We start from the raw sequence: 120153 nt of genomic DNA on the forward strand, positions 1-120153 counted from the left end.
GCGCCTGAAGGTATGCAATTATTATACAATATTGTACAGAATGTTCGATATTGCATACTTTCAGGCGCGTTTCTTTCTTTCTAAATTGTACTATATTAGAATACCACTATTCTTACTAAAGTACTAAATAAATAATTACTTGAATTTCACAAAAGAATTTTAACAACATAAGACGGTACCTTCCCATAAATAATGCTAAGCGAGACTCTGCTTGTGTTCCTATTGACCTTACATAAAAAACTAAAAATAAATGAGCTTTCTTGCAACAAACAGAGTGTCACTAACAGTTTTTTTTCTACAAACGAAAGCAAAACTAAATAGTAAGATACTCTCCTGCAGGTCATATACGGCAGAAAATAATTGGAAACTCCTACAAAAACAGTGCAATAATACATTCACGTACTTAGCGTCATTAGTCAGAGAACAATAGAAAAGGCAGCCTCATTTTCTCGCCCGTTTCGTGGGCATGATGGATTCAAACCACAGCCCAGGCCAGAACAATGGAACCCACCGAAGCGATACAGACAAATGGTACCGAATAAAATAATAAAATGGAGCAGACGGAGTGCGCACCCGCCATTTAGCGATGTTTCGTACTGCGGTGGCGTTTGTGGTTCTGGGTCTGGGCTTTTGCTGGAATGAGCTAACCCACTTTCTATTCGCTCCTGCACCCCAAATGGACCTAGTTTACAAATGTGTGCACCAAAGACAGGTTTATGTGGTTCACCTCATTCAATAGCACCGCTCAGTGCGGGCTTCGGGGCCAGTGACGCACCATTACAATCGATAAGCATCCCCATGCCCCGTCTGGAAGGAATCTTCTTTGTAACGGCTGCAAGACGGGTGCCAGAGTTTATAAGACGATATCTGCAAGAGTGCTTGTGTGTGTGTGTGTGTTTGAGTGGTTTCATATCGCACCAGATCGTGCACCACCAGCTCGACTCGCAACAATGTACAACGGGGCACGGGGTTGGGTATGGTTTAACTTTACCATTTTCCGCCTCAACCGAACCGGTCGCGCGACAACATTCAACCTGCCAGGGACAGGTATATATGGGCTGTGGTAATTGTTTGTGACAGCGGCACCAAGCTGCAAGATCGGAACCGACGCGAGCAATATCTTTCGCGTGGCAAAATTTTAAGCCGATAACCGGTCCGGACGGTGTGATACGGCCTTAGAGGACGTGTCTTGGGTAGTACGTAAAGGTGGTCGCTACTTATTTAGATCGGTCGGTTACACCTGCCCACGGTAAGGTACGGAAGAGGTTCGTCTTTTGCATTGCACAATCGGTCCTTCCTGGCCGTTTATCCGCTTATCCTTTCCTCCCCCCCTTTAAAAGACCAGACGTTCCTGGTCTGGCAGTGGATCGATGAAGGCGCATTCTTGCAAACAATGGACCGCAACATGAGACGCGTTCTCGAAAGCAAAGTTTTCTTTGTCGTTTCCTTTCTTTTTCCAAAATGTGTTGTCTCGATTTTCATTGCATTTTCTTTTTCCCTTATCAACTAGCACCTACACATTCTAGAGGTGCCTGGGGCAGGGCGCGGGGCGCAAACTTTGATGGAAAGTCTTGCGTTCGCGGTGTTATTGGGGAAGTTTCTTGTGTGAACGTCGCGCGCTAGAAGTAGAGAAGGGGAAACAAAATTTTCGATGGCTTTTGGTAAATTATAGCAGTTGTTGTTTGTTTTCTGTTTTATTTTTTTGGTTTGTCAATCATTTAATCGCTGATATGGTTAGTTTTAAAGCTCGTTTAAAATGTATTAAATCGTGGAAACCCCACGTGGACTTGTGCCGTTTGTAATGGAGGACGACAATTGTATTGTATTGTATTTTTCAACATTTTGTATTGTTGAAAAAAGCTTCATACTAAGCTTTCAAAGAGACGCGAAATAAATACGAAGAAATAATTCCCAAGACAGATTCGAACACCTAACTTACGAAGCGGTACGCCTAAACGCTACCATTATGCTATGCCGGTTGCCTGCTCTGTAGGCGTTAAACGATGACATGTAATTCCTCCTTGTCATTTATCCAGGAAATTAGATTGAAAGTAACCATAGTTTAATATGTACAGAATTTTATGCGAACTTTTAGAAGATACAACTTGTAAAAGAACGCTATTCACATTCTTCGTGCTCATTAAATAAATATAAGGTTTACTTCTAATCCATTCTCGGGAATGTTTTAGCGAACTTTTTCATGCAAGAATAAGTTAACTTTAGTTTGTTGATTTCCACAGCACACTGACGAGGAAATAAACTTCTTGCGAAAGTTTTTTTCGGTGGACACCATAACTCACGGAAGACGCCACAAACTGTCCGGCAAAGTGGTAAGTTCTGGTGCAAGTTCAGTGGTGTCAATAAGTTGCTAGGGAGTGAGGGTTTTTTTTTTTCGTTCTCGCACATTTTCAGCTGCTGACCGACTTCTTACCAACAGTGCTGGCGTGTTGGCGAGAGCATGCAGTATGGTTCAAATTTTCGGATTAGTGCTTCGGAACAACGTTGCACAGTTCACTGGATGCACACTGCTAGCATAGCATCCGCAGCAACACATTCCATTCCACCGAAATTTCAAGGACGTACGCGTGATGCAAACCACGTGCACTTGCTAAACGGTGTCCACGAGTGCTCTACACCCAACAACTTGAAATATGTTAATCATTCACTTCGCTCGTGGTTTCGTGCACGCCAAATTGTTGTGCCAAAACTCGAAGGTCACTTCGAACCAGCACTACCACAGCTAGTGCAGACCCTCGAGGCGTATAATTATGAAACAAGTGCACCGAAAATGGAACCCGGAAAAAGCGTAACAGCGGCTCGCCGTTGTGAATGTTTTCGCTATTGAAATGCAAATATTTATGCGAAGTACTGTGGTGGCCGTAGAAGTAGAAGTGTCCTTGACGACTTAAAAACTACCGGAACACAAGAGCCAAAGAAAACAAACGATTTTGTGAAGTGCACTGTTGATGGTCTTTGTGTACAATTCTTGTTTTACCAGTGCCGGAAGCTTCCCATTCGTTTATTTCCTTGTGAGTTGTGCTGCTTGTGAGTTGTGTCTTCTGCCGGCGTACATTGTGCAAAGTGGTAATTTAATTTCATCATTACACCAAAGAATAATTAACAAATCGGAGGTTTTGGTACGAGGAAAATAAGATGAGCAAACTGTAAAGTTAAATGACCATTTGTTTTTGTTTCGCGTGTGTTTTGTTTTTATTTTCGCGAGTTACGAATTATTCGCGTGGCAGAGAAATTCCCGTATTAGAACATGAACAAGAATTCCCTTTAAAAAATAATTTATATTTAGTATGCAGGGGTCGATTTATTTTGTTAACGTTAGGAGGCACATTAATAATTGATGGTTTACGATAAGCGGTTGACGTTGCTGTCAAGTTGACAGCACTGTCAAATGGAGATAGTGTACGCTTTTCAGTATAAATAAAACCTTTAACCTGTAGTAGTAATTAAAGCGAACAGCAAAACAATAATTATTCTAGCAACATTTGCACTTATACTACAAAAAAATGCTAGTAAGTTTGTTTTATATCTCCCAATTCGGGCAAAACAAAGTTTTTTTTTGCAAAAGCACCACTGTAAACGATTCTTCCGGCGCACACTTCACACTAATGCAGTTCGGTATCAAATTTGCGCGCGCTTGGTGGTTTCAAATTGTACACCCACAATATACATTTCACCGTCACAGCGAGACGGCTCGGACGGAAAAAGGTGTCCTTTTCGCAGCACATTCTTGCCAGCTTCGAGGAAAAGGGTACGGGCTGCTACCCGCAACACGCAACGGGAGTGTGTGGGTGCTTTTCGGTAATTAAAACTACATTTCAACTCGTCGTGAACGTGTCCTGCTTCCTGCCCGTTTGTGGTTCTTTTCAGGCTTTCGTTCCGCACACGTTCGGTATTCGGCATCTTCCGCCACTGGGAACAGGTGGAAATTTGAATAAAATATAACCCCGAAACGGTGGATCTCGGACGCGGGACTGAGCTTGTTGAGGCGAGCTGAATGGGGTGATTTCTGTGTGAGGGAGGGTTTTTTTCTTGTTCATCTGCTACATCGAGTCATTGAGCAGGTTAGGTTCGAATGCTTCACCGGCAGATGGCAGATTCTTATTGCCGGGGTTAAATCTCGTGCATATGCTGCAGCTGCATGGTCCCATCACCTACTCACCAGCTCACACCTACAACTCAAGGATGTCTCAGCACAAAAAAAACACTCCTCAGCAGTCGCAGTCACTGAATACTGCTTACAATTTCGGGAAGCACCGTAACGAATCGATTTCCGCATTAATCTGGTTTTGGGAGGGGGTGCCCGTTTCGGTCGCTAGGTGGCTGATACGCCCACCGACCGTGCACCGGGATTGGATAGTTCCTGGTAAATGGCGGGAGAATATATCGAAGGTACAGCATCACTGGGTTATGTTAACATCCTTTCCTTGCTAAATCCAGTACCGCCTTATCTACCCCCACAGGTACAGTTTGAGCGGGAGGGGGCAACGATATGTTAGTATGTGAATCTGTAATATTCAACACACGGACCTGTCAAATCCCATTGATTTACGCGCGTAGTCCGCAGAGCATGGGTTTATTTTTTTTTTTAAAAGTGACCTGCTAAGCAGATAAATCAAAGCGAAAACTATGCTCAGCACTTTACGCTTCGGTCGCTAACTTTTATCCGATAATCTACTCCGTTTTGTGCGCCTTTCCCGTTATTTTCTGGTTCATTTTGCAAGTCTATTCCATTCCCATCGGTACACTTGAGAGGTTAAAGCCTAGGCAAGAGAAAAAGTGAAAAAATAATTTTCAACTAATTTTTTCCTATTTTTTTACTTTATTCAATTAATTTCTTCGTGTTTGTGTTTATTATTGAAAAATTATGTAATATTTTTACTTTATTACATACATTATGTAAAAAATATTAACTATAATATCATGTATTCCTATGATTAAACTATATATTTGGGGAATTTAAAAAAATAAACTAAGTTCACTACTACTTAACCACCGCACGACACAAACATCATCGAAGGAAACCATGGAAATGAGAACCCCATTTCGCTGGATTCACCCAAAAGAGCGAATAGCTCACACACATACACACCGCTTTGCCACTCATTTTCCTCTTGGTATCATGCAGTCGAAGGTCTTCCCGCGCCTTTCGCAGTGCTGATGATGGTGTGCAATGAATTATGAATGTTTATTACGCACGTAGCGCATATTACTATTGCACGGAGATAATCGAAGAAGCGGAGTTGTTGTTTGCGGTGTGTTTGTCGACTGTCTCAATCTTTATAGTGCAATCGTTCCGAATAAAAGCACACAATCCTACTCACAATCCTAGCATGTCACAATTGAATTGGCAATTTCGATTTTTATTTTATTCACACCCTTTCCTTCCTCTCACTTACCCAAGGGGAGGCAAGGATAGACAGGGGGTGGCGTAACGGTTCTGCTCAATAATTTTAATGAGTTTTTGTCCCGTTTCCGCACCCGTAGTTGGAGGAGCAAAAAAAAGCCCCCCCCAATGTTCCCATGTACACATCATTTGTCATTTTGTTTCCTGACGTTGGCCCCCTTATACCTTATACGTGAGCAACCCCATTTTGCCCAGCCGAGGGGTTAAGTTTTTCTTTTCGTTGTTATTGCTCCCATCTGCTCACATGATTTCGGCCATCTCCCTCGCGTGGCGGCACAAGGAGGAGACTCTCGGGAGACTTTGATTCAGATTTGCTCTCCCGCTTTTGCTCCCGTGTTGTCCCGTGCGGTTTCCTTTCCACTGGGCGCGCAAAGCAAGGACGCACTCATTCGCGCACACAAACACACACACACACACATACAGGGGCACAGGGTGAATACTTTTGCTGGGCAACGCTTGTGCCATTTTCATTGCCATCTTGCTCTCGGGTTTTTGAGGGAGTTTGTGCTAGTTTAGCTATTTCTTCTTATTTCTTGGCAAACGAAGGAAAGATATAACGTTTTAGGTTCATAATTTAGTTTTGAAGTAAAGATTTTAGTACATAAAAATCTGACAATTTATCACTCATAAACTCATCTATGAAAGAAACAGTGCTTATGTTTAATAAAATTATTAATATTTGTTGTAAAAACAAGGCACAAACACAACCAACTCATGAAAATATTTGGCGAATTTGACGAAGTTTTGCAATGAAATAATCATCTTTTATTCTGAATTTCACTCGCAATTACTATTGTTTTCTCCTCACTAGTGCTTCTACCTAACAATGCAGCTCTAGTGGTAGTGAAAATGGTAACGGTCGACGCTGTGTGTGCGATACGTTAAAACAAAAAGAACACGAAACAAACACACACACACACTCGCAGACACTATTTGTACTGGGAACTCACCTGGAAGGGACGAAAACGCTGTTAACATCTCGATGAAAGTTTTCACCATCCATTATTATTCGTTCTTGGCGTAAAGCAAAGCATGCTTTGCCCTGCTGTTGCGTACGTTCCGATGTAAAAATAGGATGCTTTGCTTGGTTGGGTTGGGATTTTGTTTTCCTGTTTGTTTTGTGCCAATTTCTGCCCGCCCGAAACGATGCTGCCATCCTGCCATTCGTGTGCTGGGGATCACACCAACACCAACACACATGGCCAACAATCATACATACACAAAAACGCACAGCGACAAGTAGACATTTCTGGACCGACGAACGGGACGGAAATTCGCTATTGCTTTTGTTTTCAGGCAATGAGAAAAAAATGTTTCGAAGCAAAAGAAAAGGAATTCGTTTGAAGTACACTGGCCACTAATTTAAGCTGCTCCTGTGCCTGTACTCTGTTACCAGAAAGCACCCCACTCACACACACACAAACACAGATGCCACCCACACAGATGCAAGCGCGCACCATCGGTTTTGTTCGCAGGAAGCCACAGAGGACAGCCGTCAGAATTGTGGAGGAAAAATCGATAAAAGTACTACACAAAAGTGTCAAACAGAAGGCAGTGAAACAATTCTACATTCGATTGGTAGGTTGAATAGATACACTTATGGGCAGATAGATCCACATGACACAAGTTAGCGATGAAGGGAAAACACACTTTTCACATAATAACTGACTTTCTCGTGCATTAAACGTTGGTACGACAGCAAGCAGGAGAAATGGGATCCAATAAAGGTCAGGTTTCGTGTTTGGATGAGAGTAGATTGTCACATTGCATACTTGCGAGATGTAGAAGTAGACTTACTACATTGCTATTATGCGAAAGATTTCTCTTGAATATATCGCTTTAAACACAGCCCTGATTCATCACTTGCTGGCTGTTTTCTTACTTGAACACCGCAACGAAATGCTTCAAGGATTTGCCACTATCTCACGGCGCACACAAATGGTCACGCAGGAATGGATGGAATGAGCATATATCAGTACCAACGCTTATCACTTGTTGGGAGAGACGTACCATTACCAGCGACGGACTGTATTTACGATGCCGCCGAACAGTGTCACAGTGCCACCAGCAGCAGTGTAACGTTTGGCCACTTCGTTAAAGCCCTCCCCCACACACACGCACACACGCACGCACGCACACACTCGCCTGGCTGTGCTGGCGATGTGCGAAACGCTATGAAACGACTACACCGAGCGTGTGACCGATACTGAGAACGAGCAGGAAAATTCTGAACCGTTCCGGTTGATGATGGTGGTTCGTACGGTGAGTGCCACTCACGCGCTGAGTGACTCATTCTGGAAGAGTGATGCGCATGTCCTTACGCATCGCATACGACCACTGTTACACACGCACGCAAACACACTTTCACGCTTATGTCTAATGGTGTATGTGTGTGTGTGAAATATAAAATGAGGAAAAGTGTGAGGTATTCCATTTCAGTTACCCACACCGCATGACCTACCGGGCGTCTCCACCGTGGACGCGGGTCACTCAGACCGTTCGTGGGTGGGAGGCGCAGGGATGTTTTCGTCGTCGTGGGTGTGTGAGTTGTGTGAATGAAAATGCAAAATTCAGCGCCGAAGGAGGGGTAGGCCCGTGTGTGAATGATGACGACCGTCACGATGATGATGATGAGTGGATTCGAGTAGGGATTTTCTCGTAAAATCTCTCGACATAAAACGATGGAACTGTGTAAGGGGGGAAGGCGGGGGTAGGGAAGGTTTTTCTCTCCCCGGCGTGGCAACGGTCGGAGTGAATGCGAAAAAGGAAATCACACTAAACAATCAGGCCAATCCAAGCAAACAAAAAAAAAATCATGGAAGGGAAAAACATGCAAACGTTGTTGTTTTTCCTGGTATGTACAGAAAATGATAATAATTTCTTTACGCGAAAGAAAGTTTCTGTTTTTGGGGAAGTATTTGATTGTTCTTGTACTGTATTGCTAGCATCGGGTAGAATGCTCCACTATTTAAAAAAAACATTGTATGACCTACTTATGATAGAAAGTCCATCGAACATGATAACATTTAACAATTGCAAAGAAAAGAGACTTACCATAATTTTTCCAGTAGAAAATTATAATTTCTCCGTTGACATTTTCCCACCAAAGTAAGAAATCAATTTCGGCTTTTGTGGACAGTCTTCTAACAGTTTATGATTGAGGTTACTTATCGTTGAGATTTATTGTGAAGATTTTCAAATTATTTTTATCGGTAAACAATAAATTCTGTTCGCCCCAATTTTAATTATTTTAAAAATGAATGAACCATTACGAAAACTAGCAAAACCAGTCAGGTGTACAAGAAAAAAAAACGTAATAAAAGCGTGTAATTATTTCTTTTTTTTTCTCCCACTCGCCGCGCAACGCTGTGCTCTATATTACGCTACGCTACACAGGCCTCCGTATTGCCTCGAGGTGCATTTCTTCGTGCTGCATGCACTGCTGCAGTCCGCCCAGACGCGGTACGGTTTAATCGTGTTGGTAACCAACCCGGATGGGTGGGGGTGGGTGTCTGGGGGCGGAGGTGAGTGTAGCCGTCGGGAAAGACAGGTGGACAAGGCATAGGAAAGTCCTCGCGTGGAGGCAATTTTTAGTACTCCGGCTCGCGTAGCGTTGCGTGAAAATCGATTTTACGGCGATACAAATTCCGGCCTACGACGACGTCGAATCGTTGTGCTCTTGTCCGCTTTATCCGCACCCCTCTGTGCGTATCATCTTTCCTCATTATAAACACATACACAGGTATGGGCACGTGTATATATGAACGCATAGCACTCTGGTTAACGCATACTTTCGTTTGTCCCGTATCCCAGACACGCGAACGAAGGAACTCTCCGTACACGCACCATGTCCGTCTGGGTGGATTGGGTGTGAGGTGTGTGTGTGTGTGTGTGTATTTTTTTTTGCGGTACCAAACATTCGTGAGCGTGCGCGTATGCAAGTGAGTGCTTAGCGCTCACAAACACGCAGGTGATACAATTTAATTACTCTCGGAAACGCTATGACAACTATTGTCCTTTGACATATCCGTACCACAGAGTTGCGAGAGTTGACAAAATGCTGACAAATTTGTCAAGTGACAAAATCAGCTTGTCGACTGCGAGAAAACCAGTGGAGGATCAATCCCCTTGGAGGCCCAGGGCGGAATTATAGTTGGGGCCTCTAATTTCAAAAACGATGCAGGAGGGAAGGGGAACATTGAGGGGACTTGAAATGAGACAAGGCGAAAAGCGCAGTGAGAAGGGGCCTACTCCGCCTACCGTTTGATCCGCCGCTGGACCGTTCCTAATCATCTTCTTCAAATGGACCGCCAGGGCCATCACCATCTTCGAATACAATATCGGAACCGGCTAAATCACCACCAACACCAGTTACCACTGCACCTGTACTCTTCTAAATGTAGCTACAATCATAGGTGCGCCAACTTCGAGAAGCTGCACGTGGTGGAATTTACAACTACAGCATCCAAGGAACACTTTGCCATCGAATTGGTTCGCTCGCTGTGCTTCCGGGATATTTGCCATGCAACACTCAGTTTTACTTCTTCGATCTTAACTTAACTTAACAAAACACTCAAGCACCAGCATTTGGTGGTGGACTTAATCGATATTGTCTGTCCTGCAGCGAGTATTTATCATACGCAATCCACTAACATGGATGTTCAGTCATACGTATGAACGCATGTCTGTTCGCGATGAGCTGCGCCTTTGCCTCCTTTCACGTATACCAGGTATTGACCAGTGCCGGAACAACACACCGACTGCAGGTGAGATGGGTCATGTGTGTTTGGGATGATATCATCGGTAGCACGGAATATACACGGGAGATTGTGCTGCAACATCGTGTTTGTGATGTGCTACAGCATCCTTAAGGCCAGTGTATGAAACCAACCAGATGATGCGTCCACTACAGTACCCGATCCTGTTTCCACGGGGTGAAGCCGGTTGGACTCATGGTATGTTTAAGATACGTCGCCGAGGAAGACAGCCGAGACCATCGAGCACGGGGACAGACACAAATAGTGGTGCCGTCATCAATGAGGATGATGCCCAGATGGAGCCGAATGCAGAGGAAAATTCATCCAATCAAATTACTCCACGTAAGTATGCCGCGTATATATTGCATATCCTGGCGGGAGATCGCTCATTCTCTGATGCATTGTGAAGGGTAGTCACCCGTCATACGTTTTGCAATACAGAATGAGCGAGTTACTAAGTTGTGAATTTCGATTTTTTTTGTTTATTTATTATTTAGTGGATTGTTTAACATTGTGTATCCCTTTAAACAAACAACGCAAATTTTATATAACAATAATAATTTGTGTTATGCTAAATTTGAAAACTAAAATGCTAGGTCAAGTTTTAGTGTTGAAAGACTACCTCCATGATCATTCGCTAACGTCGATGTTTTAGGCAATGAACAAAAATTAACGGTTGATTTCTGCGGTGAGCTTCTACTTACTAAACTTTTTCAACAATTGATCATGTTTTATAGCATTCTTTAATCCATTAGGTGCAGAGCCACGAGAGTTGACAAAATGCTGACAAATTTGTCCATTGGCCAAATCAGCTGGTCAACTGTGAAAACCACTATAGCGTAGCCGCGCACACAATTGTTTTCAGATTTCCGACACCAGGAAAGCATGTTTTTCACGAGGTGGAATAAATTTGCGCTGCAGGTGAAATAACCTGCAGCGTGGAATAAATTTGCCCATCAATATTGCATTGCATACTATCAAACCCGTGAGAGCGTTCACTAGTTTAAGGAAGATGGATGAAACCGAGAGCATCCTTCATTTCGTTCAAACTTTCCATGGGCTGGTACGAAATTCCATACAAAACCCGCTGTTTTCAGATTCCCGATACCAGGAAAGCTTAAACGGAAGAGGTAGCACCTTGTACAGTAATTTTGCTCGAAAACCGCCTAAAGGTATGCAATGTTTAAACAATAACTTTCCCGTTGGTCGTGAAAAATTTCTTCGAAAACCACCAGTTTTCGAATGTATAGTACCAGGAGAGCATGCACGGAAGAGGTAGCTCCTGGTAATTTTGCCCGCCTAAAGGTATGCAATCAACTTGCAATGCAATGCGCCGTAAGGTATGCAATGTTTATACACTAACTTTCCATACAAACCAGCTGTTTTCAGATTTCCGATACCAGGAGAGCATGTTTTTCAAGAGGTAACACCTGGTACCAGCAGAGCAAGATGGCGCCCAACAATTCATGAAAAGTTTCATGAAATTATTTCATGAAATATTTCATGAAATATTTCATGAAACATTTCATGAAAATTTCATGAAAAGTTTCATGAAATATTTCATGAAATATTTCATGAAACATTTCATGAAATATTTCATGAATGAAATTTTCATGAATGAAAATTTTATGAATGAAATTTTCATAAATGAAATTTTCATGAATGAAATTTTTATGAATGAAATTTTTATGAATGAAATTTTTATTAATGAAATTTTAATGAATGAAATTTTTATGAATGAAATTTTCATGAATGAAAATTTTATGAATGAAATTTTCATGAATGAAAATTTTATGAATGAAATTTTTATGAATGAAAATTTTATGAATGAAATTTTTATGAATGAAATTTTCATGAATGAAATTTTCATGAATGAAATTTTTATGAATGAAATTTGTATGAATGAAATTTTTATGAATGAAATTTTTATGAATGAAATTTTTATGAATGAAATTTTTATGAATGAAATTTTTATGAATGAAATTTTCATGAATGAAATTTTTATGAATGAAATTTTTATGAATGAAATTTTCATGAATGAAATTTTTATGAATGAAATTTTTATGAATGAAATTTTCATGAATGAAATTTTTATGAATGAAATTTTCATGAATGAATGAATGAATGAAATTTTCATGAATGAAATTTTTATGAATGAAATTTTTATGAATGAAATTTTCATGAATGAAATTTTTATGAATGAAATTTTCATGAATGAATGAATGAAATTTTTATGAATGAAATTTTTATGAATGAAATTTTTATGAATGAAATTTTTATGAATGAAATTTTCATGAATGACATTTTTATGAATGAAATTTTCATGAATCAAAATTTTATGAATGAAATTTTCACGAATGAAATTTTCATGAATGAAATTTTCATGAATGAAAATTTTATGAATGAAAATTATATGAATGAAATTTTTATGAATGAAATTTTTATGAATAAAATTTTTAAGAATGAAATTTTCATTCATAAAAATATCATTCATGAAAATTTCATTCATGAAATATTTCATGAAATGTTTCATGAAATATTTCATGAAATATTTCATGAATTTTTCATGAAATTTTCATGAAATTTTCATGAAATATTTCATGAAATATTTCATGAAATAATTTCATGAAACTTTTCATGAATTGTTGGGCGCCATCTTGCTCTGCTGGTACCAGGTGTTACCTCTTGAAAAACATGCTCTCCGGGTATCGGAAATCTGAAAACAGCTGGTTTGTATGGAAAGTTATTGTATAAACATTGCATACCTTACGGCGGAAATTTGGTTGCAAAGTTAGTGTATAAACATTGCATACCTTACGGCGGAAAATTGGTTGCAAAGTTCGTGTATAAACATTGCATACTTTACGGCGCAGTACCAGGAGCTACCTCTTCCGTGCATGCTCTCCTGGTACTATACATTCGAAAACTGGTAGTTTTTGAAGAAATTTTTCACGATCAACGGGAAAGTTAGTGTTTAAATATTGCATACCTTTGGCGGTTTTCGAGCAAAATTGCTGTACAAGGTTCTACCTCTTTAGTGGATGCTTCCCTGGTATCGGAAAACAGCTGGTTTTGTATAGAATTTCGTACCAGCCGACGGAAAGTTTGAGCGAGATGAAGGATCCTTTCCGTTTTATTGATATTACTTATTAGCGATCGTTCTCACGTGTTTGATAGTATGCAATAGCAATTGTGATGGGCAAATTTGTCCCAAGCAGCAGATGTCACCTCTGGAAAAACATGCTCTCCTAGTATCGAAAATCTGCAAAACAATTGTGTGCACGGCTACGGTATAGTGGTTTTCACAGTTGACCAGCTGATTTGGACATTGGACAAATTTGTCAGCATTTTATCAACTCTCGTGGCCCTGCACATATTAATGTGAATTTCGATCGTTCGATTGATTTTCGCGTATTAAGTTTGATGCTCCAAGTTTAGGTCAGTTGTCCGTGCGTCAAGAAATCCTAGAATTATTGGGCCGATCTCTTCGGTCATTGTGAAGATACTTGCGATCATTTCGTTACATTTACACTTGCACATTTACATCAGTATGAAACACACTATGTGTTCTTCAGGCACAATTTGATAGTCAGTAGCAAATTATAGGTTTACAACACCACAAAGCTCTCACAAATTTTTCTCAAACAAACTGAGTTTTCAATGCAAAAAACGAGACCGCTTTCAGCACGCACGACAATGTTTTAGCAAGACTACTGTGATAGGTTCTTTACTGAATACATCGTTTTTATATCAATGCATACTTAATTTCTTCAAGTATCTTTTTTCGTGTTCTTTTTTTAATTTAGATTAACGATTTCGCGGCGATGATCTTCAACCGTATGGATTTCGAATTGGAAATTTTAAATCAATTTCAGTCTAACAACGATGCAAATCTTTCCGAGATTACAACAATGTAGTTTTAACAGTATTCTACACGGGAATATGATCAAGTGTTTGGAAAGTGGGTGAACATAAGCTGAACCTACAATCCAGCTTCGAATAAATAATAATCAAGAAAAACAGAAATGGTATTCCAAGAACCATGAGGTATGAAATATCAAACGGAAAAGAGAGTTCTATTGATTGCAATATGATTTTATTCATAATCTATGACAATACTAGCTATGTCGTAGTACTCTGACAGATTGTGTCGGTTATAACATCATTACCGGCTTGCAAACTTGCACAAATTGTGACGATCGAAATACTAAACACAATACTTCACCACAATACTGTTCCGAAACACGTAGGCTGGACATTTTCACGGTTCAATCGGGGAGAGAAAACAATACCACACCACGAGTATCGCAATGGCAATAGCTTGCGAATATTGCGGAAGTGAAAATAAGCATGGTTTCTATTCTAGCATCTAACGGTAGGATCATTTACGAACAGATGAAAAAATCCCGTTCAAGAAATAGAATACATGAATAGGTTGAAGTAAAAGGGCATATAAGGGTTCACGGGGCTGCCAGAAGGTGTATTGGTAGCGCACCCGGTCTGCACAAGACAGAACTACGGAAAAATTTCATCAGGACCACCAAACCTCCGTACGCAGCACTGACTATCCTACGGGTAAATAAAGTCAAAAAAATAGAAATGGCAGGCTTAAACATCCTGAAGATGTCGTGCCGATAAAGAAGAACGAGTTTGAGTACACTGCATACTTCTCTTGCGTAGCCGTGTAACCGGGCCGATGTAGCTAATCAAATAGAAACAAATGTTTTATATAACCAAGGATATTTTCGATCAATTGTTTACCTTTTTAATTAGATTTTGTGCTATAAATTAACTCTGCTGCTAAATTTCGAAAAATCGCACAATCGGCACAAGTTGTTTGGGGCCCCCAACACGGCGAGGCCCTAGGCGACCGCCTACTCCGCCTACCGTTTAATCCGCCGCTGGAGAAAACCACTATACCGTTGCCGCGCACACAATTGTACTCTTTGACAAAGTAAATTGACAAGAATATCGACATGATCGAAGCAGCTTTCGACAGTTGTTATCAAAAAACTAACTGATTTCATATTTTTATTTTTTGTGTAAATATTAAGAGATTTGAGGAATAATGATAACATATAAGTTATAGTTCATTCAAAAATCAAGCTTATGCACTTTAAATGCAAAATAAATTATAATTTTCCGGTGAAAAATAATATTAACATAATAACTTAAATAGCAAGCGGTGCAAAATTTTGTCAGCATTTCTATAAAATTTTCTATTTCTATAAAATAAGGTTTAACAAAAGGTCACAAATAGTGACAAACGCTCCATTTTGACAAATTTGTCAGCATTTTGTCAGCTCTCGTGGCCCCGCACTCACACACACACACCAACAGACTCCAAGGCACTCAATTCGTCTGCACTCATGGCGATTGTTTTATTCGACAAGCACAATCTATTATTTTTCCTATTTTGGTTTTCCATTGCTCAACACAACTTGCAGCAGTGTTTGTAGACGGTGTGCAAAGGGCACTCATTTTTGCGGTTAAAGAAACGCTGATAAATCAGTGGCGGCCATATTTTACACAGACTCACTCACTTTCACGTGGGTATCGCTACAAATATAGATAGAAAAAGAAATCACAACTTTCATATAGGCCCAGTGTAACTATGAAAAGCGCCACCTGTTGGGGTATAGCTTAATTTTACTGTATTTGTTTTAAAAAGTAAATCATTTTTCAGTAAATTTTTCAGTAAATTTTTCTCGACCAACGGGAAAGTTAGTGTATAAACATTGCACACCGTTCGGCGGTTTTTGAGCAAAATTGCTGTACTAGGTGCTATTTCGTTTATACTTTAAAGTCACAAAGTCGATATTCTTTTCTGCATTTAATTTATCACATAGAAACAAATGTTTTATATATGCAAGGAAGATAATTTTGATCAATTTTTTACCTTTTTATTAATGCTATAAATTTTGCTATAAATTAACTCAGCTGTTTAATTTCCAAAAATCGCACAATCAGCACAAATTTGTTGGGGTCTTTAACACGGCGAGGCCCTAGGCGACCGCCTACTCCGCCAACCGTTTGATTCGCTGCTGATTGTACATTTTATTTAAATTATGTGGGAAAGAATCTTCTACATTACGAGTTTTCTGGTACAACGGTACATGTATTACACTCGCTATAAGAGAGTTGACTGATTTCAATGAGTCTCTCTTCAAGTTTGTTCTCTTCAATCAATGCAGCGGGTGATAAAAACACGAACTCCACTGTAGTGCGTCTTAATATGAATAGTGAGACGTTCATGCGCCGCTTGATTAGCTGCTTCATTCTATAAATAGCCACAGCACCTTATCAGCGTCGATAGTTCACCGGTGCTGAGGGTCTTTCAAGCGCAATACGATGGTGGATGATGCGGAATGAACTGCATTTGATGCACTTGAGTGCAATTCGCGTAATGCAATGTTTAATTTTACATTCATTTTGCAAGATAGAAATTATGTTCTGTACCCAATAAATGTTAAATGTGTCTTCTGTTTCGGTGTCGTAGTTATAAAACGAACCCAAACAAGACAACCGTTCCAGGCGTGAATAATAATTTGCATACAGCGTCACAACCGGCAATGGTTTGCAGTGGTCTCGAAACTACGCACCCTGGAACATTTTGCTGCCCATTTCTGGGGGAGCGCATTCGTTTGGATTAAAGTTTTTTTTCTTCTCCCACCGGTAACTATCGCGGATGAACCGCGGTTTGCGATGCACATTCGAACCTTGGGATGCAACAAACGCAGCGACTTGGGCAGCGATGGGCACTTTTGCAAACGCTGTAGTTGGCGAGACCATTTCAAACACGATAAGACTGCAGTTTAAAATGCCATCTAGAGCAGATCGGCAGTCGTGTGCACCGGTGCACTATCAGCTTGGAGCGTTGCGTGAGAACGTAGGTGGTAAGTTTGCAAAGGGCTGACGACGGGAAGGAGGGTGTGCGCGAAGATTACGGCCAAGTGGTTTCCCATATCACTTTCGCCTCACTTATTAGAGCTAACGTAACGTAAGGGTGTGATGCACCGTTCTGAGCAATGTGCCATTAATGAACGCAAATTGTTTTCTGTTGAGTAAAAATCTGCAATATTCATTTGTGTCTTAATTGTTAGTTAAAAATGAGTTCTTTATGCAAATCAAATTGGACGTCCGATGGCAGCATTTCTTCGTCCATGTTTTCCATGATCCAACTCAAGTAACCGTCAGTGTTGAGGTAAACTAAGGGATAATATAAACTGCAACCTCTCGGTACGATCAAATCGAAACCGCGCAGAAAATGTCTTTCAGCGGACTGTACCTTGTGAACCGTATGCAGTGATGCACCGGTAAATACGCCGATACACGCATCGTCTGGCGTTCGTTTCGTTATCACACAAAAGTTCGAGATCCCTACGGTAAATCTTACTGCCAAAGCGCTCCAGCGCTTATGACACTCGGCAGGGTCTACGTATCTGTTCCCTACAGGTATAACGGCGTAGTTGTATACGGTGTTGCCCGTTGTACCCATCACCATACCCGATATGTCATAGCTGCGGGTTTCGTCCGTTACGGGAAGGCAGATGGGTTTCACGTTCGGTAGAGAGGTGTCCACGGGTGTGGCTAGCTTTACCAACGCTATATCATTGAAGTAGCTGGAACGATTGTACTCCGGATGGATGGTGATGTTTTGTACTAAAATTCGTTGCATTGGAAGCACACAATCCGAGCTCGTTTCCCCTTTAAAACATTCCCTTTTTACAGTAGCACTAACAACTCCGAATACTACGTAATGTCTGCAATGAAACAGAAGACAGCACTGTTGGTAAGGGGGTTTGTTCAGTACACATTATACTTTACATTATACATTATACTTACTGCTGCTCAACATCACCGAAACAGTACGCCGGTCCAACAGCGTACCATTCGCTTATGAGCGTGACGGAACATCGGCTCACGTTGAAAAATGGTGCATTCGAGATGACATTCCCGATCCACGGATTCGATGCACCAATCAGCGGAGTGTTGACTCCACAGTTGCTAAAATTAAACAAACTTCTCCTGGATGTGTCGATTTTCAATGGTGGCAAAGTGACTCTCCCAAGGTCGCCGTTACGCGTAACGCTAGGCAGTGATGTATTGTGCTCCTTAAACTGCACTGTGTCCAGTATCCAATCAAGATCAGCCATCTGCACCGTGGCGAACAGATACGGACCGTACAGAAGGTCGGAGAAAATAGCCTCTTGATTCGTATCCATCCCGTAAAGAAAGTAACGCGTACGTCCACTAACCCGTAACGCCATCTGTAACGTGCTGCCCAACGCAGAAGACAACGGTATCTGCCTGTACTTTTCCGACTCGATCGCACACGGATAGTCACCGTCGAATGTGACGAAATGTTGCTGCAGCAGCAATCGTTGCTGACAGTTCAAATAGTCGATCATCGTGAGTTTCTTGCTTTCGGTGTTGAACGACCTGTTCGACACTATAACGACCTGGGTCGGTTGGCGTTGATGCAACTGCTCCATAAACGGCAGACATATCGGTCTGATGTAGGGAATGGAAAAGTTGGCCGGTTCTAGCAGCTCTACCAGCGCGAACGTTTGCCTTGGATGGTCACTCGGTGGCAGAATAACGTTCTTTATCTCCACCATTTGGTGCGTTACTTCGCAAACGGTTGTGTAGCAGTTGGTTGGATCTTCCTTATTGTACTTCCCCAGCACAAGTGTTCGCCTGAAATGTGAAAATTCCTTATTAACCACACTTACGGTCACACACACACACAAACCGGCGGGGGGCATTACGCACCAAGTTGTAACGTCCTGTACACTACGCTTGGGAACCAGGGCGTACCATTCGCTTATTAGCACCGCCAAACTCCTCGTCCAGGATGACTCGTCTATCACATGTTCGGCACCTTGGAAAAAGCCTACCCAAGGAAACAGCGTAACCTTTCCCAGGTTTTGATTGCGCGTAACAGTCAAACCGCAAGTGTCCATATTGAACAGGCGCAAGTTTTCCTTCCCAGGTTGCTGCTGTAACTTGCGCCATTCTGTGTCGAGCGTCTGTTTCGGCGTGGTCACTATTGAAGGTTTTATCGCTTCCGCTTTTTCCAGAATGTTGTACCGCATGTTGTACAGTATCCAGTCCAGATATTCGTCCATACTGTTGTAAACCGGTGACGTTTCTGTGTCACAAGCCAATCCAAATACTTCGAAGCCACGCATAAAGTAGCGCTGCGCCTCGCCAAACGTGCGCAACTCTTGCAGTGGTGCTCCACTTTTCAAGGAGTTGCATTGTGGGCCATCTTCCAGAGATGTTTGCGCACAGAATCGCTTGTTATGCCAGCTAATATTGAAGCCCAACTCAGCGTACTGTGCCTTACAGTGGTCTATACTCACGAGACTCACCGGAGTGCTGGTGTATGACTTTGCAAGCGTTGAGATCGAAGCGACAGATAGATTCGACATCTGATTCGTGCGGAGCTCAGGAATCGCAGGTAGACATATGGGTCTTATGTTCGGTAGCGTCGTGTTGGCTGCAGTTAGCAACTCGATCAGCACGATGTTGTTAGCCAGACTGTTGCCGTCGTACTTTGGATGTGTGATTATTCGCTCGATTTGCAATGTTTGCGTTGAGTGCGGTGACGATTCGGAAGTGCCTCCCAGTAGAATCCAGCGCCTTAAAAAGGAAGTTTAAAGGAATGTCATAAGAGGGAGAAATAGTACTTTCGACCAGCTGTACTTACTCTATACCATCGCTCGCAAAACAATGCGCTGGACCAACGGCGTACCAATCGCTTATTAGCGTTACCACGCAACGTGTGTTAGGTGCACTGTCCGAATCGCGAGAAAGGATGACAAATCCAAGCCACGGTAATGTCCAACTGTATCCATCGCTGAGCTGCGTGGAAGATGCCACTCCACATGTGCCAAAGTTGAACAATCGTAGCTTTTCTTCGTAATCTATATCGAGCACATCGTTCTCGAACGATAGTACGCGGTGGTCCACGTACTGCACAACCCATTCGAAGTGTTTGGCCACATCGGTGTAGGCGGTGTACTTCAACGGATCGCAAAGCCCTGTATTGCCCCGAAGCGGTGTAAATGACACCAGACCACGCACGAACCATTTGCCTCCGACTTCGAAAAACATACCGCCACCACTATCGCCATTGCAGGCACTCACACCACTCTGTCCTCGGCCACAGAATATATCCGTGGTCAGATGAGTGCCGAACACGGCACGATCACTCGCGATGCAGGTTAACGCATCGACTACACCGATGAGCGCTTGCTTTAGCTGATTCGATACGACATCCTGCTCGTTCAAGCCAAACCCAACGATGGTACCGTTTCTGCCCACGATCATCTCCTGATTGCTGTCCATCGTCCAGAGGCATACCGGCTGTACGTACTTCGTCATGGTGATGTTAGCTGACAGCTTCAAAAGGGCAATGTCGTTGATAATGCTCGCTGAACCGTATCTAGGATGTACTATCATTTCCTGCAAATTGTGCGTTTTTGTGTGTTCATTCGCTTCTGTCAGATCTAACTGTCCGACAGTCACCGAGATCTGGTCCAGAGGGACTTTCCCATTGGCAGTGTAGACACAGTGAGCAGCTGCAAGTGAGTGCAATCACGATCAATTCACATTAGAATTTATGATTTTATAATGCGGTTTTATAATGGTTGTGCTATTAATCATTATGCAAACAGAACCCTACAACAGTGCAACAGTTGTTATATTTTTTATTCAGCAAGCGCGGTTACCAAGGTTACCACGCTCCTCACTGTCATGTGAGTAAAATGCTTATCAACAGAAGAGTTTGAGTGCCTCTTGAACCTACCTGTGAGAACTGTATTCTCGTCAACGATTACGCCTCCACAGGCGTATTCGTTTTGATCCTTTTTTTGATGGAAGATTGCCACATGCCATGGCCAGTGCCCTGCCTTAGCATCAATGCCATTATGGATGAGGTACACCGATTTCACTCTACGTCGGCCACACGTTAAACGACTTTCTTGGCCATCGGCAGAAGGCACCGCACACAGCAAACCAAAGAGCAATAATAGCTTAGCGAGCGTACAAATCATCATGATTACTGCAATCTACGCCCGCACACACTGTGAAAAGGGAACTTATTCCATTCAGGTTCAAGATCACACTGATCGTTCGATTGCGAATGAACGTCGTGAGTGATCCCCTGTTGCAACGATCGTCTGAGATGAAGCGCGATTAACATTGCGCTACGAAGTACGTCGTCTTGATACGCCTTGATATAAGTGTGAGTGATACGCTGTAAAAACCTTCACCGGGTTGAAACGGGTTTTTGGCGAGTGGAAAATTGTATTTGTTGCTTTAAAACCGGAAACACTGGGTTTTTTTTGTTATAGAATCGCAAAGTATTTGAGCAGAGACAATGACATTCGATTTGATGAAGTATATAAGGGCATCGTTATGAAGCAAAAATACAGCGGCGGATCAAACGGTAGGCGGAGTAGGCGGTCGCCTAGGGCCTCGCCGTGTTGGGGGCCCCAAAAAATTTGTGCCGATTGTGCGATTTTTGAAAATTTTCCAACAAAGTTAATTTATAGCAAAACAAATTAATTTACAAGGTAGAAAATTGATCAAAAATATCTTCCTTGGTTATATAAAACATTTGTTTCTATGTGATAAATTAAATTCAGAGAAGAATATCGACTTTGTGACTTTAAAGTATAAACGAAATTGCACCAGGATCAGGACACTAATTTTCCCGTTGGTCGAGAAAAATTTCTTCGAAAACTACCTGTTTCCAAATGTATAATACCAGGAGAGCATCCACGGAAGAGGTAGCACCTAGTACAGCAATTTTGGTCGAAAACCGCCGAAAGGTATGCAATGTTTAAACACTAACTTTCCCGTTGGTCGTGAAAAATTTCTTCGAAAACCACCAGTTTTCGAATGTATAGTACCAGGAGAGCATCCACGGAAGAGGTAGCTCCTGGTACTGCGCCGAAAGGTATGCAATGTTTATACACTAACTTTGCAACCAACTTGCAACGCAATGCGCCGTAAGGTATGCAATGTTTATACAATAATCTTGCAACCAACTTGCAATGCAGTTTGGTGCATGCAAGAAACTTGCAGCAAGATGGCGCCCAACTTCGTACTTGCATGCAACAAACTTGCATGCAAACTTGCATGCAAGTTCTTGCAAGCAAATTCTTGCATGCAAGTTCTTGTATGCAAGTGCTTGTATGCAAGTTCTTGCATGCAAGTTCTTGTATGCAAGTTCTTGCATACAAGTTCTTGCATGCAAACTTGCATACAAACTTGCATACAAACTTGCATGCAAACTTGCATACAAACTTGCATGCAAGTTTGCATGCAAGAATTTGCTTGCAAGAACTTGCATGCAAGTTTGCATGCAAGCTTGCATGCAAGTTTGTTGCATGCAAGTACGAAGTTGGGCGCCATCTTGCGCGCCATCTTGCTGCAAGTTTCTTGCTTGCACCAAACTTGCATTGCAAGTTGGTTGCAAGGTTAGTGTATAAACATTGCATACCTTACGGCGCAGTACCAGGAGCTACCTCTTCCGTGCATGCTCTCCTGGTACTTTAAATTCGGAAACTGGTAGTTTTCGAAGAAATTTTTCACGACCAACGGGAAAGTTAGTGTTTAAACATTGCATACCTTTCGGCGGTTTTCGAGCAAAATTGCTGTACTAGTTGCTACCTCTTTCGTGGATGCTCTCCTGGTATCGGCAATCTGAAAACAGCTGGTTTTGTATGGAATTTCGTACCAGCTAAGTAGTGGCGTTATGGTTCTCCTTAGCGCATACAAACGTTTGTATATAGAGTCTAGCTTACTAGGCCCGTTTACAGGGCTACGCAACAGAATTCTGAGATGTACGCAAGGGAGCTTTCTTTCCGAGACTTTGCTGGTGTTGTTACATCATGTTTGAAGTACATCTCCCTAACACCGATAATGCCGTAGCAAAATTATGGGCCCCCCTTGAAAAATTCCGCCCTGGGCCTCCAAGGGGATTGATCCTCCACTGCAAAAATAATTGAAAAGATAGCAGCAGAATAAAACAAAATAATGATAAAAAGTGATCTAACTCACTTTAAGAACAGTTATTATTATTTCGGTCCTGGTACTATACTTTCGGATGTCTTCAATCATCATCTTAAGTCTAATTGAACTTACGTGTTCCAATAGATATTTATCTCCTAGTGCAATATCTTTATTTATCTCACTGTCTAAGATCACTTAGGTATTTTAAAAGAAAATCTAAGATTCACACATCATACATTTCAATAATGTTTAGCCGTTGCATGTACAGCTTCATTTGGTCTATATTTATTTGAAGTAAATTGTGTAACTTTAACGAAAAGTTACACTGCAAAGCGCATCCTTGATCTCAAGTAAAACTAATCGTACATCATTTCGAGGTAAAAATCAGTGTCTTGCTCAAATCGTACGGCAATCCGAGCGGATAGCTTCTATCTTCCATATTGTCCAATATCCACTCCAGGTGAACATCCGTATCGATGTACACTACCGGGCTGTGTAAGGTACATATTCTAGGTTTGATATCATGAATACCACGCAGAAAATGTCTATCTTCTGAGTTAATCCGTTGAACCGTATGGAGCGATGCGCCCATGATAAAATCGTAACATTCCTTATTAGGCGCTATCTCCAACCGAATACATATTTTGTGGTTTTCTATAGCGAACTGGACGGCCATACTATCCCAGCGTTTTTGACATTCGGTGGAATCTATGTACCGATCAGCTACACGGATTATTAGATAGATGGAACCCACCAGATTTTCCGACACCGCTACCAAACTGGATGTATCGTAGCTGCGGACTTCATCCGGCAAGGGTAGACAGATGGGTTGCACATGGGGTTGCGATGTATCGACAGGCCTTGCAAGCTTTAGCAACGCGATGTCGTTACGATAGTCGGAACTATTGTAGTGTGGATGGATGATGATCTTTTCCACTGGAATTTGTTGTGTGGGATAAATGCATGATGCTTTGCCCTCCGTCTCGATACATTCCATCGGTGCATCGACACTGTTAACTCCAAACAGTACAGAATAACTGAAAACAATTGTCAATGACGATTATTTGTCTGAAATAATTCAATTTTCAAAACCGCAACTTACTTCTGGCTATTACCGCTAAAACAAACCGGTACACCGACAGCATACCATTCGTTGATTAGGGTAACGACACATCTGAAGTCTTTACTATCGGTAAGAAAAACGTCACTCGAAGACAGATATCCCATCCACGGAATGAAGCTACTGCGCGTCGTTTCATTACCAGCTGGAATGATTCCACAGTTGCTGAAGTTAACCAAGTTGCGCTTGGACGAGTTTTGTACCGGCGACACGTTCACTCGTCTCGGCACCGTGGTTCGCTCGGGCACGTAAGGAAACGTTAGATTCAACTCTTTAAACCTCATGTTATCCACTATCCATTCGAGAAACCGATCGACATTGGTGAATAGCTCCGGTAAGTACGGCAACTCATTGGGCAGGTCGTTGCGCAGGTTGATACCTCGCAGGAAATATTTCTGCTGTTCATCGAATTGCAGCAATGCTTGGAGTGGAGCACCTGCATTTAATAGTAACTGTGCCTGTCCACGTTGAACAGCATCCACGGCACACCGTGGTACGGTCTTGGCAGAGGTTAGAAACCCCTCTTGAGCCAACTGCCGCTGACAGACCGTTGAGTTCAGCTCGGTTAATGATTTGTGTCGGAGGTAAAAGTAGTCACCCGCCGTCACTACCAAATCCAACGGCTTGCTCTTGAGTAGATCGCGTATAAATGGCATACATATAGCACCTAGGTTGGGCATCGTAAAGTTGGCCGGTAGCTCAAGCTCTATCAGTGCAATATTATAGTTGCGAGGGTTTTTACCATAATTCGGATGGATGGTAATGGCTTTAATGGCAGCCTCCTGATACTTATATTGCGGACAATCAACGCCGACACATTCTGCCTGCAGTAATAGATTGTACATTCCAAAAATGACTGAACGCCTGAAATGTAAGAAAGCTGTTGTTGTAATGGAACAGTACAGGGGAAAAGTTTTGGAAGACACTTACCAAGCTGCTTTATGTTGCACAGCATGTGCACTTGTCAGGATGTAGTATTCGCTTATCAGAACTCCCACACCGTGAGCTTTCACGTCTAGACCCAGTATGCCATCCAAGCCCAGAATCATCACCACCCAGGGATGGATGCTGATGTCGCCTATCCGCTCATTCCGAACCTTCGATATACCGCAGGAAGTCATGTTAAACAGGCGTAGCTTCTCATTGCCCGGTTCTTGCTGTAGGCTTAACCACTGCGCATCTAAAGAAGCGTTGACGGACCGAACTTCAATGCCCTCGGGGTCCGCCTCGTTATATCGCATGTTGTACAGTATCCAGTCCAGGTACGTCTCTACGCTGTTGTAAACGGGCGGTGCCTTCGAATGGCAGGCGGTGCCAACCAGTTCGAACCCGCGCAAAAAGTATCGTTCCTTACCGCGCAATACTATGCTTTCCTGCAGTGGCGATCCTGCAATCAGTGCGTCACAATCTTGTTCGTCCTGCTTGTTTGTTACTTCGGCACAGAGTCGTTTGTCCTGCAGGTTTAGCGTAATGTTGTGGCTAGCGTACTGTCTCATACATTCGATGGAATCGAGATAGGTAACGGGTATGTTTTTGTAGGCAAAGTTTGACAATGAGAGGATTGCAACATGTAAATTCGTCCTGGAGTTTGCCCGGAGCTCTGACATCACAGGTATGCAGATAGGCTGCACGTTCGGTTGCGTGAAGTCCGCCGGGTATAGGAACTCAATCAATGCGATATTATCTACCGAACTGTTCGCTCCAAACATTGGATGCTTGATCACCCGATGAATGCGCAACGTTTGCGTTGCCAGAGCGCATAGTGTCGTGCCGTTGCGATCGACGCATCCTTTCGCTGTACGCTGCAATCCGTTCCCAACTGACACATAGGCCCTAAAAAGATAACATGTCAGGTACTCTGTCTCTACACTAGGTTCACAGTAACGATCTCCGATCTTCCGCTACTTACTCAACACCATCGTTTTCGAAGCAAAACGCAGGACCTACAGCGTACCATTCGCTGATAAGCGTGATCACACACCGCGACTTGCGTTCATTCGTTGCTCGAACAAACCCAAGCCATGGTAACGTCCAGTTGACATCGTCGCTAACATACGTAGACGACTTCAGGCCGCAGGTGTCGAAGTTGAGCAGTCGCAACTTTTCGTCATAGTCTATCTCCAGCACATCCGACTCGAACGATAGTACCCGTTGGTCCACATGCTGTACAATCCACTCGAGATGCTTCGCCACATCGGTGTAGGCGGTGTACTTGAACGGATCGCAAATCGTCGTATTCGCGCGCAGCGGTGTAAATGACACCAGACCACGCACGAACCATTTGCCTCCGACTTCGAAAAACATACCGCCACCACTATCGCCATTGCAGGCACTCACACCCGGCTGTCCTTTGCCGCAGTACATATCCGAGGTCAGATGAGTGCCGAACACGGCACGATCACTCGCGATGCAGGTTAACGCATCCACTACCCCGATGAGCGCTTGCTTTAGCTGATTCGATACGACATCCTGCTCGTTCAAGCCAAACCCAACGATGGTACCGTTTCTGCCCACGATCATCTCCTGATTGCTGTCCATCGTCCAGAGGCAGACCGGCTGTACGTACTTCGTCATGGTGATGTTAGCTGACAGCTTTAGAATAGCAATGTCGTTCATGATGCTGTTTCTGCTGAACCCGGGATGCAGTATTATCTCCCGCACACTGTGTGTCTGTATGTGTTCGCTCTCTTCATTGAGCTGTATGCGTCCCACGTGCACCAGCACGCGATGTGCTGCCAGTAGTCCTCGTTGTGTATGTACGCAGTGAGCCGCTGCAACGGGGGAGAAAAACAGTTCATCGTTCAATGTGTCTGTTGCAAATGGGCAACTTCACGTTTACACACCTGTGAGAACTGTATTCTCATCCAGTACGGAACCTCCACAGGCATAGTCTTGCTTTCCGACCTTTTCATGGTAAATGGCCGCATGCCATGGCCAGTGACCTGCCTTAGCATCAATGCCATTATGGATGAGGTAAACGGATTTCACTCTACGTCGGCCACACGTTAAACGACTTTCTTCACCACGCGTTGGAGACACGGCACACAGCAAACCAAAGAGCAATAAGAGTTTAGCGGGCGTACGAAACATAGTAGGCTAACTGCGGAACCTTAACTTATTCTAAGCAGAGTCAAGATCAAACTGTACGATTGCGAATCGTACTTCTGTACTGTACCGTGTCGCACCAGTGAGTGATCCCCGCCGGCAGCGATCGGTCGGTGATTATGATAGTAAATCAATGCAATCCGATCGGTGTTGGTACTCTGCTTTAGTCTGCTTTGAAGGGCGCATGCATGTTGTTGCATGACTGCCGGGTTGTGGTAATTCCAAAAACAGGTTTGCTGGAACACATGCTTTCAGCAGTCATTCGCGCTCTTTATCACTTAACTCAAAACAATTGTGCAAGTGATTTGATTGTCGTATGCACATCGTCCGTAGATTTATGGTTAGATGGATTGAAGTAGTGTTGGGCGGATCGGATCGGATTCTGGGATTGGATCCTTCATTGGATCAATCCGGATTCGATCCCAAATCCAGGATCCTCTGGATTGGAATCCCAAACAATCCTTTTCGATCCGGATCTGTCATGACGGGAATCCGGGATTGAAATCCAAAACAAGAGTCCGGATTCGGATCCTTCAGGATCCGGATTCGTCAATACGAGAATCCGGGATCGAAATCCAAAACAAGAGTCCAGATCCCGGATCCGGATCTGTCATGATTGGAATGTGGGATTGTGGTAGGGATTGTTTTCGGATGCGGATATTTTGTGATTTATTGCCTTTTTATTCTGTTCCATGTGAACGTATTTTCTCTAAGGTAGGACAAATTTACACGGACAGAAGGAATAGGTTGCTCCCCAAAAAATGAATGAAATATTATTTCTCAAGCATAATTTAAACGCACATCCATCATGCATTTTCTTTGTTTACAAAGCAAAGAGTTTTTTGTGGTCATAAAAAAAATCTAGTAGGATTCGGATCGGATTCGGAGGATCGATCCCAAGGCGGATCCGGATCGGTCGGATCGAATCCCACATGGGAGTGATTTTTCCCATCACTAGATTGAAGTATTTGATTAAATCGCAGATTTCTCAGACAGTTTTAATAACAGTTAGGACAGTTAGGATAACTTAAGAGAGAAAGATAAAGAAATAAGAAATTAAAGAAATAAATGAAAAATTATTATTTAGAAATTTAGAAAACTAATTCCCAAAATTCCTGGACCTTACCTTCAAACATTGCATTGTCCCCTTTTAATTCGGCTAACGCCTTTTTTACGATGCGCCCACTCTAGCGATGCAACGCTACCGATAATCACCGGCCAAGGCTCTGATCGGGCAGATTGGATTGGAAGAGAAGGAGCGAAACAAAAACAAAAGTTTCCACAAAGATGAGATGCCGTTTGATCAGCAGAACGACCGGCAGGGGACAAAAAGATAAAAACCTAGCTGGGATTTAACTCGTGAAGGTCTCGAATACCGTACGAAAAAACGCCTAAGATCGGTACGTTCGAGACCACAGCGAATCGATAAAACTGGTCGGCTAATTTCGAACAGGTGAAAATTGGGCAGCCCACCGTTGGTTTACGGTGCCCGAACAGAAGGGGCAAAAGCGGAAGGGGTTACGGAAGGGGAACAATCAAACATCTTATCATGGGACTATTTCTTTTTCTTCTCACCCCATTTGATTGACCAAACGACCCTTCCGGCATCGTGCGGATCCGTCTAATGAATCGAATGGGTGAAGCATCATTTTATTGCACCTCCCTTCTCCCTACGACGGCCCATTCCCGGTTCGGTTGTTATCACACTGGTGCAGGGCGTGCAGCGTGTTCACCTGTATGAGGGGTATGAGTTTGATAACGCAATTTGATACCCTTCCGATAGGTTCGATGGGCGTGTGCAGGTGGTGCGGGTGTGTAATTGAATTTTTCTACTAGAGTGCAAACGAGAATTGAACCCTTGCACGCTGTGGCGTTGTGCTCAGGTTCTAAAGGGATGAATGTTTTCTTTAACGGATTGCATACTTTGAGGCGTATTGCTGACGGACATGTCATAATTCTGCTTACTAATGCGATTTTTATATCATGTTACACTGAAATGAGAATTTCGGTTATTTGTTGAAATTTCTCTAGAATTCCCATTCTAGATTTCATTTCAGTACTCTAGTTCCAGAGTACTACTTTATTGCAAAACACAAGACCCATTCTAATCTTGGTTTGAGTATGAAGAATGTCTATTTCATGAGGGGGATCTGGTCTTACGGTCTGTTCTTATAATTGTAGAAGTTCTTGTAGAGGATGATCTTTGAAGAGTTATGAGATTTCCCACCTCAAACTCCACATTCTCGAATCTTTTTTCCAAAAAAAAATCCAATTCCTGCAGGTGACCAGGTGCAGGTTAACCAAAAGGAAGGGACCCATTCTTGTTTGTGGATCTGCTAGTAGATTACGGTGTCACACCTACACCTACACCTTTTTCTTCATGGCTGCTTAATATTTGACCTTCTTGGGATGCTTCCGCAGAGTCTGCTTCATAATAGTCTAGTATATTTTAAAAGGGGTTAAAATCCGGTACGTTTTGGGGGTTTATATCGTGCTTCTAATAAGAAATAAGCAATTTAGCTTCGTATCACTCCAGAAAGAAGTTGAATAGTGGCACAAAACTAGAACAGATCAGAAAATCGTAGGGCCCTCGTGGCCCTACAGAGGAAGCAGATGGAGATATGTAGACACTCCTTGAGGTAAATCTGCAGGTTTACTGTACCGGTAGTAACGATCTTACGATATCTCACTACTTTGTTAGAGCTCATGGGCAGACCGTTTCATCGCCGATCATGTATTTCTTGGCAAACTTTGTAGGATACTGTTACCTTAATTCCCGCTGGACATTAAATTAGTCCTTGTCGATAAAGAATAGTATCCCGGGAGGTTCAAGATGAGACAATGGATCTTGCACAAATCATTTTTGCGACCTTGCTGTTAAGGTAAAGCCATTTTTTCCATTTTTCAAAAAATAAGCATCGACAGAAAATATTGTAAACAATACACCCTAAACTACTTCTACTAAAAATTTCAAAAGAAAACATCCAATAGGTAATTTGCAATAAACGCAATATGCTGTCCGACACCCTTAATTTAAGGCTTGAAAAAAGAGAAGAAACTGAAAAAAATACTGAAAGATTGCACATAGGTTTTACATTTGCCGGCGTTTCTTTCAGACTGAGCTACAACTTGTTGCTTTCGTTTCTCTCCCAAGCAGCCTAAAGCAGCATGAGGCGCTGCATTATAGCTATATTTGCTTCACATGCTACTTTTAACGCTAAAGTTTCGCAGAGCGCTATTTTAGCGATATTGTAGCGATTTTCGCTGCTGTAAAAGTTATGCTGCAAGAAACCTCTCATGCAGCGCTCTTATAGCCAATTGTAAGCCAATGTCGTGAAGTCAAACAGTTTCGCTGCAAACAACCTCTCCTGCAGCGGTTTTGCAGCGATTCACGTTGACTGAAAAAATTTCGCTGCAAGCAACCTCTCCTGCAGCGGTTTTGCAGCGATTCACGTTGACTGAAAAAGTTTCGCTGCAAGCAACCTCTTTTGCAGCGGTTTTGCAGCGATTTTGCGGCAAATCGCCATAATGTAAACATTTTCTGCTCACAGTATAAGTTTAAATATAGGTGTGTGTATGTCATTTGCAATCTATATTTTGGTACGTGAGGTTTGTTCTTGGAGAATTTAGTTGTGATAAAGCAAACATAGTGAAATGAATGCAAAAAGGTTGCGGAAGTCTGGTGTGTTATACCGAAAAAGAGATGTGTATATGAAAAAAAGGACCTCAAACGAAGAGGCACCACAAATTCCAACTGTAAGCATCGAGGAGCCCGGAAACAGAACCTTGGCAGAAACAAAACCATATCGAAATAGTGAAGCAAATTGTCACGTTCCTAATGAAATACCAGCAAACGAATCAGGAAGTGATGAGGAGGAAAGCAGCATGTCAACGGAACATCCAAATTTTAAGGACATGGACATAAAAACATGTTCAAGGTACTGGGCAAAACCTTTGCAAAACCATGCAATGCAGAAATATCAGGAACATTCCTGTCAAACAGGCTCATTGCCGATATAAACTAACACACATACACACATTCTTCAGTCAACTGATTCACTTACACAAATAAAAATGCTAACTGCACGCACACATTTAAACTATCCAAGCAACCTAAAGCAACATGCAGCGCTACTTAGCGATAAAAAGAGCGCTTCAATACATGCGCTGCATATTGCCGAAATGTAGCGCTCTTGCAGCTAATCTGTAAAGCTTTACGATAGCTGCCGCTGTTTCCCGGATTGGCTGCATGAGCGCTACATTTCGGCAACGAGGCAGCGCTGCATTTCGACTGTTTCGCTTCGCTCTCGAACATCGTATTGAAGCGCTCTTTTTATCGCTAAGTAGCGCTGCATGTTGCTTTAGGTTGCTTGGGCTGCCATCTAAATTCTACCCGTATTACCAGCTTCTTGGCTTTGTCTTTTAACGACCATATGGGCTTGTAATGCTGTAAACAAATGCTGCTAACAATGTAAACAAAAAGCGGACGCCTGGTGGTTCACCGGTAGCTGTCAAAGCTGTCAGGCACGCGGAACGGTAGCAAAACAAGATTGGGGAAGGTTGTTGCATTTTGGGAAGGATGGTAGGAAGCGGTTCAAAACTATTGGTTACCGTTTCTAAGGCAACGGGTCGATCGCCGCGCTGTGAATGCGTTGTTTGTTTCTATAGCGAGACGTGTCAGTCTTTCCAAGCCTTTCGGGTCGTGCTGACAGACAACTCTTTTCGGGTGGTCGTAGTGTTTTATTCCTCTTTCGGCAGTAAATGTTCACTTGAAACCCACAAACAAGAAGCAAAATTGTAGTCGATTCATCTAAATTGGAGTTTTGTGCTAAATTTGTGTTCGGAAGTGATTTTACACCACTTGGCGATATATAGAAACATCGGTAAATGGCAAAAAAGGGAGGAGTTCAGCAACTCCAGACGGAAATCAGCACGGATGATGAGTTTGAAAAATTTCTCGAACGTGACGGATTGCTTGGTTAGTAGAGTTGATAAAAGAAGGAAAATTGTAATTATATTATGAATCTGTTGCATTTTTTACAATTACTATGCCCCAGTCCTGGATGTGTACACGGAATGGTGTGGCCCGTGCGTGGGCATGATTGGAAGTTTGAAGAAAATCAAGCTGGAACTCGGTGGTGACAATTTGCAGCTGGCTATCGTACGTTGAGTAATGTTTGTGATTTCAAAGCATTTTCATCTTTCACCTTTTTTTTTATTTTTAGTGCAAATCAGATGAAATAGGGGCGCTCAAACGGTTTCGCAACAAAAGTGAACCAACGTGGCTGTTTGCTTCCGTAAGTAGAGCTGTTTATTTAAATAATTCCCATTATTTGAAATGTCGCCTTTTGTTGAATGTTGTGCTTAATGAATCTTTTTAGAAGAGTCGTTTTCTAAGTCGAATTCTTAAGTTAGAAAAGATTAATGAATCCTCAAAACAATGACGAATCAATCTCCACGGAGGTTCTTAGGTGGAGGTCATAAATCTGGGATGATTTATGATTCTTTGGACAACAAACAAACAACGGAATTAAGATTCGGGTTAACTCATTTAGATTCATAAATCTGAATCAGATTTACCCAACACTAAACAAGATTTCAACCAAAGACAAATTAAAATTCCTGCTGTCTGATGCTCATCAAACATAAACTCAAAAGACAACTTCCACCACGGCTAACAAATCAGCAACGACAGGTTTATGAAACTGTGTCGAGCCGGTCGAGCAGCAACAAGAACAACAACAGAAAAAAAATGATTAGAATAATTCGATACAACTGTCCCACAGAGTTGACTACGTTATGGCCATTCCTTTCCACGAGTGGTAAAGAAATGCATTCAAATGGTTGTAGATGGTCTTACTTCGGCACGCGATCGGTTTGCCAAAGTCCTTACTGTTAAAGCTGACCGTCAGCATTAAGCAGCTGCCTACAGTTATCGACAGAGGTTTGGCGAGAACTCAAAGCTTTTCGCTTTGTATGATTTTTTTTTGTTTTTCGTTAGAACGGCCTGGCCGTATCGACTGCGCTTTGTATGATAATGTATAATATTTTCCGTCAAAGAATAATTAGTAAAAAAACACACATTTTGTCAATTTCAATTTTTCCCTAAAGCACGTTTTATTTCACTTATATAAAAATAAATTTTGCTAAAATTTTGTTTAAATTGTCTAAATAAACGAAGCAATATCAATTTTCTATGCGCTTCGTAACGAAAATTCAAGCAATTTAACCCTAAATACGAAATATAAACGATATTCTAAAGAGAATTCGAATTTCTCTGGCACGCATTATTCAAGTAATTCGAGAAATGACTGCACAATAGGAATTTTAAAAAAAATATTTTAAAAATATTAAATTAATTTACATAATGAGGTGTGTATGGTTTATAATACTTGCTATCAAACAACTCAACTAATAAAAATAAATAACATACAATAGGAATAAAATTATAGCATTTCTTAAACCTTGTTTACAAATTACGCCTAAAAGTATGCAATATGCATCGCAAAAGTGTGTTAATTAAGTATGCATCAAGCGGTAGTACACTGTGTCGCAACGAGTCGATGGGCTTTTATTCTTTCTATTTCAACCTACAAACTTTGACCTGATTTAGCGTCTCCTGTTCATTACACGCGGTTAAGAACGCAGAACAAGTAGTTGTAAGGCTGTGTTGTTGCACCAGTGAAGTTTGAAGGTTGTTCACGCGTACAACCAACCGGTGTCGTTCGGCTGTCATGGCATGTTAGACGCGAATTAAAAAAATCATTTTAATTGAGCTTCACCGTCCGCCCACCCATCCCGGGGGAGAAAATTACACTCTTACCCTCCCTACCAACGGGGCATAGCAAGGATGGGAACAGAAACGAAGATTGATTCTATTTTTAACCACCCAAAGCAAGTCAGAACTCCATTCTGGTATCGCTTTCGCAAACAAATCGTTACAATTTTTATCGAAATTGGTCACGCATCCACGGTACGGTTTTGACGCTCGGGGGTGACTTGACAGAAACGTGGCCCCCTCCAATACTAATCGATACCAAACCGCGCCCGGGGTATCGAACGCGCGGTGATGCAGGGGAAAGTAAATATTTTCTCCCCACCGCAAGCGGACATAAAAAGGACGTTTACGATAAGGTCCATAAACCGGCGAACTGGATGAACTGTGCTGGAAGTTACGGTTTAAGCCGTTCCCTTTTTGCAAACGTGAATCTTGCGCGCTCGGAAATGTAAACTAATAAAGTAGAAACATACAATCAATTAAATCGATACGCAATAACATGCTGTTGGGGCCAATGTTTGTGCCGTTCGTTGCTTTCATTTGCCGTGGTTTTGAGGTCATAAAAGACTGTAAACGGACTGTCGGAATTATGATGTTTGAGTTTAATTTTCGTTCCTTAAATAAAGCTCAGTCCTGTACTCTTTCATAGTAGCGAATAACGTACAGAATTCTTGAAAAAATGTAAATTTCTTCATCAAATCCGTCTCTCCAACAGCACGGGAAGGTTGTAAATCTTATGTTCGGCACGAATGTACCGAAGCTGATCAACCTGATCACCGAGGAGCTGGACGTCGAGCTGAAATGTCGGGCGGGTGAGGTCGAGCGGACGTACTACGAACTGTGGGAACTGACCCCGGATGAGCAGGAACGGGAAGATGTGCGGCAGGAGCGGGAAGAGGAGGTGGCCCGGATCGAGAAGGAGGCGGCCGCGAAGAAGCGGCTCGACTACATCACGCACGTGACGGACGAGATCATGGCCAACATCCCGGACATGGGCATTACGCTGTTCATGCCGCACGTGCACAAGGACGTGTTCAAGAAGCTGCACGACCACGCCGAAAAGCACGATCTGCACATGAAGGAGAAGCGGCTGGTGCATCTGAACCCGAAGATGCTGGAGGTGTTGCATTTCGAGTGCGAAAACCGGCTGGCGGATGATGTGTTCGAGCAGATCTACTACAAGGACATCCAGGCGTACGTGTGGAAGCTGACCGAGGGCGAAACCCGGTCGCCGGAGGAAGTGATCGGTGCGTTCGTGAAGATCATAACCGAGCCGGTGGAGGTGCTGGATGCGGACGGTAACGTCGAGAAGGTGATACCGCGCATGATCGAACCGCTCGAGATGCTGTACAACGCGAACGATGGCACGTGGAAGATGGTTTCGAAGCTGCCACCGCAGAAGAGCGCCAGCTCGATTGCGACCACCAACTCGTCCGAGTCGTCCCAGAACGCGTCGAAGGAAACGTTCGACGAGGACGCTTGCCCGCGGTTGATCATACCGGGCGTGTGGACACCAACGAATCGGCGTGCGAATGCGGCCCTATTCTATCTGCTGTTTCGCCATGTAAGTCGTCGGAAGCACGTTGATTGCTGTCGCTAGCTAATTATCTCTTGTTCTCTTACAGCTAACGGAGCACTTTCTGCCACCGGATCCGGTACCGGAACCGCCCCACATATGCATGGTGTTTGACGCGTACAAGAAGCGAGACGTGCTGGAGGTGGCCATGAACGAGAAGTACAAAACGCAGGTTATGGCGTTCGGGTACTTCAGCACCGGCGATCCAAAAACGGCGGAACTGATCGCGAAAACAACCGAGCGCTACACGACCAAGCGCCCGAACGTGAACGACAAGCTGATCATGAAGGTGTCGAAGGCGACCAGCCACGCCATGCTGGCGCTTACCGCGATGGGCCCCTGCTACGTCAGCCAGAATGCGGTCGAGGGGCAGGAAGAGTGTGCGGCCCTGTTTCCACCGAACTACAACTTCGTCGAGGAGGAAAATGAAACGGGTGAGGTGGAGAAGAAGAAGCACAAAAAGAAGCGGCGCGGTAAGAAGAGTGACACCTCGGTATCGTCCGCGGCAGATTCGGCCGTGTCGACAACGCCGTCGGCGGAACCGGGTGCGGACGGGCAGGGTGAGCTGGGTACGATCGGTGAGGGTTCTACCGGTGAGGAGGGTGAAACGACATCATCCTCCCAGAACTCGCCGGAAAAAACGGGCGGTGATCCGGAGGAGGGCGCAGCGTCCTAAAATGACGTCCAATTGAAGAAAAAAATCTTGTAATGAATCGAATCATGCTTTTATTTTCGTTCAAACTGCAAAGTAAATCCTTCACACCCAATAGCGTAAACTTACATACGGCAGAAACACCTTCTGTTATTAAAATTAAATTACATAATGCATTGGAATGGCATCGCCGATTGCAGCGACAAACATAGGAGACCCGGGCGCCCTACGACCGTAGTACCCGGACGCGCACAAATCCTGCCTGGTAGCCGATGGCATAGTACGTGTACGAGAAACTGTTCGGATTCCAGCGGATCTGATTTAGCCGGACAGCGGGATAGTGACTGAACTTGGCGCGACGCCACGTTTTCAGATGCAGTGCCGCCGTATCCATAGCGGTGGGGACCTGAAGATAGCGTGGAACAAAGAAGAACATAAGAATGTGGCTCGGTTTAAACTCAAAACATTTGCAGCTGTTAAAGTTTGGTGGACATTAAATTATATAAAGCTGTACAATAATATTGCGTATCGCTTGATACGTGTTAAATTCGAAATAAAAGTTTCAACTGTTATGCACCAAAAGTTACTTGCCTTATCAGTGTCGGAAAATAGGAGACCATATTCTTCGGAGAATACTTTGTAACGCGAAACATCAGCAGAATCGTCGATCGCGTTTATCTTCATCGGGATTGTCGTCGTTAAAATCTTATGGAACGAACAGAACAAAAAGGATAAATAAGTGTAAGTATGAAGACGCACGGTCGTTGTAACTGTATAGCATTTAACGCCTTCTTTCAGGCTGTCTCGATCAGTTCAATCGCTAGCGTGCCCGCTTCCTAACAAGTCGGTACCTAGTTCAAATCTCCAATTCCTCCAAAAATATTTCCATGCGTCGTGTCGTTATTAAATGTGTGTATGTATGTGTTTATATATATCACTCACTCACACACATATGCTGCTACACGCACATACTCCAACAAGCTCATGCCAATACACAGAAAAATAGCTGCATACGATGTTTTGTCTGTGTTCTTCGTTTTTATGGAGATGTGTTTTGTGTATGTATGTGGTGAACTGTTTTCGCTAAGATTTTTTCTCACACACATGTAAGTAAATTATCTTCCCAATATTCTAATAAATGTAATTATGCTCACATTCATGGCCAAGATCATGCTCATTTGGAAGTGAAGTGAATCCAGCAAAGGTACTTAAAAATCGCTCATTTCAATTCTGAATTGTCTTTTATCATTTAACAAAAAAACTCCTCAAAATCTCAAAACCCTCCAAAACGCATCTTACCTGTGCTAACTTTTTGTAGTTCATGCCGTACACGAACGGCACCGGACGGTGACATACCAAATCACCGCCACTGGTCGCAACCGCATTCATGCTGCACCAATCATTCGTGCCCAGATCGGTCATTTCAGTGCCCACCGTAAATATGCTAAACATGCGCAGCCCGATATCGCGCGGCTGATGCGTGCTGTACGCACACCGATCGATGTACAGCGCATCGTCGTACGCGATCACCAGCACCGGGAAGTGTAGCAGCCAGCGTATCGATGAGACTCGGCTGCGCATTACCATACTCAACGATTCCTGCGGTTGGTAGAGGCTGCTCCGCAGATCGTACACCTTCATCCGCCGATCGGCATTACACACGACCAGATACCTTGAGCCGGTACTGTAATGGAGATCCATCGCCGTGATGCATCCGCTGCTCGAATGCAGTATCTTGTGCACCGGGAGCAACGTTCGGATGCCATGTTTTTTCCCGCAGAGCAATGGTGACGTGGCGGCCAGGTTCCACACCGCGACGACACCATTCGAGTAGCCGGCCGCCAACACGTTGTGTCCCTTTTCCCGGGTCCACGCAATGCGTACCACACTTCGGCCGGTAAAATCTGCAGCAGGCTGGTCTTGTGGTGCAGCAGCCATGGTAAGCGATAGGAGTAGCACCGGCCGGAGGTGTAAAATTCGAGGCGTTGTACTAGTTTCCGCACCGACCATACTACGACTCAACGCGTACAGATGGACGTCTCCATCGGAACCGGCTACCGCGAGCAGACCTAACCGGTCCATAACGTCTCCCTGGGCAGGATCATTGTAGCAACCACTGGGACAGAAGGCTACCTGCCAGATGGGGCCGTAGTCACACGCAATGGCGAACGCTAATCGTGGGCAGCGAAGTGTAACCTTCGTCGAGCTGTTAGAAATTAAAAGGCGAAAATAATACTAAATTGAATATGGAAATAGTGTGCTTTGTTTTCCAACGATTCACCGAAGGCACTAACAAAAGAATTCAAATAACAATATGCACAACAGAATCCGGCATGCGTCCATAGCGCACAACGTAAGCGCATCGTGACAGCTTATTTGAGGATGTAGGTTCGAATCCCTCTCTCTCTCTGTTATCCCTCCATAAAGAAAAGGAACTTTTATTAAGAGATTGTTGCAATTACATTTCTTCTCTACTAACCACAACAAAGGATTTAAATTCAAGTAAAAAGAAGTTAGTATTTTTTAGGGAAAATGGATGTTAGAGTAGAGAAATAAAATTAATTTTTTTTTCCGGTATTCCTCTAAATGAAACGAGTTTTTAAATTCCATAATATACCTATTTTTGTTATTTTGTGCTCTGTTGTGAAAGAAAACAGTACGTTAAATTAATTGTAAACCACAGTAACCCCAAATACTAACCCAAGGTTTTGTATCGGACCAACGTTCCAGATCTGTACTAGGCACTTGCTCGAGCGTGGCACTGCCAGTTCCTCACCGTTGTAATACTCATCATAGCTGTGCTTACAAGCTACCGCCAGGTATTGATCACAATCGTTCTCGCAATCGTCCGGCAATGGTAACCAATCGAGTGATACAACCGGACCGCCACAGTAGAACATCGATTCACAGCCAAGCGCTTCACCGTCGAATGTGTTCTTCTGTTGCCATCGGTTTGCAAACATTTCCGGCTCGTACGAGGGTTCGTACTCCTTCGAGTTGCACTGCACGTAACGCATCGAGTGCGTGGCTTTTGGGAGATAGTCCCGCACATTGGTGATTGAGCGCAGGTACGATGTATCCACATCCGGCCGCAACTCACAGAACAGCAGCGGAGCTGCATAATGTTCCCGCCGATATTCTTGCATCCAGCTTACGGTCGTGAGGTGAAAGTTGCCCTTACCCTGCTTTAATTCGATCGACTCCTGAAGCACCACTAAAAATTGCAATGAAGCATGTTAAATCGTACTGTGATCATTGATAAAAAAAAAATACATCAATGTATAAATCTTACTTTCTTTGTACACTTCCGTTTCCTCCGTGCCGCCGGTTGTCATTGTGGAATCCATCAACTCCGATGAGATCGCCCTATTTACTGTCTGCTTTGCTGCGCTCTTTTTGCTATTCCCCTTCGGGTTTTCGCTATTCTTCTTCGCTTTGGATTTGTTTGACCCACCGGTTTGCTTCCTGCCCTTGCCCTTTTTCGATTTACCACCTTCATCCTCATCCTCCAGCGCACTACTGCTGTAAGTATCGTCGGCCCCACTAGCACCGCTGGCCATAAACACATCGGAATCGGCATCACTGGCACAGCTCGAATACGATCGCTGCTCTTCGGCAACCCTTCGTAGCGTTTGCGGATGAACAACGGCTAGGTGGTCGTAGATTGGTTTCTGCGCCGTTGCCATGTACGCACATTTGGCACACTGGTACAGTGGTTTCGGATTGGTTCCAACATCACTGTACTCCGTACGCATGTGTTCCGACGTCATGCCAAAGAACGGGCAACCAACGTATGCGCAGACGGCTTCGCTCGACTGTTTCAGATGGGACATCCAACATTGCATGATGGCGCTGCTAACTCCGCGACCGTATATTTCCAGCACCAGCTGGAAGAGAGGTTACACCATACGGGTGGAAGAAGAAACAAATGTTCATAAAAACCATTCTCGTTGTACCGTGCATATTCACTTGTATTCCAACCATAAACATACCTCCACGTTTAGTTCTTCATTTATTTCTTTGGCCATCGTTTTAATCTTCCGCTCAGCGCTAAAAGTATAGGCAGACGACATTAGTAATTGCAAACAAAAAAAATCATTCCATTAAGCCCGAAACACACTTACCTTGCGACCGATTTCCGTTTCTTTCGTCCACTTGCGGTCGTCGTCTCTTTGGATATCGCAATCTCCTCCTCGCTCGGAATAGTTAAGGCAATCTGGCGCTTTTGTTCCTTGATTACCCGGCAGTGTAGCTGCTGGTGTGCCAGCAAGCTGACCGCTTTCATCTTCCGCCCGCAATGCGAACAGCTCGCCTTGGACTGCTCTAGCTCCTGCGCCGATAGGCCACACTGGTTCATATGGGATGCCATCCCGAGGCCCGACTTTTTTACCGTCCCACATCGTTCGCAAGCCACCTCGGCACGTCGGTTAAGCTTCATGAATCGTGCTATCGCTGTCGATACCGCTTTCAGATCCTTCATGTCAAACGCAAAATCGATACCGTCGCGAAATGTTGCCCCATTGTGAACGGTACAGTGTTCTTGCCAGCCAGACTGAAGCATTTCCTTACCACAGTTGCCACACTTGACGATTTGATTATCAAATTCCGTCGTGCCATCCATCGGTTCGGAGCTGACGGGTCCGCCATCGGATTGCGATTGCGCTGCTGGATCTTTCTCGTTCGCCGTTGAAGATTGTTCCGTGATGCTGGCTGGGGTGATAAATCCTTCACTGATCGTGTCCCCCGTTTGGTTTGATTTGGCCGATCGGTTAGGCTCATCGCTTTTCGGCCCATCCTTCCCAGGTACTTCTGGTGGTTCTGGCGGTATCTTCGTGGTACGCGTTGCCCTAGCGGTAGATGACAGCACACGATTGTTCCGCACGTTGATAACATCCAGTACGCGTGGCGGTGCCTTCGCCGACTCGCTGGCACCCTCTGTGATCACATACTGTGCATCTAGGTTGGAAGCTTTGGAAGGTTTGGAAACAGTGGGCAAATGAGAGCGTATATTGCTAGTCTTACTGCTAGTGGTAGCGGACATTGAACGTTTGGTGTCACAATCGACGGTACCCTTCTTCACCGGTGCACGGTTACCGCTCATACCATACCGTACCGGACGTCTCTTTCGGCGCAATGTACGCCTCCTGTCGGGTTTCGTATCATCGCTAGAGGAAAGATCACCGTCACAGCTAAGGCTATGGTTTCTGGTGCTGCTACTGATGCTGTTGCTACTGCTAGACTGCCGTCTTCCGTTGTTCCTACTCCTGCCCGACCGCGTCAATGTGGCACTTGTTACACCCGGCAGAACTTTCCCTTGAAGGGTTGTTTTGTTGCTTTCATCTTTTGTGCCCCCATCACCCACACAACCATTTCCAGTGTTCGCGTTACACTTCCTAGCTGGGAGTGTTTTCCGCGTACTACTGTTGGCCACCGCTTCCCCAGTAGATAAACCACCGGATGAACAGTCGGAAACTACCTCGTCGTTGTTCGATGCATCCGAACTATCGAACAGTGGCATCTCGACCGGACGAGGAGGAGCAGTCATGAGGTAATTTGGTCTCTTTCGTTTGTTCGTACATGGAACCACTTTGTTCGCTAAACGTCTAGCCGGTCGTTTTCGGCTACTTCGGACGCGTTTCAAACCCGTACTCCGCGTACGGCGTTGAAATTGTGCTTGAGTATTGCTCGTTTCGATGACCTTCGATGGTGAAGGATTTGCTTCGATGGATGCCTTTTCCACTACAGTATCGCTTGGTGTATCACAGATTGCGGCATTCGTTTCACTTATATCACAGCTTTTATTGCGTTGCCCACTGCAAACATCTGCACGTTGCGGCAAAGGATCTATGAGCACCATTTCAACATCGGAAAAGCCCCGTAACGGTTGCGCTTTCTTAATCTCTGCTGCATCGTTTTCTGCAGCTGTATCACAGATGCTCGTGCGTTGTACGTCATCTCTTTGGTCATCTGGTACATCGTGTGACGTTGTACTACCGGAACAGATTGCTTTTTGCGGTGTGTTGCTACATTCTGCCAAATTGTCGACCGGCCGGTCGGTGGCACAAAAGGAAGTCGTCGCAGCGGTCGCGTAGCTGCGTTTGTTAAGAATGCGACTTAAAATCGTTTCTTCTACTAATGATTCGTCGTCCTCCGATGATATCGCTGGAGACGATACCGGATTGTCATATTCTACGATCGCCACCGGTTGTTCACGTTCCCGCTCCCGGATGTATCGTTGCAAAGGTGAAATGGTACGCTCTTCCTCGTCTGATGATGACTTATAGTTGTAGCGACGCTTCTCTTGTTGCACCAAATCCTCTATAAGGGCATCATAGTTTACGTGCTTAAGCAACAGTTGTACAAATTTGTCTTTCCTTTTCTTCTTTCGCCTTTTCCTGCTCTTTTTACCCGTGAGTTGCCCAGCAGAGGTGGATGGCAGCGTTGGGTTCGTGCCTGTACCAATCGGCTGCTCCATCCAGCCACTAAGCTCCCGATCGGATACATCATCCAACGACAAAACACGGTTTTCACGCCTTAATTTTGCCATTGCCATGATAATATCGACACCGGTCGCTGTCTTATCAATCAGATCTGGTACAGGTATGTCTGGATCTTCCCCTTCCTTCATCATTGTTTCCGGTTCCGGATCGAGGGTATTTTCAGCTTCACTTGTGCCATCACTAGCAGCAACATCAGGCACTTCTTCCAGCACTTCGTCTGATCGAGTAGCAACGCTTTCCTGCTGTGCGTTTGGTTCTTCCCTGCCCGTAGGATTTTCATTTTCCGCGACTTCAGAGTGCATTTCTTGCTCCTTGTCAATCTCTTCAGCGATAGCGCTCTCTTTCAAAACCGTTTCCGATGGAGCAGAGAGCTGCATGGGTACATTCTTAACAGCAACATCGTCATTCTGCAAAAGTTCTGCTTGAGGTTCTTCTATCTTTCGAGTAAAAATGCCACTTTCATCGCGAAATGACGAGGGATTAGTATCTGCACTCTTTACATTTGCATGGGCCTCATCTGTAGAATCCGTTCGGTTCTGATCATTAGCAACAGTGTCTAAAGTTGCACATATCGTTGCATCGGTTTTGGCAACAGATTCTTCTCCCAGCTTTTCTGTAACTTCCGCAATTGACGCTGGTGGTGTAGATATACGTTTGCTTTCTTGAGTCGTAGTCGCATTCGTTTCGATTTTTTCTATTGCTTCTTCATTGTTGATCGCACCTTTTGCGCAGGATTTGCGTTGCTCTTCCAGCACAAAATCAATCGTCCGCACCCGGTTCTGAAAATCTCGTTCCTCGCATTCAATGGACAAAGCAGAAAAACCTAAAAATTCATTGTTTTCCGGTACACTTGCTCGCACGCAACATTTGACTGGTTGCGGAACGTAATCACTGACGGTGGGTGCTTTCAGTGGAACATGGTTGTCCGCTGCACGTTGAGACACCACACTTGGAGTCGGCTCGATAGTTGTACTTTTGGTCGTTTCCATCTTCGGCAAGGATTGCTTAACCCGTTCCATTATGCTCAGGTGTCGCGGGTACGCTTCATTGTTTTCTTTCTGCAAATTTAATTGCTGTACATACGTACGGCTCACTTCAGTATCGTCGTTTCCCATCGACATCTGCATTCCCGTATTCGATTGCTGTACATGAGGAGAATAGTATGGATACATTGACGTATACTCCATGCCCGACTTGCCTTCGTTTTTTCTCCATAAATTTTGCAATGACTTTGCACGCAATTTGTCGCGAGTACTGGGTGAGCAGCAAGACGTTTCAGTAGGAGCATGATCTTTAGCCGTAGAGAGGACCAAGGGACGATCGTCCGTTTGCTTCTTTGGTGCGGGTGTGTTTTGACCCGACGAAGATGACGATGAGGTAGAAGCGAGCGAAGATTGACTGTCGTGGTCAGCGGTGTCATGGGTGATTACAATCTTGGGCACGATGCGAGGATCAACCGGTACGTTCATCGTGTTGGCCGTTGAATTGCTGCTGTTCATAGGCGAAACGGTTACCGAAACGATTGGTTTGGGTAGCGCGGCTGGCGAAGAATTTCCATAAGTTTTCGGGGAGGTTGGCCGAACGGTTACCACTGGTATGGGTAGCATGTAGGGTCTCGTCGGTACGGAGTGACCTAAGCTCGGATAACCGGGCATCGTGTGGTTCGTTTTCGATAGCACGGTGACACTAACGGTAGGTTGAATCAACTGTTGCCTTGCTTCAGCTGGATCCACGGAAATAGGGAACGGTGCTGCAGTTGCTGCAGGCTTATGGCAAATGAACAGTTTTGGGTACTGGTTGGAATTATTCGACGGGACTGTGGCTGTAGGCGAGATTTGTGTCACAAATCTCGTAAGTTGCTGTGCTGGTGATGTCGGTACAGCTGTGGATGAGCTACAGTTGGATGTAATAGGAACGGCGACGGGACCATCGGACGCGCTAAGCGTGTTCTGCTGTGTGCCTACGGTAAGACGGGGCAAAATTATGTTTGAAATAATATTTACCCTGGGGTCGTCCTTCGGTACGCTGGACACTGGAACATTTGGAATACTTTCGATAGACCCGTGAGACGCAACCACAATACTACCCGGTGTAACCGAAGCAGCGTCTGGCATCTTCGCCGACCGTTTGCCTTTACCTTTCTTTAAACTGTTCAGTACCAACCGCTGCTGTTCGGCCGTAAGTTGGTGTACCTTTTGTATTTTTTTAATTCCGCTAACCGGACCACCGTCGGGCAGTTTTGGAGGAGTAGGCTGCGATTTTACGGGAGATGGTGCCGCCTTCGTAATGGTGGTGGTTTCTTTAGATACCATATCATCGACAGGGTTTTCAAGCACCGGCGGCAATAGGTGTTCTGCTGTTGAACCGGAAACGGTGCTATCAGTGGACGGCTTATCGGACTCTGTTTGATTCGCTTGTGCTGCATTTGCGATCAAACTTTCGCTCGTTTGTTGCTGTGATGGGTTCGATTGCTGCGATACATTCACTGGTTTGTCATTAGCAGGAGGCAATGCTTTAGTACCTTTGGATGCTTTCTTACCGAGACTTTTCTTTAGTAAATTCGCTATTGCAGGCGTCAGTGTGCCCAAGCTAATGGTACGCTTGATGGTTTTAGTAACAGCACTTGCATTGCTGGGAGTGCATTCGGGTTTTGTAAGTGCATCGGAACTGTGTTGCCTGGTTGTATCTTGAGTGGTCGGAATGGAAACCGGTGTAACATTAGTCGTCAAGGAACTACTCAATTGTTTCGCTTCCAAAGCCGTAGCGTTTTGTACATCGAGACACTCTTTTACTTCCTCTCCTTTGGCAACATCATCGGTAGTGGAACTGACCACAGCAGCATCAGTTTTGCACAATTCAGAATCATTTTCTTTCTTGCGTGTCGTTTGGATTGGTTCTGGTTCTGCATGTTGTTTCCACTTCTCCGATTCTTCGCATACGGGCTTTTGCATTGGATGATCATCAGCCGTAGTTGCTTCGTCCGGATGTAAACTGAATTCGGGATCTTGTCTAGGTGACGTCTCATTCGAACTTTCGGCATTATTAACGCTTCCCTTCACCGGAGTGGTGGAATTTTTCAAAATAGATTTAGCCGGCTTCTGTGTTTGCGGTATTACCACCTTTGGCTTTATCCGCCGGAATGCGGCAGCCGGTTTGAAGGTGGCATTATCTTTCTGTGCATCCGGCATTTTTACACCTTTCGATTCTTCCGCTTGCAGTATGGGTTTGGGCAACGCTACGTCTGCTGGAGCTTCTCTCGGTTGTTCGGATTGTGGCTCCGTTTCGGATGCTTCTTTCATACCGGCACTGGTTTCCTCGTTGTTAGGGACATTCTTAGCATTTTCCTTGGATGATACAATTTTTGCCGTGTTCTTTGTGTTGTTGTTAGCGATTTTTTTCGCCACCACAGTGGGTACTATTTTTCTCCGCCGAAAGCTTCTTGTCCCGCATGCAGTTGCGGAAGGTTCTGGGTACTGCTCCTTCTCTGATGCAGTAGACATTGCGTTGCTGTAATCTTGGTCGCTAGCGACCTGTTGTTATCAATTCGATTCCCACCACGGTGATACACGGGGAAAGATGAAACGGGTCTGCGTGTACCGGTGTAAAATGTGACGATAAACGAACTGGCGGTACGAGTGCGGGCAGAAGTAGCAGCGGAAGTCGTTGTAGTAGTAGTAGTAGCAACAGCAAAAGAGACACTTTTCCGGCTGTGAATTAATGACGAGAAACAGAATTAGAACGAGTGTTGGGTGTACACACGGGGGGATTTCTTCTCGTTTTTCTCGTGCTTATTTAATTGCCTTTCGGGAAGTTAATTACAACATAAGACTGAGAGTGGAAAAGAACGGAAGTAAAAGCACGTGGAGATTTGACTTACATTCTCCGTTTTAAGCAATCATTCTCCGTGTCGTTCGCTTTGCAGCAAAATAACTTCCTCCTGTGACCTTTTTCCTTCTTTTCCACAACAGACACAACGCAATCGTGAAGCTCTTTCCTCGTGTTCACTGAATACGCAAATAGTCTTTCAGGTGACGACCAAAAAACCGTTCTTAATGTAAATAACCACAATCAGCTGTTTTCAACGGAGGCCAGTATTACAGCAATATGATGATGACATAGGAAACGCACAATCCTTGCTCGTGTTGTCCGATATTTAGATTCGAACCTGCAACTGTCTCGCCTGCGTAGTAATAGGTTACCAAGTTTGCCACGAGAAATCGATCCTGTTCTCACACTGAAACGCAATCAAATACGCCAGGCTTTTGACAGCGCTAAAAATAGAACTGCGTAGCAGCTTCGTGCGTGCGTATGCATGTGCACAGGATCTGTCACAAATGTCACGAAATGTCAAAACGAACAAAAGGGGAAGTAAAAAAAACCCACGCACTCGCACATTCAATTACAATTTTCATACACGTAAAATCAGGCAAATTCTGCAGATGAGCTTTTTTTTAACCATTGCACCGTCGATTTATGCACCCGAACGTCCGTCCAAACAAGCGACCCATATTACCTGCCATCTCGGACCTAAGCTTCATACCGTCGACGTTATGTGCGATCGTCGGTTCGGAAGGTATCAGACTGGTTATATCCGGCTTGATGTCTTCGGTTTCCATTTCGACGGTCTCCACAACATCCGCGGGCTCTTCCTTGATGCAAGTGAGAACAAATTTGGACGCATCCATTGCCACCGGTTGGATGTTTATGTCCGTTCCACAAAGTGGTTTCAACCTAAACACGCACTCAACTGCACCCGCATACGAAGGTGCCACACGCGCGAAACACTTTCACACCAACTAGAAATCACAACTGATTTCACAGACACGAGAACATTTTTAACAACTAATCACAATTACCTCTTGTGTACTGCGAGCAGTTGCAACAACTCTGCCAGCCGGTTTGTCCGGTTTCGATCCACTAGAAAGTGTTTCGTTTGCGATCCAAAGTGTTCGTCCACACTGATTTCTCGCTTAGCAGGAGCGTTCCCCTGGGATTCGCTACGTTGCGTAGTTTGTTTGCTTCCAAATACTATTTGGCAATTGACGGCAAACAATTGTATTGCAGCACCGTTTGCGTTTAAGTTGAGCAGCTAGGACACTTTTGTATTGTAATATTTCACAAACCAGCGGCACTGTAATCAGTTTGCAATGGCGTTGGCATAGCACTGAAGTAATCGTACAGTACATCACGAATGACATTATGCATGACGAATTATTTTAATTTTCATTGCAATCGACGATACGCACGTATTTCATTAACAAAAAACGCTTCCTGAGTGAGGGAATTATTGAGAAAATAATTGTTTTTACCGATAAATGAGAACACATTACCGTACCCAACGAAATAAACACAGATTTTTATTATTTTATTATTGAAATCAAATACAACGTGGCATATTTCGCTTTTTACCTAAAAATTGATTAATTAACCTATAATTTATAGTACCTTCAGTAAAACAAAACAATTAACAATAAATTTATTAATTTACTCTACCCGTAGTGCGGAAATAATGATAAACAAATACAACATTTACACGCTTGGATGACAATAGAAAATAATCAGCTATTCAATTAAAAAATCAACTTTTCTCTGCAAAAACATAATGAAAAAATATAAGGATTGCTAGTTCTCTAACCCAGTTAAAATTAACAGCTGCAGAATAGGGAAAAGCTTGATATAAACAAATATTTACAGCAGCTCGTGTTCCCGTGCAGTCCCACTGTGATGAATGTTATTGATAGTGTTTCGTCAAGTGGGTGGATGCGTGCGACGAGACGAGTTTCGTCAAATGAAACCAACGCGTTCAGTGCGTGCAGTGAAACGGACGTCGCGCATTCGGTCGCGATATCGCATTTAGAATAGTGCCAGGTCGTTGGAATTCCTCTGAAATAGCACCATTCCTTACCGGACTGCAATGCAGCTAAAGAAGATGTTACAACAAAGTGAAGTGATTATAGCTCGCGGTATTATATGGCGCTTCTTTCCCCGCAGCGGAAAGTGATGTTTGCGCGGATGATGCGTGAGCTGTTCCAAATTCTGTTAAGCGATTTTCACGGCGGAGCAAAAAGTGGTTTTTCCTGTTTTCTTTTTCTTTCGTTTGCTACCAAAACCGGAATAAATAGTGCGTAGCCGTGCGGTGTGGACAGTGCTCTTTGCTTGCAAAAGATTGAAACACCCGACAGCAGTAAAAAGACGGAAAAAGGAAGGATTGAAGAATTTTTCCCCTTCACACAAGGGAAGTTGCATGTAGGAGCTTTGTGTGTTGCCAAAGAAGAAAGCACAACGGCAAATAATCGCAGAGAACGCCATCTGCAGGTGTGCGTGCAGTGGCGAATGTGCCCGTTGTCAGAGTGTTGGTGAGCGCACGACGTTGGACGTTGGAAGAATTTTTATTTACTAGCGTGTCGCGCGCGGATTGTGACCGTGTGTCGTCTCGCGCGGAAGCAAATATTGCACGAATCGTGAAGAATTTTATAAATTTAGAGATTTAGAATCGTCTATTGGGTGAGCGAGTTATTGGCGCAAAAGGGGAACAGCAATTGTGTGTAGTGAATCGTGTAAAAGACAGCAAAATGAGCACACAGGATGCTGGATCAGCTGGTGCGGGTGGTGGTCCGGGAAGTGGGGGCGATAAATCAACATCTTCCGGAACGGTGAATGTTTCCACGGGAGCAAAAGCAGTAACATCACTGTCTGTGGGCGGCAGCGGTACGGGCGGTGGTGGAGGAGGGGGTCAGCTGAGTGCAACGGCTGTCGTTGGTGGAGGTGGGGCAACGGTGACCACCACAACGATACCGATCGATTTAGCCTCCGCATCGAAGGTTTTAGTACGGCCCGAAAAAACAACGATGCCCACAACGACGTACAGGTACGTGTTTGCGAATTTTTGGTAGCTGGGCCACACACGGAGCGCGCGGATACGCATTTTTTGTCCGCCACGAATCGCGTCACGGCCGTGCTGTGTATGCGAATGTGTGTGTGCGATGATGGGCAAGTGAAAAGTGTACACGCACACATCGGTAGCAGTTGCCCGTTCCAACATCTCACGCACACACTCGCGCACCCGCTGCTCTAATTCTCACATTGAACGAACGAGAGAGCGAGAGCGACAGACATGCAAAACGTTCTTATCAAACGAGTATTTATTTTTATTATTATTTTGCTTCTATGCAGTAATGGGAAGTTTCTGAAGTGAATTGGATTTAGTTTTTGCAACATCAGTAAAAAATCTGCGCTGCGTTTTGTTCCTATTTTTTTTTATCCGATCAATAAGTATCACCCAAAAAAGGCTTCATAAAGTTTGCATCAAGTAGACAAGTCCTTTTTTGTCTGCTGTAGCTGCACGAAACAAAACCCCCAGTAATCCGTGTAACTCCACGTACCGTATATAGGCTGTCAGCTCAAAGTGGTAGACAAACTATAGTGAGCACCAGGTTGCTTTTCTTTCTTTAGCGTACCGTAAAATGTGTAATTTGCAACTTGCAAAATGTTTGATGTAACCCGTTGTAAGTCGTTGCGTGGTGTGTTAACGAGCAAGTATTAATTCCCATTTTCTTTCTTCCCGTTGTGTCCCCCTTTTTCGGTTCCAGATTCGGTTCTGCGCCCGGTAGCCAGATGCGTGTCGTGATTCCGAGCAGTGCCGCGCAGCAAACATTCTACCGGCAGCCGGCCAACATAAAGCAAGGTAATGTGAAAAAAGCTTACCCATCCACCCAAGCGTACGGTTTTTGTGTATAATCGAAAAAAATTTGTAAAGTTTTCACCTCTTCCCACGTACTTGCAGATGCGACGACGAATCGCACACAGATCAGCACCCTACCGGCAGCACGTACCGTCACGCAGAACGCATCCTTGACGGTGTCCCGGGCACCACAAACCACCCCCACCACCGTATCGTACCACGTGTCGAACCGTGTTACGGGCACGCCGGTGGTGGCGGCCAATCTGCAGGCAACGACCCGTGCCACCATCAATGGGCCGATACGTATCTCTACGCCACCGATACAGGTAGCGACGAACAATAATACGACGACGTACGTGCAGCGTCAACCACCGACCGTCGTTCCGTCACGTAGCGTTACCGCGGGAACGGCTACGGCCGCTACGATTATTTCGCAAAGCAGCAGCGGTGCCACTACAACGCTCGTGCCAAACTTCCAGATGTCGACGCCGTTGTTCCGGGCGGGTACAATCGGGGCGGGGGCGGGTCAGGTGGCGGCTGGTGCACCGAGAGCGCGTGTTGTCACACAAACGACACTGTCGGCCAACCATCATCAGGTGACGGGAGTGACCAACAACGCCGGTGGAGCCGGTGGTGGATCGACGGTGGTGAACAATGTAGTAACACCCGGCGGTGGTTCCGGAGCCGCTCCGCAAGCGGTCGCAATTAGTTCTGCATCCGGTGGCGGTGCTACAGTGGCATCGAGCGGAACCGGTACGGGAAGTGGACAATCGCAGGCGTTGGTTGCGACACTATCAGCAGTATTGCAAGGCCCACGGCAAGTTTCGACACTGCTGTACACGAACAATAGCAACGCACAGCAGTACACGATCGGACCGAACCAGCAACGGTTGGCACTGGCGACAACACTTTCACCCCAGCGCCCACAGGCAACGGTAACGGCCGGAATTCGGCCCACGATCCAACGTTTACCCACCGCAGGGATTCGTGTCAGTACGGGTAGCCTCAACTTCCGATCACCGATGTTAGCCTCCACGACCGTACTGACGACGATCGCTTCCAGCACGGGCACGGTCGGTACAGTGACCAACACACAGCAGCAACAGCAGCAGCAGCAGGTACAACAGCAAGCCCAACAGCAGCTACAGCAACAGCAACGTACCGTAACGGCAACCGGTACACCGGCCGGTGCAACCGCCATCTCAAACGCCATCCCGGCACGGATCATACAGGTGCAAAATCCCCCATCCGGTACAACCGGCACGGCACAGATTGTGAACCGCTTGCAGACGAATCTGCTCAACATCCAGCCATTGATCGTGAGCAACAGTCGGTTGCCGCAAAGTGCGCTACAGCCCGGCATCACCATCGCCCAGGTGGGCAAACTGACCCAAGTCGCTACGGCTGGGAGCGGTGTGGCGGGTAATGATGGGAGCGGAGGGGGTGGAAATTCCGGCAGTGGATCAGCAACGACCACAACGCTACAAACCGCATCCGGACAGCAGATTGTTGTCAGTACGGGTGGAGCCGGTCCCGGGGGTGGTGGTGGTGGTGGTGGTGGCGGTTCCCCAGCAACAACGGCCATCATTGCCGGTAATTTGATCGCGGCAAATCATCCCGCCTCGCAAGCAACTCACCAGGGACAGATAACGCAGATCGTTAACGTTAACGCCGGTCAACCGACGGTTGTATCAGCGGCCGTAAGTAGCAGTGGACAACAGCAGCAGCCACAAATCGTCACCGTGAGTCAGGCCAGCGGTGGTGCGGCAACAGCCGGAACCGTTATTCCTTTGCCACTTGCGCTTACGAGTGCGAGAAATGTGGGTGGTGCTGGCGCTGGGTCTCACAGTCCACTGAGCATCGTTACGGGAGGAATCGTACGGACGGCCGGTGGTGCCGCTGGTGGTACCGGTGTATCCGGTGTTGCCACTTCGATTGGTTCCGTGCTGCCGATTGCTAAGGTAACTCCCCAGCAACAGCAAACTCTGGTCTCGATGGAATCCGGTACGGCGGGTAGTGGTGTAACGCAACACTATTCCGTCGCGAGCAGTGGTGGCGTATCCGGGGGACCCTCGCTGTACATACAGACGCGCCCGGGCGGGGCAGGTTTAGCTGGTGCTGGTGGTAAACCGGGCGGTGCAACCGGTGCAACACTGAGCGTTGTTTCCTCCGGACCGACGGGTGCCGGTGGTGCGGGAAGTGGAACCGTCGGATCGGCCGCATCGACTACAACTTTCCTCCCAACGTCAACGTTTTACTACGAGCGTTTAACGTCCTCACCGGCCACCAGCGTACCATCGTCGACCGGTGCCGTTACCATCTCTTCCACCGGTATTCCCGTATCTTCGTCAACGTTTGTACAAGCCGTCGCCGCGTCATCATCATCCTCCACGATCACGACGGCGAGCGCGATCAGTGGGCCCGTTTTCTCTATTCCCGCTGCCTCGAGTGTGATCAACAGCAGCGGAGGTGGAAGTGGTGCCAATACCACGGTGGTTACGGTAGCCGCCGCCGGTAATCCGACACTAGCACCCTACGGCAGCACCGGTTCGTTTGCGATCGTACAAGCATCGCCCGCCGGTACAACCGTTGGCGCTCGTACGACAACGCTTGCGACCGGCCCAGTTCACGGCATCGTACCCGCCTCGGTGCAAACTGGTTCCGCAGCAGCAGGTGGCAACACATCCGTAGCGGGAAGCATTGTGTCCGTATCGCAACCGGCATCGAGCGGGAGCGCATCGTCAACCACGGCCCAGATCGTACCGATACGGTTCCATTCGCAGATGCTTATTGATAGCAGCGGCCAAACGCAACAGATCATTGTTTCGAGCGGTGGTGCAGGTGGTGGTTCTGGCAGCGGTCCGGCCAGTATTATGCCGATGATTCCTGTCGGTACGAGCGGTGGTACAACGACCGTCGTTACAGCCACCAGCAAGCAACAATCCGCCCAGCAAGAATCACCCCAATCGAGCATACTGCGCAAGCGAACGCTCGTGGAGACGGCGTCGGGCACTATTAAAGCGACACCGGTCGGAAAGGATCTAACGGCCGCGCTGATGGCGGTCGAACGGGAACGTTCCGTGCGGGAACAACAAGAAGCGCAACTGCATCTTCTCCAGCAGCAGCAGCAGCAGCAACAGCAACATCACCATCTGGTGGCGGAGTTGCGCGACTTAGCCAATGCTTCTCCGCTCCATCTCTCACGGCCACCCTCAACGGACGGATCGACCACGGTCAGTGCAACTTCCAGTCCCGGGTTGGATGAACAGGAAGAGGAAGAGTTACGTGCGCAAGCGTACGCAAACCGAGCGAGCAATGCAATATCCGGCGATGGACACTTTAAACCCGTGCAGGACGAGCACCACTTCCTGCAGCAGCAGCAGCAGTCACAGCAGCAATCACAACAACATCATCGGGAAATTATCTCACTGCACTGTACCGAAAGCTTCCCAACAAACCTGGGAACCAGCACAACGCTTTCGGTGGTTCCGATGGCGAATCACACTGCGCTCGTTTCGATTGGAGGCACCGGTAGCAGTAACGGAGGCGCCGGAAGCTATGAACAGTCACCGCGTAAAAAAGCACGCAAGCAACTACTTCTTCCAATGACGGATGGGCATCACCATCATCACTTACCATCGGTGAAATCGAACTCGTCCTCTTCGTCGTCATCGTCATCATCCTCGGTGGTGACCAATTCATCCACCTCCTCGACGAACACGGCCGGCGGACAGCAACATCCGTATCTGGGTGGACCCGACGATGAGCGGATGGATACGAGCGGTACCGGACTGGTGGTGCTTGGTAATGCATCGAGCGGTGCATCATCGGTTGGGCCCACGGGAGCAAGCAACAGTGGTGGAAGCAATCATCAGCACAACAATAAGCACAACAACAGCAACAGTATCAGCACGTCGATGAACAACAGCAACAACATTCATAACAACAATAACGTTCGAATGGATCCTCCGTCTGGTTCGGTTTCTGGAGCGCAAGTCGGTGGCAATGTCATCTCGGTGGTGACTGCGAGACAAAATCTTACGCTGCGTAAACCGCACAACATTAGCATGTTACAGGTACGTTGCTATTTTTGTATTTGTCTTTTCAGGAGCATATTGTTAATTCGTTAGAATGGCCAGGCCGTATAGAGACATTTGTTGGGTCTCAGGGATATCTAATCAAAAAATCAAGCAATTCTTCCGACATAAAACGAAGTTACAGCTTAATGAGTCAACTCACTCCTATCCCCAAGTGAAATTGCATTTATTCAATAGGAATAATAGCTCAGTATAGTGAATTAAAACAGAATGAGCATCAGAATGATTACATATATTATCCCCAAGTTAATTTTATCCTTTATAATACTAATAACGATCGTTGCCATTTTTTGCTTCACAGTCGTACAAACAAACGTGGAAATCGGCCAACAATCACTTCCAGCGGTATACGGATGTGAAACAGCGCGAAGAGCGCCGACCTACGGTGATGGACATTGCCAACCAGTCGCACATTCTGCAGAAGGTGAACGGCTGGAAGATTTATCATCTCAGCGCACAAATAGAGGATCTGGTAAGCGGAGGATCTGGATCGGATCGAAACGCTCGGCCCGGTTTCAACTAATTGTTTCATTTTATGTGATTACAGAGCGATCTTGAATCTCAAGCCTACGGCAAGTTGGAAAAAATGCTTCGCGCAATGGAAAGCAGTGCCGGTAGCAATGGCAGCGCGGTAAAACTATCGACAGATGTAGAACGCATCAATGAGCTCTTGAAGGTGCGGTTTTGTCCTGAATGTTAAAAAAAAAATAAGCGTATTGCGTGCAACTCATATTAATCCATTTATTCTACTCTCCGCAGGGCAACATGCAGCGTAGTAAAATCATCATCGACGGAATCAATGATGCCCGTACGCAGATAATGAAAATTTTCCAACACAAACCACACGTCTCGGACATAATTCTCCGATGCGCTTCAAAGCGTAACTTTAAAAAGCGAGAGAAAACATAAGCTGGCCAGCCTGTGAACACAAGAATGGGCGGTGGGGTTCTACTAAACAATGGAAGTATTGGTTCAGCCCGTTGCATTAAATGTCAATGGGTTGAAAGAAAAACTATGGAACATACGTTTTGAAACATTACAGTTTCATGGCGCTCCACGGAAGCTTGTGTGATTGCATCTAATGCAAGTGACAGTCGTGCGTGTGCCTGTTTGAAGACTTTTCAATAGCTGAGAAGCTGTCAAAAAAGATACTACTGAATGATCACCTGTCTCGGTTCTGCTTGCCTGCTGGTGGAATAATTGTGATTGATTATTTTAATCGAAGCAATAATCACCGCATCAGAACCGGGCGCGTAAGGTTAGTTACGTAGAAAGCACCGAGTAGTGCGGAACGTTTGTTTCCATTTTGTGTCATATAGCTTGTACATGAGTTGCTGTGTATAGTACATTTTAAAAGCAAAAGTCGATTTTGAAATTGTGTCTTTGTATAGTTTTTTACGTGTGTGTGTTAATGTGTCCTTCAAATGATGCAAGGAACACAGCTCTATTGTAAAATAGTGTAGCGTTTTCCCACGGACCTGCCTTGTATCAATTGGTGGTAAATTCGTGATTGTGTGCAGTATAACGTTGCTTTCGATAAATCCGTTTATTTACGAGGATTAAACGATCATGTGTAAAATAGAAACAAAACCCTTATCGCTAAGGCGTGTTAAGTTAAGTTGTTCAAGAAGGCAAAACTATCGCCTGGTTTGGGGCGTAGCGGAATGTTTGAAAATAAATTATGTAGATACTTAACCGAGCGTGTGGAACGTAATAATTATAATGCGACATTCGAACAACTCTCAATTACATTGATTCGTCATTAGCTTTTTCCTGTGTTCTGTTATTCCAAAAAAATCCTTTCACCTTATTTTTGGAAAGTTTCCTTAAGTTCAAATTATATAGCAAACAACAAGAGGTTTTCTCGTATTGAATTGATGTATTCATAATTACTTTAATATAACAAATATTCGTATTTGGGGGAACAGATGGATACGTGCAAAGGTAATTCGCTACTATCGGAATTTTAGTATGAGATATAGCACGAAAAACACAACCATCACAAAGAGAAACATGTAACACATATAGTTCCGGTGACCGCCCTTACCCAACCGGACGACTCGATTTATCGTGTTCGACATGAAACCACCCGTCCGGTCCATATCCTCGTCAATGCCGCGCAACAGTCGGTCCTGGTACCGCACCTCATTTCCAATGTCGATCGTAAGCGACTTGAGCGCACCGATTTTGCCCTTCAGCTCTTCGGCCATACGTTCGTTTTCCTCCTCGAGTGCATCGTGGCTGGCGCTGCTCGGGCCTGGGGCTTGCTGTGGCAGCGGTTGGTAGCTGTAGCCCTGCGTTCGGCGCATTTTTCCACCCCCTGTACCCGATCCGGTAAAATTCGCCAACTTGCTGCCGTCTCTGTATCACGTATGCTTAACCGCGGCAGATTAGTCACACTTTATCGGGAAGTTTCTCTATGAAAAGCGCGACGATTTATGCGGTCAAGGTGAAACAATCACACTTTATTGTCACATTCGGGGTTTTATAGGTGAAACAGCACGGTGTTTAATGTATTTGTAGCCCCAAAATTGGCCAGCCTGTTTCGTGAATTTTGTGTACGATGCAATATTTACAAAAATACTGCCGTCATCAGCTATATGTCAACTGTCAAACAAATCAGCTGTCAGGTGCCGGAATCTCAATGCCCGATTATTCGTGGAGTGTTTAAAATTTTAAATATTTTCAATGGTTCCGATTATAACGACTTATAAAAAAAAACTACACGTTTAAAACTTAAACGATCCAAATCATTATTCTGTTTTTATTTTTAGTGCACTTGCTCAAATTGCTCATTGTTCCGGATAATCGAGAGCGCCCAATCGACAACAAACGGGGACGCTTTCCGTACAGCGACGTTTAGCATCCAAAATCCAAAGTCCAAGCGAATCCCAAATCAAAACACCCAAAAGTAAACAATACTTTCTCCTGCTTTTTTTTTTTCTTCTGCATTGTTGCGTGCCTGTGCGCGGAGTGCAATTAATTTATGTAATTATTCCTGAAACAAACGTGAAGATCAAACTTTTTTTTTTAAGAAAAGCAACCTATGTCGATAGGGATTTGGGTTGTGCGTGCTTTATGGATTGTTAACCGGGGTATGTATCTGTGTTTGAATCAAGTACCAGGATATCTACTAACCGAACGGAACTTTCTCTTTCTCATAGCGGCTTGAAGGCGCAACATTTGGGAAAGTTCGATCGGGAAGATCAAGGCACATCATGCAGGAAAGGACGATCTACGAGATCCTACCGGTGTTGCTGTGTGGCCTGTCGGTTCCACTGTCCATGTTTATGTGGATCGGAAATGTGGCTTACTCGAAGATAGCAAGCGATAATTCTAGTGAGTTTTGAACCGAAACTACTGCTTTCACAAACGAATCCCCGAGTCACGAATCACTTTCTTCTCGCTTACAGACAGCATTATTCCACCGACCCGTTGGCTATTTTCCGTGCTCGTGCCCGTCCTGCTGATGGTGTACGGGTTGAAGCGTAAGGGCGTAAACAGATCCGGTGCCGCGCTAGGGCTGCTTTGTGCCGTAATACTTTCCATAGCATCGCACGCCTTCCTGGGCTGTTTAGCGGCCTTCTTCTTTAGCTCGAGCCGGGCGACCAAATTTCGGGGTCACGCGAAACGAAAGTTTGAGGAAGATTTTAAGGAGGGCGGCCAACGGAACTGGGCCCAAGTAATTTGCAATGCCGGTATGGCGACACAGTTGGCATTGCTGTATCTGCTCGACTGCGGATACGGTGAGCGGCCGATCGATTTCGTTAATGAGTACCGTTCCAGCTGGCTCGGGGTGGCCGTGATGGGTTCGTTTGCGTGCTGCAATGGCGACACGTGGTCGAGTGAGCTGGGTACGGTCATTGGCAGTGGAGATCCGTTTCTAATCACCACCCGGAAGAGGGTTCCGCGCGGTACGAATGGAGCCATTTCGTTCGTGGGAGTGGTGGCGAGTTTCTTGGGCGGCACACTGATTGGGCTGGTATACTTCCTCACCGTCCGGTATACGGTGGACGCGAGCGTGTACCGGAACAGTCCAAACCAGTGGCCTATGGTAGTGTTCGGCGGTATGGCGGGTTTGCTAGGTTCGCTGGTAGATTCGTTGCTTGGTGCTACGCTGCAGTATTCGGGCCAGAACGAGCGGGGCATGATAGTGGAGCGGCCGGGCAAACATGTGCGCCACATTAGCGGGGTACGGATTTTGGACAACCACAGCGTTAATCTGATATCTACCATTGTGATCGGAATCGTGATGCCCTCGATTGCGATGAATCTCTGGCCCATGTTCTGAAGGGATATCGGATCGAATGGACTAGCTGGTAGTGGAGGGTTCTTAATATACCAAGTGACTTATTTCCTAACGGTGGCAAGTGAATACATTTTACGGTTGAGATTTAAAAGAAAACGACACAAGTTTCGTTTTTGCGGTTGAGAAAGTAAAATGATTACATTTAGTACAAATTGTTCTAAAACGTGTAAACGCAGCTTATGCATTAGGTCGTTATGCTAAAACGTGGGAGAGTTATGTACATTGATAAATTGTAGCAAAACGGGATGAAATATCATTTTAAGCACTTGTTGGGATCTTTCATTCAGGTATGTGATATTACAATGCGTCTATCAAAGCAGAACAAAGTTAACTCTACCAGCAAAAGAGGCATTAATTGTATTTCTTAGGCCAGAGTTTTGAGCTAGCCTGAGATGCTAAATTGAGCCGAAAAACTGATCATTATCAGCTGCTTAATGTCTTACCAATTGACCAACATTACGCAAGTACTGTGTATTGGAAGATATAACGTTCAACTATTCTTGCAATGTAAGGGGAATACATGGTGTCTATTAAAAGAAAATCAACTGCACTCATGTGAGTGCTTTGCACCAAGACGACCATGTCACGATTTGCAGACAATCCTTTCTCGCGAGTTTTCTGTCTCGATTGACACGCAAAATGCATCCTCCTGCGTTGGATGCTTTCCTGGTATCAGGAGCTTGAAAAACTGGTAATTTTTGGCGAGTTTGCTGTCTCGATCGACACGGAAAAAGCATCCTCCTGCGTTGGATGCTCTCCTGGTATCAGGAGCTTAAAAAACTGGTAATTTTTGGCGAGTTTTCTGTCTCGATTGATACGCAAAAAGCATCCTCCTGCGTTGGATGCTCTCCTGGTATCAAAGCTTGAAAAACTGGTAATTTTTGGCGATTTTTCTGTCTCGATTGACACGCAAAAAGCATCCTCCTGCGTTGGATACTCTCCTGGTATCAGGAGCTTGAAACACTGGTAATTTTTGGCGCGTTTTCTGTCTCGATTGACACGCAAAAAGCATCCTCCTGCGTTGGATGCTCTCCTGGTATCAGGAGCTTGAAAAACTGGTAATTTTTGGCGATTTTTCTGTCTCGATTGACACGCAAAAAGCATCCTCCTGCGTTGGATACTCTCCTGGTATCAGGAGCTTGAAACACTGGTAATTTTTGGCGCGTTTTCTGTCTCGATTGACACGCAAAAAGCATCCTCCTGCGTTGGATGCTCTCCTGGTATCAGGAGCTTGAAAAACTGGTAATTTTTGGCGAATTTTCTGTCTCAATTGACATCTCCTGAAGATGTCGTGCCGATAAAGAAGAAGGAGTTTGAGTACACTGCATACTTCTCTTGCGTAGCCGTGTAACCGGGCCGATATAGCTAGTCAAATCGAAACAAGTGTTTTGTATAACCAAGGATATATAAAATCCAAGGATATTTTCGATCAATTTTCTACCTATTTAATTAGATTTTGTGCTATAAATTAACTCTGCTGTTAAATTAAAAAAACCGCAAAATCGGCACAAAATTTTTGGGGCCCACAACACGGCGAGGCCCTAGACGTCCGCCTACTCCGCCTACCGCTTGATCCGCCGCTGAGGGTGGCAACACAACTATGCCAATGTTGCCAAACAATGTTACCTCTCAGTTGCAGAACAGTCGTCAAAAGCTGGACCGATTTCGAAACACACAAAGAACACACCTTGTATTGCATTAATGCAGCCATTCCGCTGCATGTAGATAAACTCTTTGCCAACGAAACGGTCCTTGAAATTAACGGTCCAAGCCAAGTTTGTAACGTGAACGCTAATTAGGATGATTCGCTCCAGTTGCAGTTCCATTGCTGAAACCATAGAGCTGCACCCATGTACTCATTAAAAAATGTACAAAAAGTTCTTCTGGTGCATGTTGGTGTCCTTTAGGATGCACATGCAACAACGTCGTCCTATCTGCACTTTTTCGTTGTCGTTGTTGTTTCCATCCTTTACTGTAAGCATCAATCGAATCGTTGGCTTTGAATGCAACACTGAAGATAGATGGTGGAATACCTGTGGATTGTGGGAGTTTCTTTGCTATCTTTTTTTTAATATCTCCCGAATCTGCAATGCAGCCTTTTGTGGCCCACCCATTCCTTACATCGCTTCGCTGTAATAACCCCAACGGATGTGGGAAACTTTTTTAATCATTCCCGCCATCCACATTCACGACCATCTGAACCGTTCATCCGTATCCTCGTAGACAAAGAATAGGTAGGTGCAGTGGATTTTTGAATGTGGCAAATGTGAATTTTTTGTGTGTGCCACAAACACACAGTGCCAAACGAAGGTGCATTTGTGTGATGGGATGGGATGGCAAAGCTATCCCAAACCGACCGAAAGCCTTGTTCGGGTCCGTTCATTTGAATGTGGAAAGCATGTTTTGCAGGGTTTTTCGAGCACAAATGGTAGAGATGGAACCAGTTCTGGATTCTTTTCCACTTTAACTGGTCTTTTTCGATTGCGTCATGCTGGAAAGCTTGGCACAGAATAGATTCCACCCCGCAAAAGCTCTATAAAGATTCCGTATCTACCTCAGCATATTCTACTTTGACTTCAAAAGGTAAGAAGAAAGCTAACGTCGTGGTTGCATATCTGCAGGCGTATTACCACGAATTGCATATCTGCAGGCGTATAAAATGTTTCAGGATTAAAATAATGTTAGAGGTTTTTACTTTTAAATAAATTTATCTTTGGCTTAAAGGCACAGTAGTGACAAAATTTCAAGCCAATTAACGCGTTTTGTTAGGTTAATGCGGTTTCTAACCAAATAGGGCCCCGTTTTGTTATAAATGTAGATATTAAATTAAATAAGAACATATGAAAAATAAGTATAAAAAAATCAATTTCTTTTGTATGGCTCAAGATGCTCAATAAACCCTAGCACAATTTGTATTGTTTATTTATACACCTTAATTGATGTTTAAACAAAAATTGAATATGTATGTACCCATTTTTTCATAAATTTCTCATACAAAACCTTACTTAAAAAATGTATATGTTCAATATTATGTTATTCTTACTTTAATGATTCGAATCGGAAAAGCACTCAAATAATATGTATTACTTCAAAATTATTAAATGAAATTCACTAAAATCGGTTGCATTTACGCTTTAAAAAACAAGCGATATGAACCTACCACAGTTTTTGCGCCTAAATGTATGCAATTGAACGAACACGTCCTTCAAAACAATCCAAAAACGGCTTTCAACCTTATCAACTCGAAAAAACCCTGTAAGCGAAAAGGAATGTAACGTTGAGCATAAGAAAACCACCTTGTTTTTGTAATCCTTTCACGTTGTTTTGTTCCACATGGTTCACGTGTGGAGTTGCTGCACCGTGTTGTGTTGTTAGGGTAGGAAACAAAAACTAGGCCAGACGTTTGGGGGAAATGAGTGCAACATGTCGAAGGTGTGACCAGGTTGATGGTAAAAAGCTGCCACCGGTTGGTGGTTCGGGGCTCGGGCTGTGCTTAATATTCCGGGTTATGAATAATTTATGTGTTCCCGTTCGTCCTGGCGCTTGCTGTTCAAGGTCATCGGGACGTTACGCTTCCTCTTTTTATCACCCCCCTCATCATCCGCCACATGTTGACGATGGAAAACCGATATAAAATAACAACCAGTATCGTTTTTACCTTTGTTTGTTTTCCTTTGTTTTCCTTATTCCGGTGCAGGAACAACAAGAAGGAAAAGCGTTGCAAACGCTGCGATCCATGCGGGCAAGAGAAGAAGGAGAAATTAATGATGCACTTTTAATGTCGTGCTTATTTCTTTTTCCTCCAGCTGCAACAATGGTGGTTCACACATTCCGCTAGACAACAAAATTGCTGGACAGCTGAAAAAAAAAGCGAGGAACAAATACTCTCGCGGTAGACCACAAAAGCAATAATAAAGTGTCAGAATCGGAATGGAAAACTGTCCGCGAAAGGATAAGCTACACCCGGGTCCCGGAGTAAAACGCGGGGGGTTTTCCTCCGGTTTTCTTTGTGTAATCACGTGCAGCACACGGTGTGCTGCAGACAGGTGTTACGGAGCATTAATGTGCAGTTTTTATTGGTTTCGAACTCGATTGTTACTTCTTTCACCGGTACGTTCTTGCCGTAAGTTTGGTGCTGTTTGGGAAGGGGGGAAAATGCTTCTCCTTACGGCGTTGGATTCGGGTTTTCACGGTGGGGAATTCGGGCACTAGTTCTCCTTTTCCCGAAGCAATACCCATGCACAACGACCGGCTGGGGAAACACGCCATTGTTTACGTTCCGTACGCTTTCACCGGGTGTGTTTGTGTGTGACTCGTTACGCTTCGGAAAAAGTGGAATCCGATGCGGTTGTCATGGTGACTGTGAGGTTAGGTGATGCGATTTCCAGCGGAGTGAAACGTCAGTCTGTACAGAGTGGGAATTTGTGGCGCCGATTGCAGCCATTCAGGGGTGTATCTTTTTGCTGGTTCGCTCGCTACCAGCGGAAACGAATCGCCTACGCGTGTCTTTCGAATTTAAAAAGGGCAATGAAAATCAAAATTACATGTACGCGTAGCGAGAGAATAACTCGGTTGATGTTGAATACCTGTGTCGGTAAAGGCGTCGTAATAACGTAGCGATTGCTCGTTGGAATGGATGTTATTCGCTTGTCTTTCCCTTTCTTGGTAGTACGCTTCATGCTATGCTCATCGTATCTGCATGCTTCTCTGCATTCTCGGAAGCATACAAAACACAGCTTTTCAGCACCGTCTACAATTCACGTTCGCGGAAATTTGTAATGAAGCTGAAGTGTTGCGAAAAAGCATGAAAGAAAGAAAAAAGCTCGAAAGACCGACTCGGTCAAAAGATCATGCGAATTCGAAACGGCAGGCTTTAAAAAGCGGTACGGTGTTTCTGTCTGTGGTCTGCGTGGGCATATAGTACCACCAGCCCCATTTACAAATGGCACCGGAATATGATTTCAATTTTGCGCCCCTAATGGCATTTCCGAAAGCTGCCAAAAGGAAGTGTCGTTTGTCGCTTGGCCGATGAATGTTCGTCCACACACGGTGAGGAACTGGGACGCGTGCGGGCGCTTACAAGCGAGCTGGAAAATGAAGACCTTAATAATACAGTTCGTTAAGTCTCCCATTCGGCACGGGATTTTATTCTTTCCTCTTCACTTGTGCATGAAATACACTAAGTACCCGCTTGTGTGCGAGATTGTGTTCGACGGAAGGCGGATCGTACCGACGAAAATTTATTAGCCGCGTGAGTTACGACGAGCTGAAAATTGTCGCCCCGAGCGCGGTGCCACATTATTGGAGGAATTTTTGAACGAGCTTTATGATATTGATAGCATTATGGATCAGGTTTGATAAATTGTTATGATGAGAGCACTTTTTTAACGTGTTTAATAAAAACAACGCATAATGGGTGCATTATTCCTTCATCAAACAAACCATTTGAATGTGTTTTCTGAATAAATGCGCCTAAAGGTAGGCAAGGCTGAGGTCGTTTGGATCTATTCGAAACTTACGCATCGCAATTGCATACATTCAGGCGTACATACATTATACTCAGGGAATATAATACGACTCTTATTGTCTTATTTAGACATATAAAACGATATTATCCTTCAAATTGCACAAATTCAAAGCTTAAATCAATTTCCGTATAGAAATTAACTGTCTCGCTGTCTTATAATCATTTATATCCTCAATCAGCTATTTATTGACGCGCATCAAACTCGAACGACCCCGGTGTTTGAGCGCACATAATTGAGTATAATCCATCGTGATGTAGTTTTAAAATTTATTCCTTCCGTCAGTTCCTTTTTTATCTTTTTTGGTTTGCTTGCAACGCTACTCGTCATTTCATTCGTTCGTTCGTTCGACTGAAGGTCATGATCCATCCGGCAGTAGCGGGTCGATTGGTTTTTTTTTTGGCCCGCGACTGGCTAATAAAAAGTGGAAAAATCGCCATCATCGCGAATTGATTTATGATTATGTACTCTCGACACAGACAAAGAACACTGGCGCACACAGACACACACACACACACACACACACACACACACACACTTACAGCCAAGGCGTTCACTCAATTGCCAAAAGATGAGGGTAGTTTGAAATGAATCGAAGCAGGATCATAATGCTCTGCCCCTGCCGCGATTGCTCTCAACCAGTTTTCCAAAGAAGCTGTTCCATGTTCCGGGCGAGTGGAAGTGCAGCGAAAGCGAAACAATGCTCTTCTATGCATAGCTCTTCAGGGAGTGAAATAGTGGTTGTGATCGCTTGCGCTTGAATATACTCAGCAAGGAAGTGGGTAGGGATAGTGGGTATGGTTTTCCACACCAAAAGAACACAGGCACACAGAGGAGGTTTCGTTGGTGAGGCAAGATGGTCATAAAATTGATTCAGATAAAAGCAATTTTCGCCTCATAATTCTCACCATCATCTGTTGGCCCGGAACCGGTGGCTTACCGGTTGCCGAAAAGTGTGGCACCACGCCGAAAGCTTAGCTTTGGATGTGATGGTGCTTGGGTAATTGTGGACATAAGAATATTTGATTTGAATTTTCGTTCTTTTATTTTCGCTTGGGGTTTTACGTGTTGAAACGATTTAATTTTTGCAATAGCACAACGAGAACAGGTGGAAAAGCAATTGTAAACAGCATTAATTAAGTCGATTTATCACACTGATTAAACATTTCGTTGATAAATGCGCCCAGAAATATGCAATCCACGAAAATAAAAAAACCATAATTTGTCTATTTCGCTTAATGAAACCCTAGAGTAGCTCCCGGATAACAATGGACAAAAGAAGACACAAGAACTGTAAAAAGTACATGGAAGTTTTGCCTTGGGTAAAACAGTAAAAGTCGTCTATCAAACCGTTCGTGTAATTGGATGCATACATTTAGGCGTACCAATCGTGGTGGGGTTAAATGCGTTGTTTGAGGTGCCTCTTAAACAGATCGTTATTGGTTTGTTTCATTTTGGATACGAAACAAGGAAACAGATTAAAAACAAATTTTAAATAGCCACAATACAGTACTTTCGTTCCATATTGCTCAAGTAACAGTATTTTTTATCATACATATTGAAAAATGTTTGGAAAATGAACCATAAATAAGATATTTTGTAAACTGTTGGTAATTACTTCTAGACTCAATGAGTCCTTAAATTATATAATAGCAATCTATATTTTCTAAAAAAAAAATTACCCTGACACCATACATACGCCTACAGCAATGCAATTAAAATCACGAACATGTGATGGACGCTTGCAGCGATTGCATCGTTTTTGGTTAACCGTCTCTGGTAACAATCTTCTTGATTATTCACATATTGTGAAATTATTATTCCCCGCATTTCATGTACAATATTCGCAGATGAGCACGTGTCCCGCGTGAAGCTACATTAACGCTGATGCTATTCTAATTTGTTAATTAAATCCACACCCAGATAATTCTTCCCGGAAATGCTTACATCCAGTCAGCTTCTTGCCCGTTCCGGGAAGATTTGACGTGAATGCTTTACAACCGAGACCGGGCACAGTTCCGGAAACGTATAAAGCTCGACGAGAAATATAGCCAGTGCCTACAAGTGCGGTGTTGCGGTGTTCGCCCTGTTGCCCGTGATCACGGCGAGAAAGCTCGCACACTCAACCCAAATGGGAGAAGAAGTGTGCGTGGCGACAGGTACGTAGCATAATAAACTTTGCCAAGAATATTCTCGTTCTTGCAGGTTGTCGTTTTAAGACCAGCTCCGTTGGAGGATGTTCGAATGCTGGGAAGTAAATCTTGCCACTGAAGATCTCTTTGTACAACTTTTCCCATTTGGACCCGGGGGGATACACGCGGTAACATTCGAGTTCCAGTCTGCTGGTGCTGCTGGTGGGAAAAAATCGATAAACCAGACTAGACAGACAAGGATCTCGCCATGTCGGAGTTTCCTGTTCCTTGGTCCTGTTTCACTCATCCGTACGGCGTCGCTATCGTTGGGACCGATATGCCCAGTGAATGGGTTGCCACAAACGGGCACCACAAACTGCACCATCGTTCCATCTTGCGAACCATTTTGTCCGTGCAAACTTTATTCTTTAACTTCCAATCGTGTTTGGCGCGCTGCAAAAGCTCGGCTGCAGTAAATCGTGCGTCGTTGGCCCTTCGCGTCAGGGTGCCGGTGTCGAGGAAGTGTAAAGACTATCTTGCTGAAGGAATCTGAAGGAAAACTTTGCCTTCAGTAAACCGATTGCACTAGCACAGAAGAAACACAAAAGGCCTGCAATGCAAAACCCGTACACGGGAATCGGGCTCCATTTTCGTTTGGATAGGAAAGCATTTTCCTTTAATGCTTTTTTGCTGTACCCCTCCCAGGTCCCGTTTTGCGTTCGTTCCAATTTCGCCAATCGCAGGCAACGCTGGCCATTGCCTACATCGCCCGCAATGTGGCCAATAAGGTCGGGCGAAGGGCAAAGTCTATTAGTTTTTAATTAAATTTTACATCCGGAACAAGCGGTCAAAGACAATTGGCAGTGAAAAAGCGATCGGGGACAACTTTATCCGGAAAGCGTTTGGGTGGACTGGTGTCTTTTACGAGATTTCTTTTATTTTTGGTATTACACTGGACATAAAATTAAGAGGGTGGATTTGATTTTTAATGAATGCTTTTGTAGTTGTGCCATGGTAATACTTCTTTCACAGTTTTACCCTTTGATGGTGGTTTTAAGAAAGAATGCTTACTTTTTAAATTAGTTTTGTTAGAAATGCTTGATACTTTTAACAGAGAATCAAACAAGGCAGCTACACTAATGAGCAACAATGTTAAATTCACATCTCGCGAGATGTGTCCAGCTCCAGTGTCAAAAGGAGCTAAAAAAATCCATAATATTGGGTTTGGATTGAATAAAATGTAATAATACACCGTGAAGCTTTCCGAGAACAACACTGGAATGGTGCAATGACTGGCGAAACGTAATTTCTATTTACGAGAAGGTGATACAAACATCGCAAATCGAAATTAGCTGTTAGTCTGTCCGTCTGTTGCTCCGTTGTTAATTGGTTTTTATGCCACGATTAATATTTGATGATTTTCACCATGTTTTGGAGAAGGTAATAACAATAAAATGTACAAATGGATTGCCCGAAATGAAGTTAAACTGATTAGGTGCAGGGCCACGAGAATTGACAAAATGCTAACAAATTTGTCAAGCGACAAAATCAGCTTGTCAACTGCGAAAAACCACTATACCGTTGCCGCGGACACAATTGTACTCATTGACAAAGTAAATTGACAAGAATATCCACATGATCGAAGCAGCTTTCGACCAAAAAATAACTGATTTCATATTTTCATTTTTTGTTGAAATATTAACAAATTTGATGAATAGTGATAAAATATAAGCTATAGTTCATTCAAAAATCAAGCTTATGTACTTTAAATGCAAAGTAAAATACAATTTCCGATAAAAAATAATATTAACATAATTAGCAAGCGGTGCAAAATTTTGTCAGCATTTTGTCAGGATTTTGTCAACGTTTTGTCGTGGATGTTCTACAAAATTGAAGTTTGACAAAAGCTCACAAAAAGTTACAAAAGCTCCGTTTTGACAAATTTGTCAGCATTTTGTCAGCTCTCGTGACCCTGTACCTATTGAAATGTACAAAAATAATAAAAACGTCATAAATATACCCATTATAAATAAACCCCTGAAGGTATGCAATTAGGTATGAAAAACAAACAACATAACATTTTCCGCACGAGAATGCAAGATACAAATTAGCTTGATGAAGAAAGTTCTGAAGATGGTAATAAAAGTAAAATGTACCAATCAATTGCCCGTTATGGAGTAAAACTGCTGGATGTTTAAAGTAAACTAAAGTGTCATACATATGTCGACTGTTAATAAACCCCTGAAGGTATGCAATCGGGTAAACAAAAACAATATAACATTTTCCGATGAGGAAATTTTTACAGAAGGGAATAAAAGTAAAATGTACAAATCGATTACCCTTTATCGAGTCAAACTGCTGGATGTAAAGAAAAAAGCTAAATCGTCCTAAATATACGGATTAATAATAAACCCCTGAAGGTATGCAAATGTGTAAGAAATAAAGGGCAATTTAAATTTTCCGCACCACCAAACAGGACAGAAATTGGCTTACGGCTTGTATGAAGATGTTATGATCGTACATACCCTATTTCCATGGATAACCATCGACCGCTTTTGATATGCTCAAAACGGGGGGAGAACCATATCCGTTGACGAGTTTATTGAAACTGCATCAATGTTATTGATAGGCAAACACTGTCATACTTACTGCGTCCACCAGCTGGATGTACCCGTACCGAAGGCAGGCAGCAGCAACACTGCAAAGGTTAGGCAAGGTCCTCGAAAGGTCGTGATTGTTTTGTATGCGGGATAGCAAGAGTTGGCTAGAAAAAAAAAGAACAAATGCACAGTGTGCAACGTTACTACGGTAGAAATAATAGCCCATTCCCTGGTTTGAGCGTAATGGAGCTGAGTTGGCAGCAAAATTGCATGTGCACGTGTTATGCACGTCGTTGCGGTTATCGATGGCAAATTATATCCTCCTGGGGAATGGTAGTTCTGCTTTTGCGTGTGTGTCTGCACAAGGAAAAAGGAAATGCCCGAGAGCCAGAGAGCGGCAAACAATCGACCGAAGTAATCCGTACCGGTAGTGTTAGTAACGTTCGACGTTCCCATCGATACTAGCTGATTAAACGCTGAACTATGGGATTTAGTGTATTAGAGGGGGATAAAATCGGTAGTCGAATTAATCCGACTCCTCCGAAGAAACCTTCAATAAAATTCAGTGTTAAACATCAAAGCATAGTGCTGAAACGCAGTGGAGGATCAATCCCCTTGGAGGCCCAGGGCGGAATTTTTCAAGGGGGGCCCATAATTTTGCTACGGCATTATTGGTGTTAGGGAGATGTACTTCAAACATGATTTAACAACACCAACAAAGTCTCGGAAAGAAAGCTCCCTTGCGTACATCTCAGAGTTCTGTTGCGTAGCCCTGTAAACGGGCCTGGTAAGCTAGTCTCTATATATAAACGTTTGTATGCGCTAAGGAGAACGATAACGCCACTACTTGGATTGCCATTAGCTGGTACGAAATTCCATACAAAACCAGCTGTTTTCAGATTGCCGATACCAGGAGAGCATCCACGGAAGAGGTAGCACCAGCAATTTTCCTCGAAAACCGCCGAAAGGTATGCAATGTTTAAACACTAACTTTCCCGTTGGTCGTAAAAAATTTCTTCGAAAACTACCAGTTTCCGAATGTATAATACCAGGAGAGCATGCACGGAAGAGGTAGCTCCTGGTACTGCGCCGTAAGGTATGCAATGTTTATACACTAACTTTGCAACCAACTTGCAACGCAATGCGCCGTAAGGTATGCAATGTTTATACACTAACCTTGCAACCAACTTGCAAAGCAAGTTTGGTGCAAGCAAGAAACTTGCAGCAAGATGGCGCCAAGATGGCGCCCAACTTCGTACTTGCATGCAACAAACTTGCATGCAAGTTCTTGCAAGCAAATTCTTGCATGCAAACTTGTATGCAAGTTTGCATGCAAGTTCTTGTATGCAAGTTTGCATGCAAGTTTGTATGCAAGTTCTTGTATGCAAGTTCTTGTATGCAAGTTTGTTGCATGCAAGTATGAAGTTGGGCGCCATCTTGCGCGCCATCTTGCTGCAAGTTTCTTGCATGTACCAAACTTGCATTGCAAGTTGGTTGCAAGGTTAGTGTATAAACATTGCATACCTTACGGCGCATTGCGTTGCAAGTTGGTTGCAAAGTTAGTGTATAAACATTGCATACCTTACGGCGCAGTACCAGGAGCTACCTCTTCCGTGCATGCTCTCCTGGTATTATACATTCGGAAACTGGTAGTTTTCGAAGAAATTTTTCACGACCAACGGGAAAATTTGTGTCCTGGTCCTGGTGCAATTTCGTTTATACTTTAAAGTCACAAAGTCGATATTCTTCTCTGCATTTAATTTATCACATAGAAAAAAATGTTTTATATAACCAAGGAAGATATTTTTGATCAATTTTTTCCCTTGTAAATTAATTTTTTTTGCTATAATTTAACTTTGTTTAAAAATTTTCGAAAATCGCACAATAGGCACAAATTTATTGGGGCTCCCAACACGGCGAGGCCCTAGGCGACCGCCTACTCCGCCTACCATTTGATCCGCCGCTGCTGAAACGCTAATGGAAAACTTTGCTAAATTCCTGTATAAACTTTGATTCTACCAGCGCTGGTAGACTGCAAAAATCTCCAAGAAAACTGCGAAATAACACCAACGACTATCAATGGGAAACTTTTAGGAACCTCGAAGAAACATCCAATACTGGATTCGAGTACTGTGGAAAACCTACAATACTGTACACGAAGAATTCCAAAGAAAATGGTTTCAAAATTTGTGAAAAGCTGTGCTTAATTCTCGAAAAAAAAAAAGATGTATAACAACTAAAAAACCTAGGGAAAACTGAGATAAAGTCATTTGAAAACCCGTGAAACGCTGTTTGATTGCGGCATTGATTCCGGATATGACTCCTGAACACTTCTGAGTTGCCAGCGGATTCGTTTCCGAATGTACGGACTGCTCCGGATTCAAATCCGAGTATTCTATATTCATGTCGACTTCAAAGTATTCTGTTTTTAAATGCAAAGTCAACTCCGAAGTAAACCGGAGCAGTCCGAAGCAATTGAAAGGTAAAATTCTTAGACGACTGCGAAGTAATTCGAAGTAATCCAGAGTCGATCCCGGTTTTGTTTCGGAGTTGAATCCTGTTTTCCGGCTTCGATTCAACCTAATCCGGATTACCCATCCCTATAGTGCATTGCGCTTGAAACGAAATTAAAAATGCGCGATGAAACATTTCAAGTGAAACATTTCAACGGTATACTAAAAACATTCATTTGGATCTTGTTCGATGGAAGTATAACTATAAACTACATAAATAAATATCACATAAACATTTGAATAAAACAAATAGCTTCTCATGTTCATAGTGAACTGTTGAAAGAGGATGTCCTGTGAAGGAATGCTTACCCGGAAGGAACAGAATAGAAAGTCTTCCGCACATGACATGATCGTGTTACAACGCTACAACCACATCCTGCGGTTTGGACTCGAGCTATTGTTTTATTGGTGGCTCATGCTGATGAGCTTAGTGCTGTTATGGTAAACAATTTCCATTAACTTCAGCACAATAAATTGCTGTACTAGGCGAGACGTCAGCACACACCCAGGCCAAAACGTCTCCATTATCGACACGATGTTCAAAGGGGGACTTTGTCGTATCGAAACTTTCTTGAGTTTGGTTTTGCTTCTTTTTCAAACGCGGTTTCACTTCCTGCTGAGTCTGATGCACTTTTTGCATTCCCTTGACAGTGGAATGCAGCTTTCACAACACAACCGCGACAGTGTTGTAGAAAATCCGTTGCCCGTTGACGGATCGGGACAGCAGGGCGTTGGTTTATTACCGAACGGATGCATTTGCTGGCTTTCCCCACCTTCCCCTTTACGGGTCGAGAGCCACTCCTGTGTCCGTGCTTTAACCGATAAGCACTAGAGCTGGCAGTAAAGTGCAAATAAAAGCCACACCGCGCCAACCTGATGATATCATTCCGGGAGCCGCTGTTTGCCTTTCATTGCCCGTTTGTTTTATCTACGCTGCAACGGTGCATAAAGCAAACAAAGTGTGTGTGTGTGTTTACCGTCGGAAGATTGGTGAAAGCTTCCAGTGATTTCACAGTCTTATTTTATTAGCTTTTTTTCCGCGCGACCGTGGCGATAAAAACGCAAAAGGGCCAATGGTCGATGCCATTTTAATTGCATCCCAAAGGAAATGGATCACAGCCACAGTGGTGCTGAGGGTGGTGTTTGAAAATTGTTTGACGGGTTGACGGAAGAGTTGCACGTCGCGCGTGTTCGTCCGCAATACATTGTTTAGTTTAGATAAGATTAGAGCAGTTTGCTTTGGATTGATGGGAGAAATGGAAACTATTCTGTTGCATTTATAAAGGATTTAATAAAACCCAAATAATAATAACATTTGAAATTTAATAAAAACAAAACCACATTGCAAGTGACATCCAATTTCATAATCGAACGCCTTTTGTCGAGCGGGTTGCATACTTTCAGGCAAATCCATGTAACGATTTTTCAATCATTCGCCCTGCAGCTCGTTTCCGATATATTGTTGGAAACTGTGCTTTTAAGACGATCTCACAAAGGCAAAAGCTCAGCACGCTGCAACGTAAATCCAATTTTATATAAAACCATACCCATAGCGTTAGAAATGCAATTAAATTCAACACATTAGAATGGTTCTGCTGGAACATTCCTGTTTGCCAGATGGAAGAGAGACAGTGACATGAAATCCCATCATACGCTGGTATCGCTTCTCTCGAAAATTGATTGCACTTAAATCATGCTTTGAGTTGGGGCCAACGTTTCGCGCGGGTAATCTCGTTGTGTACATGGCGTCTTCGTTGCTGGTGGGCGTGTTAAATCACAGCCACACTGAGCAGACGGTGGAGTGCTAATGGTGTAACATTTTGCACCATGTCTTACGCAAACTAAATCGAACATTGTTGTAAACGGTTCCACGGAGAAGGTGTTGATTTACATTGAGTGCGTAATTCAATTGCTTCCACGGTTTGAGAAAAAAAAACCAGAACAAAAAAGGTGCGCAACAATGGTGAAACATGCTGCAAATCGATTGGTAAACTGTTAACACAAATGGGCTGTGATCATGTGCAGGATGTGGGCAAAATTGGGCAGAATAATATGTACACCCTGGGACTTCACGCTTGGCACCGTTAATACATCGGTGGGATTAAGTTTCCGTTTCGTGGAACAGTAAGTAGATGGCCGGAGGTAAAGGAAAAACCTACGTCAAGCGATGCTTACCATTTACCTCCGGTGAGTATTTGATGGTTATGTTTGCCTTTCTTCCCGGAATATTCACTCACGCAACGCACCAGATTGTAACGCACACAGCGGATCGAATTCGCGTGCGATCCGAAAAATGCTATCAAAACCAATTTCAATCAATCAACTGCCGTCCAGAACGGCGTGGAAATGATGTGCGCGAGGGAGTGGGTAAGGAAATCCTTTTACCATCATAACTTTAATACCTTTCATCAGTATCGGTTCTAGTTGGGTGTGCTAAGTGAAAGAACGTGCGATTATCTTTTTTTTTTAGCGTTCAGCTTAGCTGTAGAGGATAAAAAGTAACACTTTAAAGGTTGATTCAGTCGTAGAAATTAAGGAATTACTACTTTAAATTAAATACAACCCCAAACTTGTACAAATGCTCAGATTAGAGCTGTCACTTATACACTAAGTATTAGTATAACACTTTGACAGTTAAGGTTAGCTGTTAGGTTATACATATGGCCACCTGAAACGTTATTTACTTAATTTTGTTTGTGTTTCATTTCCACATGGAAGGGTTTATTTGTGCGTCCTTAGTTGGATCGTTTCGACAAGACTTTCGGCCTTCTAATCCTTCCGAGCGGGGGTGTAGCACTTGTTTGTTTATTTGATTGAAACCAATCGATGGATTGGCTGGTAAATATTGTTCCACGGACGATGCGTTCCCCAGACAAGACGGGGGCAAGAAATTGCGCGTAGTTGCAAAATGTGAAAGTTCCACTTCCGGCAGAGGGCTACGACGGTGTGTTTTTTTTTTCGTTTTCTCGCAAAACTGATTGACTTGTTTGGCGGTAGCTAATGGGACAAGGAGCTACTATTAATAGCGCTGTTGTGGCTTTCGCCTACGTCGAAATAATACGAAGAAGAGTGCACAGAAACCCTAAATGGAAAGCACAAACAGACACGAATACGTGAAACCGTCCCGGTCGTAGGCGATGCGATACATACGAAATTTACTTTCCCAGAACGAACACACTTGAGCGGAAGTGGGAAAGTTGTCGATGACTTTGTTTTTTTTTTTTATATGCGTGGCAGATTGTTGCATTCCGGACCGAAAAGTCAAAGGTTGAACGTTTGAAATGTTGTAAATGTTAACCCTCTTTCGGCTTTTCGTAATAAGTCAAATATTAAGTAAAAGTTTAAATTGCGTCTCGATTGGATAATATTGGCATTTTGTGAACGTTAGCATATTTTATTAGCTCAGAACATAAATTCGCCTAAAAGTATGTAAATCGCATGACAAATAGGTGTGCATTATTAGTCGACTATCTTAGAAAAAAATTACTAAACGTAAATGCTATACTAAAGAGTACCAATGAAATAATAATACATAATAGTATTTTTTGTTGTGGTTTAGGACAATTAGAAAGGTGATTTAGAGAAAGAGCAAAAGAGAGAAAAATAGAAAAAAAAAATTGGACTCAAGAACCAGGAAGGAGTACAACAGCGAAAGAAAGAAAGGAAAAAAAATTAACCTTTTTAAAAAAAAAAGCAAATTTCAAGAATTTTAAAGGAGCGTCCAGACTGTTGACCATAACAGTTATACGTAACAAAATTTTGTTATGTTATACTTGTTACGCGTAACAAAAACAGAATAGCGAAATGTTGAATCCGTACCGTAACATATGCTCGAATTTAGCAAGTTCGAGTTGTTTTGCACCGGAAACAATTTTTAAACATTGGCGGTTGATCTAAGCACTGAACTAAACCTTTTCCCATGGTCTTTGTGCGAAAATAATGTATTTCAGCAATAAAATAGATTCTTGTTACGCTACGCGGGGGATTTTGCGTCCACACTTGTTACGGTCCGTTCAGTGTTGCCAAATCATCCTAAAACGCAATTTTATGTCAATTTGGTTGCCAGAAACGCCGATTTTCTGCTCGAAAACCATTCGAGCGTATGTTACGCTTACAGTCTGGACGCTCCTTAAGATTCAGCTTAATAATGACTTAAATAATAATGCATAACTTCATTCAGAGGTTAGTTTAAATCAATGTATAAATTTTCCGTCGAGGTGAATTATACACTAACACTAAACTACTGATTTTCATGCTTCTTCTTTCCCTCTTCAGAGCGTGATGGTAATATAATTTGTCAACAGTGTTCATGTTTCATCCGATGGCTGGTATGGTTCCATTGTCCTTGTCAAGGTAAACAGCTAACAGCAAAATATTATCGACTACTCGCTATCAAACACAACGACGGCACACTGACGCTTGTGAAACAGATGGATGGAAAGTGGGAAACACTAAAGAATTCCTGTCGATTGGCCCCAGGAAACAAAGACGACTTGGACATTCGCGCAAATCTAAACACAAATACACATGAAGACACCGAATGGTCCGGTGGTAGATGAGACCACCGGAACGTGGTATACCATCGTACGTAATTGCTGTGAAAAGTTTCGTAGCGCTCCCTGCCCTGCCCACTCATCGCCAACGGCACACAAAGGATGCAACAGTCCACAGTAAGCGGTGGCACGAAAGAAAGAAAAACGTGGACAAACTGAGTGTGTTGTGAAACTTTTCACCACTCGGTTAGCTGTACGGTTATGGTGCAAGATAAGAAAAAAGGAATACAATTTTATTTAATTATCCTCACCGAAAAGAGACAACTTCCAGCGAACGGTTAAGGGAACAGCTCCGGCAGAAGGTTAAGACGAACTCAACTTTTGCTTTGCAACAAACTCGCAACAACGGGAACCAAGATGAAGGAAAACGACGTCGAGTCAGACACACAAAAAAGGTGGGCGAATTTCCCGGTCAGGGACGGGTAGACGGCGATGTCCACCGGTTTTTGGGGTGGAAGAAAAGGGTGTTCAGATCGCTAACATAAACTTCCCAACTTAGTGGAGCAGAAAAATGAGCATACCAAGGGGAAAGTTTTCAACTTTGTGTTGTAAACGGTAGCGCTGAGGGACGACGGGTTGCCCTTTTTTGTTGACACACTGTAGTCATGCAGAAGAACAGCATGCAATGTACTAAGTACCAATAAAGATTGTCATCCATCAACACGTGGAAAAATATTGTTCTGTAAAAAAACAAACCCACGAATGGCAAACGATTTGGACAATAAAGTAAGCAAAACAGAACAAACGCGAAGAAAAGCGAAGCGGGCAATGAGAAATCGTAGTGACAAATTTGTCTCGACCGAGGTAGAAAAGAAAAACAAATCGATGCCAATTGCGTTTCCCCTTGTTGCAGTAAATTAAGTCGGCAAAAATAATAAGTCAGTAATGGAGCATATTTCCACTGTTCCACTCCGTTTTGATTAGAGTTCACAGAAGATAGAAATGATGGCAATGACCGGAACTGTCATATTAAATCGTCTCTCGGTTTCCAGGGAAAATTCCCATGTGGTTTGCAGCAAAATTGTGCTCGCCCGTTGCACATCGCACCACCAATTAGTTCGGCAAATGTTCGCTCCCTCGTTCGTCCACGGGTCTCCTGGTCCGGGAACCTGTCTACGCTGTTTGCAATCTGGTTAGATGCTTCGTTGCGTCAACGGGAGAAAAGGCAACAACAAAAAAAAAAACACATTCAGCAGCAGCTTCGGTTGACACATTTTCCAGCTCAGTGAGTCCAGCTGCCTGGGTGGGGGAGAGATCGAACAGCTAGTCGAGGTCAGCTAGTCTACCGTTTCCATACATCAAAGCATCAAATAATTAGCCTCGGGATGGAATACTGCTCAGTGTGATCGAACTTTATTTTGCATCGAACACCAATGTTATCGTCTCTTCTTTGGGAAAGTATTCTCTATGGAAACAACCTCCATTGCAGCTGGCCAATTCAACTACAGCATGTAACGAAGTGTGTTTTCGTGGGTTTTGATGAAATTTTGTACAAAAATTGAATCCCAAGTATATTGTCGATAGCATATTGTACGGTCACCCAAGGTCTCTCTCTTCACTTTTCCATCCACTCGAGTGGATTCATTTTTGCAACAGATCATGTTTTGTGATTTGCATTTGCTTGTCGGCCCCCTTAATCCGATCTTGCTCGTACACGGTTGTGGACAAATTTCATATATCGTATGACAGTTTCTGCGTTGAAAAGCATGGTGAATGGTTTTTGGAATTGAGAGGCTAAGCCCATCATTGTTGACGAAAGTTGGAATCAAATTTCGGCGAGCACGTTTGATCTGGCGATGAAGAGACAAAGAATTTGCCCGGTGTAAGGCAAATTTTGCTCCGAAACCGAAATATTATCCTTCTTCTTGTACAAAATTATATCAAACAAGATATTACTGTACGCTAATACGAAGAAATTGAATTGGAAATATAAAATTCCGAAAAGAAATAAAAGTTCCGCGAAGAAAACTAAATAAAAGCCTTAATAAAATACAATAAAATTATAAATGTTCACCAAATTGGACAAATGATATCCTCATAAATCATTACTGAGTGAAAATTTTCTGTAATGAAATAGCGAGAAAATGTTTTACGATTCATGGGAAGCAGTTAAGAGTTTGGTGCGACAGTGAACCAATATGTCTGCGATGAAGTTAGCTTCCCGGAACGATGATGATGGTGGTGGTGGTAGTATAAATAGTATTGCGATTCGGTGATTCCGGAAACAAATGTTTCGGCCCGTTCTGCGTTCTCCATTGGGCGCGTGAGCTAAGGATTGCATAAACTTTCGGTGTAGTGTACGAGCGCTAAGTGAAGTGTACTACATAGAGCCCGTTTGCAAATAAGAGCAAACTCGGAAGCAGCAGGAATGGAACGCCAGCTATGTCGGAATAGAAATTCTGTGGAATTTTCAATCCCCGTGCAGAACGCACAGTGGAAGCCACACGATGGCAATGCGTGACGCAAGGAAATCGATGGCCCGATGTCTTACGCTCCGTTGTAAACGAGATGCTTTGAGGAGAAGAAAAAAAAACCCCGGAACATCATGGGAACGTGTCTACTTTGATGTTTTTTCCCCGGTTCGTACTGAAACGAGATCAGGTGATTTATTTCCTTATTTTTGAAGTGCAAGTATCGATTTCCCAACCATCCCGGAATCATCCGGTACGAGACCCGTGATGGGAAAATCGATTCCGAATTAAGTTGGCGTGTGGTAGATCGGGAACGCTAGAGTTGGGAAAGTTAGATTTATTGACCAACACAGTTTCATGCCGCACGGGAAGCATTCAAACGCCGTCGAATAGCTTTGAAGTTTGATGGAAAGGAACCTGTATTTACTATTAGCTGATCGATTTCATCGGTCGGTGTGTTTAAGTCGATTGCTGTACGCATTCTGGCTGAAAGGGTACAGACTTATACGAATAATTCATCGAACCAAATTCTTCCTAGTCGCATCTTTCTGTTTGTGTAACAATCCTGTCTTCTCTACCTATACGCATACTACTTCATTAGGTATAACGCACTGTCCCGAAACGTTGAGCGAACGGATTCGTTCATTCTCACTTACACATCTTTGATGCTAAATCGTACGCACATGTTTCGCTTCGAAATCACTCTAACACAAAGCCCCACCATCTACTTAGAACCTTTATTCTTTCGCGTTCCGCGAAACTTCTCTTAGTTGTGGAAATTATCCTGATTTAGGTTAGAATTTTCCGTATAAATAGTTTTCTTTGAATGACACATTTTCCATACGTGTCCCTGTTTTCCGCACAACAAACATTTCGATCCCTTTGCGGGGCAAACATAGCGATCGTGCACACAACCGCACCGTCGACAGTGTGTGTAGTGCTTGCGATCTTGCATGCGTCGCTCGTTCCCGGAATATTTCTGCACAAATTGCTGTACCTGCTGCTGTATGTTCATCGACTGTTCCGCCGGGAATCTCTGCTCGGTTCCGTCCGAACCCATGTCATTCTCGTGCTTCACCATCGTTTGCAGCTTCGCCGTTTCCCAGGTGCGTGCAATCTCACATGCCTCGACCAGCGTCAGGTTCGGTTCCCGTAGCATGCGCGTACGTAGCTCATGATCCACCACACCCGCTACAAACTGATCCCTCAGCGCATCGATTGCAAATTGACCAAACTCGCACGATTGGGCCTGCACCTTCAGGCTGATGATGTAATCGTTGATAGACTGGTCTGGCGATTGTTTCAGTTTGCGAAACTTGTAGCGCTCGGACACTACGTTCACCACCGGTGCGAAGTAATCCTTCAGCAGCTTAATTAGCTCGGCGTACGATTTGTCCCCCGGATCGTCCGGCGCACACATTGTTATTGCCACGGAGTAGAGTGACGCACCCGCCATTGTAACCAGCAGTGGAACTTTTTTCTCCTCCGGCACATCGTTCGCCTTGAAAAACATTTCGATGCGACTCGCGTACTCCGTGAAGCACTCACCAATCACGTACGGGTCAATGTTGCCGATCGTGTACATTCTATTGGCCACATGCAAACACTTTCCTTCCGAGAGGATGATTTTCTGCTCGTCCCCAGTTTGGAACATCTATACTCATTGACTGACTTAGTGCAACTGAACTCACTTCTATTCCAATGTTTCACGAATACGTACGCATACGCAAATATTCGTTATAGCTACATCCCGCTTTGATAATAGGTATAAGTGTATACAGGAGGTTATTGAGATACACTATACTTGAAACAAGCGGAGTATCGGCTTGTTTTAGGGCTACGCGATAATTACTTTGATACTTAAATACTTTGATTTCTTTTTTATTTGACAACAGAGTAGGTTTTTAGCACAAAATTCAGGCATACAAGAATAAAAGACGATTGAAAATGTCTTTTAATTCAATTGAATAGCTTTGCTATTAGCTTTTGGTTCTGTTTACTTATAATCAGTAGTCCGAAATACATAATAAATATCCCTTAAAGAAGGAATTTCAGTTTATAACTATTAAGAGTAAATGATATTTTGTGAGCGTATGCGACACACATCGAATATTTCTAAAATTGTAATGTTAGTGAAAGGTTTGTATTGATCCACTGCTTTCTGATCCGTTTTCACAGTGTATATATGTCGCTGCAGCGCCCTCTACCGGATTCGCATATTATTATTTATGTGTGACATCCAGGGATCGTCAAATAATTTTGACATGTCTACTGATTCATCACTAAATGAAGCAGAGCAAAACCTAAATGTAGGAAATATTTGATTTCCATGGAGGTATTGGGATTACTCAACTAAAATTATATTTATTTGATTTCCTGAAATATATTAATTAACATAAAATGCTTTAAAAATGCATACTTCCAGGCGCTCATGAGCTTAAGAGGACACAGTCCAAAGAAATTCCGCAGCGAAGAGGAATATTCTTGAACATTTATTTCTATAAAACGATCATGCCCTCTATAACAAAACGTAGTGAATTTAGGTTTCATGGAAATCATTTAATAAAAATATTTAGGTTTGATTATTGCCTTCATACAATTGTTTAGTTTTTTTTATAGCAAACACTTATTGTTATGTTCTATAACAATCGTGTGGCATTTCTTTTTTTTCTGCGACCGATTTCGGGTCGGATTTTGTGTTGAGATTTGCCAATCCGCTGCTTTACCTTCCTTTCGCACCTTAAACGGATTTTATGAATTACCGTTAAGGTGTCGAAGAATAAGAGGGTGAACCAGTTGAGGGTAGTTATTCGGAGTAAGGTAGGAAAAAAAAACATTTCCCACCGAAAAAAAAATGCACCATCACTAAAACGGCTCCAACCCATTTATGATTCCGGTACGGTTAACGCCGGTCCTAACCATGGTGTGGACGAGTGCCTTTCTACCAAATTCCCGTACCGAAGCAAAAACTATCCCCGTACAAAATGTGTCTGAATTTCGGGGAAAAAGCTTAACGTTCGGAAAAGTTTTCCGTGCATCTTGCTCCAAAGCATCCAAGCATACAACAACAACAAAAACTTCCGCGAAGTCGTTCGTTTCTCGTTTGTGTGCCGGGAACCGGGTGCGCTGTACGGTGCAAAGCATTTTCCGAGGGGTCGAAAAGCACTTAGTCTCGTTACCGTCACCGGTTTTATTGCGCTTTGGTAGCACGCCTCGGGTGGGGTGCGAGGTGATAGTGTACGCGATTTTTCCGCGATAAAACCTCTATTCGTGTGGGCAATAAGCAAAACAAGCGTCACAAAGACGACGAAACCCGTGATTGCTTGGTGTTTTGTATGCGAATGAGAAGGTAAGGTCAACTGCATGTGAAACACGTACCTGGCAGTTGCAGGTCCTGCAGCCTGCAGGATGCACATACACCAGGAACAAAGGATTGCAAACGTCGGGAAAAGAGTCCGACCACCGCACACACGCTGGTAACGTGTTGTCCCAAAAATGAATCCCTATCACAGCAACGGAAGGAAATAAAAACATAGCAGGAAAATTTGAATTTAATTGTAGAAACTGTCTAGACAAGTGCCCGCTCCTGCCCAACTCGCCCCGAGAAGAGCTAGGAGATGCTGGTACGGTTGTATCGTTCGGTTAACCTTTTACTATTTATTTCACCCGGCAGCAGAACCAGGCGTACCGGGAAGAGTGGTCTTTCGGCTCGAATGGGTCCATTCCGCATCCAACAACAGCAAACTGTTGGAACGTGTTTCGGGTAAAGCTATACGGAAAATCGGCTATATTTTACGTCCTTTGCTATACCGGAAGGAGCATCACCGGATAAATGAAGCAGTAAATTGCTCATCAAAAATTCAACCAACAGCTTACTACGAAACACCATGAAGGTTAATGGGCAAGAAGGGAAGCGCATGTGTCTGGAATAAATTGAAATTGTGTGTGTGTGTGTGCGTTTTTTTTCTTGGGCCATTCAATTAAAGTATGCAGATTTTATTTGACAAATTGAGTGGAAGTTAGTTTTGACAACGGGTTTAATTGATGTTCTTTGGAAATGAAGAGTGGCAAGGCTTGAGCAAAGCAAATAACGAGTGTTAAGACACTCAACAAGACGATTTTGTAATTCGGATTGCATAACTTTAGGCAACGTTGGTTATTACTCCCAAGAGTATGCAATTTTATCAGCGTCATATAAGAGTAGTGGCTCACTATGGTAATGTTAATTATGGTGAAAATTCACTGACTCATTAAATTCTGCTTAGGTGCGCTGGATTATTTCAATTACTACGCATGACTCGGACATCTACGAATTACCTCCAATTATTCTCGATTATTGTTATTACTACGAAATACTTCGAACTATATTTATCATTCACATTACATCATTCACATGTATCATTTAAGAAGACTCATTCGCATATTTTTTTTAAAAGAGTCATTCACATGAATCTTTTAAGAAGAGTCATTCTTTTGAATCTTTAGTGAGGTATCATACAAAATAAAAATCCTCAACACATGTTTGGCAATTTATGACTGGTGGGGAGGCCTGTTACATTAAGGGCAAGCTGCTTAGAAATCAAAAATCTTGGCAGATTCATCCATTTCTGAGGGTTTATGAATCTTCAGAATTCATGAATTTAGAGGACTCATATAGATTAATCTGAATTTTATTAAGCCTTGTATTGAACCCTCGTAGGCACCAAATAATCTATATTACTCAGGATCTATCAGGTCTACTTAGACAATACGATCTCTGCTTTATTTTTGGCAAATTGTCTTCATTGAACCATATTTCACTTGAATCTTTTTCTAAAGCTCTACGAAGGTTCGTGATTCTTTTTCGAACACTCTTGGCCATCTGCGAGTTTTTGGAAAACACGACACACTTTTTAACATTTTTTTAATGGTAAACGATTACTACGAAGAATTATTCGTTGATTTCGTATATCCAAGGCTTCAATTTTGGAAGTTTACTTTTGACAAATGGACAAAGGTTCAATGTAAAATGATTGTCCAACCTTTTTCCGGCAGCTTTGCGTCGTAGTTGCAAAGTTTGCCATCGGAGAAAATCTCAGATATTCTAGCACTTTCATTATTTTAGGTTTATAAGTGATTTACATTTTTATGATTGTTTTTTTTGAGTGTTTTCTTACAGTTGTTACAGCACTTTTCTATGACGGTTATTGACTCATTCTTACGCATGTTTCAGCTTATTGTAAGGGACTATTCGAAGGCATCTCATCAATAGTTTTTTTTTGTTTTCTAGCGAGTTTTGCGATGGGTTTCAAAGCAAGTATCCCAAGAGTCTCTGAGTGAGTTTTCCATCACTTTTTTGGGAATTTTCAGCAATTTATCAACCGTTTTTAGGCTACATTAACACAATGTTGTAAGAAATTGTAGCCTCCCACAACAATAATTTAAAAAATGCAACTTATTGCGCATTGTATTAGCAGAGGTGAGTTCGCTAAGGTCGAGTTAGCTCAGGAGCTCAGGAAGTCATAGCTTATAGGTCTAGCTACAGTTACCAATCCCTTTTATCTGGGATCAATCACTAAACCAATTTATGTTTAGTTGTTGTAAGACCACGCGCTGTTCTGGTAATGATTTTTATTTAATTTGATTTTTGTAGCTCTTAAAAACATCCAAATAATACAATACAAGCAATCATGAATACAAAACAAAACCCTTCGTTTGCGGATGTTCTCATTCAGTACGAATTTATCCATCCCAATCGATATAATTTTGGCATCTTGATGTACAAAAAAAAAAGAAAACACACACAAGCACAATCGGAAACCTTCCATTCCATCCATCTCGGTTGACTTTTGAAACGACCCAGGAAACGGCCACGTGCCATTATTCGGTTATCCATTATCGAATGAGGTACAATGTATACAGCACCCTAGCTGGCCTTTCTAAACCATTGCCAAACAGCAACCAAAGAAGAAGGAACGCAACAACGTAAATAACAAACAAACAGAATCCCATACAGAAGTGTACAAGTAAGCGAGTGAAAAAATATAGAAAAGTAACGGAAAAAAGGGTCGACTAAACAGTGAAACACTTACGAATTTTGCAAGCGTGTAGCAATATGTTGTACGAGTAACTTTTTTCTGTTTACCTTCGCCTCCGTTGGAACCCGTTTTTTATTCGCATAAATCAATGTCAAGGTTGGAAGCGACCAAAATGCTTCCAAACGCAACCGCGACCTTAGATCAAACCCCCGTTTGACCCGTGGCATACAGAGGGCGAGAGCGTGTCCTCACCCGGCGATGATTTGTCGTCCTTCCCAGCCAATTCCATTTCCGGCCATTTGCGGGTTTTGTTTCGTGGAAAACCGGACGTATCTACGATGTACTTCGAAAGGGAAGTATTGAAATTAGAGCACCCTGGAAGACGTGAACCAATCTGTTTGACGATGTATCGGTTATATTTGAGCTGGCTGTGCCCCGAAGCAGCAAGGACACAATGTTCGCTAGGTGGGCTGATAGGGAAAAATGTGCCTTGCTGATATGGAACGGCTGAAGGTTGACATTGTTTTATTTGCAGCGCACAGTTTTTTGCTTCGTTCCGCCGAAGCGAGACAAGATCGGGAAAAAAAATAAAAGAACCTCGAGTACTTCCGCTATTTATCGTATTGTTTCCATCTTACGATGACACGTGTTTACTTAAGTAGTCCCCCTACCCACCGGTTTGTTTGATGGTGTATGTATTCAATCCAACTAATCCTCCTGCGCCATAGGCAAACAACATTCGTTTTTCTTCTGGCCCGATTTCCTTCCGTGTACCACAACTTATTTAATTCCAATTATTTTTTTTGCCAGCTCTATTTTTCCCCGCTCTCTGACACGGTGTTTTTTTAGTAGCGTCATTCGAGCAGCCATTCGAGCACAACTGCACTACTAAGTAGACATACAAGCGAGAGCGAACTGTTTTTCTGCTGCTGTTGTTGTTCGCCTGCCCGTGTGTGCAGACGATCGAGAAGCAATAAATCATCCGCAGCAAAAAGTGTGATTACCGTCCGCAGCTGACACTACATCTTTTGCCGGACTCCTTTTGCTTGCGGCCCGGAGAGTTAGTTGAAAGAAAGGCACTACCCCAATGAATGCATCGTCAGCAACGGGGACGTTGATTTATGCTGAGTTAAATGCAGTCGACCTGGCTTTCGTACTGCCTCTCTCTGTTGTCATCCAGTCGCTGTTTGTGGGACTTTCGCATCGAAATTGAAAGGACTGCCGGGTTTCATTGTTGGATTTTTTTTTGTTTTTGAAGAGAAACTTTTGTTTTTGCTTCCATTTTCCCTCCCATATTCGGTTGCATTTGTTTTTCTCTGTGGCACAACAAAATTCAAACCCTCATTGTGAAGGGATGAGGAAAAGCAACAAGCAGGCTAGAATGCAGAGAGTTTCGTACGAAATGTTGCAACTGTTTCCATTTTCCTTTCAACACACTCGGCAGAGAAACAAAGCACCGGAAAATCATGTTGGCTCGTCTCATGAACGGCTCGTCCAACACAAACAGCGTATCAAACGGACGTGCTCTTTCATGTTGGTGTGTTGTTGGCTTTATTTTTCAAAAAATAAAGTATGTTTTTTTAATTAGATTTTCTTACCCACCTTAGGACCGCGATAGATGCGGAGCCCGCGAGCCGGAACGAAACATTGACAGTTATTTTTTCCATCAGTTTCCATCTTGGCCCTGGGCACTGGCTGAACTTTACCAACCATCGATGGAGCTGGTATTCCTGTGACCGCACCTCAGTTTTCAATTCATTTTCCGTACTTTTAATTAAAGCACATGCACGGTATGTGTGGGTAAAGTTGTGTTTGTGCATGGGTTTTTCCTTGTTTTTATTTTTGCTTCTACTAATTATGTAAAACAGAGCACAAAGGGTGAATTTTTCCAACTCCGCACGTGAATGTAACACATTCCAAATTAAGTTTTGATTAAAACCATTATGCTGTGAAAGCGGCACTTCATTTAACAAATCGCCGTGCAGTATGGGGTGAAGGTTTTGATAATACCATTCATACATGTAATTGTGTTTATGCTGTGGTGTTTGAAGCTAAGTGGTTGCGTAGTGGTTAGTGTCAGAATGAAGTAAATCAATCAAACAAATTTAATTACGCGCTGAGTGTTTACGCTTTGCCCGTCACACACTGTTGTTTTTTGTTGTGTTTTGTGTGTTATATTAGATGCGTTGCTATAAGTACTTAACATGGGTCAAGTGACGCAACATTCGTTGCGACTAGTGATGGTCAAAGTAGCGAAAATTGTGTATCGAACCGTTTTGGACAGTTCGGTCGGACAGTGGGCTGGAAATGCATTGGTAGTGGCGCCGGTCTAAACACGACAGGACCGGACCAAAATCTTATCTGGACCAATCCAAAGTCAAAGAAAGCCATAAATGGTAGGCTTAGACCTCCTGAGGTTGGTGTGCCGATAAAGAAAGAAGAAGCTGGCAGTTCAGACGCATCAAAGATGGAGCAGGGTGAAAGATTCAGGTACGACTATGTATATTATATTCCATGTTGAATATTATTCAACGGTTGATTCGGCCGTTTCGCGGTAGAGGGCGCCACATCGAGCAGTGCATCCGATCAAGCCGTGCACGCCCGAACTTAGAGGATTAACGACCAGGAGAAATAGCACTCTAATAAGCTAACCCGGCGAAAGAATTGGCAAATAAAATGTGCTAAAATAAGCCCTGTTTGTGTATTTTGTTATGTTAGTGCATTAGTGTTTTAAGTAATTGAAAGAACACTGTTGCAGATTATACGGATTAAGGACATTTTTATAATTAAATATTGACATTTCTGAACACGTTTGCCTCATTACTTCTAGGCTAAACACTTACGTTTGTAAAATACATACAGTCCCCAAGATACGCTATTATAGCGGACCGCTATAATCCGCGAAAAATCCTCGTAACTCGAATCGGCGTATAAGAGGAACAGCGTATCTCGGGGACTGCCTGTAATGAACTATTCACAATCATTTATAATTGTGTTGTAATTTGCAAACAAACAACACATTGGAATATAAGCGATTGGCTAAATACATTTTGGTGCAATTATTAATTGAGATTTCGCATCTGTAGTTTTGACAATAATCGAACGGTTTAAGCTTATTTGAGCTCTCAAACCGTTAAGTGCTATAAATGCTTACAAAGAGTAGTTGTATGAATATTTAGCAATGTTTTGGATATCGGGGAAACGTCAATACATTCCAGACTTAATGTATTTTGACGTTTATAAACATGTTTTTTCCTCTCTTTTCTCATACAACGAGCAATCGATAAAACATAGAAAAAAAACCATAACACACAATGCAAAGCAAAAAAAAAAACTCACTCTTCCATCGAACCAAAATTACTATTCCAATAGTATTGCATTACAACGGAGCAAAAACATCCGCACCACTCGAAAGATACGATCGGCCAGCGGGGACTTGTTCTCTCTCGCGTTACAGCTGCCCGCCACCGATGGAGAAAATCGTTCGCATCGATGAATAAATGGATGACACGACAGTTTGGAGTACTTTCGCCACTAATTCATGCGCATATCATGTGACAGTGAGTGGCCATGCTAGGAATCCTTGATGTTGCCACGCTAGATTGGCCAGGATTTGTACCGAACTTTGGTCCAACATACTCGGACCGACCGGGATTCGCTCCTACTCGGAACTTGACCGGCAGGAGATTAGGAGATTGATGAGCAAAAATAACTTACTCCGCCGTGCCGTGGGCGATACATCTCTGGAACGCGTGGTTACGCGTGGCCGTTTCGCTTGTTGATGTCTTCATGCCGTACGGCAAGCGTACAAGCAACTGTTGTCTGCAGGCTAAAACCCGGCAAATGCTTTAAGCCGATGGGGACATACTGGAGGTAGGGGATCCCCTTTATGGTTGTCTCCCGAAAGCCATTAATCATTGTACCGCAAATAATTAAGCAATATGGAGAACATGGCTACATTGTCGGACCTGTTGGAACGTTCGGCTGCGAACGTGTAAACCGATGCCGGGACAAAGAGCCGGTGGTCGAGTCGGAAAACAGGGAATTGATTATTCCACTGCGAGTAGATGGAGATGTCCTACTTTTGGGGTTTTGTATCGGCAGCTCGGCAGCATCAGCACCATCATCATCATCACCCGCACAGTTCCGCTTCGCACTAAACAAACGGAGTAACTGCAAATGATGGTGGCCGGCTAAAGGATGATAGTATTTTTTAATTAAGAATCTGGAACAGTGCGCTTTGGAGCTGTGGTTTTGTGGGTTAATTAGATTAAAGCCTTTATCATGCTTATCACGCTGGCCCGGTGAGGGGGAAGAAACAATGCGGTGTATGAGATACAAAACCGTCCTCGAGATGATGATCACACCGAGAGCGCTGAGTGGTTGGCCAGGGGAGCGAAACGAAACACAAAACGATAGACTATTGGAGCCATCCTTGAAGCAGCAGCACCGAATCGTTCCCATTTTCCAACGATGCTAATTAAATAAAGCAGCCCCCCAAAGCGGTACCGATACTGGTGTCCTTCCGTTCGCACCTCTGGATATCTTGGCCCCGTGGGAAGAAAGTGTGATTTTTTGGTCTACCTTCCCATGGCCAGGGGGGGGGGGGGGGGGGGGAAAGTGCCCGCTCGAAGACATTGACAATTTCTCACTCGACGGGACGCTTCGTAACGAGCGGCCATTAGTGCAAAGGATGTTGTATTTTCTTCCGCGTTCAGCCGTGACCGGCTCTTGGGGGACGAGAAATATCAATGCTCTCATAAACCAGTACACTCAACTGGGTTAAATGGCAAACAATGCAGTGTCCGAACGTAACTCGGCGTTACGGTGCGAAAGGGGGTTTGAAAAATTGAAATCGAAAGCATAGACAACACCCCGCTGCTGATTGTGTCATTGTTGCGCCAAGAACCTTTCAAAGGTCGTTAGATACACTAACTCTTCCTGTCATTTAAGAGAAGCAATCTTTAAAAAAAGGTGTCAATCACGATTGTTGAAAGGTGGAGTAAAAGAAAATGGCACGCGATGCATAACGCCAAACGAAACTGCAATTGGTTTTACTGAGTGAGAAATGAGGACATTGCCATATTTCCAAAGGGTATATAGATAATCTTGTCAATAGGATACGAAAGGGAAGCATTTCGAATTCTCGGAAGTGTAGATACAGAGAATCATTGAATCACGTTATGGAATTGCATCATTGCCATCAACAGTAGGTGAACTACCGCGCGGTACAGCGTTGCCGATGTGCGAAACTTCTTCAGTTATGCACTTCTTGGAGACGATCGATAGCGATTTGTCGTCTTTTCTTTGAGGCAGAAGAAAATCTTTCTTGAAACAACTTCAAAACACAACTGAAGATGGGCTGAATGATCTTCTGATTCGTCTATTCAGATTAGACCTCAATATTGCAATTTTAGTGAGATTTAAATTTCTTGAAGTCCAACAGTCTGGCAGTGTTTGAGGTTCTAGCAGGAATGTTTTAGCCTGACGTCGGGTTTCCTAGGAGTGTATTAGGTAGCAGCACTTTTCAGTATATAGCACCAGTGTGGAATCTCAGAATGATCACGATTGTTTGCTTCTTGATAGCACATCTAGAAACCTCAAAATAGCAAGATCAACATGAGGAGATGACTTTAACTTTGCTCGAAACACTGAGACTTCTTACTGAACTATTATACGGCGCTAAATATCTTTGATAAATCTGAATATTCCTTTGATGATTAAAATTCGTGTCTTACTAGATTTTTTGTGTAATAGCCAGAAGCAATTTAGTAAGAAGAATCACAAGCATATAAATGCGTGTATGTGAAGAAGAAATCTCGTAGAACTCGTGCTGGATGTCTTTCTCGCTTTGCTATCTGTGACTCGTACGTGATGTCATCAAACTCTTGGGCTTAGGGATCTCTAAGTCCTATCACTAATTGAAACCTCAAAGAACTTGCGCATATGGAGATCACTGTTGCCTTAAACAGAAGGTGTGAGTCGTTTTCCTCTTTTCTTCTCTCGATCTTATTAACAATCCACACTGATTTGAATTAAACTGAGTCTATCCCAACATAATTTTGAGCACTAACGAGTTTTAACTGTTACTGGGAAATCCCAAACAAAGTTAATTGACGTCACATAAAACAACGGCACGAAACAGATCAAAACGCGGGACAACAAAATCGTTATCAAAATCAAGTTCAAGGCTCAAACAATCAAACTGGTTTTCGATCCACACGATTTTGTTTTAAATTATGCACCAGAAACCTGTTTGGTATTAACATGGTCGGGTGCTTTTTTTTCCAGTATGTTGCTGAATTATGTCAAAAGCCGAACATTCACAGTTTGGCCGCGGTGAAGCCAAGACGTGTCAGATGAAGATCAAGTAACATTTTGCTTTTTTCGCATTGTATTTACTCACTAGCAATGCGTTATCAACTGGGATGGTTTCTTCTACTGTCCAGTGCGCTGTACACGGTGGGTGAAACCGTGGGAGTGAATCGTTTAGTGTGTGGAAGACGTAAGGTGAGATCCGTTTACCTCATCCATAATGGCATCGATGCAAGAGCCGGACACTGGCCATGGCATGCGACCGTTTTTCAACGGAAGAACGGTGGAGAAGACTACAGCTGTGGAGCTACCATCATCGACATAGACACAATTCTTACGTGTATGTGAAGAGTTAGTTGCGCAGATCCCGGTAAGGTCACAATAATGATCTCTGCTCCTGTTCTTTCTCGTTTGCAGCTGCTCATTACGTTTTTCTGGGGAATAAATTGCTACCAGCAAACCAAATCTCGGTGCATGTGGGACGCATTCAGCTTTCAGAATCGAACGAATACACACATGTCCACCAAGTGCGGGAAATTATAGCGCATCCAGGATTCAAATCAAGAAGATTTGTGCACGACATCGCACTGATCAAGCTCACCACAAACATTACGATGACAAAGTTCGTGCAGCCGGTGTGTCTGTGGACGATGGACAGCGATCAGGAGTTGATCGTGGGTAGGAACGGTACCGTGCTCGGGTTCGGCCTGACAGAGCAGAATGCTGTGGCGGAGCAGCTGAAACAGGCACGGGTTGGCGTTGTGGATACGTTGACCTGCATCGAAAACGATCGGGCAGCATTCGGCACGCAACTTACGCAGGAGATGTTTTGCGCTGGAGGAGAGCAAGGAGTGAGCGCATGCAATGGTGATAGTGGTGGGGGTTTATTTTTAGAAATCGGAGGCAAATGGTTCATACGGGGCATAGTCTCGTTTATACCAACACACAGAAAAACGGGCCTTTGCGACACCTCCAAGTATACAGCCTTCACCGATGTGGCGAAGTACATGGGATGGATCGAACAGTACATCAATGGGAACGTGTTAGTGTTCGACACGGACGACTATGATGTGGATTACGAGGAAAAGCTACATCTGTTTAATCTGAGCACGTGTGGCATAACCGCCACCAGCTTTTGGGCCGACGAGTCACGATCGACTCTGCCCTGGTTGGGAAATGTCATCGTATATCCCTCTACCTACAGCAAGTGTATCGTTACGCTTGTGAGCGAATGGTACGCTATTGGGCCCGCGAGTTGCTTAGAAAGCGCAGGTAGCGAGTAAGTGCCGATGCCGTTGGTGGATCCAAACATGCCGACATTAACATCAACAATATTACGTTTATTTCAAGGCTGCGTGTTAGAATAGGTGACTATCAACAGCTGGAAACGAGCAAGTGCTTCGAGCGTAATGGAACGACGGTGTGTGCGACTCCTTCGCAAACTCTTCAGATCCACAGAATAATCATCCATCCCAGGTACAACAGAAACCAATTCACGGACAACATAGCGCTGATTGAGCTGCTAACGCCAGTAGACACCACGAAGCCAAACGCGAAACCCATCTGTGTGCCGATCGTGAAGGAGCTATACACCAACCTAACGACCATCCTGTCGGTTGCCAGCTATTCGTCGAAAAATCGCTCGTTCGAGGGTAAAGCCGTACACTATTTGAACGCAACACACTGCTCAACTGTCTACTCGGCAAAAGGACTGAAACTGAGCATAGATGGCAAACGAATTTGTGGGGTATTATCACGTGAAGATGAAAGCGACTGTGTCGCACTCAAGTCGGGCGTGCCTCTGCAAGAGCTGGTTACCTTCGGTGCAGACGAACGGTATGTCCTGCGTGGATTGGATGGGTTCGGTCTATCTTGCGGAGAAGAATTGCCACCGACTGTCTACATTAATTTGTATGCCTATCTCGACTGGATGCTGTATAACATGCGATCCAACAAGCTAGACGAGACGGCCGCAGATTTCACGATTGAGTCGAAATGGAAGAAACTACAACAGCAGGAAGGGAACGAAAAGCTCCGGCTCTTTGATATGGATTCTTGCGGTGAGAGCTTAACCATTCAAGGCAATGCCCGGTCGATTAGTTATATGCCGGGGATTGGATCACTAGAAGGAGTTGAAGATGTGTTTAAATCGCCGAGGAGGTTGCAAAGCAAAATAGTACTCATCAGCGAGTGGTATGCATTGGCTCCGGCTCATATATTCAACAAAACAGTATCATGGTAGGTACATATTCCTGATCTCTACATTATCAACCTGACCCTGGTCAAGTGATGTAACATGTGTTCTTACAGGCGCTCAATTACTCTTGGCTATCACGATGTGATTTTGGAGTTGCGTTGCAGGATTTTAGAGTGTGATCCTCCGTACCAGCAGATAGAAATCAAACAGGTTATCTTCCATCCGGACTACGATGGGACACTGCATTTGAATAACATTGCTCTGATCGAGCTGCTGGAGCCCGCTAACACGACAAAGCCATTCATCAGCCCCATCTGTATGCCGCTGATGGAAGATTTTCGCAAAAGCACACCGTTGGAGTACGGACTGGCAACCAGTATTTTGGACACTAGAAGAATGCTCCGCTTGGGCCCACTAAACTGTCAGGCACGGCTCATCCATCAGGGACGATTCGTTTCCAATTCTGAAGTTCCATTATGCGCGGAGGATTACGGGAGAGTGGTCTTAAACCGTTCGTTGAACATGAAGGATCTGCATTGCAAGCACTTTCGTTTTTTGCGGACCAGAAACGATTCTTCCTTAGCGGGCTGAGCTTTCTTTTGGAGACTGAAAGTTCAGAAAATGAAAAGTTACCGTACTTCTTTACTGACATTAACTTGTACCTGGACTGGATTTTGGAAAACATGAACAGCGGAGCAGATCGTAATAACTCACTCAACGACTGGACGTCCCAACCAAGTCGATTAATTCGTTTGCCAGTGCGAGACGTGTCCAAGAGGAGACTATTCAATTTCAAAACTTGCGGTTTATTTTCAAATAATTCTGCCGAACCATGGATTGGGTTCGTGGAAGCATGGGATTCAACGGCGCAGTCATACCAATTTACAGGTTGTGCCGTCACGCTTATCAGCAATTGGTATGCCGTGGGACCTGCGCGTTGTCTAAACCATGAAGTAGAGCGGTAAGTATTCCACCAGTAGAGCGTTAGTGCCACAAAAGCACAGTTGAACTGAGATGGTATTACTTCATCTTACCGCAGGTCGTTCGTTCAGTTCGGAGGTTACAAGAAATTAACACAAGCGGAGTGTACCGGTGAGTTATGTAGACCTCCAACACAGACGATTCCGATCGGGAAGATCATCCTGCATCCTGACTACACCCCTACCATCAACCATGACAACAACAATATTGCGCTGGTGCAGCTTGCAACACCAGCAGACTTTTCGCAAGATAACGTACAACCCATCTGCTTGCCAGTCATAGACGAGATAAGGAGTTATGATGTATCGAGCATGAGGTTGGGTTCGTTTGCTGCACTGTTGGATAGATCCTTGATCACGGCAGAGGTAGGAGATAAGTACATCAATCCTACCGAATGTCAAAAGCGATGGGATAGATTAGCTTTGAATGTTCCGATACAGCACTCAAAGCTGTGTATCCTTAGAATAGAAGGTCTCGATTGTTTCGGCATAGGGCAAGGGTTCCCACTTCATACGACACAGGAATTATTGGGAACAGAACGACGCTTTCTGCGTGGCGTAATGACCTATAAACCTGGAGGCTGTGACGCTTACCATCCTCTAATCTATAGTGATGTTGATGTTTATCTTGATTGGATATTGGCGAATATGGATGTGACGTTGAATGTGCTGGGACCGGCAAACAACTTAACAGAATATCTGATATTTGTCTAATATTAAGACGTTAAGACATTACTGTGAAATAATATGACATTCTAATAAATTAATACTAGTATTTAACGATATGTAGTCGAAAAGAAATTCAAATACTTATTGAGATTGGGGATGGCGCTTCGATGACTTAATTGCGGGGTAAATACCTTCTGCTGTATGTACAAATGATATGATATGATATGAAGGCTCCCTACACGAAAGGATGTATGGAACATAACAATTAGTGTAGTGCCTAATGAATCTTTAGAGAAGAGTCAGTCGCATGAATCTTTAGTGATGAGTCATACAAATCAAGAATCGAATCTCAAAATCTCAGGAATCGAATCAGTATTTATTCTTAAAAGATCCAAGAATCTTTGACATAGAGATTCGGATTCATTCATTCTGACTCACGAATCAGAATCAGATTTACCCTAACACACTAATAACAATACCAACAACGCACGATTGTAGCGAGTAATTCTATTGCTCTATTGAGTATTTATTAATAAAATATAATTTTTTTTGGCTGAAATGATCTTCAGCGGGGTTTTTGTAGTCTGATTAACTGTATACAAAACAACGTATATGGGTATGATCTGTTATACGTCAAGGTCACGATCCAAATCAAAATTGCGGATCTTAAACGACTGATCAAGTTACATAAGATATCACTTTTAGTTTTTTTCCGATAACTATCAACCAATTTCGATCTTATACAACGTGGAGGTAAATTAAACCAGTTAGGTTTATTTTTTCCATTTACGAAATTAAAATACCCAAATCGGAAACCAGTTTCCTGAATAAACCGCCGGCAGAAACTTGTCCGGCGAAACAACAGCAACAAGGTCGTCGGAAAAACCAGTTTCAAACTAAGTTGCTCAGCAACAGATGTGCACAAGAAACCAGCGATCATTCTATGTTTCGTAGTGGTATAGTGAAGACGCAACATCTTGGGTTTGTTTTTCGGAATCAACCATGAATTGGGAGCTGATAAGTGTCCTGCTACTGTCCGCTGTGTTGTGTGCGCTGTCGCAAAGTTTGGGACCGAACCGTTTAACCTGTGGCAAGCGCAGAGTGAAGACAATTCATCTTATTCACAATGGCGTCGACGCAAAGCCAGGCCACTGGCCGTGGCATGCCGCCATTTTTCATCGTGTGCAGGGTAACCTGGAATACGCCTGTGGAGGATCGATCATCGATGAGGAAACTATTCTCACGGGTATGTAAAGAGGCGTGTGGTATAGAGTGCCACAATCCATTCACCTTTCCAGTCTACATTGGTACAGGGATGATATCATTTCTTTTCCAAAGCGGCCCACTGCGTCTACCTTGAGAATGGGCTAATCTCAGAAAGCCGGGTATTAGTGCGTGTCGGTGCTATCCATCTGACCGAAGAGAGTGAATACGTGCAGGAACACACGGTGGATGAAGTGATAGCTCATCCGAGCTACAATTCCAGCAGGTTTATGAACGACATCGCACTGTTGAAGCTGACTACCAACATCACGATGACGGAGTTCGTTCAACCCGTTTGCCTGTGGACGATGGAGGGCGGTCAGGAGATGCTCGTGAGAAGGAATGGCAGTTTGGTTGGGTTTGGTCTGAACGAGCAGGATGCGGTGTCCACCCAGCTGAAGCAGACAACGATAGGTGTGGTGGACGCCTTGACATGCATCAAAAGTGATCGTGTATCGTTCGGCAATCAGCTGACGTCGGAGATGTTTTGCGCTGGCGCACAGCAGGGAGTAAGCGCCTGCAACGGTGACAGCGGCGGAGGTTTATTCTTCAACGTGGAAGGCAAATGGTTCGTGCGGGGCATAGTCTCATTCATTCCTTTACGCAGAGGAACGAGACTTTGCGATCCTTCCAAGTATACCGCCTTCACCGATGTGGCAAAGTATATGCAATGGATCGAGTTGTTTGTAAACCCACGTGTGCTTCTGATTGACACCAACGAGCTGGAGGTGGATTACGAGGAGAAACTTCCTCTGTTCAACCTAAACACGTGTGGTACCCGTTTCGAAACATGGGCGGCTAATGGTAAACCGACGGCTCTACCGTGGCTTGGTTTGGCCCTAACAAATGCTCGGGAAGTGAAGTGTGTCGTCACGCTGATAAACGAGTGGTATGCAGTTGGCGCAGCAAGCTGCTTTAAAGATGGTGGCAAAGAGTAAGTACGTGTGATGGTGTAACTTGTAACAAATTGTCCAGAATATTAACTTATCATTACGACTAAAGTTTGCGCATTATGCTAGGAGGACAGACCGAGCTACCCGAACGGAAGTGTTTCGAACGTGGTGCGGAGACGGTGTGCGCCAATCCAACACAGATTCGGAATATTCAGCGTGTGATAATCCATCCAAGGTTTACGATAAATGCCATCAGCAACGATATAGCACTCGTCGAACTTCGCAATCCTGCAGACACCACGCAGCCGAACGTGAAACCCATTTGTCTTCCAGTAACACCAGCCCTGTACACAAATCAAACAACGAACTGGTCTGTGATGTCTTACTCGCTGGACGAAATAATTTATAAAGACCAGATCGTAAGCAACGTGGATTTGGGTTTGTGTACAAAAGCGTTCGTACGCGTAGGCCTGCCAGTAGAAGAGAAGAGTGTTTGTGCGGTAGTTCCAAATGACGATGTTCCAAAGTGCGCTCCCGTAGGCAGAGGTGCACCACTGCAAGAGCGAAGAATGTTCGGCATAGACGAGCGATACATCTTGAGAGGCTTAGACATTCTGGGGCTAACATGTGCTGGGTCCATAGTAAATTCCTACACCGATCTGTACGCCTATCTGGATTGGATGCTGTACAACATGAAACACCATGTGGCACGAAATGCCGAAGCAGAAGCCGCCAATGCCAGTCTTGCTGAATGGATCAAGTTGCAACAGGAACCGGGCAAGGAAAAGTTAAAACTCTTCAATATGGATACCTGTGGAGTTAACGTAAATGCTGCTGATTCGACCATCATTCCCTGGATCGGGACATTGAAGGCTATTAAGAATGCATCGAATCTATTGCCTAGTCCCGGGCAGTCGATAGTGAAACCGGAGGAAACTCCAGGCATGGTAGTGTTGATTAGCGAACGTTATGCGCTGGCTCCGGCGCATGTTTTTAGTGAAGCGGTATCTTGGTAAGAATGGTTCGATTACTAGTATAGTAAGAGTATAGTAGTCTTAACTCTGTGTTTGAAGTGTATTACTTCTCTTAATTCTTGACTTTTTCCCTGCTCGGTTGTCACTGTCTCACATTCCTTAGTAGTCAGCAGTCCACTATAATTAGACGTAGCATATTCGCCGTATGGTGTTTTTATCTTGAAGTTGCATCAGGATATTCAGACGAAGAGGCAGAGTAAATTCGTGAATTCTTTCTTATAATACACTGTGGGCTATACAAAATGTTTACATAATTTTAGTAGTATTCTGATAAATTCAGTAGAGTTATGTCAGTATGAAGTGTAGTGTAGGGCTTCGAATCTTTTAAAGAGCCATTAATACAAATCGTAAGTGAGGATTTATTCAGCTTAGGAATCGATAAGAATCGATAAATTGCATGGAGGTCATAAAGCTTGGATGATTTGTGGATCTTTGAGGATTCCTGAATCTTTGAGGACATATGAATCTTTGACAACAGGGATACTAATTGATTCCGTTCAAAGATTCATTCACGTTCATGAATCTAAGTCAGATTCACCCAACACTCGCTGAAGCAATACAATTATAGCTTCAACTAAAAGCAATTAATCTTGCAATTACTAACTAATGTGAATAATTTCAGGCGATCCATCATCTTGGGATACACACGTTACAATCCACTGCTAGCAATTGAATGTGCGTTTCGGGCATGTGATCCTCCGTACCAGGAGGTGCAGATAAAAAACATAACCATCCATCCGGGCTACAACGCGACTACGAATATGCATAATCTCGCACTCATTGAGCTACTGGACCCAGCAAACACGACCAAACCATTCATTAGCCCTATATGTCTGCCTCTGACGGAGAAATTTCGTAACAGCACACCGTTCGAGTTGCTGGTGCCGAAGTACATTTACCATGAGGAAAGCAGCAAGTTATTGCCGCTCGATCTCCTAAACTGCCAGGAACGGTTCGCACAGGACAGCTACTTAGTAACGCTGACCGATCACGATCGCTGTGCAGTTTTGGACAAAGACTACGGTGAAGCGGCAACGGTGAAATCGGGCGCCCCATTACAAACATTGTTGCAAGTTGGAGAGAAACGGCGTTACTTCCTTGGCGGTATAAACATCCTCCAGGATTTGGTGAACTATCATAATCCCAACTATCCGTACCTGTTCACGGACATTAATGCGTACCTTGATTGGATTCTGGAAAACATGCAGCTCCATGATCGTGAAACTCCGTCAGTCAATCTATCATCGGACGCGATCCGTGTGGACCCGATGCCGGTACGAAGGACATCGAAGGGAAGGCTTTTCAATTTTAAAACTTGCGGCCTATACACGAAAGATTCCTCTCTGAATGGAACTTATGAAGCTGAGCCGTGGTCTGGATTCTTATTTACACGGAACCCACTGTTTAATTCCACTGCATTTGCGAGATGTGCCGTGGTGCTGATCAGCGAGTGGTACGTTGTGGGGATGGCGAGTTGCTTACCGCAAGAAAAAGAGTAAGTGTCGCAATTATAGCATTACGTTTCATGTTCACAGTAATCGTGTGATTCTTCCTCACAGGCTTTTCGTTCAATTTGGTGGGTACATTGGGACAACCAAAGAAAATTGCTACGAATTCGACGGGGAGACGCTTTGCCGACCTATAACGCACATGGTTCCGGTAGAGAAGAGCATTGTTCATCCGCGTTATAGCAGGGCCAGCTATGCGAATGACATCGCATTGATACAGCTGGCAACACCAGCAGACATTACGCAAAAGCACGTAACCCCCATCTGTCTGCCAATCATGGACCCAGTACGCAGTTATGATGTATCAAGCTTGGCTACAGTCACTTTTGGTACCAACACGGGTTCCTTCGTAACGGCAAAGGTAGATCGGAGGTACATTGACCCGCCCGAATGTCAAAGGCGCTGGGATGGATTGGCGTTGCATTTGCAGATACAGCATACGAAACGGTGTAGCTTATTGGAATACGATCCTGATGAGCCATGTTCCGGTATATTGGCTTTCCCAGGCTTTGCACTCCATACTACACAAGAATGGCTGGGGACAAAGCGCCACTTTATTCGCGGTTTGCTTGTGATGGAACCGAGGCTTTGCAGCTCCTACTATCCAGCGATCTACACTGATGTGGATGTTTATTTGGACTGGATATTGGAGAACATGGATGAGAAATTGAACACATTCAGCCAAACGTACAACTTAACGGAACAATTATTATTCGTTTAAATACAAACGGAAACTTACAGAAAAAAAGTGGATTACACAAAAAATAAATCAACGTAATCTGTCGTAAATATTGTATATTGTAAATATTGTATGTGTGTATTTTGAAATGCCGATTGCATACTTTTAGGCGCTGCAACTGGCAAGAGTTAGCTACGGAGTTAGCTAAGAAGGAATTCCTCACTTGTTTAGCAATGAAATGAGTTCTGGTTAACTTATTGGGGTTGAGAATTCCAAAATGAAAGTTCCAAGAGAACGGATAGAAGTGAAAGTGAAGCAAAATGCTAAAATAAAAGGGACACAATGTTGTCCTAATCAACATAATTCATCTTTTTGGTATTTTTTTTACTGTACGTAGTTATTCAGCCAGTATTCGGAACAAAACAGACGGAAAAGCACTGCAAGCAAACATCGCTACCAGCATCTCTTTTCCCGGAGTTATGGGTCTTCCGTCTAGACGGAACCAATGTTTCGACAATATCACCTTTCTGTCTTTGATTTTCTCTCCTTTCCGCTGCGGGGGCACCGACGTCGACAAAGCAACATTATCATGCGGTTCCAATGATGTGCGTCTCGCGCTAGCCGAAAATGCAACCGACAAGATTGAGCATTGCGAAAGAAACTTTTGTGGAGCATTAATTTATGTTACCGCCATTATTATGGACCGCCGCTCGACAAATCGAATCAATTTCGTTCGGTTCACCATTTGGTGCTGTGGGCACACCTGAGGGTGCTTGATTGGAACCATTTCGCTCCGTTAATACGGTTCCGAACACAAAGACTGTACCCCGTGAAACGTATCGCCTGTTCGTGGGGGCATTCCTTTTTCATCGGGTAGCCTTCTTTGTTTTTTTTTTGTCCCGGAACAGTAAGCCTCAGCACGAAATGGGTCGAAATCGATAGGTGAAAGGGGCAAAAGAATCAATTTTCCCCATGGAATATGTTCCTCAACTCGGCCCTGGAATGATTTTGCACAAGTAAGGTGAAGAAGTTATTGATTATGCTCTAGTTCTACTCGATTCCAATGCCACTAAGCACTTGAACATTCTGCCAAACGAAAAAGGAACTTCTTTGTGGCTGCGATTTTGATCTGTCCTGACTTCCTTCTTTTCAGCGCCCGGGCAAAGATGCGAAAGGTTTAGAATGCAGCTGCACAGATCTCTCATCGATGAAGCGGTGGAAGTGAACGTGATTCAATCAAGAGTGGCCAGGTTTGGGTAGGGGACACGGTTCACGTGCCGCACGTACTCGACCAGACACGTCACATCGGAACATGTGCCAGAAACTCTGGGTAACGTCTTAGGAAGTGAACGACTCTATTAGAATTGTTTCCACAAAAGGAAAAGGTCGTTTGGTGTGCTAGAGAAAAAGGTCGAGGAGCAGTGTTTAATTTATGCACGAGTAACTACAGGATATTGGTAAGTCACAGATACTTACAATCATGAATGGAATAAAGCATACTATGATGATTATAATGCATAAAACCTTGTATACGCTAGAGTATACAGGCGCACGCAAAATGTTCAACATATTCCAAAGAAGAACTCTTCAAAGCATTCAATTTATGGGTGTAAACTGTACATTTGTTAATGAAACATTGTTTGATGTATAACAGTGATGTAAACACAACATGCAAATGTGCATTTCTTCAAAGCGATTGCTAAAAAGATGCCCCCAAACCTTTTGCGTTCATTTTGTCATGCGAACAGCATACTTGTGGGCGCGTTGATATTGAATTGCAGTAAAGCAATGCAAACCACAAAAAAAAAGTGTTACGACCATTCCATTGCAACGTGCATCGCTGCGGAGCGTTTGCTTACACGGATGCCTTCCAAACCTTTTGAAGCTAATTTTGTCATGCGGATAGTATACCTGTGGGCGGCGTTGGCAGTGCAAGCTGATATAAATGTGGCTTAATTGAACTTCCATGTTTTGTTTCCTTCCCACGTATTAGATGTTTCGAATCTTCGATCACGAGGCCATAAACGCCAGCGTCTGATAGAAAACAAATAAACAGTTTTAAGTGGTGGTGACCTACAGGTGCACGTGACGAGCGGTAGATTCATACCCCAGCTTTCAACGACTGGAACAAATGAGATCGGAAGTGCAATGAGAGTTATTTTTAATGAAACAAATTCCTTTCCCTTTGCCAGGTGGGCTGGATAGCAGTTGGCTTACCAGAATGGGATGCAGTAGAGGTAAATGGACAGGAATGAGACGATCTATTTTTGTTATAGGTTACACAGGCAGGGGTGAATTTCCTCAACCTTTCGTGGGATAAAAGATGTTCCAATTTGGGATTTTGTAGAGCCATTGTGGCAGAAGTTATTTAACTTACAATGGAATATATTCCTAGATTTATTTACAACACACAGTTCGTTAAGCAAATGCAACCAATTTTTAAATAAGATGTCTGACTTTAATTCCTCTCAAAGGAACAATAATTTCCCTTTAATCTATTTTCACCAATACTAAATCGAGCTTTATTTCAGGTTGATTGAATCGCACCGGACAATAGAAAAAAGCTATTTATTGAACCATAAACAACTTTCTCTCGGGGTCTCAACTCCTACCTTGTCTCATTGCTGTCTAATGTACGAATGCTCGAATGGAGACGTTTAAATCTTGCCTTTCAACCATACCTTTGAAAGCAGGATGAAAAAAAAGAGGTAAACAAAATGGAACAAGTCCCGATTGGGTAATATTTTTCCTCTCAACGGAACGGACGCTCATACGGGTATTGTGTAACCATTCTGAAACGAAACGTGTTCCACTGCTGGGCAACCTGCTAGTACGGTGCTGCTAGAGCTCTGACTGGTCGTCTGGAAGGCGCGAGTGGTTGGTTTTTGCAGCTTATAAGCTTTCGATTCATAAGCCGTGAATTGACCACCAAAAGGCACCACCGACCGGTGCAGTAGTCGATGATGGCGATGATTATGATTATTATGACGAGCAGCGCTGCCTGGAAGTCTGGCAAGCATGTGCGGGAATAAACATTCCGAAGTAAGGGATTTCTGCTCACCACTATCCATTTTCAATGGTCGACTTTCGACTGACTTTGGCTGTAGTTGAACGGCCATCTCGTACACCGAGCGGCATTTAAAGTGTTGCCAGTCGCAAACGTCTCACTATTCCTGCCCCATACACCGGTGGGGATTAACTCGAATTCATGCACGCGGCAAACGTGGGTTTTTGTTCTTGTCGCTGTTTAGCGAACTTAATGGCGACAACGTACACCGTACGTGAGGTGCATGAAATGTGCGCGATTCTAAGCATCGCGTCTGTCCGGGGCACACACCAACGAGCAGATGCAGTTAATCGATTGCCACGTTGTGATTTCTGCCGCGTTCCCGTGTTCTGTGCCTGTTTTGTTTTCTCCTTTTTTTTTTTGCTTTATTTTTATGTTGTCAGCTTTGCCGATCTTTTCATCGTTTGTTGACGGTGTCGCCGTGTCCCGTTGGCTTCCTTAACCTTTTTCGACAGTCTGTTTGCAGGGTGCAGATGGTTGTGCTTTCCCATTGTACTCTGCCAGGGTGGGCGGGCGAAATAATGCTTATGCTTTGTTCCCTGGCGCTGTTTCCCGAGGGAACGATACAGCGTACCGGAAAGCGTTTTACCGTGTCCCAGGTTCTTTGGCTTGGTTGGCACTGCTTAATGCTTGGTGATCACTGACGGCACTGACACATGAAAACAACGAACATTTAAAGTGTTAAACGTACAAAAGAAGGACTCGCAAAGTTTAGAGACTCGATGGACTTAAGCCACGATTAGTTGGTGCTGGGAATTAAGCGAGAAAAACTGTTCTAAATTGGTTGTCTTAGTTGGAAATGTTAGTGTGGAAGTAAAACTGTGTATGAAACAAAAAAGTTCGTTAGAACGTAGCCGATTTCAGAAAACTGTTTAATACGTTTTGTTTATGATAATCCGCATGAAATTTACTACTGTTTTTAATCCATGCTTGAGTCGAGAGTAAGGAAACTAAGCTTAAAACCCTTTTTGACCGTTGGTCGTCGTTATTTCCTATAAAAGACTTCAACAATTTCATGTTAGAACGACTATGTTATACACATTGCATAATTTTAGGCGTAAGCAAATGTATGAAACTTTGTAAAAGTGAAAAAATGTAGTTTTGGATACTGTTTTAAATCATTTTTGAGTCAAGGACAATTATGCACTTAGCATAAAAACCTCTTTAATGTGATTCATGATTACTTATTATAAAACACTACAACACTTTCATTTTAAAACGGTTATGTGGTACGCATTGCATAACTTTAGGCGTAGTGAAATGTGTGAAATAAATAAATTGTGTAAAATAAATTTCAAGATTTTATGTTTTATAAAATTGTAAAACTGTTGACAACTATAACAATGTTCGACACGATAAATCAAAGTGCCAGAACAAGGTAACTTTCAAATTTGATTCATTTTCGCTTGCAAATTGATCCATTCGGATGTGGCATGTGAGTGCTTTATGAGCAATATAATTCAGCTTATTGTTTTATTACCATTGTTTGTGCTTTATGCATCTTTCAACACTTTACAATGTGTAACACAAATACACAAATACACAAACACACACAGCACAAGTAAAGGTCTTCCTTCTGGGGCGAGACAAATAAACTCGCGGGCAAAGTGCATTGTTTTGCAACGGACGCCAACGTTCCAATGGTGGTTCGCCATGCAAATGTCTTTTCACACATATCATAAACCACGGTAAAATTTCAATTTCACTCCCCACACATGCACGCCAACTATCCACGGATGGCAGCGTCGTAGGAACGGCAAACATGATGCAAATAATTATGCGCTCGTGGAGAGCTGCGCTTTATGGAGGTTTCCGGTCGTATGAATTGCATTATCAAGTCTCGCTTCGCACCGAATAGTTTGTCTCCCCCTTTCGGGATGGCAATAGTGAAATGTTTCATCGTCCCATCAGCGGAACGCAAACATACTAAGGGAGCAATGTGTGACACTTTATTTATAGCGTTTTGCGGAACACTTCCAACGGTGAGATGGATTGTGCTCATAAACTGTTGCAGAGAGTCTGTGGAGGAATTAAGTGAAGTGAATGATTTCTAGGAAAGACATTCCATTCAGCACCGGCGTAGGAGCGAAATTTTGAAATGTTTCTCCTTTTTTTAATAAATCACGTTAAGCTGTTTTGCTATTTCAGTGTTCTTGGTAAAGGTTGCGAGACGCAACTAAACCCGCTTTTGCTTAAATGAGAGAAACATTCTGCCTTTTAAATTGTCTTGGGACTTTTCTCCGTACCCGGTGCAAATGTAATTCGAGTTTCAATTTATTATTCTTACTCAGCCACTGCCAATTACCAGCAAACACACTGCTTCACCGCCCGAGAAGCGTGACAAATTCAATCCATCGCTTTGTCGGGTTTCCTTAATTTATGAAGCTCTTTTAGTCCGTCCGGCAAATACCAGAAGGTTAAAATACAAAAAAAACCCTCGTTGCACCTCCCAAAAGGTTTGCGAAAGGACCATCTGGAGTGGGAACGAAGCGTTCGGCTGTCCGAAAAGACTTTTTCGACATTGTGCCGTTCAGGACAATGGGTCATGACGGTCCGCCGTTTCGGGTCCGTTTTCTGGCAAATGGGGTAAAGATTTACGCCGTACCGAGCCGTCCTTCCAACGATTCGAACCTCGTTGCGGATGCGGTTGTGGATTACTTACAGCGAAAACCCTCGGGGCAATCGGTAATCTCCTGAAGCTAAACCGCCGACAGTGTGCCGTCCCGCTCGGGTCGTTAGATTTCATGGTGCACGTGCGGTGCTGGACGGTGCGTAAGAACGGGCTCCGGTTGGCGTGGGAAATGGGAGATTAGTGGGTCCCATTTTTCGGATTTAACCCAATGGATGGACCAAACCCCGGTTGGTCAGTGTTTATGTGGCTGCTAAAGAACGGCGTCCAACAACGCTGGTACAACTGGCTGATTGCATACCATTAGGCGCCGTGCCCGATGATACGGTGGAAGATGGTACTGATTTACCGTTTAGCACCAATGCACATCTACCAAACCTTAAGCGAAAGAAATAATATATCAATTTGCAAGAACGATGCTCCAGTGAAAGAAGTGTTGGTTAGACTGTTTATAACATTGAAGGATGTTGTGATGATTTTGCTACCACCAAGCAAAATTCTTAATATTATTGGCCCCATACTCACAATCGGTACATTTCAAAATGGACGCCATGATAGATAAACAATTCAATAAATTATGCTAAAAATCTTAGCAGCTCCAAACGCTCGCACGTTCCCGTTACATCGAAACAAACTGCACGCCACACTTGAAGACATTACGAAAAGGTGGCTTTTACATTGCGATAAGGATTATGTCAACCCATTCATGATGAAATATCGTACCGCCTGTTTGGTCATTTGATCAGCTTTGTCCACTCGATTTCCTCCGGATAGTAATCGATGGGAGCTTACTGAGCCGTAAGCAGATCGATGCAACTGCAACCGGTTCTGAAACAGCCTGCATCGAGAGCTTTTCATCGGCATTCCCATTTGCTCTTGACAATAGGCAAATAATTCGTAATATATCCTACTCAACAAACGTCCCGATGACCGAGGGGTGCGAGGAACGCTCTGAACAATTGCAGCCCAGAATGGAAATCCCAAACCATTCTTGGTTGTAATAGAAATATATTCCTTCCTTCTAATTTAGCGAGCTAGTCGGATGAAGGTTGAGAAAGATTTCAGCCAGTTGCAAAACCATGCACTCCCATCCGGACCATACACGTCCCACGGCAAAACCAACGACACCGAGTGCTGGATAGATAATACCCGTCAGATAAGGTGGCGTGCAAAAGTTGCCACTTCCTGTCAGTGGCAGACACCCGGACAAATGTGAATGGATGCAGAACGGCGGGCGAGCGTGATTGGAAAAGCAGAGAGAGAGAGAGAGAGAGAGAGTGAGAGTGAGAGAGGCAAGCTTTTCCTGTCGATTGGGGTGCGATTATGGGCACGGTTGAAGCGTAAATAAAGTGGCCTGATGGCTTCCCGGTCGGTCACCGGAAGTCGTTTCTGCCACTCGATCGGTCCCATGATGGCAAACGATTGCATCTATGCTTTGTTTTTTCTTACATTTCCTTCCTACTGCACCGTATTGACTGCAAAGAAGCCTCGTACAAAACCATATACTGGACACACGGGTGAATGAAGAACATTCTTATTCAAGTTTCCCACTAGCTGTGTCGACGGAAAAGCAGTACTCATGATCTCCCTTCGGTGCACTTTGCTGCAATACGATGCTGAAACAATGTAGAACGATTGTTTTTTTTTTGTAATGGCAGGAGAAAAAAAGCATTTCTTTGCAATGCAAGCTTCTCATTTCGTGAATGTTCGAGATTATAGAAGCAAACGATAGGTTAAAATTTATTACGGTAAGCTCAAAGGTCGTATCTGAAAGAAAATGACCGGAAAACTATAAAACCGTTCCTCGAAATTAAATTGAAATGAATAAGTTGGAATTTTTATACGTCATGTATTAAATAAAAGTATTTTTTTTAACATTAAAAAACTGTGAGAAAATAAATTTTAAATATTTAAAAATTTTAATTATTTAATTTCTACATATTGGAAATGGAGGCGCCTAGTGTTTTGTAGGTGTGATGGAGGCGCCTGGTGTTTTATACATATTCAAATTAATAATGCGTTTTTTATGAGAAAAAACACGCACAAAACAAGAATCTACGTCATGGTATTCATGCATCATTATTATTTTGCCACAAACAGTCACTTTGTCCAACAAAAGAAATCGTTTCGATTAGTTCGTAATAGCCAATTAAAATGTATTTTTAACAAGTCTGCCAGATCCACAAACATACTTTCCAGCTCAGTGAGAAGTAGCGGAAGAAATAATGATGATGGAAAACATTCACAACAATCGGAGGGATCCGTAATTAACAATGGAAGAAAGTGAAACACTGCCAGAGTGAAATGATCCTCTACATTACATGCATACTATGTCGTTATTTTCTTTCCCCATTATTATTATACATTGTAACCATTTTCGCTGCTGTTTTTAAATAACTTGTCTAAGCTAATAAATTCAACCTAATTGAATTAAATTATTTGCGGTATCTTGTTGGAGAAATTAAAGTGAAGTAAAAAATGATGTAAAAAAGAACTTAATGCTGCTCAACATCATGACCGTTAGTTACGGCACGTTTGCGTTCGAAATCCAACGCCAGGAGCTAATCCTTTCGGGTGAAATTAAAATTACATTCAATGCCACCCACCGCAGGAATATGATATAATAGGATCTTCATGCATCCTAGCACTGTCTAGCATGTTATCATTATGTGAGGATTATCTAGCAGTTCGTTCGGTTCTTCTTTTAGCAGCTGTATTGGCAGAAACGAATCGTTCCGAAATTTTCATTCTTGGAAAAGGGTTTTGTACAATTTTGTCGCTATTGTTATGGTACACGTGTTGAGCGTGTTTTGTTATTTCTGTTTTTTCGAGAAGTTAATTTTGATCATGCAATGGTACGATTTACATAATTCGCTTGCAGCTTACTACGACAGAACACCAGACGCATATTGTTGTTCGCTTGGCATATGCGTCATCGGGAACGTTTCAAATGCATCCCTTCAAGCTAGTGCCTTCGTCATTAGAAACAGAGCGTATAAAATTGGCTCCAGTGACAATCGAATAAGCATTCGAATGAATCCAACCGATAAGCTACCAGTTACGGGTTGGTATGCGATCACAGTGGCAACGTCCCACCACCACCTATGCAAGTGACACCATCTCATCCATCATGCGCATCCGTTTGATTGAAGAAATATTGTGTATTGAGCAGTGACGTTCGATCGAGTTAGCTTGCTTCACCCTACTCGTTACGTACTTTAAGCACACTAACGCACCCCGCACCTTGGTCTGTTTCGTTGAACGTAATTTGAAGCATGCACGCGCAAGGGTTGAGATGAAATTTCGTCACTTTCGAAACCTTCGCCGAAGGTTGCAGCAGAAAGTAGGAATTTCCCGTCACTGGGCGCGGGGAACATTGCGACGCCAAGTGCTGCGTCTGGTTGCGACCCTCGTTTCGTCACGCTTGACGGGCGACGATTGGAGTGGGCGCCACCATCGGTAAAAGATGTCCCTTTTCTTGTGCAACTCTTGAAAATGTCATATTTTATGTATACCCATAATAGATGCCCTTGAGCGCCCGACGGTTCTCACAGTGCTCCGTGGCCGGTGTTCGTCACGATGAACTTGAATTTTTGTTTGCTGCCCACCCTGGCCCTATAATAAGGCACACACAATGCGTGATGATTGTGAGACGCAGAAACCTACAACCTACGAAGGGTCTGTTTAGAAGGGGGACCATGAGACTCTACCGACGATTATTGGCCTAATTCCGGCGAATGAGTTAATCCTACGAGGCAAATGTTAGCGTTCCCATACAATAAGAGTAGATACTTGGGAAGTTAGCTTTTCTATTGAAATTAACACATCCTTGTATTTGCAACCCGTCTGCTCGACCCCAAAAAACCATTCGCACAGTTGTCAGTTGTCGCAGGGGTGAAACGGAAACAAGCCAACACACCCACACAGTGTAAAGTAGGCTACACAATCGGAAAGTTCTCACTGTCAACTGTCGGATACAAAATGTAATTCGCACACCAAAAAAAAAAACAAAAACCTTTCTCCCTATTCCTTCCAAACGGAACCGACAGTGTGGTATAGTAGCGTAAAGTAGCTTTTTCCGGGAGAGACGCTTAACGGGACGGTCGAATGATTTTGACAGTGGTTGTTTTAATGGAACAGCTCGCACAAATGGAGGCGCCTGGTAAGCCGCTTGCAAACGATGGAGACGCCCGGTAGTTGACAGACTGCTCGGAGTAAAGTGCGTTTTTCATCGTTTCATAATTGACAAACTTTGCTTTTCGTGGAACGTAACATATTTCAGTGCCAAAGAAACGGTTGAGTGAACCAAATGCTTGGAGGCAACCATGTAATGTGCTCTGCGGACGTGTTTAATTTACTCGGAATACATTAGTTTAGCTTTTTAATCTTGAAATTGTCGCTAATGAATAACTTACGAGGGTTGTACAGTTCAAAGCGTTTTAAAGAGATGACTTAAAGCTATTTTTTCCACAAACACACACATTAAAGGGAAAGTTTAAGCAGTTTTTTTTTCCTGTAAGCAGATAATGTGGTGTTCTTTCTACAAACTCATCTTCGCCTACGGTTTGGCGAGATACAACACACACACACATCAAAACAACCATCCTTGTTTGCACGCTGTAACCCCGTTCCGAATTGATGTTTGCGGTTAAAGGGGGGAAAAAATTGCAACCAAATTCCATCAGCATACAACGCTATGCGAACCATAAATCGAAATTGCCAACATACCGTAACGGAAACGAGTGTGTGCTCTGTTGTTTCGTAAACGTTTCGGCACCGGTGTTTGATGCGAATTTTACAACGTGCAATTTTTATCGAACGATCGGAAATGTTTTACGAATGTTCGTACTTCGTACAGCAAATCGGGGCCGAAAAAAGCATTCGGTACGGTTTTCCACTGACCAGTTGCTAAAACATTCAAATGCAAGAAAAGAATTCCGGTGTTAAGAAATCCCGTCCCGTGCTAAGGATTTGCAAGAACTGCTGTCCCATTACGGACCGGTCGTCTCCGGCTGGTGCAGCGAACGGTTGTACAGGAAATTTATGTGCTTTTATTTAAATTTTCCTTCAAAAATTCCTAACCCCCAAACCGGATGAGGGACAAACGAACAATAAAAAGCTGCACACATTTTGCTGTCGTCGTTTTGCTGTCCATTGATTTTGTTTTGAGTTTTGCATGGTCGTGTTCACGGTTCCCTTTTCCTTCCTTTCCATCGTGGAGGCAAAGGGGTGGGAAAACTACTGCAACAAGCTGTTACAGCGCTACGCCGGGCAACTTTCTGTCAACGAAAGTGTGGGAAATGATCCAACCCGTGGGATTTGTTGGCCCGTTTGGTTGCCCGGTCGTGCAGTTTCGCATGTGTCGGAAGTGCTCGGACGCAGTGTAGCAAGCAGTAGCGGACACACTTTGCATCCCATCGCATCGCACCGATGGCATCATAAATTGTTCGGTAATTTGTTCCGTAGTGTTTGCGCCAAACGTGCCAACATAATTTGTGTGCACGGCAGAAAGCAACGGATGGTGTCCGACGGGGGGAGACCGATGGTAGATAATCAACCGTTTTGTTTCGGCATCATTGTTTCGCTGGTCTTTATGGGGTTCCACGTGATACTGGACGATCGGCAAACGGCATACAGCACAACAACCACCATGGTGCTTCCTAAAACGAGTGAAAACTTGTGAAGCAACTCGAATGGGCGAACAAAAAAAACATACACACCATTTGGTTGCGTTTCTCAACATACTGTCAAGATAAAGCTTTACTAGCGTCGGGTTTTACTTCAGGCAGGTTAGTCGATGATACGCTAGTGTCGTGTTACATGTGTTTAATACTTTGTTTTGTTTATACAGCACGGCAGAGAATAATGGGGTGTCATGTATCTAGCAAATTTTATTAGCGCTTGGAAGTGAAGATTCCCAAAAGAAGTGAAGATCAAAAAGGATTATTAAAGCTCAACCTTTTTCCCAAAGTAATAAATGCTTTTAAAAAAACGCTATAGGTCTACCGGAAACGATTTCTAATGAAAAATGCCGAATGATAGATTCAGTTTAAATTTTATACACTAAATCATAGCATTTCTCTAAACATTTAAAACAAACAACAACTCTACTTTAAAACCCCCAGATACACTATAATCTAAAGAACAGAAAAAAGAACAGCCAAGGTTTTCCAATCGATTGCATTCACCCGAACATACACGCTGCTGCTATAATCATCTAGAAAATCCCAAAACGATGAACTCATACAGAAAACGCACGCTTTCGATAAGATTTTCTGAGCATGGTTCGATCACAGAATTGTTCTTTTTCCCTCCCCCCTCCCCGGTGAAGATTCCGGCAAACGGCACTGGGACGCAAAACAAAACACACATTCGAAATCAACGATTGGAAGCTGGGTGCAATGTTACGGAAACCCACTAGAGTGTGCACGCTAAGCAGACTGCACACACGAGCGTTTCGCGGGAAAAACCCCCCCGAAAAAGGTTAGCGTACGGTGAAAGCTTGGGAAAAAGTGTGAATTCTTGGGATTGCTATATCTAGCCGGGTTAGAGTACCGAGCGCGATGGTCGAATGCGTCCAAACGGGGGGAAGGATTTCGTGCCCGGATCTGTTCTGTTTCATTACTACTATTAGAATCCTTTTAGGTGAGTACTGTTGGCGTACTCGGAGCCATCGGAGCAACAATGGTTATTAGTGCCGCTGCAATGCTTTCTTCATTCGGTAAAAGTGTGATTAAATGACGTGCATCTGGATGAACAAAGATTTTGTTGAGCAAAAAAACTCGCAGCTTGAAATAATTTTGTAGATTAGTTGTTTATCGAAGTAACTTAAATTTAATAAAGTATTATTTAAAAAATGCATTATTAATATTTCCTCAAATTGATTGACTTAATAGGATTACAAACAAATTTTCATTTCAATTCACTGATTAATCGCGTACGATGTTCACCAGGAAAATATCGTCCAGATACTTGGTTTTGGTCGCGTGCGCGAATTGAAAGTGCATCATGCATGCGAACCACTTGTAATGTCGTCCTCGACCGTGAGAACGTGACTCGAACGATGCCTAAGGTCACGGTAAACCACCAAACGACACCGGTCGTCCCGGCCGGGTGTAACACGAAAAGCACAATCTGTCTGAACCGGTCTGACCCTGCTGCTGGTTGGTTTGTTCTTTGTCACAATGTAGGATGTATCATGGGGTAGCGAGTGTAGACACGCGGCCAAGGTGTAAGCTCTATAAACAAACGATCTAGTACTGCACTCGCTGGTGAAGGATCGACGAACTTAGCCGAAGTTATGCGGCACTATTAAGGAGAAACTCACTGTCATGCGCACTGCCATTCGGTTGGGGAAAAAGGATGTGTGTCGGATGTTTCACCAATTGCCACAGATGAATGAAAGTGAAAGTAGTGTCTGGATGAGGGATCCAAAACCACAGGGCACAAGACGAAACAGGGCCAACGTGACGCTCGGAAACAGGTGGCACACCGAGGGTTTTACAGAAGAGGCCGGCAACAAACGGCGCGTCCTACGACAACAGTGCACTGTGTGCTGTGTGCACAAGTGTGCGTCGTTACCAATACCGTGGTTTGGAAGCGTTCGTGCCTCGATGGAACAAACTGAGCTTGAGCCGTATCTGCCACCAAAAGCTGACGTTCAGTTCGCGTTTGGACGCGCCAGTGAACGGACGGGAAAATAGCTCTTCCACACTTTCTGAAGCATTTAAAGGCGAATCCATATACGAAAGAGTGTTCGGATTGCGAACAATTGAAACAAGTGCATTTGAGTGCAACGATAAAACACCTTTGCGGTGAGTGTTTCGCACCGTTATTAGCTGCACAAACATCTTCGGTGTGCAGGTGTTCCGTTCGAATTTCAATAGGAAGGTTCAACAAATAAACGGTACTGCCGAAACTAACAGGTGCAAGCGGCATTGGAAAGATGAGTTATGATTTAAACACGCCGAAAGGTGTGTAAACACGCGCTCGATTTAAATTCTTTCCTTCTCAGTGGTGGTGAGTGAGTTTGTCCATCTTCATGTTTAGCGTACAACGGGGTGGCACACCATGCGGTAATAAAAATACATCCCTACCGGGCGGTCCAACTGTTTGTTTATGGACCTGCTACCGTGCTGAGCGGAGTAGCATCAGCAGTGCATGGCCGCGCAGAACGGGCCGAATGATTCAATAGCGCTTACCGACTCAATCGAGCAGGTGTTGAAAGATATTCACTGTTTTGTCTGATGAACCAAAGCTGAACCGAATAGGAAGCGCGAATCACGTCATTTTGTACCGTTCGATTAACGATCGAATGGGGAAACGTGAAGTGCTGCGATAGACATTTTAATGAGATTCGTGCATCGTGTGCTGGATGCTAAACATAATACACATGTTCACTTCGGTTGAGGAAAAAAAGAGGTGACAGTACTTACCAATTAAAATCCGTGTCGCTATGAGGATGTGTGCAGCAAGTTAGCAACAATGTTGAAGTATAGTTGACATCGAAAAGCAGTTGAACTTGGAATTCCCGGAGCAACGTTGCACGGGCGTGAATGATCATCTGGAAAATAAGGCACATGTGAAATCGTATACAACAAGCGTGCAAACGGAGTGACGACAAGGTGGGAACGGTGAACATTTTTGAATAAATTTACGAGTCCAACAGGAAGAGCCTGTTTGTCTGTTGACGTCCCGTTGTATAGGGTCCCCATTTTGTATGCTTGTGAGCGCGAGTGAGTTGAAGAAAAAAAAAACAAGTGTCCCTTTAGGGTGGAAGATACAGAAGATACGGAGTGATTACGAAATACAAAAAAAAGAAACCAAAATGAAAAGTGTCCGCTCAGTGTGCACGTGAACACATCTAATCGAAAGTGACTGCGGCTCGGCTTGTGTGCCAGTGAAACATGTGAAGTGAACATGTGAAGGTTCGGGACACAGTGGAAAGCGCGTCAAATTGGAACTGGAACACAAAACTCTCGCGGTGTCACTTCAGTCGCACTCTGGCTGATATTGCTCGGTCCATTTTACCCCACACACACGAAGACAAGGCACACGGCGACAGCACCGGGGCGTGTAGGTGTTTCCGAATAAGGACATGCTTTTTGCTGTGGAATAAATTAGAAAATTCACTGCACGGTACGCACCTGCAAAATACCAGGAAGTACCTGGTTTGGTCCGGTGCAAACATGGACTGGAACGGAACGACCACCGGTACAGTTGAGCTGCTAGTGTCCGCCGGTACAGCTGCCCTATCGACGCTAGCACCGGTCACGGCAGCCGCACCGTCGGATCTTACCCCATCCCCGGGGATGCCCACTGCGGAAATGGACACCACCGGCATGACAGCTTCCGCGAGCGATATAACGATAGCGTCCGCAGCGCACTACCACGGTGGCATACCGTTTCCCTCCGAGCTGCTCACCTTTCTGCGGCAGACCACCACGATCGCTTCGTCCTCATCCGCCTCCTCGATGCCTTCGCTGAGCGTTACGAACATTTCCACCTTTCTCAACAACATTACACTGCGGGCGCTAACGGCGTCCGGGGCGGCGGGTACCGGTCCCGGCGGTACCGGTTCGGTCGAGTTCACCGCAAATCTGTCACGCCGTTTCCCGCACCATCCGTTCTTCAGTACCTTCTTCAACGACTCCGCGCTAGACATCTGTCCCTCGATCCAGATGCCGGTGGGGAATGTGATTTCGATGATCCTGTACGCGCTGGTCGCTATCGTTGGGTTGTTCGGCAACACGCTCGTTATCTACGTGGTGCTGCGCTTCTCCAAGATGCAAACCGTCACCAACATGTACATCCTGAATCTGGCCATCGCTGATCAGTGCTTCCTGATCGGCATACCGTTCCTCATCACGACGATGCACCTCGGCGAGTGGACGTTCGGGAACGCGATGTGCAAGGCGTACATGGTGTCGACATCGATCACACAGTTCACGTCGTCCATCTTTCTGTTCATCATGTCGGCCGATCGGTACATTGCCGTGTGTCATCCCATCTCGTCGCCGCGCTTCCGGACGCCGCTCGTGTCGAAGGTGGTGTCGGCGATCGCGTGGACCGCCTCGGCTCTTATCATGCTGCCGGTAATGCTGTACGCGAACACGATCGGACGGGAAAAGGATAAGGTGTCGTGCAACATTATGTGGCCGTCGGAGACGGGCGCTAACTCGGGCTCAACGTTTACGCTGTACTCACTGATTCTCGGGTTCGCGATACCGCTCACGCTGATATTGATGTTTTACTATCTCGTCATCCGGAAGCTGCGTACGGTTGGGCCCAAATCGAAGTCGAAAGAGAAGAAACGATCCCACCGGAAGGTGACGAAGCTGGTGCTGACAGTTATCACCGTGTACGTGCTCTGCTGGCTACCGTACTGGATCTCGCAGGTGGCGCTCATTAATTCACCGCCGGACATTTGCAAATCGCGGCTAGAGATAACGGTGTTTGTGCTGGTGAGCTGGCTCGGTTACAGCAACTCCGCCATGAATCCGATTCTGTACGCCTTTCTGAGTGATAACTTTAAGAAAAGCTTCCTTAAAGCGTGTACTTGCGCTAAGGGCAAGGAAATTAACGCCCAGCTGCAGATTGAGAACAGCTTCTTTCCCCGGTTTGGCCGTAATCGTGGCTCCGAGCGGGGTAATTCCACCAAAGTCTTACAGTCGAATAATCGGCCTAACAACCGCGCAGGTATGCTGGACGCTCAGGGCAATCCGCAGCACCATCAACAGCAGCAACAGCACCACCAGGCGCACCATCAAGCCAACGATGCTCTCGCAAACAACAACAATGTTTGTAATGTGAACAATAACAGCTCGCAGGCAGGTACAGTTAATGGGAAAAGTGCCGGTTTCCAGAACGGTTCCTCCACCATGCCGTACGGTGGTATGAGCACGGATCAAAGCTCCATCGTGCGTGGCTGCGGTCCATCAACGAGCGTAACGACCATCCAGTCCTCGTCCGCCCGTCCATCCACCGATCTGCCACCGGCCGCTGCACCGATAGTGCCAATATCAAGCCGTGCCCTGGACAGTGGTAACGATGGTCCGTCGGTTGCCGGTTTCGTCAGCCGGCCGCCCGTACTCCACACGGACCTGTAGAACGTCAACACCGTCGGGGGGGTGTCGTCTTCTCGGTAGCCGGCGTACGGGAAAATTGGAAAACGAAGCAACAGCGTCCGTCCCGTTCGCCAGTGCGTGATGTTCAACCTACCCGGGCCGCAACCGGCATTCCGGGATCGTTCCGCAAACGAAATAATGTAAGTACCTCATGGGGACACTGAGCATTCGATTCGGGGAAAGTAAACCTACGAAAGCAAAAGGAAAAAGTACAACGATAAGTAAAACAACGCTAGCGTGATTCGCACCCGGATGTGGGACTCAGCTCGGTACCGTATTTATCTACAGGCTTGGCGATCCGGATGATGATGACGATAAATTCCCATTGCTCCGCAGGGGGCACCACATGTGCGTGTGTGTGTGTGTTTACCGTTCCAATTGCTTTTCCAAATGTTTGCGACAAACATTTCAGCTACAATTGAGTTGATGTGGTACGATGCGTGGCTGCTGTCTCTCTAGGGTCACCTATACTTATCCGGCACAGCGACAGCTGTCAGGTTCCGGTGGGTCATTGTTTTCCATTTGATTGTCCGTTTGTTTGCCGGTTGATTGAGTTTTGTGATCTCACACCGTGTGCCGTAAAGAGAATTAAACACACGCGCGTTCACACTTCTTCACCACTCCCGATGCCTGCTGTGTGTGTGTACCAGCAGGCATTGCTTTCTTGTTTACAGTGTGTTTACTTCATTACTTCGAACGGGACGCTTGTCACCGTGCAGCAAAGGCAACGACGGAACGGGATTAAATCCATGTGCGAAATTGATCACCTGCGTGACAGTGTGCGACACGCAGGAATCTCACGGCGCAGTCTGGCGTTCCATCGAGCGAGACACGTTTTCCGCCGTCGTGTGTTTAGTGTGGCGTGAAAAAAGGGAAAATCTTACCAAATCACTGGCACTGATTTGCGAACAGAGAAGAACTCTAACCATATCCACCGACCGTGTGCAGTGTGTCTCGCCGATGGCAGTTACTTCCTTCCTGGCGATTACGCTTTACGGCACGGTAAGATTTTGCACAGGGCATTTGGGGGAAGGGGAGGGGAGAGAAATAGAAGACAGACGATGGCAAATTAATGGTTCGTTTAGTGAAAAGCGTGTGATAACCGGGCGAGCGGAGGGCCACAGCATTGCGTTCTGGTTTGTGTGAAGGTTCTTCGATTACACACCATTTGCTCGAACATGGTCCCGACGATGGAACGAACCGTGGATTGGTGTTTTCCAGTCGCTCTGTGGATCATGCAGTGAACGATGCCACCGGAGTACCGTTCTGCTCTCGACAACACAGTTGGTACAGTTGGACAAATCGACGCGACATGTAAACCGTGATTGCGGTCGTAATGATGCGTGCTTACAGGACGGATAGGTGGGTGGAAGAGGACAAAGACCGGGTAAGGTGCAAGAGGAAAACATTTCCGAAAGGTTATCGGTAAAGGAATTTTCTCCCCTATTAACTCTTTTCCTTCCCTTATTCCATCAGCCACACGGAACGGGACGCATCATCCCGAACGGAGACGTCGGCAACTCCCGGGTGATTGTTTGGCGATGAAATATTTCAGCCAGACGATCAAAATTTAGATAGTGAGCGGTTTGCACGGTACCGGGAACGGAAACCCCCCAAACGATTGCTAGACGATGTTTCAATCAATCCACTAAATAATCCTCAAACCGCAAAGACAATCTACAGCCGCGCTCCGGCATTGGAAATTTGATGGACGTGCCACTATTTGGCAGGGTACAGCGAGTTCGTCTGCTAGGTGGTACGATTGTTTATTGTTAGTCTACCCCCGTCTGGAAAGATCAATATTTAACGCATCACCCGAAATCAATCGCAACCGATTGCCGCGTTTGATTGTGCTGCCGGCTTTGCGCTGGATGGATGTTGTTTATTTATTTACCGATCGCAATCGACCAGCGCAGGACGCGATGGCCGGTGAAACGCAGCGTGAAATATTTCACGCTCCCCGCGCCCCAAGGGTTTGGGGGCCATCAACCAAATTTCTCGTTCGACACAGCTCGTTAAATTGGATTGGGACCAGCCGGCAAAAGTGGGCCCGGGCCAAAATAGATACGGCTTGCGCTTCGGGATTACGGGGTAAGCGCTCGCGTACGGGCTGCTGTGGCCATTTGTGACAACTTTCTCGATCATTTTAGAGCGTCCGACCGCCCGCTGAGGATGGGGCGCCATAACCTCCTCAGCGTAACCCCAAAGTAATTATCCGTAAAAAGCGATGCTTTCAGAAATAATTATAAGCACAGTCCGGGTTCCGCGCCACGCACAACGGTGGCAGATAATTTAATCTGTTGTTCTGGTGCGCGCCTGAAAGCCCGAAGCGTTGGACATTATTTATCATCCAATTAGGCCGTTTCGAGATGTATCTTTTGGGAGGATATACAAAAAAAAAACAATGACTCTACAATAATTGTCCCCATCCCGTCGATGCCACGCCGAACCGATCCCTATCGAGATCGCTAACAGCTAGCAGCAGGGTTGTTTGGGTTAGGTATTAGTTTTTGTAGGAAAGCGGTAGAGTTTTAGGTGAAAAAGTTTTCCACCATACCATCGGAACACCGTGCACGCTAAGGTTTCGGATCCGCACACGGTGTCCTTAATTAAGAGAACCCGGCGAGATGATTTGGACGATGCTGATAGAATCGAACAGGTTAACAATGGTTGGCCATGATGGGTGTGCTTGATCGTTTTTTTTACCCTGCTCACCCACCATGAAGGATATGGCGTTCACGTGCAATAGTGTTAGTGGGGGAAAAAAGGAAGGGCGATGATTTTACAAAGTTTTCCATTTCAAGTCCCAGCGGTATCCCGTATCATCGAAAAAAAAAATTCAGCGGGTTAATATGGGGTCTGGGTTGGGTTCGCAGCAGACCGCTATCGTTTGCCGATCTTAATTGACGTGCATTAGCGTTCCGCTGGCGCACGATCGGCAGGTGAACCGCAGGTAGCGATGGAAAAGTTTTCCCGCTAACTGACATCCGTACCGTACTTACGGACACGTGCTCAT

The 120153-nt window shown here is 44.1% G+C and overlaps 11 protein-coding genes across 11 annotated transcripts; 6 read left to right on the forward strand and 5 right to left on the reverse strand.

The window, feature by feature from the left end:
• Window positions 1-17278: 17278 nt before the first annotated feature.
• On the reverse strand, window positions 17279-21242 carry LOC128299541 (uncharacterized). Its single transcript, XM_053035542.1, has 5 exons — window positions 20996-21242; window positions 19895-20768; window positions 18955-19827; window positions 18025-18879; window positions 17279-17942 (listed from the first exon to the last, which is right to left on the reverse strand). The coding sequence occupies exons 1-5, from the start codon at window positions 21240-21242 to the stop codon at window positions 17279-17281; spliced, it is 3513 nt and encodes a 1170-aa protein (XP_052891502.1).
• Window positions 21243-23454: 2212 nt separating this feature from the next.
• On the reverse strand, window positions 23455-27418 carry LOC128297320 (uncharacterized). The gene is made up of 5 exons (XM_053032945.1): window positions 27172-27418; window positions 26238-27099; window positions 25259-26161; window positions 24311-25192; window positions 23455-24245 (listed from the first exon to the last, which is right to left on the reverse strand). Exons 1-5 carry the CDS (start codon window positions 27416-27418, stop codon window positions 23576-23578), a joined length of 3564 nt encoding a protein of 1187 aa, XP_052888905.1. The 3' UTR covers window positions 23455-23575.
• A 4902-nt stretch (window positions 27419-32320) lies between these two features.
• On the forward strand, window positions 32321-36501 carry LOC128297207 (uncharacterized). Its single transcript, XM_053032809.1, has 5 exons — window positions 32321-32411; window positions 32491-32594; window positions 32659-32730; window positions 34927-35775; window positions 35837-36501. Exons 1-5 carry the CDS (start codon window positions 32321-32323, stop codon window positions 36461-36463), a joined length of 1743 nt encoding a protein of 580 aa, XP_052888769.1. The 3' UTR covers window positions 36464-36501.
• LOC128299551 (uncharacterized) lies at window positions 36480-46439 on the reverse strand. Its single transcript, XM_053035554.1, has 8 exons — window positions 41807-46439; window positions 40564-41746; window positions 40432-40489; window positions 39732-40326; window positions 39140-39653; window positions 37739-38645; window positions 37031-37144; window positions 36480-36845 (listed from the first exon to the last, which is right to left on the reverse strand). Exons 1-8 carry the CDS (start codon window positions 46437-46439, stop codon window positions 36666-36668), a joined length of 8184 nt encoding a protein of 2727 aa, XP_052891514.1. The 3' UTR covers window positions 36480-36665.
• A 3072-nt stretch (window positions 46440-49511) lies between these two features.
• Window positions 49512-56227, forward strand: LOC128310702 (serine-rich adhesin for platelets). The gene is made up of 6 exons (XM_053047405.1): window positions 49512-49807; window positions 50529-50623; window positions 50696-54696; window positions 55019-55189; window positions 55265-55393; window positions 55477-56227. Exons 1-6 carry the CDS (start codon window positions 49512-49514, stop codon window positions 55624-55626), a joined length of 4842 nt encoding a protein of 1613 aa, XP_052903365.1. The 3' UTR covers window positions 55627-56227.
• A 160-nt stretch (window positions 56228-56387) lies between these two features.
• LOC128310703 (BET1 homolog) lies at window positions 56388-57279 on the reverse strand. The gene has a single exon (XM_053047406.1). The coding sequence runs from the start codon at window positions 57024-57026 to the stop codon at window positions 56673-56675; it is 354 nt and encodes a 117-aa protein (XP_052903366.1). The 5' UTR covers window positions 57027-57279; the 3' UTR covers window positions 56388-56672.
• A 419-nt stretch (window positions 57280-57698) lies between these two features.
• Window positions 57699-59096, forward strand: LOC128297720 (transmembrane protein 19). The gene is made up of 3 exons (XM_053033410.1): window positions 57699-57812; window positions 57882-58056; window positions 58131-59096. Exons 2-3 carry the CDS (start codon window positions 57936-57938, stop codon window positions 59006-59008), a joined length of 999 nt encoding a protein of 332 aa, XP_052889370.1. The 5' UTR covers window positions 57699-57812; window positions 57882-57935; the 3' UTR covers window positions 59009-59096.
• Window positions 59097-78930: 19834 nt separating this feature from the next.
• On the reverse strand, window positions 78931-80430 carry LOC128297608 (uncharacterized). Its single transcript, XM_053033286.1, has one exon. It carries the CDS (start codon window positions 80412-80414, stop codon window positions 79527-79529), a length of 888 nt encoding a protein of 295 aa, XP_052889246.1. The 5' UTR covers window positions 80415-80430; the 3' UTR covers window positions 78931-79526.
• A 10758-nt stretch (window positions 80431-91188) lies between these two features.
• LOC128298439 (uncharacterized) lies at window positions 91189-94983 on the forward strand. The gene is given in 6 exon segments (XM_053034187.1): window positions 91189-91432; window positions 91510-92371; window positions 92443-93330; window positions 93403-93787; window positions 93790-94250; window positions 94329-94983. Coding segments are annotated over 6 exon segments (3495 nt in total).
• Window positions 94984-95940: 957 nt separating this feature from the next.
• On the forward strand, window positions 95941-100357 carry LOC128298291 (transmembrane protease serine 9-like). The gene is made up of 5 exons (XM_053034035.1): window positions 95941-96184; window positions 96277-97135; window positions 97204-98106; window positions 98751-99623; window positions 99688-100357. The coding sequence occupies exons 1-5, from the start codon at window positions 95941-95943 to the stop codon at window positions 100355-100357; spliced, it is 3549 nt and encodes a 1182-aa protein (XP_052889995.1).
• A 14842-nt stretch (window positions 100358-115199) lies between these two features.
• LOC128296851 (nociceptin receptor-like) lies at window positions 115200-117119 on the forward strand. The gene has a single exon (XM_053032356.1). It carries the CDS (start codon window positions 115200-115202, stop codon window positions 117117-117119), a length of 1920 nt encoding a protein of 639 aa, XP_052888316.1.
• The last annotated feature ends 3034 nt before the right edge of the window (window positions 117120-120153 follow it).

Source organism: Anopheles moucheti, chromosome 2 (assembly GCF_943734755.1).
Source record: "Anopheles moucheti chromosome 2, idAnoMoucSN_F20_07, whole genome shotgun sequence".
NCBI lineage: Eukaryota > Metazoa > Arthropoda > Insecta > Diptera > Culicidae > Anopheles > Anopheles moucheti.

Coding starts and splice junctions, on each gene's coding strand:
- LOC128297320 (XM_053032945.1), bottom strand. CDS start 27,418: ATGTTTCGTACGCCCGCTAAACTCTTATTGCTCTTTGGTTTGCTGTGT. Junction 25,193..25,258: donor GTGCAACATAAAGCAGCTTG/GTAAGTGTCTTC, acceptor CTTACATTTCAG/GCGTTCAGTCATTTTTGGAA. Junction 24,246..24,310: donor TTTAGCGGTAATAGCCAGAA/GTAAGTTGCGGT, acceptor AATTGTTTTCAG/TTATTCTGTACTGTTTGGAG.
- LOC128310702 (XM_053047405.1), top strand. CDS start 49,512: ATGAGCACACAGGATGCTGGATCAGCTGGTGCGGGTGGTGGTCCGGGA. Junction 49,808..50,528: donor ATGCCCACAACGACGTACAG/GTACGTGTTTGC, acceptor TTTCGGTTCCAG/ATTCGGTTCTGCGCCCGGTA. Junction 55,190..55,264: donor GCGCACAAATAGAGGATCTG/GTAAGCGGAGGA, acceptor ATGTGATTACAG/AGCGATCTTGAATCTCAAGC.
- LOC128297207 (XM_053032809.1), top strand. CDS start 32,321: ATGGCAAAAAAGGGAGGAGTTCAGCAACTCCAGACGGAAATCAGCACG. Junction 32,595..32,658: donor ACAATTTGCAGCTGGCTATC/GTACGTTGAGTA, acceptor TTTTATTTTTAG/TGCAAATCAGATGAAATAGG. Junction 32,731..34,926: donor CAACGTGGCTGTTTGCTTCC/GTAAGTAGAGCT, acceptor TCTCTCCAACAG/CACGGGAAGGTTGTAAATCT.
- LOC128299551 (XM_053035554.1), bottom strand. CDS start 46,439: ATGTCTACTGCATCAGAGAAGGAGCAGTACCCAGAACCTTCCGCAACT. Junction 40,490..40,563: donor AAACGGAAATCGGTCGCAAG/GTAAGTGTGTTT, acceptor CTATACTTTTAG/CGCTGAGCGGAAGATTAAAA. Junction 37,145..37,738: donor ACTACAAAAAGTTAGCACAG/GTAAGATGCGTT, acceptor TCGTTCCATAAG/ATTTTAACGACGACAATCCC.
- LOC128298291 (XM_053034035.1), top strand. CDS start 95,941: ATGAATTGGGAGCTGATAAGTGTCCTGCTACTGTCCGCTGTGTTGTGT. Junction 96,185..96,276: donor TGAGGAAACTATTCTCACGG/GTATGTAAAGAG, acceptor TCTTTTCCAAAG/CGGCCCACTGCGTCTACCTT. Junction 97,136..97,203: donor TTTAAAGATGGTGGCAAAGA/GTAAGTACGTGT, acceptor TTACGACTAAAG/TTTGCGCATTATGCTAGGAG.
- LOC128297720 (XM_053033410.1), top strand. CDS start 57,936: ATGCAGGAAAGGACGATCTACGAGATCCTACCGGTGTTGCTGTGTGGC. Junction 58,057..58,130: donor GATAGCAAGCGATAATTCTA/GTGAGTTTTGAA, acceptor TCTCGCTTACAG/ACAGCATTATTCCACCGACC.
- LOC128310703 (XM_053047406.1), bottom strand. CDS start 57,026: ATGCGCCGAACGCAGGGCTACAGCTACCAACCGCTGCCACAGCAAGCC.
- LOC128296851 (XM_053032356.1), top strand. CDS start 115,200: ATGGACTGGAACGGAACGACCACCGGTACAGTTGAGCTGCTAGTGTCC.
- LOC128297608 (XM_053033286.1), bottom strand. CDS start 80,414: ATGTTCCAAACTGGGGACGAGCAGAAAATCATCCTCTCGGAAGGAAAG.
- LOC128299541 (XM_053035542.1), bottom strand. CDS start 21,242: ATGATTTGTACGCTCGCTAAGCTATTATTGCTCTTTGGTTTGCTGTGT. Junction 19,828..19,894: donor TTTGCGAGCGATGGTATAGA/GTAAGTACAGCT, acceptor TTCCTTTTTAAG/GCGCTGGATTCTACTGGGAG. Junction 17,943..18,024: donor TTCGGTGATGTTGAGCAGCA/GTAAGTATAATG, acceptor GTTTCATTGCAG/ACATTACGTAGTATTCGGAG.